At 39.5% G+C, this 144,179-nt stretch overlaps 2 protein-coding genes across 9 annotated transcripts in view; both read right to left on the bottom strand.

The window, feature by feature from the left end:
• plekha1b (pleckstrin homology domain containing, family A (phosphoinositide binding specific) member 1b) overlaps window positions 1–16,433 on the bottom strand; it is a 268,696-nt gene extending 252,263 nt beyond the window's left edge. For all 8 annotated transcript variants that reach the window (XM_051922852.1, XM_051922853.1, XM_051922854.1 and 5 more), the window contains exon 1: window positions 16,277–16,433. The gene's annotated coding sequence lies outside the window, so the exon portion shown is untranslated. The remainder of the gene's footprint in view (window positions 1–16,276) is intronic.
• A 17,788-nt stretch (window positions 16,434–34,221) lies between these two features.
• On the bottom strand, window positions 34,222–135,331 carry btbd16 (BTB (POZ) domain containing 16). Its single transcript, XM_028792567.2, has 10 exons — window positions 135,187–135,331; window positions 124,005–124,119; window positions 111,832–111,901; window positions 90,152–90,282; window positions 82,864–82,983; window positions 66,753–66,844; window positions 58,461–58,543; window positions 48,432–48,509; window positions 47,606–47,707; window positions 34,222–34,407 (listed from the first exon to the last, which is right to left on the bottom strand). The coding sequence occupies exons 1-10, from the start codon at window positions 135,305–135,307 to the stop codon at window positions 34,318–34,320; spliced, it is 1,002 nt and encodes a 333-aa protein (XP_028648400.2). The 5' UTR covers window positions 135,308–135,331; the 3' UTR covers window positions 34,222–34,317.
• Between the last annotated feature and the right edge of the window lie 8,848 nt (window positions 135,332–144,179).

The raw sequence follows: 144,179 nt of genomic DNA, 5'->3' as shown, positions 1-144,179 counted from the left end.
AGTGTTGCTCCCTTGCAGTAAAAGGTCCCCAGGTATATGTTCAGTGTAAAGAACTTTATGGCTTGTGTGACGAGGCTCCTAAAAACTGGATGTATGAATGGGTATAGCACAGGTTTAACTTAAATATTGTGTAAATATGATCTAGTGGTCGAAGACACAAACACAGAATTCAATGGATGTTCTTCTGAGCGGGCTTTCTTTATTGCATGCGTGTTGTCTCTGTCTGACGTACCAAACCCCCAGTGCCTATCCTTCCTTTTTCTTTCTCCACATAACCAATCGCCACACAATAAACGTCTTTGTGAAATTAAAACTAGTTATAAATTTTGACCACGGAGTGTTCAGAACTTTAAAAAAAAATCTTTGTTATACATGTTTAATTATGCCATCCATTCAGGGTTGCGCCCATCCCAGCAAGCATTGTGTGCAAGGCAGGAGGAAATCCTGAACGTGGTACCAGCACATCACAGGGTGAATACGAGCAATACATACGCTAGCAGGGTTAATATAGCATAACAAAACCCGCCATCCTACATGACTTTAAAAGGAAACTGAAGCACGCCGAGTAAACCCACCTAGTAAAACATGCAAATTCAAAGCAGGGAACACCCGGGACCCCACTGCTGCAAGGCAGCAGTGCAACCTCCACACAACCGTGCCCCCACATGATTAATACATGCTTTAATGCATTTCATCATGAAAATTATATCAAGTATTTATCTTAGCATTCTAAATGTTCAGGGAGCAGGAATATCATGAAATTAACGTATTCTGTGTGCTGTCTGCACCTCCTCTTAGTGCAAGAGGAAGTCAGTTTAAGAAGCATGTAACGATTAACATGGCTCTGGGAACACAACACAAAACATTTAATGTGCTACATAACTTATGACGGGGTTTGAGAAAATCTAGTAAATCAAATATTCATTTTAAGATGAAGTTTAGTTTTACGATGTTCTACTTTAACAACAAATCTATATTAATAAAAGGCAAAGCCCTCACTGACTGACTGACTGACTGACTGACTCATCACTAATTCTCCAACTTTCCGTGTAGGTAGAAGTCTGAAATTTGGCAGGCTCATTCCTTACAGCTTACTTACAAAAGTTAGGCAGGTTTTATTTCGAAATTCTACGCGTAATGGTCATAACTGGAACCTGTTTGACTGACTCACTCATCACTAATTGTCCAAATTCCCGTGTAGGTGGAAGGCTAAAATTTGGCAGGCTGATTCCTTATAGCTTACTTACAAAAGTTAGGCAGGTTTCATTTCGAAATTCAACACGTAATGGTCATAACTGGAACCTCTTTTTTGACAATATGCTGTAATGGAAGGCAGCTTGATGGCCGTGGGAGGCGGAGTTGAGTGTCACGTCATCACGCCTCCCACGTAATCACGTGAAAAGACTGTGAATGCAGTAGGGAGAAATGAAGTAAGAGCCGCAAACAGCGAAGAACAAAAAAATTCATTAAACAATTGAGAAGGGAGCGAGTAAAGCATACAAGTATCTTCATAAGGGAAACAAAGCACCGTGTAAAACGTAAGTTTAAATTAAGTTTATTAAAACGCTCCCGTTAAGGATTGCAATAACATATTCACGAGATAAAAGAACGCAGTAGGGAGAAATGAAGGAAGAGCCGCAAACAGCGAAGAGCAAAAAATTCATTAAACAATTGAGAAGGGAGCGAGTGAAGCATACAAGCATGTTCATAAGGGAAACAAAGCACGGTGTAAGATGTAAGTTTAAATTAAGTTTATAGAAACGCTCCCGCTGCGGATTGCAATAACATATTTGCGAGATAAAAGTTTAATGAGAAGACACGAGGTATAAACGAACCACACGCCGTGGCGCAACGTTAGGGGCAACTGTTTCAACCATTCTATGATCTGCTTCTCGCAACTGAAAGACGGCACATGGCGGATGTTAGCCGACTTGCTGACCGCAACGTTAGGGGCTTCAACTCTGGCGCTGACGATAGAGATTCGATTCACGAGAGGTGATGCAGTGAGTGTGTATGCCTGATGAGCCCAGAATTAGGGAGAAACACGTGTCGCATACTCTTTGCATTATTTGAAAGTAAACTATTAAAACCATTCTATGATCAGCTTCTGGGAACAGAAAGAGGGCACGTGGCGGATGTAAGGCGACTTCCTGACCAACCACAAGCGTAACCTGGCAGGTAACCACCCATACAGTCAGATTGTGATTCAGAAAACGAATGCCATGAATGTAATTACCATGATCTACATACTGTCAAACAAACGAAACACACGCCGTAGCGCGACAGCTGTGAAAAGCGAGGTTCACAAAAAAACAGATCCTTAACAAATTGTTATTGGTATATTTTCGATCCGTTTAAAAAGGTTTTCTTTTCTTCTTAAAAAATTAAAAGCAGTACTTCGCCGCAACGAAGCGCGAGAATTTGGCTATATATATCTGCTTCTCGCAATTAAAAGAGGGCACGTGGCGGATTTTAGACGACTTCATGACCAAACATAAGTGTTACCTGCCAGGTAGGGTTACCACTTTTAATACAAAAAAATAAGGGACGCATACTGCAGCGGGTGCCATGTCCCAGTGCCAACAGTTTGCAGACTCTACTTAAAAGACCCGCCCTCCTCACTGGACAGTTAAAAAGACCAATCAAACTAACGATGACATCAAGTATTACCCAATCAAAAGTAGGAAAGGAGGCATCTTCATAAAATGCGTGTGGGATGATTTGCTTGAGACGCTGCTTTAAAAAAAATGATAAAAAAAATACGGAACAAATCCCGTCCCGTATTGATTCAAAACGGGACGCGCAATTTCATTCTCAAATGCGGCACGATTCCGTATTTTAAAGGACGGGTGGCAACCCTACAGTGCCAGGTAACCACCCATACAATCAGATTGTGATTCAGACTAGGAATGCAATGAATGTAATTACCCCGATCTACATACAAGGCGAAAGTCTTGCAACATTCAAAGATGATGGTTTGGGATAAGTACACCATACAACATAAAAGAGCTTATGAAGCCTTGAACCGAAAAAAGCAAGATCTCAGAGATCGTAAAAAAAAAAATAGGAGGTAATGTCGTTTTACTCGCTGTAGATTTTAGTCAAACATTACCAGTTATTCCACGAGGGAGACCAGCAGATGAACTCAACGCGTGTTTAAAATCCATGCTTCTCCCACGCTCGGTTATATGTCGCGTGTTCTCGGGTAGGTACACCAAAAAATGTATACATTTAAGCATGTAATGGGCAAACAAAAAATGAGGTATACCCGAAGGCACTGCAGTAGTATACATATATACACACATATATATATATATATATATATATATATAATAATATATGTGTGTGTGTTTATGTATGTGTGTATATATATGTTGATATGTGTGTATATATATATATATATATATATATATATATATATATATATGTATATATATGTGTAGATATGTATATATATATGTATACAGTAATCCCTCGCTACTTCGCGGTTAACTTTTCGCGGATTCACGACTTCGCGGGTTTTTAAATACAAGTGATTGCCCGCCTATCGCGGAAGTTATGTTCCAGACCCATCAGCAACAGGAGAAAATCCGCGATATAGAAAGACCATATAAATAAACATTTTTATAGTTTAAGCCTTAAAATACCCATCCCACATGCTTTAAACACATGTAAACTTATAAAACACACTTTGTTAACACATATGATATGTGGATGTCGGGCTAAGGATATTAGTATCATCTCACTATTATAAAACATTTTAACTTCACGCAAGACAAGACAGTGAGACAGGAAAATTGGTGATGTACAGGATTTTAAATTATTGACAGGCAGAGCGACAAGCAGCACAAAGCCAGCACAAAGTCCACTTCTCCTTAGCTTTCATTCAGCTCCCCACCCCCTTGACAATGCGAACTGCGCCTCCGGGGAGGGGGGATTTGAGCGAACGTGCGTTCAGCCCTCACAAAACCACACACACACTCCTCCTCCTTCCGAACGGCGCAGAGCGGCAAGCAGGCATTTTGGCAGAAGCAGCACAAAGTCCATTGCAAGCAGGCATTTTGGCAGAAGCAGCACAAAGTCCATTTCTGCTCAGCGTGAGTTCAGCTGCCCCCCTTCACAAAGCGAGTGCAGACACATTGACGTCTGATCGCTGCGTGCAGTGTGCAGTGTTGGTCCTGCGGTGTTTAAGAATGTAGAAAGTGTTTAAGAGCATAGGAAGTGTTTATAAGAGTGTGGGAAAGGTTAACAAGAGAGTGAGAAAGGTTTATAACAGTGTGGGAAGGGTTTATAAAGCCTTAAAATATGTATAAATAACAAAATAAATATAGGTCGCTACTTCGCGGATTTTCACCTATCGCGGGGGGCTCTGGAACGTAACCCCCGCGATAGGTGAGGGATTACTGTATGTATATACATGTTTATGTGTGTGTGTGTGTATATATATATATATATATATATATATAAAAGACAGCAACACTTATAACAATGACAACACAATTATATTGACAATCATGTTACGTTATTTTTAAAATGTTTCCTTTTTTTTTTCATAACCTCTTTAACACACTACTTCTCCGCTGCGAAGCGCAGGTATTTTGCTAGTATTATATATATATGTGTATATATATATATGTGTGTATATATATATATATATATATATATATATATATATATATATTATATATGTATATATATATATATATATATATATATATATATATATATATATATATATATATATATATATATATATATATATATATATATATATATATATATGTGTATATGTGTATATCTATAATAATAAAAGGCAAAGCCCTCACTGACTGACTCACTCACTGACTGACTGACTGACTGACTCATCACTAATTCTCCAACTTCCCGTGTAGGTGGAAGGCTGAAATTTGGCAGGCTCATTCCTTACAGCTTACTTACAAAAGTTAGGCAGGTTTCATTTCGAAATTCAAAGCGTAATGGTCATAACTGGAACATATTTTTTGTCCATACACTGTAATGGAGGAGGCGGAGTCACGTATCGCGTCATCACACCTCCTACGTAATCACGTGAACTAAAAACAAGGAAGAGATTTACAGCACGAGTCACACGCGGGAACGAAGGTAAATGACGTTAATTTTTGACTGTCTTTTAATACTGTGTAAGCATACATATTAACACATGTGCAATTACACGTGTGCATTTACGGGGTGATTTCTCAGGCTTAAAAGCTCACCTTTTATCAAACGCAGGAACAAAGGTAACTGACGTTGTTCACTGTCTTTTAATACTGTGTAACCATACATATTAACACATGTGCAATTAAACGTGTGCATTTACGGGGTGATTTCTCAGACTTAAAAGCTCGCCTTTTACTAAAAAGGTAAATGCAAAACTATTTTCAATCAGTTTATTGAAACGCTCCCGTTAAGGATTGCAATAACATATTCGCGAGATAAAAGAACGAAGTAGGGGGAAATGGAGGAAGAGCCGGAAACAGCGAAGAGCAAAAAATTAATTAAACAATTGAGAACGGAGCGAGTGAAGCATACAAGCATGTTCATAAGGGAAACAAAGCACGGTGTAAAACGTAACTTTAAATTAAGTTTATAGAAACGCTCCCGCTGCGGATTGCAATAACATATTCGCGAGATAAAAGTTTAATGAGAAGACACGAGGTATAAACGAACCACACGCCGTGGCGCAACGTTAGGGGCAACAGTTTCAACCATTCTATGATCTGCTTCTCGCAACTGAAAGACGGCACATGACGGATGTTAGCCGACTTGCTGACCTCAACGTTAGGGGCTTCAATTATGGCGCTGACGCCACATCTCAGTGCCAACACTTTGCAGACTGTACTTGTAGTACTAGGGTGTTGTACCGTGTTACCCATTATGAATGTAGAGAAAAGCCAAGCAAAATGACACCTTTTTTTTTATTAGCCAATAAAAGGTGTCATTTTGCTTGGCTTTTCTCTACAGACTCTACTTAAAAGACACGCCCTCCTCACTGGACAGTTAAAAAGACCAATCAAACTAACGATGACATCAAGTATTACCCAATCAAAAGTAGGAAAGGAGGCATCTTCATAAAATGCGTGTGGGATGATTTGCATGACACGCTGCTTTAAAAAAAAAATGATAAAAAAAATACGGGATAAATCCCGTCCAGTATTGATTCAAAACGGGACGCGCAATTTCATTCTCAAACGCGGCACGATTCCGTATTTTAAAGGACGGGTGGCAACCCTACAGTGCCAGGTAACCACCCATACAATCAGATTGTGATTCAGACTAGGAATGCAATGAATGTAATTACCCCGATCTACATACAAGGCGAAAGTCTTGCAACATTCAAAGATGATGGTTTGGGATAATTAGTACTTATTAAGTACACCATGGCACATAAAAGAGCTTATGAAGCCTTGAACCGAAAAAAGCAAGATCTCAGAGATCGTAAAAAAAAAAAAAAGGAGGTAATGTCGTTTTACTCGCTGTACATTTTAGTCAAACATTACCAGTTATTCCACGAGGGAGACCAGCAGATGAACTCAACGCGTGTTTAAAATCCATGCTTCTCCCACGCTCGGTTATATGTCGCGTGTTCTCGGGTAGGTACACCAAAAAATGTATACATTTAAGCATGTAATGGGCAAACAAAAAATGAGGTATACCCGAAGGCACTGCAGTAGTACTCAATGTAACTTTACTTCTTAAATGTTAATGTTTTACTGTTTAATAATTTATACGCTTCTTATATATTGTTCAAATTCTTTTATCAAAATACCAGTGACAGCGCAATGCACGATAACATGGAGTGAATACACCATACGCATCTGCCCACGGCCGCCCTGGTGTGCGCAGATAGGAGTTGATTCTAAAATAAAATAAACATAAAAAGAGTAATACAACCATCACCCATAAAGCAGATAGCAGACGTGACGTATTATATGTGTACCAGATTTCAAGTCAATAGGTGAAACGGTTTGCAAGCTACAGGTGATTTAAAATCCTGGACAGACCAACGAAAAGCCACGGTAGCAAATTATAGAAGAAGATTTTACTGTTTAATAATTTATATTTATATGAAATGTGCTTCTTATATATTCATATTCTCATATGATAATGATGTTAATGTTGTTTATATTGATTTCTATGTTATTGTAAGTGCATCTATGTGTGTATATGTATGTATGTATGTATGTGTATATATATATATATATATATATATATATATATATATATATATATATATAAAATATATGTGTATATGTATATATAATATATCTGTATATGTGTGTATATGTGTGTGTATATGTGTATATGTATATATATATGACAGCAACACTCATAACAATGACAACACAATTACATTGACAATCATGTTACGTTATTTTTAAAATGTTTCCTTTACTTTTTCATAACCTCTTTAACACACTACTTCTCCGCTGCGAAGCGCGGGTATTTTGCTAGTATATAATATATGTGTATATGTATGTATATATATATATGACAGCAACACTCATAACAATGACAACACAATTACATTGACAATCATGTTACGTTATTTTTAAAATGTTTCCTTTACTTTTTTATAACCTCTTTAACACACTACTTCTCCGCTGCGAAGCACGGGTATTTTGCTATTACATGAATAAAGTCAACATGTCGACTTTAATCTCGACAAATGGCGAGAATAAAGTAGAAATGTCGACTTTATTCTCGTCATAAGCGTCGAGATTATAGTGGAAATGTCGAGAATAAAGTCAACATGTCGTCACACTATTACACAGTACCCAGGTATATTACACAGTATTGAAAAAAATAAAACAAGTACAACTTGGCTTGCAGTATTATCCAGTAGTATAGAAACAGTATTCACACATTTGAACATAATGGTCCACATCCAACCTTTTAAATCCAAAGTATCTCCAGACAACAGACGTGACTCCTTTTTCCAGCAAAAGTTCTTCTGTGTCATCATGTTCAACTTTATCGTCTGCTACAGCTTTAGTTTCGGAATGTTCTCTGTCCATTTTCACCACGCAATACCTCCACTAACGCATGTACTCCGTTGTATGCTTGTTTAGCGGTGTAGCAGTGAAAAAGAGCTCCCGCGCAACACCTCCACTAACGCATGTACTCCATTGCATGTGTTTAGTGGTGTAACAGTGAAAAAGGTCCCCCTTAAACAGTTTCCCGCTGTGCCACGTTCCAAACGTTGTTTAAGCAATTTTAACCGGTGTTGCAGTATAAGAAAAATCCATATCATAACAAAATTAAAAAATGGTTTTCGGTATGAACCGGTATACTGCCCAGCACTACCTGCTACTAGAAGAGAGGCCCCTTTGGTCTCTGCTTTTAAATCCCAGCTGAAGACTCACTACTTCAGTTTAGCATATCCTGACTGGAGCTGCTGAAGAACTGTACAGACTGCATCTCAGTTGTTAGTCATTAGCACTAAAACATAGGTAACATGATAGTTATAATTTCTCACTAACCCACACCTATTCTGTTTCTCTTCTCGGTACTCAAATGTGGCACTTGGTGCCACAGCCCACCTTCCAAGTTGTTTTGCCTGCCTACGGTAAAGTCATCCCTGATGGAGGATCGCAGGAATCGTGGGGTAGAGGGGTCCTTTCATCGGAATGGCTGGCCCAGTGCTGTTTCAGCTGTGGAATGGCCAAATGGGGGAGATAGCTTGATGGCTGAGGTCGCCAGGACTCTAAACAAATCCAAATCATATTATGTGATATCAACTACTGTTAAATTCTGCTCCGTACTTGTAAATTTTTTATCTTTATACTATACGGAGGATTTGTTCTGCTCTGTGTATTGTATTGTCTCCCTTCTTTTTGACACCCACTGCACACCCAAACTACCTGGAAAAGGGTCTCTTTTTGAGCTGCCTTTCCTAAGGTTTCTTCCATTTTTTTCCCCTACAATAAAATAAATTGTATTGTATACTTTGATCAATTCAGCTGACAGATGTCAGATAACAGGCCTTCCCAGAAAGACTTGTCAAGCTGAACAGGAGTGCAATGTGTTCTGGAAAGATGAAAGGCAAAACAGAATTTGGGGTATTTTGCTCAGTTAGAAAATGCAGTTTTTGATTATAAAAGGAAAATAACCTTGACTTTGTGATAATGATTTTAATAACATTTTCTGTGTGTTTTGAGAAAACTGTAAATTCTACTACTGAAATGAAAACAAGCTGGGCCAGGAGCTCATTTTGAGTGAGAAAGAGGGAGAGTGGCTGCATTTTATTAGACTTTTTTAAAATGGGTTTTCTTAGTTTAGCTGCTGTTTTGCTAACATCTTGTATGCTCCTAACCACTCCGCTAACTGAAACAGACATTTACAGCTCTTTCTTTGCTGCTAGACAATTGGAATAGAGCTCTGTCACTGGCAAGAAATCTTTTTCTTTTCATTTTCGATTAAGAATATATAACTTTTAATAAAGGAACTTGGCTATATGGGAACTGTCACCTGGAACTGAATGACGACTGTATGAATCCACCCAGATTGTATAATTCTCTGTATCGCTTATGTGGTAACTGGTTTTGATGTGAAGAATTATTTAGGTGAAACCTTAAATCAATGTCTCTGTCTAATTGCTAGTAGCGAGCTGAGAAATTAATATTTGTCATTCCTTTTCTAACTGTGGTCCCTTAAGAACTCAGGGGCACATCTTTGAGAAGCACTCCGTTAGTGCAAAACTAGAATGAACTAAAGTAATGGAAGTAAAAAAAATCCCAAGTCAGTAAAGCACCCTGCTGATAGATATTCCTAAATATGAATACAATATGGACAGTCAAACAGGTAAGATATTACAGGTAATTACTGTATAGCTAGTTTTGATTTTTTTCTGCTACCACACATTAAGAAAAGAGACTAAGGCCGGGTTTATACTTAATGCGACGCATGCTGCAGGGGATGCTCTTGCTATGCAAGCGTTGTAGTGTTTATACTTGCGCACATACTTTGCGTACATCTGGAGGAATCCACCAGGTGGTAGTGAGAGATATTATCACGGTGAGAACATGTTCGGCTTCTCTGTGGTGAATTGCCTAGAACACCCATTAAATTCCGATGACGCCTTACCGCAATAACTCTGAAAAGGATGTTTATTGATTAAATCCAGGAATGTGTCCATTCCACCAAGAAATGGGTACGAGTGAGAAACAATCCCTGGACGAGGCCTCGGCTCATCGCAAGGTGAATACAAGCACACACATACACAAATCTGCATATCTTTGGAAGGAAACTGGAGCACACTGAGGAAACCCAGCAGGAAAACATGTAAACTCCAGGCAGGGAATATCAACGACGTGACTCCCTGTAAGACATCAGCGCTAACGCTCCGCCACTGTGTCACCCCATGTGTGTAATTATTAACAGTATTCATTATTTAAACGAAATTACCGATTTATCTGTAAAATGTAATATACATACTTTAATGCTTTTCATCATGAAAGTGGTATCAAGTATAAATCTAAGGATTCTAAATGTGCAGAGAGTTGGAATATCATGCATTTAATGTGCTCAGTGTGATGATCTATTGCTGGCGATTTGCTGCTGTCAGGAGCAGTGGAAGCCTTAGAAAAAAAGATGGAACAGAAGACGGTATGTGAGAATTTTAAAACGTATCGTGTCATTACGATCGGGAATATGCGACGCTTGAATATAAAAGCACCATGAATACATCTGTATGTCGGCATTTTGCTTCACCACATCGAACCATTTATCAAATATCAAAGCGCGCACACCGATCTCGTAGGATCCGCAAAGCGGCTTTCTGTCACATGTAGATAGTAAACAGAGACTCTGACGCCACATTCCAACTTTTAGTACACTGCGCCCCCCCCCCCCCGACTTTTTGCTGGTACTGCAACTCGCACACGCATCACATTAATTTCTGAGGACCTGCTCAGAGGATGCATCAAATGAACGCTCAGAACGCGTGGCAGCCATGATGCGGGCGCATACGCGTTCTGAGCATGAAGTATAAACGGGCCCTAAGAGGTTAGTTGGGTGCATGTCGTAGGTGATCTGAAAACACATTAAAACAAACAGCAAGAGATCTAGATTTTGATTTGGCTGATGAAGAAGTCATTAAGGAAATATGTCAATGAATCCATGCAATTCCATTTCATGTTATTTGATACCCTGAAAGACAACAGAATTCAGTAATTGTAGTCATTAATTTTTTAAAAGGTTTCTGAATAAAAGTCATCCTGAGGACTGCAGTGTGACACTGGCTATAGATAAAGTCCCAAGCAGATGCAGCTAAAGCAGGGTTTGAATGGGGCTTTGAAAAAAAGCAACCTATTTTTCTCTGGAAAATGCAGTCCCCAACACTAAAAAAATCTATTTTTTTTTCGTGTAGCACTATGGACTGTATACCTGGCTGCACTTCTAGAGTTATAACAGCACAACTCTTAATACAATTCCATTGATCTTTAAAGCAATAACCAAGGTAGTAACACAAGTGTTGGAAAAACAGCCTTTACGTTCCATTTCCTCATCAGTCAGCCCATCGATCTCCCTTCTCATGAATTAAATGTGTCATGTTCCAATTCCCTTTGTTTTCCCGATTAACAAAAATGTCAGCCATTCTGTCCTACATGAGCAGACAAGCCTATGCATGCATGAATTCAGCATTGTGGATTTAGAAAGCAGTATCTGCTATCATGCAGTGGAACTGCCAACTAACTATGGTACAATAATATGAAGCTGTCAAAAGGAAAAAAATATTAGAAATAGGTGTAAAATGGAAAAACAAAAAGTCAGGCTTCTGAAGTCTACAAGTTAGTTTAATTACCTGCTAAGTTTTAAAGCACAATGTTCAGATGTCTTCAGAACTATAGTCTAAAGATTGAAGTTGAGCAATAAATAATATATATATATATATATATATATATATATATATATATATAAAAACAGCTGTTATCTAGCCTCCAAATTACTATTTCTACACAGAGAACAAAGAAAAACCTAAATATAAATGAGTTTGCATAAATACCTAAATGACATAGCCTCAGCCATGCCATGTTGCCCCTAGAAGACTCACTACGAGAGCAGTAAACTTGTGGATAGGATCTACTGCTTTCTAGCAGCTTGTGTACAAAAAGTGGTGTGCAGAAGTTAGGATCTCCTTAATGTGGAGAGGTTTCAAAGTGTCAGTCCCCTGACCGTAAGTCCCCTAGTAATGTCCTTTACTCCAACAATACCTTTGACAACTATTAAGCCAAAAATTAGTTTTGTCTGTACTTAAAATGTGGCGGTAAAATTAATTAATTATGGAATGTGCGCATTTCTGTTTTTTCATTTAGTACAATTACATTTATAATACTAAGCACTGATATTTGAAAAAGTAATTGACTGACTGACTGAATTTTGAAATAAACAGTTAACATATAATGAACAAATGCAGTTATGAGTAACAAATGACATTGATTGTGTGTAAAACACTGAATTTATAACTTAACTGCCTCTGCAAAATTATTCCACCATTTTATAAATTATTTTCATGGAGCTTGTAACTCAAATAACTAAATTTAGCTTACTTCCACCAAATTGCTGTCGAGAAACAAAGCAGATAATTCAGAGGCATTTTAAACACACCAAGGAAGTGAAGAAACTTAAGTAAAAAGTCAACTAAATGGATTTCAATAAAAAAAATTCACACCTACTCTAAGGTCAACACTTCAAACATGAATGCCAACGGCTACTCATTATATCAAATAGTGAGTTTAAATGACTGAATAAAACAACTACTCAGTTGATATTACTGAAATCTTTCCTGTAAATTATTTAAATGTGTTGCTTAAGGTGGCATATAAAAAACGTAATGCAAAAGAAACAAAAGGAACCAATCAGATCACTAACTGTATCGAGTAACTTATGTAAATTAACTTGTGAAACAGTGTCTTTGCGGGACCTTACAGGAGAGAGAATAATAATGCAGGAACTACCCCTTTACTCACATTTGAAGAAAAACCACAAATGCTAGTTTGCTGCTTGTCATGAGGTTTCAAAATATTATTGACAAGTAAAAAAAAAAAAAAAAAAGACATGCCTTAAAGTAGAAATGAAAAGATTTTTGTTACAAATAAAAACATCCCACATCAAAACTATAACTAAACAGCATCACCAACATCAACTAACAAACATTTATATTACTAACAAAATTTCTGCTGGATAATTTCAGAACACACTACATCAAAATTGACAACAGTGACATCCCAAAGACATGCATGTTAAGGTAACTGGCATCCTTAAACTGGCCTCACACTGTATTAAGGAGATATGCACGTGCCTTGTAAATCATTGGCATCCCATCTAGGCAAGGTTTCTGCCTTGTACCAGAGGCTATTAGTTCCAGCTATTAAAAAAGCAGCCCTTTTCTGCAACATACAAATTCATAAATTAAATGACTTAATGAACTGTAGTTATGCCAGTCCTAAACACATACAACATATTTAATGTTTAAGTAGGTAAGTTCTATAAACTCTCATATGGCAGATATGAGATTTACTGTAACTAGGAAGTGTGAGTACATAAGTTTAATTCTAGAATCTCTTTCTTAAAAAAAAAAAAAGTAATCTTTTTACATAAAAAAACATGCCAACATGAAACTGCCCACATCATATCTTTTAAAACTTTTCACAATTTTGACTAAAGTTGCCACAAGATGGGGAACTTCATAAAGACCCTAGGACAAATAAAACTGCTGCAAAAAGCACAGCCTTTTCAAGATGTCCAAACAAACTCTGCATTAACACCAAGGCTGAGGACTTATTATTTTAGCATAATGAATTCCTCTTAGAGCTGCTGGTGAAGCTGTACAAATTTCCTTTAAATAACCGTGACAGTTGTTGTGATTGTTTCTTGCTAAGACTTTGCCATTCTCCTTCTATTTTCAGTTTCCTGTCATGGCACTTAGTGTCACTGCCACTAAATTACTCCTCCTGGCCTTGAAATGGGATCTCAAGGTGGAAGAGGAACACTTGCATAATCAATGCCAGACTTAGCAACAGGACCTCTTTGTACTCCATCAAAATTAACACTACTTGTTAATTTACCCTGTTACTATCAAGAACCTCAGTACAATAAATGTAATTAGTGAATAGTAATTGGCGACACTTACTAAAATGTCAGGCTTTCCCAACATAAAGCCTGAAATGACAAGATATTAGATCATTTTCACATTTAAAAAGATCTTATACACAACAGTATTCAATTAAAAAAAGCAAATTTATCATTTTAGGGAAAAACAATTTACATATATATTTGTGGATCAGTTCTTCTGCACAACATCCTTAAGTGAATTTTATTTTAATATATTTAAATTATGGTTTAAATGTAAGAAATCTCAATTTATAAATGTGAAGGTGCTATATAAAACAGAAATCGCAGCTTATCTGTAGCAGTCTTCAGTCAGGTTTAATGATGTTTCCTTAAAAATTTTAAAAGGTGGCATTTTAGAAGAAAATATAATAGTTTGGAGTTTCCTATCGATTCTGTGTTTTCTTGATTTTTTTAACTGCATAGCAAGTGAGCACTTTCATGTGGGTGGGGTCCAGTTTTAGAGGTCTTGTTATGATGGTCAGAATCCTTCAGCCAATAGAATAGCTTTTCTATAAGAAATATTACATCCAACACTGAGGACATTTATCCAATGAATGTTTCAGCAGACATTTGTTAAAAATCATTACTGGGACTCCTTTATACCAACAGTAATACATCTTTATAATGCCTCACTGTGACTATGACTGCTCTTTATCTTTTGAACCAAGTTAGAAGTTTTCTTTCTTTTCAGTTATTCTGATGCATATTTAAAAGGAAGGGTTGTTTATCATAATATAGTTTTTATTGTAAAAGGCCAAATTTCCCATACAAATAAAGTGCAATCAAATCTGCAGTATCTTTTCTTTTACGTAGTCCTGATATACATTTTTAAAAATGAACTGACCACAAAAATGAAACATTGTCTGAATCTTGAAAGTTGTGTTTACAGTGCCAGATTTTTAGGAACACTTTTTTTTTATTGACCTCCCTTAAATAAGCACACAGAAGGGCAGGGAAATCAAGAAAAAACTAAACAAAAGTTGAAAATGCTTAGGGAAAACCTGATTAATGTTTAATTAAATACAACATGTCAAAATAAACGCAAGCATTTGACTTGAATAACCGACTAAAATCATTACTGTCCCCTGGCCATATGTTTTTTGCTTAGGAGCTTCCATGTGTTCACAACACAGAAAGTACAGCCCTTGGCAGTAGACTTTCTGGGGGGTTGTTTGCAGTCAATAAAGTATAAATATAATAACATGAAGAAGTGCTCAGCAAGTACGAATGTCAGCTACAAAGAACACAATAATGGGAAGTGGAGCATCGTGACTAAAAATGTAATTTTAATTCATCTGACTGGTACTTCATGAAAACTTACAAAACGCTGGTAGGTGTGTGTGTGTGCGTGAGACTGGGGGCCAAAAAAACATGCATCGGTATATAAAATGTGTTAAACTGCATGCATGATTTTGTGCTTTTATGATTTCATTACATACAACAATAGAAGTTAATAAATAATTTAAAATGGTTCCCACGCGACCTTGTTAACCAAATGGACAAATGTTTTTTTGTTACTGTTGGAGTTTCCCCGAGATTCATTTTTAATTTGCTTAATAGTTAAGTGAAACTGTCAAGAGGTCCTAACTTCAAACAAACAGGTTAAAAATACGTAGGAACACATTATATCATGCAGCGGTAAATTAATTAAATTACAGAGAGGCGTACCTGCGCCCACCATTAAGTAAAAATAAAAACTTGGCTTTTCTGTTCCAAAATAAGGCATATCCACCCTGGTGACAAGTCTTCCCCCGCAAACCACGCCAAACGCGTTTCAAAACTTTGGCACCCAGCAATATTCTTCATACTAAAAGTTCTTTCCCGGGCCGGCCACACCCCCCGCCTTCTCAACTTCCTAGGAAAAAAGGGGTCGCTTACCTGCGGCCCCACCTCCAGCAGCAGAGAGTAGATTTCTCCAGAACGAAAAGGGTGCAGCTAACCTGCCACCGCACCCCTACCACCTAATAATGTTACGGTATAGCCGTTACTGAATATACTTCATACACATACATATATAATGTATTTACTATCCTTTTGTAATCGTGTCCCCCACTCCCAAATCTCCTCTTTTAAATATACGCATAGTGTAACAACAGACATTAAGTGAGCAACGAAGCAATATATCTAACACCTCTGAACTTACTCAGTTGTCTTCAAATTGGAAAATCTGGATGATGCTCCACGCAGTCACACAAAAAGACGAATAGCTAACCACGAACTAATAAGCACGACTACAAACCCGCACCTACTGCACACACAGTCCTTCTGACTTCCTACTGATCCCGGGAGCGCGACCAGCGAGTGGCGGGGCCGTTCCGAGACAGAGCGGAAATGTAATGCTAGGACCTCTGGGAAATGAAGTCCTTGCTACTTGTCTTATTTAAAAGTTGATACTCATTTTAACGCTATAGGTCAGGATTCGAAACTCATTTCCAGACGCTGGTCAAAAGTCATTTAAAAATGCTCAGGTACGACATAAGGTTGATGATTTTTTTCAGTTTAAACTGAATTAAAAGCAAAGGTATTGCTTGTAGTAGTGTCAGAGTTTGGGTAAGGATGTTTAGTTCTTAGTTCTCCGATGATCGTTCCAGGATGTTAATGTTGTAGTATTGTGATTCCAAATTGGCCCTGTTGGAGTATGAATATTAGTATGTGTGTTTGATTCTTTCTGTAAGAATCTGGCACCCTGACTAGGTATGGCTCTAGATCTTGAATTGGTTTAAGATGGTTTGAGAATGTTATTGTTAGTTTTATTTTAATTTTTACTTTTATTAACTAATCTGCAAGGTTAGGAAGGTGATCAGTCGTTAGCACTGCTGTCATATGGATCAGCTTCTTGGACTTGAGAACAAGCCAGGTTGTGATCTGTGGAGTACACACATTCTTTCCAAAAACATACAGTATATGTTAGGTTAACTGTCAATTTCAAAAGGACCCTACCTTGAGCATGGGAAAGGCGCTATATAAATAAAATGTATTATTATTATTCCCTAAGTGTAACTGTGGGAGTATGAGTGAGAGAGGAGTGGGCCTTGTGATGGACTTGCTCCTCATCCAGGGTTGGTGGAGTGGTGGCTCTGAGGCTAGGGATCTGCACTGGCAATCGGAAGGTTGCCGGTTCGAATCCCGTAAAAATGCCAAAAGGGACTCTGCTCTGTTGGGCCTTTGAGCAAGGCCCTTAACTTGCAATTGCTAAGTGCTTTGAGTAGTGAGAAAAGTGCTATATAAATGCAAAGAATTATTATTATTATTATTGGTTCCTGCCTTGTACTTTGTGCTCCTGAGATAAGCACCAGCTCACCTTGACCCTGAATTAAATTAGCAAATTCAATGTGCTTTAATGTAATTTAAAATAGTTCTCATGTTCCAAAGGTCTAGCAAATTTACAATATTTCAAAATAAGTACAGCTAACTTACTGATTATTAATCAGACTTGTATTTTTTCATTTGCACAGCATTTGGTTCTTCCAAAAGATGTTGTGTGAGGGGAATGTCCCATGTCATATCAGATGTAAGCACTTTTTTGGATAATTAGAGTAACAGAAGAGGGGGCGCTTTTATTCGCCTCCCTCAACCAGCATTGCCAAGAGGGTCAAAATAAGCAAACCGGTGTTTTAAATAGCTAAAGCATACGGAAAGGGATAAACAAAGGGAGAAGACAAACATACAAAATAGGCAAAGCGGAAACAACCCACTTCTGCCTGTCTAGGTCCTGCCAATATTGAGGTAGGCCTTGTTTAATGCTTAGATGGCTTGCCAGCTCAATGTACCACATAATAAGTAGTCTCTCTCTGTCTTTCTCTTCACCTGTCCTCTTTATGTTTGGATGGGGTGGTGGCTCTGAGACTTGGGATCTACACTAGCAATCACAAGTTTGCAGGTTCGAATCCTGTAAATGCCAGAAATGACTCTAGTCCTTTGAGCCTTTGAACAAGGCCCGTAACCTGCGATTGCTTTGTCCTGGGTATAACGTTAATCTGCAGGTCCTCCAATTTACAGGGATAACTTGGAGGTCGGTGGCAGGATTGGTGCTCTAGCCACAGTAAAAACCGTCACACTGTTCCAGTGTGGTGCTGAGGTGTCACCCTCTGCACTTGGCTTCCAACCCAGGTGGTTCATTGTGTGGTGAGTGTGGCAGTGTGCTATCAATGCATGCTCCCAACCCCCGACCCTTTTTATGTTAGTAAGACCTTGCCAGGTTCAATTCCTTATCTAGATTCGCTGGACCTCTTCCCAGGGTTACTTCTGACTTGAACCAGGATCAGCAGTGGGTCAATAAAATCTCTTAGCCACCCAGCCATAGTTTATTGTGATGGTGCCCTAGATCAATACACCTCTAAATCATCTTTAGTCCTTAAAAGGTCAGGATGTTTAAACAGGACTAGGACATTGCTCTTGGAACATGTGCTGCTTGTGGAAAATTACTGGCTTCCTGTCAGTATTTATTTTAAAAGTGGCCATATGGTGCACTTTATTATCCCATTGTCTAAGACCTCTTTCTCACCTTCAGAATGACAGGCATTCCTGGAAGTTACTGGTTTGCCTTCCTTTATTGTGTACACCAGTAACATAGCCTAGGTGCTCAAACGTTGAACGTTTTTCCTCCTTTCACAAGTGCTCTGTCAAATGCTCTTGCAGGGATGTCAGTTCACATTTGGCATTACTGCCTCCTTGTGGAATATGTGTTACCCAATATGTGCTAGTGCATTTTTACTCTATGTCTCTGGGTTTTTCCGAACCATACTATATACTAGTAGTAATTAAAACATTTTATTAAAACATTTTGCTTTTCTCTTGGAATGGATAACCCATTATCACGATAGTACATACAGTATAGAAAGAGAGACATTTATACAGTATAATACTAGAACGATAGACTCTTGGAATAAGCTACCAAGTAGTGTGGTAGACAGTAAGACGTTGGGGGACTTTCAAAACTCGACTTGATGTTTCTTTGGAAGAAATAAGTGGACGGGACTGGCGAGCTTTGTTGGGCTGAATGGCCTGTTCTCGTCCAGAGTGTTCTAATGTTCTAATGTTCTAGTGATGAATTTGTAAAGTGCAGTGATAGTTTTAAGCTCCCTGCTAAATAAGTGTGCATGGGCACATCAAACATGTGAATTAGTAAACTACAATGCAGAATAAACAGAGGTGGCAACAGTTCTGACATTGGTAATATCAGTCAGTCATTTTTTAACCTGTTTAGTTCTGAAAAAGGTCACAGGGGTCTGTTGGGGCCTATCCCAGCTAGCATAGGGTGCAAGGCAGGAACAAACCACATATGGCATATATATACATACATATATATACACACACACAGACATGTATATGGCACAGTGACACACAAGTGCAAAACCAACACGCTCTTTTATTTCTTTTCCCTTGGGGGAAATGTCTTCTCCATTCCTCACAAGTACAACACAGTCCCACAATACTGCTCAAACACGTTTCTCTCTTTTTTCTTTCTTTGGTTCTCTTTCTCTCTCTCTCTCTTTTTCTCTGCCGCCTTTTCTCTCTTTTTACTTTCTTTGGTTCTCTTTCTCTCTCTCTCATTTTCTCTGCCACTTTCACTCCTCTCCACTCAAGCTTTCTCCACCACCTCCCGACTCTGGCTCTTCGAATGGAGTAAGGCGGCCTCCTTTATAGTGCACCCCGGAAGTGCTCCAGGTGCACTCTCATCCTCTTCTGGCAGCACTCCCGGGTGTGGTGGAAGTGCTGTAAGGGCCCCCAGAAGTACTCCATGTGTTCCCGGATCATTTTCTGGCAGCACTTCTGGGTGTGGCAGAAGTGCTGCAGACCAGAACTCTGGAACTGTGCAAGCGTCCCCCGTTGGTGAGGTTGAGCTTCCAAGATCCATGGCCGTGGCCCTGATGCAATCCAGGGGGTTTCCCTCTCGTGTTTTGGTTGAGATATTGCCATGAACCTGTCCTCTTCCCCAGTCCTTCCTTCACAGGGGCATCCTGGCCGGGCAAGGGCCCCAGCCGTCCACCACAATATATATACTGTATATATACCCCTGTACACATACAAATATACATATTGTGGCGAACGGCCAGGTCCCATGCCCGGCCGGGATGCCCCTGCTGCTTATGTTCTGGGGAAGCAGCCATGGGCAGCTCAGTACCTCTCCCGGGACGCTTGGTGGCAGCCTCCCTGGCCAACGGTGATTCCCCAACCTCCCTCAGGACTCCATGGGAGATGGAGTCCTCCACAACCTGGTTGGGGCCCGGGGTGGCCGCTTGGGGGGCTGTCTGGTTTCAACAGCCTGGCTGGACGAATCTTCAGCCCCACCCAGACATGCAATTAGGACCAGGTGGTCAAGCACCTGGAATGCTTCTGGGTGGGCTATAAAAAGGGCCAGCCACCACCACTCAGGGAGCCAGGGTCGGGAGGAGGAGGACTACGCTTGCGGAGGAGTGGTGGTAAAAGAGAGAAACTGTTAGTGTGTGTAGCAAGTGCTTTTGGACTGTGTATTGCCTGTGGGTCACGGGGAAGACGTGCGCCCATGGGTGAAGAAAATAAAAAGTCTATTGTTTCATACGTGCCTCTGTGTCGGGTCAAGCGCCTATATAGCACCTTATTACAATATATATATCCATCCATCCATCCATTTTCCAACCCGCTGAATCCGAACACAGGGTCACGGGGGTCTGCTGGAGCCAATCCCAGCCAACACAGGGCACAAGGCAGGAAACAATCCTGGGCAGGGTGCCAACCCACCGCAGGACATACAATATATATACATATATATATATAAATATATACTATATATAAACAGTATATATAGTATACATACAGTACAGTCATACATACATCATATTTATATGTTTATATCTGAGGGACACCTTCAGAGGTCCCCAAAGTATGGAATACACCACCAGAGCAAGAAGGGGAGCATCTGCTAACAGTATCGTCTTTTTTCTCTTCTTCAGTAGCAAGACACCACCCCTTGAGGGCAAATAAACCCAACCGTCCACCTGGACAGCTATAAAAGCCCAACGCTCCTGCATGACTGTGTCTCATTAGGACCTAGACGATTATATAGGATGGCACTCCAAAATCCCTGCTTGCTCACAAGAGATGTTTACTTTGAGAGCCTGAGAGGCATCTATGTTTAGTTTTTGTGCCCACAGGCATCTATTTTGTTACTTGTTGCCACAGATTAAAAGGGGAAACCCGGCTGGTACCCCTACACTGGGTTCCTGTGCTCCTTCCACCCATCCACAATATATACATATTTATATTCATGGGTGTGTATAATAACAAAGTACATTGCCTACCATACAAGTACTGGGTCAGTAAAGTCAAAATTGTGTCGTATGGCTCAAACTATTCAGATTGCAATGTTGCCAGAGTACTGGATGTCACTTATTATATCTAGGTATTTCTGTAAGTAAACATTTGAAATATTTGGAATACTATGACTTTAATCTTCCATATTAGGTGAGCTTGGCATTTGGAGAAATTAACTTGATGTAAATGAAAGCAGAAAACATCAAGCTTTTGAGCCACTGACGTCGCCAGACTCCCACTTTGTTCTTTTAAGATGCCGATACAAACCGTTGATGCAGCCATTTTGGGGTTGTGATTCTGACTTTAGTCTCAAGCAAATGAAATGCAAGTTTGATTGAATGGAAATCGGGAGACTGTCTTTTTAATTGCAGATTTATTAATTGTTGAACTTCTTTGTTGTTTTTGTTTTATTGCTTAATGCAGCACCTATTAAGGGGCCTGGAGAAAAGCAGTGGTACACAGGAGACAAGTTTTAGGTCATTAATAAACTCAGTTTCTGACACAGTTATGCATGCCTAAGTCATAATAATAACTCCTTAATGTTGCATTGACAGTCTGCAGTGCTTTGTATGATGCGAGGTTCACAGCATATTTTACTTTCACTTTGACACCACTTTAATACAGATTTATTTTTGTCCCATTTGTCCACATTTTATTCCTGAACTCTTTACTTTTTAGTATATTCAAGTATGACTTTATCAAATTGTGTCCAGGTAGGAAGACATATTTAAAACCCTGCCTGTCTTTTTTTTTTCCTAGGGTCACATATGCCACTACAAAGCCCAGAGTCTGCTAGATGGTATCACTGTCTTGCACATCCTAGAACTATTGTATACTCTTTAGCTATTCTTTATCTAAAGTAATCTTGGAGTTCCAGCTCATTGCTATCACCAGCAATGTTCTACCTGATCCCATATGGAGCTCCACTGTTGTCAGCTACCTCTGGGTTCAGAGACAGGTTTTACCTCAGATGATAAAGTTATTTAACAACCATTAACACTGACAACTGCATGAGTGTCTGCGATGTGTTTTCTTACATACTGTGTATTGTCTGATGTCATTATTGCTGACATTTTACCATTGTGACTTTTCGCTACCATTGTTCCATGATTGGGGGTAGGCATTGTCCTACCAAATTTAAGACTGGGAGGAAATTATCCCTCCCCACCCCATAGCTGGCATCTATCTATGTATCTATGTTGTTTTCAGTATATAGTGCTGTATTCTTTGTCTTTTGTATTGTTTTTAGGTGTCAATTAATAAAGTAAATGTTCTGCAAGGTGCTGCCAATTATACCACACACATATCCCACGTGTAAGACCTGTTGCCTTGAAACTGTATCTCCAGGGAATTTAGGCAATACTAAAATATGAAAAAAGAAGCACACCCAGTCTCTCATTTCTCCTCTCAGGTTTTTCATTCAGTTCATATCACTGTCCCCTACATTACAGGATAATATTTCCAATTCTGGACCAGATTCAACTCTTACGACAAAGACTAAAGGTGTCCTGGTTTCAAACAGGTCTTAAACGATTATCTTCCCAGATTATTCTGTAATGTGAGGTATGCAGTGTTTAATCTTAACCTAACCAATATAATCACAAGTCAGTTGGAGCCACCTCAATTGCAATTTGTAAACACTAAACATGTTCAATAAAAACTCCATCTCCATCGTAATGTCACATGTAAAAGGCCACTTGCCATTGCAAGATGGGCAGAAAAGATTAAATAATCCTGTAGCAAGGAAGTCACATTTTATTTCATGAGAAATTCTATATCATGTATGTAAATGTGTGAGTGGGCAATGTTCTTTGTGGATATTATCTTTTAGTGTGTATGCTCCAATAAGTGAAGGAAGTCCAGAGGACACCACAATTGGTGATACAGTATCTGTCATTTTGTGCAGGGTCACTTACATTTTCAATGTTTGTACAATATAGATGATTTTCCAATCTGTGCCTGTGAAACAAGAATAATCTTCTGATGCCAGCTTTCCTATTGCTGCATTACCTTGCTGCACAGCTTATGGTGAATGTAAATTCAGATCTGTATTCTGAAACTTACTATCTTAAGTCTACTGTGCCCAATGCGTGATTAATCATATAAGTCAAGGTGCAAGACTCACCTCATCATGGAAGCTTTTAAATGTCTCTTTTCTGCTATTACCATACATACATTTACTGTAACAATATTTACTATACCACAGCCTGTCTAACGTTATTTTTTGAAGTTTTGCAGTTCCTGTATTTTTCTATTCCTCCAATAAATCCTTTTTTTTATACATTTTCTTTATTGTTTTGCACTGTGCATTCCAGGGGTTGATAGTGATCCTGCACCTTTGTGGGGCATTTTGAATGTCAGAATATTCCATAATATGTTTTTTGAACTTTGATTTTATCCTGGAGTGCCAACCACTCTAATGGAAGCTAGGCTGCCTTCTGTGTGCACCTCGCTCTGGGAAAGCCGGTAGGATTCAGGCCTGTTTCCCTGGCTGCTTTTTGAAGGCCTCACAGCACTTTGGCCACTTTTTGAGATAAATTACAACAACTGGCAATTCTAAAGTGACATTGTGTGAGGGTGAGTATAAGAGGGTAAACATGAATGAGCCCTGAGATGGACTCATTAGGGGGTTGGTTCCACCTTGTGCCCAATGCTGCCAGCCCAGGCACTGACACCACATGGATAATAATTTAGAAAAGACTTACATGTTCCCAGTTTGATAATGTATTTTATTTTTGTTTGTGTTGTTATGAATGTTGTGTTGGAGTGTGATTTCAATCTCACTTTTATAAATTAAACATTCATTCAGCAATCTAAAGATATACATTTTAAGCTAAATTGTGACTCTGAAGTAGCCCATTGTTAATGTGTGTGAGGCTGAGGTCTATTTTTCTTCCCTGTGTGCCTGGGGTAAGGCTCCAGTCATCCATGTTTCTGCAATAGAAAAGTGCAATCAGAAAATGGACAGAAGGACAGACTGAATGACAAAAGGCTAGACAGTTGCATTCTGTAGCATACATATAATATTCTCAAACTCGTATAAGCTATTTCAGGGTCCCTGGGTGGGAGACTATCCCAGCTGCACTGGACATGAGGCAGTGAGCAGGCCTGGCGGAGATTTTTTTTTCTTTAATCAGTATCATTTCTCCTTGACTCAAGTTTGTAAAGCTGAGGTTAATCTCCTTTTTAAAGATTAAGATTTCCCTTAGGTAGGGAGTGAAATTTATTTAGTTCTTATCTTTTTTCAATGAACTATGAACTAAACTGCTTTTCTTATACTATAACATTTATGCCGTCTCAAAATCCACCGCAGTCTGGAAAAGTTAATTGTGTGTGAAGTTTTTTAAACAGGACATAACACTCAGCACATTAAGCTTACTTGAATGAGCATTGTTATTAGGAAGGACATGCAGAGACATGCACGACTCATTTTTTTTTTGCAGCTTGTTTGTTTAACAATTTCCCATTCATCTGTCTTTAGGTCACGTAGACACTTCTTACCAACAATAAAACAGAAGATTCTTCAATTTTATCGGTTCCACCAGTCAAGTTTTTACAAATCTTTTGTTGTTAGTGTTTCATTCCTCAAGAGTGAAGAACTATGTAATAATACCTCATGGCCAATAAAACAAAAATCTTTCTGTCTCTTAGTTTTGTAAATTTAATAGACCTAACTTTGATAATGCTATGATTTTTCTCAAGTATTATGTCTAAAAAACGAATGCCAACACATCACTTAATTAGTAGTATAATAAAGAATGAAAAATTCAATATGTTAAAAACAACATATTCTATAATAGAAAAATAATCCTTCAATAAAATATTAAATAAGAAAAACTTAAAAACTAAGCAAAAAGGAAAGAACACATTTCCAATCACTTCCTCTGCTTAAATGTTCTCAATCACTATCTCCCAGACTATCCGATACTGCAAAGCAACTTACAAGCCCCCTGTAATCCAGTGAGGTAATGAAATTTTCATCCCAAAATGATTGAGGTGTGGCAAGAAGGAAAAGTTAATCAGAGGAATGGAGAAACAGAAAACTGGAAACGGCACAGCCAGAAGACAAACATAGGTGGGCATTCTCAGAGCAGATGGATTAAGTGAAGGGTTTGTGTCAGCATGCATCTGGACAGGAAAAAGAGGTAAAGGTTATTTCTCAACCGAAACGAAAAAAGTAAGAGGCTTTCAGAGCATATGTAAAAAGTGTCAAGTACCTTAATCGGGCAGAAGTGACAGTTAGGATACTCAGCTTGATCCACAGCATGATATTTGCTGGAGTAACATTTTTGTTTATTTCGTCGATTCCTTTAACGAAGGTCAGTCAGTCAGTCATTGTCCAACCCGCTAATCCTAACACAGGGTCACGGGGATCTGCTAGGGCCAATCTCAGACAACACAGGGTGCATAGATTTCAGATGTAATGATTAAATTTCTTTAGTTTTTTTCAATTGGACACAGGCAGGTGAAGTGACTTGCTCATGGTCACATGGTGTCAACAGCAGAATTTAAGCCCAGAACTCAGTGTTTGTCATCCAAAGCCTAAACCACTATGTCACATTGACCTGCCATAATGTAAAAATGTTCAAACTTGAATGGAACTTGTTGATAATGTGGCTATCTGGAGGTTAGCGATTCCATGCTAAGGATGATGCTGGGGTTAAGCCATGCTGCCAGACCCTGTCTGTCTTTTCTCTAATCGTCTACTGTGTTTTAGTCATGATGCTTTTACATAAGACACTTTTTCCCCATATATTTAATTAGGATCATTTTCAGGGAAATTTTATAGGTCCAAAAGGATGTTATTTAGTGTTGCCAAATCTTTAGGTAGCAATGTTTCTTTCTTTAACATCCCCCCCCAAAAAAATCTTTAAAAATTTCCAAATGAAAGTAACACTTTTTAGTGAGTTTTGCAATTGCAAAATCACATACAATACAATACAATACAGTTTATTTTTGTATAGCCAAAAAATCACACAGGAAAGTGCCACAATGGGCTTTAACAGGCCTGCCTCTTGACAGCCCCCCCAGCCTTGACTCTCTAATGAAGACAAGGAAAAACTCCTAAAAAAACCTTGTAGGGAAAAATAGAAGAAACCTTGGAAAGGCAGTTCAAAGAGAGACCCCTTTCCAGGTAGGCATGGGCGTGCAGTGGGTGTCAATAGAAAGGGGGTCAATACAATACAATACAATACAGTACACAGAACAGAACAATTTCTCAATATAGTAAGAAATAAAAAATATACATTTTAGAAGTACAGAGCAGAATTTAACAGTAGATGATATATCCATGATAAGATTTGGATTTGTGTAGATTCCTGGAGACCTCATCCTTCAAGCTGCCTCCCCCATTTGGCCATTCCATGGCTTTGAAACAGTGCTGGGCCAGCCAATCCGATGAAAGGACCCCTCTTTCCCATGATTCCTGCGATCCTCCAACAGAGATGACTTTTCCTTAGGCAGGCAAAACAACTTGGGCAGGTGGGTCCATGGCACCAAGTGCCACATTTGAAGTACCGAGAAGAAAAACAGAATAAGTGAGGGTTAGTATACAATTATAACTGTCATGTTACTTATGTTTAAGTGCTAATGACTAACAACAGAGATGCAGTCTGTACAGTTAATCAGCAGCTCTAGTCAGGATATGCTAAACTGAAGTAGTGAGTCTTCAGCCGGGATTTAAAAGCTGAGACCGAAGGGGCATCTCTTATAGTAGCAGGCAGACCATTCCACAGTTTAGGGGCCCTGTAACTAAAAGCTCGACCTCCCACTGTTATTTTATTAATCCTTGGAATCATAAGCAGACCGGCATCTTGAGATCTTAATGTGCGCTCTGGTTTGTAAGTCATGATAAGTTCAGACAAGTAAGCCGGACCTCGACCATTTAATGCTTTATATGTTAAAAGAAGGATTTTGAAATCTGCCCTAAACATGCAAAACATAGTTTATTTGAAAGGAAACAAATCTGTTTTGCTTACCACAGCCTATTCTACCATTATATTTCACATAATCTACGAAGTGAGAGAGGTAAGCCACAATGGAACAGAACGAACTGTGATTTTTTATAGCTGATGAAAATGAAGTTTTTTAGAATGTAATAGAACGAACAATGAAGGACAGCACTTATGAGTGAATGAAAGTACCTAATTAATTACTTTCATTGTTTTATTCAAACTCACCGCATGATGAGGCAGCAGTAATTTTAGGCATTGATTCCAATGCAAAGTTAAGATTTTTAGCACTTTTTAGCTTTGAATAAATCAGCTTTAAATCACCTTTGTAATATTATCTAATACCACTATTGGTGATGTCCTGTAATACAGAGTTCTGCTGCAATCTCTTCCACACCATACAAACTGCACCGCCACTCCCATCCCCACCTACATTCTGTCTGCAGACCATGCTTATAATAATAAAAGTAAAATTTATTTAAAATTTGTTTAAAAAAATCTAAAAATCAACCAATGAAAAAACGAAAGTTGCCTGCTACAGTCTACCCCTAAAATGAACAAATCCAAAGTCCGAAATAATACAAGTGTTATGGTACAGGGTACAGGGTTTCATCCCTGGCTCGAGTGTGTTTTCTTTTTATTTAATCATTTTATTATTATAAATGTTGTTACTGGTTTTGTTTTGTGTTGCTTTTTTCATTTAGATTTCTTAATTAATATTTTATTTCAATTACTGTTTTTGGTTATGCACCTTTGTGTTGTAGTTGGGGTTGTCACCACAAATGCTATTTAAAAGTCCAGAAGACCTAACATGAGGTATTAATTAACACTTTATTTCATCAATTCTACCTTTCTTGGATTTTGGATTTTAATTTGTGGATATTGGATATTGTAAGTTCCCTTTTTGATTCTTAGGTTTGTGGACTTCTGTTCTTGCTTTTGGATTTGATTACAGTTTTTTTGGATTTTACTTTTTATAAAAAAAAACTTTTGAGTTGTCTCTTTTGTATTTTCCCTAATCCATTTTTGCAAGCTTTTCTGGTTTATTTGTTTTTTAATAAAGACTTATTACCAAGAAACTCTGTTTTGTTCTTAAGTCAGATGTTTTAATGTTTCTCCTCTCCCTTTTTCACATTATTTTGAATAGTATAAATCTTAATCCTTCTTTTCACCTGTGCAGTCCATAAGACTGGGTTTAAGGTAAGGTTTAATTTAACGCTAGGCCTCACTCGAGGTTTGAGTCATATTTTTTGCATGAAGCACTTCATGAATTTTGGGAGCCAGCAACTCACAGCATGAGGCATCTCAGGCTTTTATATAGGTAAGGGCTGTTCCCACAGCTGCAGTGTCAGGGGTTCTGCACCCTTTGGCTTAGTCCACATTAACAAGGATAAATTAGAAAACACCTTTTTCATTTCAAACTTTTCCATTCAGGTCATTTTCTAAAAGTTTATGAAATGCCTAAAACACGTAAATTCATACATGGTTTTTCAGCTTTGAGTGCTGTTTGTTTACGGAGCAAACCTAAAGTGTATTAAAATACCAAAAGCATGAGGAATAAACAAAACAGACGTCTTTGTGTAGACAGACGGTGAAGTATAATTGCTTTGAATGAACACAAACAAGTATAAAGTTGACAAAGCCTTGAAAAATACATACTGGGAGTGCTGCCTAAATAAATACAAAGCAATATTTGAATATTTCAAGGAGCACTGAAGTTAGGAAGGCCTATCCCCAGAATAAAGATGAGATCATAGGGAAAAAACTGAAGTCACTGCCTGATCTAATGACAAACTTAGTTTAGCGCTTTCAAAAAGCTCAATTTTCCACCTCCATACTACTACGCAAGACCTGGTGTTTTCAACTATTATACCCTTTGGAGAGCACAGTTTTCAAAATTATAATTTTCAGCGATCGTGAATATTGTTTCAGTGTGACTGCAAATTCAAATACATAAGAAAAGATCAGTTTTTAAATGTATTCATGTTAGGGTGGACTAGGTCTTAATTTCAACTTAGAAAAGACAAGGAAGATAATTAGTAGAATTAACACATACATTAAATGACAAAAGCACAATAATTTGAAACACATAGACTTAACAAATATCCTTAACACGGAGAAGTAACCAAAAATAATCAAAAACTACAAAAAAAAAAAATAAACAGGTAAAGAAAACTGAGACCAGGGACAAAGGCCTGGTTATATCATGATACACATCTGTAGACAACTAGGCCTAACTATAAATATGTTTGCAAAGGACATGATCAATAACCCTCAAAGTGAGAATGACAGGGGTAACTCCAAATTGTTGGACTCACAGACCCAATGTTTGCTTCCCAAGATATGGACAAGTGCTTGCAGACAATCTTCCAAGGTATATTTGTGTACAAGTGGTTCCTTCACTAGCCTGGAAAGTAGCCCATAGGGTGGCAGCTGTGACCAGCTTGGAGGAGAGTAGAAAGCTTAGGGGCAGGTCTCTTTGCTATTTTGGATAGGGATTTGGGGTTCAACAAACACAGAATCTACTTTTCGTTAGAATATTTAAGTGGTTTAAATGTGTTTAAATGACCTCTTCTTGTTGATTTATGGCCATCCTTATGGCAGCAATTCAAGAATTTTGAGTTAAGATACAGAGGACAGCAACTGTGTAGAAGGGTATAGGAGTGGGCAGACAAAGCAAGAAAGAAAGCACAGAGTGGAGGAATGAGCTGACAGGGCCTGAGAGTAAGTAGAGCAGCTACCCACGCAAGCATTAAAGGATTCTAACACTTTAACAGGTAGGAATCCTCAGCAAAATCACTGCTGTTTTTTCATACTGCTGTACCATTTTTAAATTTCTTGCCTTGCCATCATTCTTTTTTTTCATAATTTTCAAAAATAAATATTCTTGCAACACCAGAAGTAGAATTTTGTCACATTTATTTTCACTGTGTTAAATAACAAGGCACCACGTGCACAAAATGACAAACAAGCAACATAAGCACCATACCCTGAAAGGAGAATTCATCAGGATTTTTACAGTGAGATGAACAGTAATTTATTGTTCTAGATAGTAATGTCCTTTTATTTCCTTAAGTGCAAGGCCTTTTTTTTTTACATGTTTTTATACTGACTTGTGTGGGCGGCATCTCTCTTTATCTTCCCACTCTCTAGGGTCAGATAAAGCACAAAACCCAAAATAAGACCATCTATACACGCAAATCTAAGAGATACCAATCACCAATTTGAAGGTCACCATTCTTCTGTACCTTGAATTAAAATATAAAGCTGCTAGTCTAGTTGGAAAAGACATACTGTTACTGGGTGCTGCAGCCACTGATAGTGTGTGAGACCACGCATTGTTTTAATGTTTGGTCCATATTCACTGTTCATGACTTTTACCATTAATCACTAACTCCCTTTAGCCCATGTCACACTAGACACCTTTTCCAGTGATTTTCAGTTGCCAACCTTCATTTTAATAATCCTAGCAAGTAGGAGGCATTGAAAAGCCAGTTGCATAACGTGACATGCCCAGTGACTTTACTCCAACTAGTCCACAAAATCTCTCCAGTAAAATCAAACAGATTTGATTTTGTTTTTATTTGACTATACATGGATGGGCAGATTGACATTAAGTGAGACCAGCTTTATCATTTTTCAGGACACCTTATTCATAAACTATCACGGCAGCATTTGACTCCAGGTGGGAACCCAGTCCTAGATGGGGTTGGTGACCAGTTTCAGGGCACACTCCGTGCATACCCTACATACTCACCACAGGGTAAGTTTAGAGTCACCAATTAAACTAAACAGGAGAAAAGCCCCTTAGAAAGTTGGCCAAGGGCTGAAGCCATGGCCTCTGAGATGTTGAGGCAGCAGTGCTAACCACTGTGGCATCCACACCTTATAGGTATAGGTACAGAGAATATAAAAAAGTATTATGAACACCACACACTTGGCATGACTGATTGTCTTTATTTATATACGTTTCAATTCTTCAGCTACACTGTTTTTGGCCCTTTTTGCTTTAAATTTGATTATTAAAGTGCAACTGTCACAGTAGAACTTCACATTTTTCACATAGATGTTACCTGAGGTAGAAGGTTACAAAGCTTTACAAGGTTTGGGTAATCCTTTTGAAGACAGATGCATTGTCAACAACTCCACCAGCATTGGGTATTTTGTTATGAATTTGTACAATACCACAGTACATTCATCAATAGTCGTTTCTTAGGTATTAAAACTCCTGGACTGTTCCATTCAAAGGTAACGTTTGTCATTCTTGTGACCATCTTCTGTCTTTTCTGTTTCTTCAAAATGATGCAAAAGCAAGAGAAAAAGTGGCAAAGATGGGGGGACTAAGTCCATTACTTTGAGGACCTATAAGTGAAAATAGTGACATAAGTCTCTAATATTGGTACAGAAACACCAATTCATTTGCATGCATTGACTTATTTTAATTTTATTATACAAACATTTTATAACCTACAGAAAAACATTTAGTACACCATGCTGATTTAATTAAATAATAGCTGGGCTTATATCAATGTCAATAATCTCATTCAGTGGTGGCACAGTGGGTAGCGGCTGCTGCCTCGCAGTTAGGAGACCTGGGTTCGCTTCCCGGGTCCCTCCCTGCATGGAGTTTGCATGTTCTCCCTGTGTCTGCATGGGTTTACTCCCGGGTGCTCTGGTTTCCTCCCACAGTCCAAAGACATGGCAGGTTAGATGACTGGCATTTCTAAATTGTCCCTGGTGTGCACCCTGTGTTGTAAGAAGCGGGAAACCATTTTGGAAGAATGATGCCCAAGTCGAGAAAACGATCTAGGACTGGGTGTCGAACTCCCAGTCCTGGAGGTCCGCAGTGGTTGCAGGTTTTCATTCTAACCTTCTTCTTCATTAGTGACCTGTTTTTTTCTGCTAATTAACTTCTTTTGCCTTAGTTTTAATTAACTTGACTCAGACCTCTTAGTTTGTCTCTTTTTCCTTAATGAGCAGCCAAACAATAATGAGACACAAAACGAGCCGCCACATGAACAGCTCTCCTGTTGCCCATCACACAGTATCTGAAAATAAAAAAAGGTGATGGTCTCAGTAAGGTTGTTCTCTCAAGTCACCAAAACATTGTGATGGTGTTCTTAGAAAAAAACAGAAAAAATCAACAGTTTTGGAAAATGTCTGCTGTGGCAGAATGAGGAGCAGTAATAAGCCATGGAATTAAATAACGGGTTTAATTAACAGCAAGAATCAGCTTTCATTAAGAGATTGGTTGGAGTTTGAAATCACAGCTTAGCTAGTCATCAGTCAGCTCGTTTCACATCTCATTTCTGTTTGTCTGTCATTTAATGAAGAAAGGAATACATTCAGAGGACTGAATCCTTAAAAAGAGGGATCTTAAAATGAAGGGGAAAGGAGTTAATTAGCAGTGAAAACTGGTTACTGATTAGGAGAGGGTCAGAAATGAAAACCTGCAGCCACTGTGGCCCTCCAGGCCTGGAGTTTGACAACCCTGATGTAGGAGTAGAAGCTAGTCCATCGCAGGCCTCACTCAGTCTTATAGGGTCAATATGGAGATGCCAATGAACTAAACATGTATGTCTTTGGGAGGATCTAGAGCACCTTTTTTCTTGTGTGTTATTATGTTAGTGTGGTGCGATGAGGTCACCTCATGGAAAAAAAATCAAATACATGCAATAAAGGTATTAATCAATAACAAAAGAGAGATACGTTTAGAGGGAGAATATAATTTATCACCTAAAACCAATGCCCCACTGAGTTTTACCATGCTGGATATGTTTTGGCTGCCTGGTTGTGTGTTTTACTCACAAGTCCTCCTCCCAAATACTTTCAAAACACATTTCTCTTCACCTCCCCACACACTCTCCACAGACTTCCTGTCAATCATTATGGCCATTTAACCTCTTTGCAGTGGTTACTTCTATTCATTCTTGACACCATCTCAGAAGAGTGTGTTCTAGTAAGTCCTGGTGTTTGCACCTCACCTGAAATGAAACTCAATCCGGCCAATATTTCTAGTGATCCTGAACATCCCTTCGCCCCTGCTTTACCTTTTCTTTTATGAATGGCCAACCTAGCATGCCATCTTTAGGGTTGTCTATCCTGTGCATAGGAAGCAGTAGACCGCCACATACTGTCCAACGTTTGTAGTCTCTCCCTGCTGTTCTCTGTCATTGTATTGTCCTACAGCTCCATCCTGTCACTCATTCTGGTACACTTGGAATTAGCCCCTCCAGTCAAATCAGGGGTACTCACACTGACACACAGAAGGGGTCTTGCCGGTATGTGTTGTTCATGAAGTCCCTACCAATTTGCTTATGCAAAAGTCATGCCCTTTATGCAACAGAGTCATTCTGCCAACACGGTAAACTATTACAATAATTAAGTTCACACATTTATATTTCCTTGACAGTATTCTTTCCTTGTGGTGGGTTGGCACCCTGTCCAGGATTGTTTCCTGCCTTGTGCCCTGTGTTGGCTGGGATTGGCTCCAGCAGACCCCCGTGACCCTGTGTTCGGATTCAGCGGGTTGGTAAATGGATGGATATTCTTTCCTTCATTTTTTCAAACATTCCTAAGGTGGCCCTAAATCTTTGCCCTTATTTTCCAATACTGGCCTGTAGAAATGCTCTTATAATGTTAATGTGTGGTTATTCCTGTTTTCCTCAGTTTTTGAGGAATTTGATCATTTTATTACAGTTTTTTCTTTTTCCCTATTTTGTTTGATTGCGCTTGTGGCATGTCATACAGGTGGAATAGTACAAAGCTATGAAGTATACCTTTTTCTAGATGGTGGAAATGATCATGACAACTGTGTTCTTTTTTGATAAAGAAACTTACCTGACTTTCAGAAGACTTTTTGGTGACACCAAATTCCTGGTTAACTCGGTCAGTACAAAATATTTGCCACTTTCCCTTCACCCTGGATTGAACCTTAATTTCATAGATGACTCCTCGTTCTTGCATAAGACAGAATGGATGACGTTTGCAGGCCCGGAATGAAAGGGTGGGGGTCGCTGTGCTGTAGCCTCTGTTATTAGTGATTCAAACAAAACATTTAATCTGTCAGTCGAGGATTTGTGAATAGTGAAACTACTATAACCAAAGGCTTTCATGAAGTAAGTCACAGAACAATAACCTAAAGGTAGCACTAGAAAAGTGCAAGCAAATATAACCACAGAGCCATACATATTATGAAAACATAATCCGTACATTTTATTACCTTCCTGTTCTCAAGATTCATATAAACAGAAATGTAAAACATACTTAATAAAATTATCTTTTTCTTTGATTTGTGTAGTTTTATAGTTGTTTTTTTTTTTTGGATTTTGACTACTAGATTGTAGCTTGTTAACCTTGGGTTGCCTTTTTAAGCAAACCCTTTCTTTCACTTGATTGAATAAATAAATTCTTTATTTATAAAGATTTTTTTTGTTTGCCTTGTCTTCTTAAGCCAGAAGTTAACCCTTTTTTTCTCCCTTCAAAGACATTTTTGTGCATTTAAAGTATTTTGAAACTTCTAAAAGCCTAAACTCAGTTTTGGGCCTGTGTAAGCCTTAACCCTGCTTTATGAGTTTTGGGGGCCAAGTTCTCTGGTTTGAGGCCTAGTTTGTGGTCAGACTCGATAAAGCCCACTTGTGTTACAGACTCACGATAAAGTTTTTGATATTGATTCCTGCTTATGATTTTGTATTTGCTGACTTCAACCCCTGGCACTTGACTATAGACATAGACCATGGAGGGCCACTTAGGCCCAGGTTATTTTTAGCCTATAGTAATGTGTCAGCAGTTCCAGTGAAATTGTGCCTGTAGGAAAAGAAAACTTAGAATTTTGCTTTGCAAAAAGAATCACTAAATTTCTTGAACAGTCACATTGGCAAAACTGATCCAAGAAGAAAGATTGTCTGCCCCCCCCCACCCCATATATTAATCTGCAATAATTGTGGCAGTTGCAACACAGGGACTACAATTTAGCAATTTAATTCAATTTAAAACAAATTATTTACTTCCCTAGAGTACAGTTATTTAACCTTATAGTACATCTTTTTGTCTCAGCATGGATTATTTTTTTCCTTTTCCACATTTATTTTAATTTGGAGTGTTTTCCCAAAAGGGTTTATACAATGTTAAAAATCTTCAGGTGCAATGTTGTTTTCTTTCTACCCCCCTTCAAAAAAATCTTTAAAAACTCTCAAATCCAACCTACAAGGCAGGATTTGGGCCAAGCATGTGATTCATTTTGCTGTTTATTATTACAGAGCACAGAGTAACAGGGATGGTGGAAGAGAGGTGAAAAAGAGAGTGCAGGCAGAGTAAAATGGGTGGAGAAGAGTATCAGGAGTAATTTGTGACAGACGGATATCAGCAAGAGTGAAAGGGAAGGTCTACAGGACGGTGGTGAGACCAGCTATGTTATATGGGTTGGAGACGGTGGCACTGACCAGAAAGCAGGAGACAGAGCTGGAGGTAGCAGAGTTAAAGATGCAAAGATTTGCATTGGGTGTGACGAGGATGGATAGGATTAGAAATGAGTACATTAGAGGGTCAGCTCAAGTTGGACGGTTTGAAGACAAAGTCAGAGAGGCAAGATTGCGTTGGTTTGGACATGTGCAGAGGAGAGATGCTGGGTATGTTGGGAAAAGGATGTTAAAGATAGAGCTGCCAGGGAAGAGAAAAAGAGGAATGGCATAAGAGAAGGTTTATGGATGTGGTGAGAGAGGACATGCAGGTGATGGGTGTAACAGAACAAGATGCAGAGGACAGAAAGATATGGAAGAAGATGATCCGCTGTGGCAACCCCTTACGGAAGCAGCCGAAAGAAGAAGAAGAAATATGTATAGTATAGTTCTTTGCCTGTTTTGCATTTGTACAGTTTTTATGCGTATATTGTGGTAGTGGGGAACGTTATTTCATGCCACTGCATGCTGCAATTCTGTGTATGGATGTTATTTTAATAAAGTGATTTGACACATGACTTTGAAATAAACTGATTACATTAATTTGTTTATCAATGCATAGCCTTGTGTTTTTGAACAAAACAACACTGTTGGCTATCTGCATATTGTCATTGAGTTTGCAATACCAATTAACAACCAGCATTATACACTTTTTAAACTAAGAAAAACAGAGAGGAGTTAAAAAAAAAAAAAAAATTAAGTGATGGAGGTAAGCCATGACAGAACATGCTGTTTTTTAGACTGTGATAGAAACAGAACAATGAAGAACAGTGCCTTTGAGTGAATACAAATAACTAGTAATATTCACTGTTTTTTGTTGATAGACATTTATTCAGACCCACTATATAATAAGTCAGTATTAATTTTAGGCTTTGATGCCAAGGTCAGAGTGGAGAATTTTTGTACTTTTTGGCTTTGAATGAATCAACTTTAAATCACATTTATAAAACAAGCTATTGGCGATGTCATGTAATATAGAGTTCTACTGCAGTCCCTTCCACACCATACACCAAACCAATCCACCCCCCCACTATGTGCCTTCTTGTTCCCCTTTCTGTAGATGCTTTCCATACTACAGGTACTGTTCTCTGTCTTGCGATTTAGTCCGTTTTTTTTTTTTTTTGCTTACTTTTTGATCATTTCGACCAGTTCATGAAATGCCACATTGGCCTTTTTTACAGTTGCCAATCAAAATTACATGCAACTTTTTGCGGTATTGGGGGAAAACCAGAGAAATACTCATGTGCCCCCAGAATTGGTTCTTAATTTCCTTTGTTAGGTTAATTGAAGTATTACAAATTCCTGCATTTGTTCTTTGTCAGTAAAAGTAGTTTCTGTTCTACAGTAATTAGACTTAAACATACTGTAAGTAACAGATTATAAAAGGTATCCACCTACTGCGTATAAAAGTTATGTTAGAAATACATGATTATAAAGACTAGACTAAATATATATATGCTGGAAAATATCTAAAGAAGAGATTGCAGTTAATATACACAATGCTGAAAAAATAATAAAAATGGATCATAACTGAATAGTCCTGGTTGAAAGCAGCATGCATACATTTATTTATATACTGTACATATGCTTCAGCATGTATTAAAGGAATTCTAATTAAATGCTATCTAAACACTTAGACTATGCTGTCACATGACCCTTAATTATTGTAGCTCTAGTTTTGAAAATTACATGCTTTCAGATGCTAAGAATTTCCAGCTAAGATTGTATCCTGTAATTATGATTTATTTAAACTCTTAGCAGACGTTTCTCTGCCACCTAGTGCTCAACAAACCAGGATAAGTCATATAGTGTCAGGCATTGTAAGTACTGTATAAAGTATAAATATGTTAAAGAATAAAAACACTGAAAATGATAAATGTTTTGGCATGTTAAGCTTCTTGTTTGCCTTGTGTTTGTATTTATTTATAGTATATTAAAATCTCATATTCCCAAAGACATGTGGGGTAAGTTATTTGAAAATTCTAAATTTGCCCCTGTGTGGGTGTGTGCGTGAGTGGGCTTTGTGATGAAATGAAGTCCTGTCCAGGAATGCTTCCTGCCATGTGTCTAGCACTGCCAGAATAGGCACAGGCCCCCAAAAACCTGAAGTGGATTAAGCAGGAATGAGAAAGTAAATGTATATTAAAATGGTTAATTAGAGGCTCTTTTAAATACCATGCATTAATTGGAAAAGATGGCTTTTTGAAACAATGGCTTACACATAGCAAGACAACTCAATATGTTTTAGTTAAGCACTAAGGGCTATAAAACATTTGTACAGGGAAATACATTTTCCATTAACATGTGCATATTAGAAAACAAGCCACGTTACTCTTGGGGTATGTTGCACTTGACAGCACAGTAAAGCAGCATAATTTACCTCTTTATGATTCAGATAAAGGCATGATAAATTGATCTGCACTGGCAGAATCCCTCTTTGGCATGGGGTAGAAAGAATGATTTGGCGCAAAAGCATCTCCTTACTTAAATTAAGTTCCCAGCAGAGGCAGATTCTTTCTGGATTTAATCTTTTCTGAGAACCTATAAAGCACTGGCAGTACAGTATATAAGTTTTTGTGTCATGAACTACTGATGACTAAATGCTGCATATTTTAATCAGAGCACAAGCAATTTTCCATTGTAATAAATGACCACAACTGCAAATTTTCCTTCATACCAGTTTATTAATCTGTGTCCAGTCCAAACTCTTTATTGGATTTATCATTTAATTACTCATTTTGTCTCGGTTCATAATTTGCACTCTCAGAAATGACTAGTAATTGTAGGTTTTATTTATCTTTAAAATTTAGGCTCATGAATTAAATACCCAGTAGGACATGTTGCTTAGCTACCTACATGATGTATGTGCAAGTTTTAACATTTGAGAAAAGAGAGAGCAGGGAATTTGGAAAAATAATGAATTCATCTGCAAATTTCAACACACAGCCTGATGGCATCTTTGCAAGTGCTAGACTTTCCAAGCAGGGATTCTCAGACAAGGAAGTCTTACTGTGTTGACAGGGAGCAGAGCAATGCTTCATTGGGCTTGGCAGGCAACATGAGCCAAGGTGGGAGTGCAGACATGGATAAGCAGAAAATAACATGGCAAAATTAGGTAAGAAGTGAAGCAGTATTTATAACATTTAAGTCCATGATTAAAAAAGCACAAGTAAACATTAACACAAGTAGAGGAATCTAAAATACAAGCTTCAAAATCCCAACATTAAAAAGGGGGGAAAAAACCAAAAACATGTATGAACAGAGGGGAACCCACTAAAGGCTTTCACATAGTTAGAAGCACCTTGCTGGAGCAAAAAATAACAATTTAGATCCCGCTTTATTGTTCTTGTTCCTCATATCACATGACTACTGAGCAACCAATGCTGTTAGGCAAGTAAAAGACATGGGCATGACTAGAGGAAAAACGCCATGTGGAAGAAGGGCCTTGGGGGACCAACCCAAATCAAGCACATTATACAAAACCAAATAAACTTTAATAGGTATTCCTGGTTGGAAATACTAGATCAGAAAACAAAAAAATAATTTAATCACACTAGCCAACCAAGGTCATAATTCAAGGAATTCTTCTGAATGAAAAACAGAAGCCATAGATATACTAAACGGCCACAGTCTTTTTTTTATTTTGCCCCATTCTCTTACTCTTAGTGTTCTGAACTTGCAAGAATAAGAGCATGTCCTTGTCATAATCACTTGGGGACATTATACATTAGGTTTGCTTTCTTTACTATATAATTCTGTCTTATTCATTTTTCACATTATGTTTTGGTAATATCATTGTGCATTTTGTGAATTTTTCTTCTTTTTCATCTCCACTATTTTGGGTCAGTCCTTGCATGGCCATGGTGTTTGCCAGTCTCCTGATGAGTCATGTGATCTTGTCACACACTGCCTAGTTAAGATGGCAGCTGTTTTGCTAATAATAGCTGTAATAGTTTGAAGAGAGGACTAGAAGATGAAACATAATTCAGAAAGCACTCTAAGAATTAAAGAATTAAAATCGATCTTTCATCAAACCAAAACAAAACCCTAAATCTCACTCAAAATAATGTTGCCAAAGATTTGAATACCAGGAAAATTAAGTAGAAAAAACAGAGCACAAGTGTCACAAGGATTATCCATTAAATTTGGATAAAACATGGCTGCTTTAGCTGACCTTTATACCTTAAACTAACAAGATCAGGGTCATAACCTCACTGCACACTCCCCCAGGACACACAATAGCAATGGGATCCACAAAATGGTGGCGCCCGAGAGAAAAGATAAAATGGTGTCAGAAAATAATGCAATATAATTCTAACAAGGTCAAAACAAAACTAAAACTAAAACCAGATTTGATTTCAGCATCTGAAAAAAATCATAATACATAAATAATCATTCAAAAATATGGCTCCAAAAAGCAGTGAAAAATTATAAGCATGGCATAGTCACAACAACGGCATGCAGCACACATGTCCAAACTTTTGTATGTTCTAAAATACTACACAATGACTTTACAGCTATTACAGTTAGGAAAGGACTTCTCGTAATGGTTAGGACCCCTGGTTTGCTCATTTGACCCACAAACTTGCTTGTTTTGGCTTCTTCATTCTGACCCAAATGACTGTTTATTGAAAAATTTTTTTTTGGCTCTCAAATCTTCTGGTCCTTATATTTAATTGTCCGTTTTGCACTGGCCATGTTTTTTACTCATTTGGTCACAATAGTCCTGGACAAGGACTGTCAGGTGCTGTGGTTGTTACTATTTAAAACACTTGCCTGCCACAGTCCCTTCGATAATTTTGTTTCAGTGCTTTTGGCCCCCTTAACTGAATTTAATTTTCTTTTGTAAAATTCAGAATTATGCATTTAGGACTTGTATCTTGTGATACTTATTGCAATTATAAATTGCGTTCCCTTTAGGAAACCTTCTGTACAGTTCTTTTGTAGTTTAGACCTTGATTTTGGCTTTTAGGATTACATGTCAGGAATCGTTCTTTGGCTCAGGCAAATTAACTCTTTTTTGGAATTATATTTTTGCCTTTTATGTCTTCCCATGATTAATTGGACCTTCTTATTTGGCTTATTTATTTTACATTTTTGCTTATTTCCTCCTAGTTTTGTATTGATTGTTTTGTCTTGTTTAATTATTGAAATGTATGTACTTATCATATATTCTGCTTTAATTCCATTGATATTCCTACTGCCTCTGTCTGCTACCCTGTTCCTAATGACAGCTGCCCAATCCCCCAAATAGATAAATAATGAAAGTATTTTAAAATCTGATACCAGTGGATTGTTGTATTAATAAATTGGACTGGAACATGCTGGCAGCTGAGACTTTACGAAGGACTGTCTTCTCTACGCTGTTTGAAAAAAACAAAAACAGAAGGGCTATTGGGTGGGTTACACTGCTTGTTGGAAACCAAGCAAGTATGGCATTGTGGCACATGAGGACACATGGGGGTTTATAGATATTATTTGGGATTAGCCATTACAAACTTAAGCTTTGCAAAGTCGGCATGTAATTTTGACATGAACACACATTCTCATTTATTGCGAGTGCTCATGAGACTTGAGAGATGTCAAATATCATATTTGTTTATTTAAGATTAATACAAAAACTGTGTTCAGAATGAATACACAATTGTCAAAAATTCATCACAGTGTCCCTTACATGTCACAAATACTTCTTAGCTGCTTGAAGTTAAATGAGAAAAAACAAAATATGACTAGTTGGGCTTTGATTTACATTGCAGTTACAAGCATTTTTTGCATTAGGGTTAGGGTGGATGTCAAATCTCCATATTTCACAGCCTTGTGAATGCAGCATTGAGCAAGCCACACAAAGTTGCTACCAGGTACAGAATCATAAGGACAAATCTATTCACAGACAACTGCAACATAATTTACTGTTTATTCCATGCTTAATGCTAGCAAAGAGCATGTTTTTCTTCTCTATGAAGTATAATTTGTTTTGGCCAGCGATTATTAAAATGGCTCAGATGGTTCAGATACTTTCATCTGAGACTAAAACCAATTAAGACTTGTTGCAAATGTCTGACTTCCCTCTCTTTTTTAATATATGACTGCTCCATTTTCTCCATTTTCTCAATATGCTTTGAATATCTGAAATATCCGCATAAAAATAAATATGACTGGATTTTTAAAACGTAAACAAGAATTTTTATAATTTTTTGTTCATGTTCAAAGTAGTAATATTTTATTGAGTTTTATCTGGCCTCTCATGATCCCGAGGAGCAGCTACTTTATTCTGAGGCTCTCACCCTATTATATAATGTCAGCACAGCCACCCTGCAAAGAAGCTTCATTTTTGATATTTATACTCACAGTCTCATTTTGTTCAGTCTTTACCCACAGCTCATGACCATAGGTGAGGGCAGGTATGTGGATTGACCAGTAAAGCAATGGTTTTGTCTATAGACTCAGCTCCTGCTTCACCATCATGGACCAGTACATCGTCCACAGAACAGCTACTACTGCTCCAATCCACTTGTCAATCTCTTGTTTCCTTTTCCATCACTCATTAACATGATCAATATATATAATTATTCTTTAATAAATCAAAAGTATCAGCTATATTTTTAAATTTTTAACTGCTTTAGCCATTCCATCTAGGAAAAAATATAACAAAGCAGCTAATTGCATCTGACTCCATCCCCAAGTAGAATAATGCCAAGGGGACTAAAGTATACAACAATAAAGTTTTAATTAAAAAAATAAAACACAAAAAGAGGGGCGTTTAAAGGGAGAACTAAACAGTTCAAACTAATCATTAAAAACAGTAACTGCATGCAGCAAGGGTCCAAGGTGGAATGGCTGCCCTTTACTTGTTCAATTCAGCACCAAGCACTCAGTCCATTTGCAGTTTCTTCCTCTCTCTCATTCTCTTACCTCACTGATCATATGACCTCCTAGTGTTGCCCATCTTCCCTCATTGGCAAGGATGGATGTACCATTAAGGCATTCTGAGTGCATGCTCAGGGACCCGTGAAGGCAAACCCCCACCTCCCTATCCTTGCTAGATGAAATGATCTAGTGTTCACTCACCACAATCATCAAGGGGAAACTGCCAAGTCAAGTCTCCATGCACCATTAATAGTGGGCATTGAGTATGATCAACTCTCTGTTAAGGAGCTCTATTCATTAAATCATTAAGGCATGTCGGAGTCTTAATCTGGCCTTCCTCACTGGCATGTTTGTTTACATACACTCTAGCAGTGTTAGTTTTCCTCTCACTCTTGCAAACTTGTCATGTCATAATCCTGTCTGCCAACTTTCCCAGCAGTCAATGTACCACAGCAGTTAAGTAAAAAATTAAAACCAGAGCTATAAACCATTGGGTTTAAAGTGCAAACGTTCTAAACATTATAAAAATATATGCATACATGCATATTGCATCAGAAACTTCAGTCATGGTTGACAGGTTACTGATATTTAAAATAATATTGATACTTTAGTATAGCATAATAAAAAAGAAAGAAGTTGATTTTCCAACAAAATGTAATAAAATTATCTGCCAAGATAAAAAAGCAAGATTTTTAAAGTATATTCAATACTGTATTGCACTTCTATACAAATAAACACTTTTATTGGCAGATGTAATGGGAGGAGAATTCAATTAGCTGAGGCTTTCCATGACAGCTGTTACATCTTGTAATACTGTATATATATATATATATATATAGCACCTTTCTCATGCTCAAGGCACATAGATAGATAGATAGATAGATAGATAGATAGATAGATAGATAGATAGATAGATAGATAGATAGATAGATAGATAGATAGATAGATAGCTGGATGGATAGATAGATAGATAGATAGATAGATAGATAGATAGATAGATAGATAGATAGATAGATAGATAGATAGATAGATAGATAGATAGATAGATAGATAGATAGATTACTTAGCCATAGAATGCTTTAAAGGTTTAAAAGTTATCCAATAACAGCAATTAGACATTATATTTAGTATTGACAAAAGTACATAATGAATGGCCTTTGGCTTGCTTATTATGAATAAGTTAGCAAAACTGGACAGCAAGAAGTGGACTTTCAACAGAAAAGGAAAGCCTGTTTGAGTAGATGATAGTGAGCTTTGAACCCTGGAAATAATAATTTCAGGGAAATATTTGAAAGTGCACGGTGGCGCAGTGGGTAGCGCTGCTGCCTCGCAGTTGGGAGACCTGGGGACCCGGGTTCGCTTCCCGGGTCCTCCCTGCGTGAAGTTTGCATGTTCTCACCGTGTCTGCGTGGGTTTCCTCCGGGCGCTCCGGTTTCCTCCCACAGTCCAAAGACATGCTGGTTAGGTGGATTGGCGATTCTAAATTGGCCCTAGTGTGTGGGTGTGTTTGTGTGTGTCCTGCGGTGGGTTGGCACCCTGCCCAGGATTGGTTCCTGCCTTGTGCCCTGTGTTGGCTGGGATTGGCTCCAGCAGACCCCCGTGACCCTGTGTTCGGATTCAGCGGGTTGGAAAATGGATGGATGGATGGATGGAAAATGGATGGATGGATATTTGAAAGTAGTGAGATTTGTTGTCCTACACATGGGCTCTTGCCGTAACAACTTTCTCTAGTGTTTTGTAGGAATCTTACTTTTCGGACCATTGCTATACTTTATTATTGTTTATTTTGTGGTTTGAAATTAATCCTGTAGTTCACTATCATTACCATGATCACTTCCATTTTGAAGCACTTGTTCATTACTGGAAGCCATTATTTCCTCCTGTTGGACTGATACCTTGTAGTGGTAGGGGACTTTTGTGTCTCAATGATCTGGAGAGCTATAATGGTGGGAGGTTGTGGTCCTGGCAGAGTCACAAATGCCAGACAGATTGAGGGGTAGGGGGTGGACGAACAGCGATCCACCTGAGTATACTGAGCACATCAATCATTGAAGGTATTTCAGTCTAGGAAATGGAAAGGGATTGGCTCCAGCAGACCCCTGTGACCCTGTAGTTAGGATATAGCGGGCTGGATAATGGATGGATGGAAATGGAAACTCCAATATAAAACCAAACTCTCCTCAAGGAATCGAGGTTGTCTTGGGGCTAACAACTCTATATGATAAATTGCTGTTATAGAAACACCAACAGGAAAGTTCATTACCAACCATGTTCTGGGAGGAGCATGTTCTCCACCAGAATTGGGCATGAAGCAGGGTTGCAAAAGCCAAAAGGAAGCTGGCTCTCAGATACCTCTATTCTCACCCAAGACAACTACACTTCTTGGAACCTGGAATGTTCAAATAATGTTTGAAGCCACAACTGTTTTTAAACTTCTTCAACCACTATGGAGATCATACGTAGTCTCACTGAAGACAAAATTATGAATATTTAACACCAATGTGAAATCCGTTTTATTGTATGCCTGTGAGATCTGGTGCACCACCAAAACCTTCACTTCACAGAGAAAAAGGCAAAAACAACATGAAAATGGTCCACAGAGCCAGAAGCCAAACATGCAGTGCACACATGAAGCCAGCTAGAAGTGCTGTCCCAGGACAAAGAAAAGTGGCAATCTCTTGTTGACAACATATGATTCATATAGGATACAAAGGAATAAGAAGATTTTGCGGTTGGCAACATGTTTCTGTTGCCATCATGTGATGGCAGTCACATATTATAATGTCTTGACCCTGGTGTTATTTAAAGTGCTGATTTGCTCCTCCTGGTAGCTGGGATTCTGGATATTAAAAAAAAGATAACCTCATGTTGTTAGAGTTTGCATTTCTGAAAACTTTTCTGGGTTAAAAAGCTTTCTTTGTTTTAATTTTGAATTGATTCTGGATGGTGTTTCTTGCTTGTCGTTTTGGGGTCATTTTCATTGTCCTAGCTATTCATAACCCTTGCTTTGTCTTTTGATGACATTATTCATTGCTCTCACGTTGACATATTATATCTCTCTGCTTTTTTCTATCTAAATAATGGCAGAACAACTGTTTAATATTATCACACCTCTGTGGGCTTGCTTGGCCCTTTTAATGTACCTTGGAGTCAAGGATAGAAAAGCCACCTGGGGCTGCTGGTAAAACTATGTGAGAAAAACTATGACATGTCCAACCATAGAAAAGGTTCAGGGCTTTGATCCGTATATGACCCTAGAAAGAATTTTAAGAGCCAGTTCTGGAGTTGGCATTGAAATGTTGGCAAGGGTTAGCCTGGTGGGGATGGAGAGGCCAACGTGGTTACAGAGGAAGGTGCATGAGGTAGGAAGGAGTGTTTATTTTTGGGTTCTTGGTGCAAGCAAATGTACAAGCTACCCCATGGCTTAGTCAGGAACATTAGATAGATAGATAGATAGATAGATAGATAGATAGATAGATAGATAGATAGATAGATAGATAGATAGATAGATAGATAGATAGATAGATAGATAGATAGATAGATAGATAGATAGATAGATAGATAGATAGATAGATAGATAGATAGATAGATAGATAGATAGATAGATAGATACTTTATTAATCCCAAGGGGATAAAGAAGGGCCAGAAAGGCTATCATTTCTTTGTTTTTCTCATTGTGTATTTGATTACTTCTGCTGCATTACATAGCCCTGTGTGTTTATTTCTCTCTATTATATAAAAAAATCCTAGGATGAGACGAGACTTTTTAGCCTGAGACGAGACGTGACTTTTTCAGAGAGATACTTTCAAGTCCCGCGAGACAAGACTTTGTGAAAAGAGATTTAACCATGCTCAGGGCCGGAAATAAAAGACAAAGAGTTGATGACAAAGTAGAATGTTGTAAACAGGTTTAAAAATGTTGGTGCAATACACATGCAGAGCAGGTTAGAGACAATGAAAGTACTAAATTAAAAAATCTCAAAAAAATAATAGTAAAGATCGCATTAGCGCAAAAACAAATGGAAATTATTACTCGGTGAAATAACAGAACAGTGAAAAGAAATTGAATATATTGTTTGGATTTAAACTTTAAGTCAGAGACTTGTAGATCGTTTAATTCATGTTGCCATCAGGGAAAAGTAGTGTTCTTCACAATGAAGAGGCGTATTCGTGACAATTAAAAGATTTGTTGTTTGGTGAAAGTGAAATCCACATACGCGAGCAGCAGAGATGTGAAGTGGCTGGCGCGTAGCGCAGGCCAGGGGGTTGGTGAACGAAGCGAACAGGGGGCAAAGCCCCCTAGTCTTATTAATAAACCACCGTTTTTACTTTCCTTGGCCTTTTTGTTGTTTTATGTGTTCGGGGTGATGCTCAAGAGCCTACAGGTCACATGGTCAACCGATTCCTTAATTAAGAAAAACAACCTGAGTCTAGCACTTTTGTTATTTTACTTATTAGATTTTAAAGGATTTTTGATTGATTTCTTAATGATAAACTGTTTAACTACATTAATGGAGATAAATTCACACATGGACTGTTAAGAGTTCTTGTTGAGTTACAGCATTGTGTCACTTGTGTGTGGAGGGGTGGTTGGGGATGCATTATTAAGGTGGGGAAACATTCATCAGAATGTCTTAGAAAGGATAAAATTGTTTAACTTGAAAAATAACTTGTATCATAAAAATGCCGTGAGTTTGCATGATCTTTCCATATATAATGCATGCACACAAGCACGTATGTAAGTGAGGTCAAACATGTACTTCTTAAATAAAGTAACAATCTATGTTTTTTATTTAACTGGATTACAACATAAAGTTCAAAGTTTGTTTTGTCATACATTGGGATGCTACTTCTACATTTTTGATAAAACTAACATTAGTATTTGTACAGTAACTCTTAACCTACCTGCATAGAAAAGTTGTAACAAGAACTTTCACCCTTTCTAACAGCCTTCAGCTCAAAGTAGAATCCATACATGGAGATTGTTTTAGTGTGATATTGTGCTTCCTGAAAAGAATTTAATGGGAAATCATTAATTTTTGCATCAATGGAAGAAAAAGAAGAAGAACTCTTTTGGATCCACCTTATGTGCAGCAGTTGACCTCTCCCAGAAACACCTCTACAATTCTATGTTAGAATTTCCTGTCTGAGAAAAGAAAACAGTAAAGATGTATAGTTCTGTTTGCTCATAGACGATCTGGAGTGCCATAAGCTTTCAGTGAAAGCCACGGTATGAAGGGAAGCTTTAGAGTAGCAGTGAGGGAGATGTCAAAAGGTCTCGATCATCTGATAGGTTTAAATGAAGACATACAGATAAGAAATATAGTACATGAAAGTTTTCATTTCATTTTCAGAGACCTCCATTACTAGGGCTAGATCATGGGGAACACTCCTAAAGATCATTCTGAAACAAACAATAATCCAGAGTACTCAGAGTAGCTGGTGTGTAATATAATTTATGAGTCTAGTCGAAGCCAAGCTTCTAGCTGCAGCATGTTTGACAAAGTGAGAAAAAAACAAATTGTAAAGAATGCAAAGCAGTGTTTCAAATATTAAATATAGAATATTAAGTACATTTCCACAGAAATGTGAAATGTCAATGATATTGAGAGCGATCATAGCCTGAGTCTCAATAAATTACAAAACAATTATTTTAAATACAGTAAATGTGAAATTGTAGAAAGAAAATAAAACTGACAGCCAAATACAAACACTGACTGGATTTACTTACCCCTTCAATTATCAAGCCAAACCGCAGGGCTTGGGTATCAAAGTCCTCCAAGAAGGGCATGTCTCCTCCTCTGTGCAACTAAAATATTTAAAAGTGAAATGTTAGTCATACATTTTGTAAAGCTGAATGCTACTACAAATTTTCAAAAGCATTCCTTCTTACATTACATACAGTAAATTCGTTTTCAGTGTCTTGAGTTGATTTGGGAGATACAGTGTGTCATTGATCTCCTGCTGCATAAACGCTGCATTTGGAATAAAATTGCTGACACCTCCTGTTTGTCTCCTGCGTTTCTAGCTGGGAATATGTGCTACAAATCATATGACAGCATTTAATTCTTTGAATCAAGTGATGGATTTTAAACGTTTTTTATTGATTCAGAAATGGAAGTTTCAAGATCTCCAACCCTCCCCTTAAGGGGTATCCTGCAGTGCCAGACAAGAAACTGCAGTTCTCATTTCCTCAGCTTCATCTGTCAATTGCAGAATGTCCTCTGCTAAAACTACAAAGCACACATTCCTGAACTAGTTTCCACCTATTACAGAAAGAAAAGTTCTACTTTTATCCACTAGGAGCTTTGGTATGTCATCTAGTGAAGAGGGATGGCGTTTACCAAGATTCCAATGGGTTCCTGATGAGTCACCTACCTCTGGATTTGTTCTAACTGGTTTTTGGAAATGTTAGGCCTCTGCTGAGAACCTTTTGTTTGTGCTGGGATGTGTGGACTAGTGGCTATGGGGTTGGACTCTCAACCACAAGCCTGTAAGCTCCATTTACTGTGTTACCCTAAACTTATCACTCAGCCTTGTGTCTGAAGCTGCTGGGAGGCCATGGCACTTGAACTTCTAATTTAGATAAAATGGCTTGAAACACAAGCAGCAATAAACCCTTTACTGATCTGAGAAAATATTTGGCAGCACTTTCATCTCCTAATATTTTAAGCAAGGTTTTAGGCACTGGAGTAAGAACTTCTTGTGTTAATAATAATACAGGTTAAGTATCCCTAATCCGAAATGCTCCAAAATCTGATATTTTTTAAGCACTAACATGACTCCACCTTTGTTGTCTTTAATTTTTTTTTTTTTTTTTACTGTGTAAATGTATAAGTGGATGTGAAAAACATGTGTGCAGATTGTAAATGGATTTATTCATTCAGAGCCTGGAAGGGTAGGTTGACTTCTGTGAAGCACCATGCAGCCAGGATGCACGATCCACATCTGTAGTTGGGGTCCCCCATGAAGCAGCGAATGTCACAAAGCACCATCACTCGATTAACTATCGGGGAGATGGGGAGTCCTTCATGAAGTGCTGTGATATTTGATAGATACTGTGTGGCAGTTTCAATATACTGTGCAGGGGTTTTGGGAGTCAAAAAATAACACCTGCACTACGTGTTAATAGAATATCATTGGTTATGGATAACAAAAGCAGTGTCTTCATGCAAGGTACCCTTATTGCAATATGAGAACAGTAAATTGCTCCGATTGCACTAGGAGAACTGGACACTGGTGCAAATTGCATTTTAATATGACAAATATGTTATGTTTTATGTACGTACATCCCAACCATAAGAAAACTGAATGTTGTGTCTCATCAGATGATTAATGGCTTCCAGCACAGGCAACATGATGGCGCAAAGCTTGACTGACATATTACTGACCTGTTGGCCAGTTCCCTGAGAAGTGACAACAGGTAGTAGATATAAACCGATGAAAAACAAAAAAAATTCTTCAGTGTGAATACACAGCATTGACCCTCTTAACCACCTTAGCGTTAGACCTGAGTGTCACTAGGGCTGTGAAAACAGTGCTAAAAGCATTAGTGCTGAGCATTACTCGGGCAACCATATAGATGCGTCTCGCTTAAGCGTTAGACCCGAGGATTACTCAGGCTGTAAAAGAGCTAACAACGTTATTCTCGAGCATTACTTGGGCAACTATATAGGCGTGTCTTACATAAGTGCCATCCCCAAGCATTACCCAGGCAACAGTATAGACACATCTTCTCCAAGTCTCATAATGGCATCTCGTAAGAAACATTTGTCAATAGCCCAGGTGTTGCACACTCTTGATGGTGATACAGCAGTGAGGTTGAGGAGGCCATCATTACAACTGATGATAAAGTGAATCTGTCTTCAAGCAGTGAAATTGAAATAGACAGTGAAACCGAAAGTGATTCTGATGAATCTGAAAGTGACTCTCACGTTTTGGTTTCTGTTGACCCAGCTTCAAATAAACCAGCACCACCACTTTTGAGGTTTAATATTTCTCATTGCAATGCATATTATAACAACGGTTCGGTGATATGTATTATTATATGCGTGATCACCTAGCTGGTTTGGATGCATTTCCCTGCTTGATAAAGGGACTCCCTAAGGTATCTCATTATGTATATGCAAATATTACAAAATCTGAAAATATCTAAAATACTTCTGGCTTCATGTATGTCAGAAATGGGCAGAAAACATCACTGCAGATCCACCACACCCTGGTCACAACCTTTTTCAACTACTTCCCCTCTGGTAGGTGCTACAGAGCACTGTACGCCAAAACTACCAGACACATGAACAGTTTCTTCCCTCAGGCCATCACTCTCATGAACGTTTAAGTCAACCTCACAGCATCATAGACAATACTAGGTAAAACCGGAGTCCAATTCCTTGTATGTGTACATATACTTGGCCAATAAAGCTGATTCTGATTCTGATTAGGAATACTCAACTTGTATATACATTTTATTTACAAGTGCCTTTCATGATAGTTAAAACAAAAAACAAAGAAAAATAAAACAGATAAAGAAGACAAAATAACCCTGATACGGCTATACACCTTATCCATCGACCCATACATGCATCCATCCATTCTCTAAACGATAAGAGCATATGCTCTATAAGAATCTGTGGCATTCTTTCATTACTACATAAATACAGTAAATGCTAATCATCTTCTGTTTTACTGTACAATAACCATGTCAAAGAGAGAAATTTGACATGAACCACAAGTTATGAATGCCTTTACTCTAAAATGCAGTGCACCTGGCTCATGTAGTCTCTCTCTCTATGAGAATTGCCTCCTGGGCCACTGAGATCGGAAGAAGGGGAGAGTCTTCTAAATGGTGATCAGTGAATACAGGCATGTGAGGCATATCTTCATAGTTTACTGAAGAATTTTGGAGATGATTCCATTGCATTCAAATCAAAAATGCAGAATGTATCACACACTGTCCTATACACTGTCACTTGTGGCAGAATAACTGAAGCCTTATACGGACACTAAAGAGATGGATATAGGGGTTGTATCGCAGCTTGCTGGTTTTTCTGTGTTATATAGTATGTCAGCCTGGAGTTTTGGCCCCTCCTCATTCACTGGTCAAGACTCCTGTCTTCAAAGGTCATTCCCATAAGGCTTTAGGTTTCCTATACTGTATATGTTGTGTACTGATAATTCTGGGTGAAATGCAATAAAACATGCGTTTTGCACATTTTGAGCATATGACTGGTTAACTGACTTGTAGATGATATGATTTTCTTTTTCTTTTTTTCTGTGGACATTTTTCACATTGCCATTGTACAGTATCGGTCACTATTAGCTTCTATTATATCGAAAACCTTTTTCTATTCATTCTGCATGAAAAGATTAACATTTTTCTCACCCATCGCTACAAACTACATGGGGTAAGTATATAAAAATATGAGTTTGGGTGGAGTAGTTCTTTAAGGGTGAGTCAGTAGACCTCGGTCTTCAATATTATTGTCCTTGCATCTTTAGAAATACTTAATAAAAACATTCCTTCACAACAAATACTGCCTGGTGCAAACTGCGCTAAGAGAGATTGTTGACTGTTGGCTTTCTCTATTGATTTATTCCTCACAGTTATTGAACATTTTGAGCGAGTAGGTTGGTTCCAGGACCACAAGGCATGAGTTATGAGGAAAGATTAAAATGGTTGAGCCTTTCAGTTTAAGCAAAAGGGGATTAAGAGATGACATAATTAAAGTGTTAAGAATTATGAAAGCAATTAATACAGTGGATCGAGACTGTTAGTTAAAATGAGTTCAAGAAGAACAGCTGGAAACTTGTCAAGGGTCAGTTTTGCACAAACAGGAAGATTTTCTTCATACTGAGAACCATAGACACTTAGACTGGCAATCTTTGTTAGGTTCAATGGCCTATTCTCATCTAGATTGTTCTAATGTTCTAATTTAAGAATTAAAAACTCTTTAACTGAAAATAAAGGACAAAAATCTGAACACAGACAGTGTCTTCCTGAATATCATTGAAAAATAAAGTCCATATTTCCTCATAACCCTGAACTTAATCAGACAATTTTCATAAAAAGATGTACTACCACACTAGTTATAATTTCTCATTTCACAATCAAACACTTGAAATCCATTCAGGCTACATGTTTACTTAGCAGCAGGAGTGGGCTTGAAATAAAGAAAGTGAGTGAATGTGGGAGTGTGCACAAGTGTGCTTTGTAATGAATCGGCACCCCGACCAGGGCTGGTTTCTGCCTTGTGCCCGCCATTGTTGCTGAGATAGATCCTGACTCCCTACAATCCATAACTGAATAATCATATTAGAAAATTGATGGATGAATGGATAGAGGGCAAGAAAGAAAGCCTGAAGTATTTGCTATAAAAATCAAAATGATCTCATTGTGTCAGACATAAACAGGCTGAGTTGCACTCACGAAATATTTCCAGATGACTGAAATCAACATTTGCCTTTCAAAATTCATGGTATTGCCAAATGTGCCTGAAGGCTGCAGACGGTAACTTAGTAGGATTGAAGTTTCCACTTTAAGCAGTGTAATTGTTTCAAAAGGTTGGCATGGCAGTTAGAGCCAATTCCTCACAAATTATGGAGCCTGGGCTTGATTCCAGGCTTTTCCAGCTCTGTGTGGTGCTTGCATTTTTGCCTTGTGTTTAAATGTGCTAGGAAAAGCAAGCTTTTATCCCTGGCTCATTTGTCTTTTTTATATATTCATTTGGAGTTTCAATTTTGTATGAGAATTTTTCTTTCTGTTGTTACTTTAGTTATTTAGTTGGCTAGAGCTACCAACATGTCATCTCTCCTCATCCAGCTAGATCTTTCATCTGCCTTTGATGTAGTTAACCATCAGATCCTTCTTCTCACTCTCTTTGACCCTGACATCACTGGGACTGCCGTTAGGTGGTGTAAGTCCTACCTCTTGGGCAGATCCTACTGTGTATCCTGGTTTGGAGAGATGTCAAGGCTGCACCAGTCAAGCCAATGATCGGTGCTATGCCCTGTCCTCTTCTCTCTCTATACACCACCTCACTGGGCCCTGTCATCCTGTCTTATGGTTTCTCTTATCAGTGCCATGATGATTATATGCAGCTGTACCGTTATTCCCTCCAGAATATCAGCTATAGTTTCTACATGTCTTACTGATATAGCAATCTGGTTAAAGGAGCACCAACTCCAGCTCAACCTGGCAAAGATGTACCTTCCTGTTATCCCAGGTTCATCTGTCTATTCAGTACCCCATCTCTTATGAGCTTGGCTCATTACCACTAACACCTGCAAAGTCATTATGCAACCTTGGGGTGCTGATGGATGACCAGCATCCTTCACTGACCATGCTGCAACAGTCTCTTGATCTTGAAGGTTCACTCTATACCATATCCACAAGATAAGACCATATCTGACAGAGTATGCAACACAACTTGTGGTCCTGGCTTTGGTCTTGGTAAGTCAGGACTATTGCAAGTCTCTGGTGGCAGGAATACCTCCATGTCTTACCAAGGGACTGCAAATGATTCAAAATACAGCGGCATGTCTGGTGTTCAACCAGCTGAGGCAGGCACATGTGACTCCTGTTTTTGGATCATTACATTGGCTCCCTGTAGTGTTTGTAGTTGTAACTTGCTTGTATTTTGTTCTGAGCACTCCACTTGTGATGATCCATTTTGTAACCTTGTTCTGTAACACTTATTTCCCAAGCAGTCCCTCAGACTGATGCTTACTCGATTGTGTTGACCACTTTTGTAGGTTGTTTTCGATAAAAGTGTCTGCTAACCAAATAAATGTAATTATTATTGAATATTTTTGTTTAGTTATGATTCTGTAATTCTGTGTTATGTTGACAACATATTTATTTGTTTGTTGTTTGTGCCTTATGCGCTAAAAGTAGAAGCAAAGAAGAAGGGGTCCCCTGATGTGGCAGTTGTGCAACTGCTCGAAGCCTTGTTTAATAGACTTATAGGTTATTATTCTGCCAATTGCATGGCAGTTTTAAAAGGGATATGGACAAGGCAAGGGAACTCAGCTAAAAACATTTTAAAGGTCATTGTTGTTATATTTCCACCAGAGTATCTCCCCTGGCTGGGATTCAAATGCTGTTTATTTGTCTGTATTGTTCATTATTGATTTCTTTGTTTATGTTAATATTGTGGGTCATTTAGTTTCCATGTATCTTCTTTTATGTTTTTGTGGGTGGTCCCTCAAGAGGAGGGGCCACCTGCCCACCACCACAAGGGACTGCTGTCAACCCTATTAAGGCTGAGGAAAACTCACAGTCCCTTGCGGTTCATTGAATGCGCTCATGGTGGTGGTTAGTTCTCCTATGTCTGTTGCTCTTTGATTATTCTGATTTTATGGCTTTTTACAACCCTTTTGCTCTGTTTTTTGATTTTGCCTCTGAGTTTTTGTATTGGGATTGTGTTTGCTTTGCTGTTTTGAAGGCATTGCCTTCTGTGTTTTCTGTGCTCTTCAGAATTTCTTGTTAAACTGAGCCTTTTTTGAATAATTCAGCGGGTTGGAAAATGGATGGATGGATGAATCTTATTATTTATTAAGATTTTTTGTTGTACTTTGTGTGACTAGGCGGGTTTTGATGGTTTTACAACCTCTAGTGAGCATTTTTGAGTATTTCTTGGGCCTTCTTGTGCTTTGGGACTCTCTAGTTTAAAAGAATTATTAAGAAATCTGTCCATCCATTATCCAACCTGTTATATCCTAACTGCAGGGTCACGGGGGTCTGCTGGAGCCAAACCCAGCCAACACAGGGCGCAAGGCAGGAAACAAACCCCAGGCAGACACACACACACCAAGCACACACTAGGGACAATATAGGATCGCCAATCCACCTAACCTGCATGTCTGTGGACTGTGGGAGGAAGCCGGAGCACCCAGAGGAAACCCACGCAGACACTGGGAGAACATGCAAACTCCACACAGGGAGGACCCGGGAAGTGAACTGTGAGGCAGCAGCGCTACCCACTGAGCCACCATGCTGCCCTATTAAGAAATCTATAATAGTTAATTGAAATGACTAAGCCAAAACACAAACATAAATTGTAGATGTCATTCAGAAGATAAAAGTCAAAAAAGAACACTTAAATAATTAAAGTGGTAAACATGCTAGAAGGGTTGAAGGTATCCGTAATTTTAGACAGAGGGGAAATGTGCAATGCCGACTCTTATACCATTGCAATAGTGTGTTCTTCCACAATCCTGTCATCCTTGCATAGTAGCAACCACCAACAAAATAAATCATAAAAATGGCAGTACCCATATGGCATCATGGGAAAATGAAAAATAAGTCCAACTATTTCAAAATGACATTGAAATTAAAAATAAGTGAGAGAAATAGATTTTCTGACATAAGAACCACAAAAAACATACAAAGTGCCAAGAAAAACTGAAAAAAATGTAAACAAGATCATAGCAACCATTATTATGATCTGGTCATATTTTTAATATTTCTAGGGCTTTAGAGCATACATCTCCATTCTATTTTCCTTCTATGGGTGTTTTGATATTAGTCAAATTAATTTCTTTGGTTTTTTTGTTTTAAGCACTTACTTACATATTTCATATCTTGGCATGTCTGCATGTTGTTTTTCGAAGGAAGACACTATTTTGTGTGCACTTGCTACCCGATCGCTGTGCATAGACCGCCACACTTGTGTGGTGTGTGGTATTATCCATGCAACAGTGTAATGATTAGTGCTACACAAGTTGTCCAAGATTGTAGATTCAAGCCAAACCTTGTCTGTGCATTAGCTTTGTGCATTTAGTCTTCCAGGCTTTTGATTCCTTTGCAACAGATTTTGACATCTGTTATGTTTAGTGTTTCTGGCTTTGATTACTCAATAGTTTGAATTCCCGGTATACTCCCTTTGGCCCAGTCCTTTGAATTGAAGACAGGAACTCCATCCATCCATCCATTATTCAACCCGCTATATCTTAACACAGGGTCACGAGGGTCTGCTGGAGCCAATCTCAGCCAACACAGGGCGCAAGGCAGGAACAAATCCTGGGCAGGGCACCAGCCCACCGCAGAGCACACACACACACACCAAGCACACACTAGGGTCAATTTAGAATCGCTAATGCACCTAACCTGCATGTCTTTGGCTGTGGGAGGAAACCGGAGCACCCGGAGGAAACCCACGCAGATACGGGGAGAACATGCAAACTCCATGCAGGGAGGACAAGCAAACCCGGGTCTCTTTACTGCGAGGCAGCGGTGCTACCACTGTGCCACCCAGACAGGAACTCTTGACCAATAAATGAGAATGAGAGGTGGGTCTTCAATTCAAAAAGCCAATCCCATGTGGCTTTAGTTTCCTGTTTATGATGTGTTCCATAAGTATTTATTTAACCATATTTTATGAAAAAAGCATGTGTTTTGCATGTTTTGTGCATATGACTGGATAACTGACATTAAGATTATACATCATGAACAATATAAGATTATTTTTGTGTATTTGTCATGGACGTTTTTCACATCATTTGTCATTGTACAGCTTTTGTCACTATTGGCTTCTATTACTGTATATCATGAACATTTTCCCCTCCATTCTGTAAGAAAATATGAGATTAAAAATGTTTTCAGCCATTACTAAAAATTACATGGGGCAAGAAAGATATACAAAATATAATTCGTGGATGGATCTGCCTATTTAAGATTGTGTCACACATCTGTTGTTGTGCCAGCTTTGGATCAATTCTTAAAAAGCAAACTGCATTTTAGTGTGAGGTAAACTTGTTTTAGCATCTTTATTTTTATTCTGCTTAGTTTTTGACTTTGACTATGGTTTGTGCTCCTGTTTTGGTCCCTCTAATTTAGTTTGTCTCCTCTGGCAGGTTTTTCTCTGTAGCTAAGTCATCCTCCAACACAATGTTTTCAGTTGTATTAAAATTATGTAGACTTTCAAACATCTATAAAGTCGAGCCCATGGAAATTGTTGAAAAGAACCAAAAGGAGAATTTATGTTAACAAACCATGCAAGAAGTGGGACTTAATTCATCATGAAATTAAGTACCATAATCCTAGTTTTGATTTACCCTTTTAGTTGTTGAAATTATTTCACATCTTTGAAAGTTTCATTTATCATTACTGCCATGTTACTAAGCACCCACTGTAATGGTATCAAGGTCGGTGCCATGCATTTCCTGGATGTTCCAGATTGCATATACAACAACAATTTAGTTTTGTGCTTGGACATTGAAGTTTCAGTTAATTGATTTCCTGGCAATGGACTTTGGCCTGCTTTTTTAACCTTATCCCATTTTAACTACTTCTTTGTAAGAAAAAAAGAAAGTCACAATCAGGAATAAGACTTCACACCACTGAAGTATTGTGTCATTATCCCTACTATTGAGCCACCAAAGTCAAACTGACCAATCAGATTGTTCAGAAGGACTGGACACACACTCACACCCATACCAACACACACACACACACACACACACACACGCACACACCCATACACACACACACACACAGTACCATGATTTTTAATTTTTTTTTGACTCCACATGCATCTGCTAAACAGCTCCTCACTGAGCTTATGAAAAACTCACCAATAATAATATCATATGGAGCAAAAAACTCCTCGATCAAAGGAGTCATTGTAGCTTTAGCAAGGTAAGCAGAATGGCCAGCATTTACTAACATTACAAAGTAGTAATAAACATACTTGATGACCATCAGTGGGTAGGGAACAGGATCATCAGGCTGCTACCGTTCATTGCAGAATTGCTAACTTACTGCATAATAATGCTTTGTGAAGATACGCAACAGCCACATCTGAGGCAGAAGCTGAATTTGCTGAATTTCTTCAAGCTGCAGACCTGTAAAAAAATGATAATAAAGCTGTCATTTATAATGTGTTTAATCCATTTGCATCTGTTTCACTGTGTCTGTGCCTGAGGGTAGTTGAATTCTCCATTAATTCCCTTTGTTTCCCAATTGGTATGGGGCACCTTATTTTTTCCCTAATTTGTGTTTCTAAAACTCTTTGGGTACGACGGATGTCTGAGATCTAGGCAGGCTGCTATGGCTCATTCAAAGTAAATTAATTTCAAACAATAAAAAATGTGCTCACAAATCTATATATTCTGATTGCCTCACTCACTCGCTCACTCACTCGCTCACTCGCTCACTCACTCACTCGCTCGCTCACTCACTCACTCACTCACTCACTCACTCACTCACTCACTCACTCATTCATTCATTCACACATCAACAAAATCACTATTTCCTGTTTAGTTAAAATGCTGAAATTTGGCAGCATCTAGGCCAGTAGGTCTCCACTGATAAAGGACATTTTGATATATCATACACCAAAATCTCAAAAATGCCTTGCTGGAATTGATTACAATTTGGCGATGTTGCAGACAAAAAAAAATGAATTGACATGCTTTTTTATTTGTTGGTAAATTTTTTATTTGTTAATATTTATTAATATTATGCTAAACTGCATACTCTGTGCTGCGCTTATGAAAATCAAGGACATAGCAGACACAATTGATGGGTGACGCAAATAACACTGCTAACCATTAGAGTGGATAGATAACTGAGCTATGGTGGTGTCCTGGACAGAAAAAAAGAGAAGTGATCACATTCTGAAATGGAAAGAAAAAGTTCTGAGATGATACATAGCTTAATAGTTGGCAAGTGCTGTTTTTTTTTTTTTTGCTGTTGACTACCAGCACTCTTAGATGTGGACTGAGTCTCATTTTGGTTATCTGTTCCACTCCATTGATCTCTGTCAAACGATGAGTGGGGAGTTGGTAGTGTATTCCTGTGAAGTGTCAAGCACAGTGAAATACTCTAACATGAACCACGAGATTGTCCCCTGTGGAGTTTCAGCAACAGTGAGTGTATTTTCAAAAGGTGAAAGAAGTGATAACACCTGCACAGAAGTTCAAAAGGGAGCATAGTGCAGTTTAGAGGGAACATAGCTGATTTCCGTTTTAAATCATAAGAATACATTTTCCTTTAGAATTGTATTTTATAATGACACAAAACCCAAGTCAGTAGGAAAAGCAGGAATTGATCTATGACAGGAATGTTTTATACATGGTGTAGCAGTTAAGGCTTTTGTCCACCTCTTGAACCCTCAGGTACCACTCCAAACACCAGGTGAAAGTACAATCCTTCTTTATTGTACAGTAATCACGTGCACAAAGCACCCTCTACTCCACACTACTCATATAAATCAACACCAATTACAATGCTCTTTCCTCCTCACCCAGACACTTCGCCACCCTACCTCCCAGCTCAGCTCAGTGTACTGGGCTTTCCCAGAGTCCTTTATACACCCTGACCCGGAGGTGTTCCTGCCCAACAGTCCACAGTTCCTTATCCCTTCCGGGTCAGGGTAAACAGTCCTTATCTTCAACCTGGAAGCACGTCATCTCTCCTGCTCACGTGACCAGGACGTACTTCCAGGTTATAGGGCACACATAAGTCCACGGGCTTCCCGACAGCGACTCCCAGTGGTCCCCAAGGTATCCAGCAGGGCTGTGTATACAAACTACATAGTCCATGAGGCCCTGCTGGAACTTGGGGCACGTCCATGCTGTTGGGAGAGCTCCTCCTGGCAGCCTGGGGGTGGGGGCCGGAATATGTAGCCGGCCATCCATCACAATGGTCAATTGTAAATGAGTAAGCGGCTCCAGTGAAATATAATTATTACTTGTTTGAGATACTCTATGCCCTTATCCATGTCCACTTAATTCAGATAAAATTGTTTATATTTCTTTTGTTCTTCCAATTGGAGCACAGGCAGCAGCAGGATTTGAACCCACAACCTCAGGGTTTAAAGTCTTAGGTTCAAAGCCTTAACCACTAAACTACCTTCCAATAATATTAGACCTTGGTAAAAAAAAAAATAAAAGACAAACAAATATTGTTTAAGGCAAGCACTTTGTTAGTTACATAGTACTTCTGATATAGTATAACAGATTAAGTGACGACACTATAATGGAGGCCCACTGTTTTACAAAATTTCCTGGGCAAATAACACACCTAGTAAGTATTTACCAAACATTTTAAAAGAGTTGTGCCTCATAGATTTGGCATCTTAGATTCAAATCCCATGCCTGATTGTTGCAATAGTGGAATCTGTATGTTGTACCCATATCTGCTTAGATTTTCCTCTCACATTCCCAAAGGCGTGCAGGTTAAGATAACTTATGGCTCTACCCTTGGCTGTGTGTGGCTGTGTACATTAGTGGACCCTGTGTTGGACTGGTGCCCTATCCTGGTTTGGTTTCTCTCCTGGACCTGGTGCAGTTAGGATAGGCTACAGCTGCCACAAACCTGAACTGGATTGAACAGGTACTATAATGTTATTTTTGTTACGTTATAAGGAGACATGTACCTCTGCTATCCATTCATTTTAAGGAACCTGTTTTTTTCCATTGAAAGACCACAGGTAGCCAACTGTACACTGGAATGGGATGCCAGTTCATCTTGGTACACACTCACTCACACATCTGCACTCACTCATTTACAGTCATTAATTAAACTAACCTTTGGGATAACAGCAGCAACAACATTTCTTTATAATGCACATTTCTATACAAACAATGTAGCTCAAAGTGCTTTACAAGATGTCAAAGAGAAAGTTAGAAGAAATAAAAAAAGCAAATAAGATTAGGCAATAATATTAAAGAATAAGTTACAAAGAAAAAAACAAACAAATCTATATGATCTTAAAAACATATATATATATATATATATAGGTGTTATCAAGTATATATATGTATACAGTAATCCCTCCTCCATCGCGGGGGTTGCGTTCCAGAGCCACCCGCGAAATAAGAAAATCCGCGAAGTAGAAACCATATGTTTATATGGTTATTTCTATATTGTCATGGTTAGGTCACAGATTTGCGCAGAAACACATGATGTTGTAGAGAGACAGGAACGTTATTCAAACACTGCAAACAAACATTTGTCTCTTTTTCAAAAGTTTAAACTGTGCTCAATGACAAGACAGAGATGACAGTTCAGTCTCACAATTAAAAAAATGCAAACATATCTTCCTCTTCAAAGGAGCAAAAAAATCAATAGGGCTGTTTGGCTTGTAAGTATGCGAAGCACCGCGGCACAAAGCTGTTGAAGGCGGCAGCTCACACCCCCTCCGTCAGGAGCAGAGAGAGAGTGAGAGTGAGAGAGAGAGAGCCAGATAAAAAAATCAATACGTGCCCTTTGAGCTTTTAAGTATGCGAAGCACCGTGCAGCATAGTTAAAAGCTGCACACAGAAGGTAGCAACGTGAAGATAATCTTTCAGCATTTTCAGACGAGCGTCTGTATCGTCTAGGTGTGCGAACAGCCCCCCTGCTCACACCCCCTACGTCAGGATCACAGATAGCGCAAGAGAGAGAGAAAGAAAAGTAAGCTGGGTAGCTTCTCAGCCATCTGCCAATAGCGTCCCTTGTATGAAATCAACTGGGCAAACCAACTGAGGAAGCATGTACCAGAAATTAAAAGACCCATTGTCCTCAGAAACCCGCGAAGCAGCGAAAAATCCGCGATATATATTTAAATATGCTTACATATAAAATCCGCGATGGAGTGAAGCCGCGAAAGGCGAAGCGCGATATAGCGAGGGATTACTGTACATATGCTCAAAAAAAGTAAAGGAACACTTTGAAAAGACATCAGATCTCAATGGGGAAAAAAAATCCTGCTGGATATCTATACTGATATGGACTGGGTAATGTGTTAGGAACAAAAGGATGCCACATCATTTGATAGAAATGAAAATTATCAACCTACAGAGGGCTGAATTCAAAGACACCCCAAAAATCAAAGTGAAAAAAATGATGCGGCAGGCTAGTCCATTTAGCCTAAATATCATTGCAGCAACTAAAAATCGTACTCAGTAGTTTGTATGGCCCCTGCATGCTTGTATGCATACCTGACAATGTTGTGGCATGCTCCTAATGAGACGACAGATGGTGTCCTGGGGGATCTCCTCTCATATCTGGACCAGGGCATCTTGGCGGCGTCGGATTGACCGAAACATAATGTCCCAGAGGTGTTCTATTGGATTTAGGTCAGGTGAGCGTGGGGGCCAGTCAATGGTATCAATTCGTTCATCCAGGAACTTCCTGCATACTCTTATAACATGAGGCCGGGCATTGTTGTGCAGCAGGAGGAACCCAGGACCCACTGCACCAGCACAGGTTCTAACTTATGGATCCAAGGATTTCATCCCGATACCTAATGGTAGTCAAGGTGCCATTGTCTAGCCTGTAGAGGTCTGTGTGTCCCTCCATGGATACATCTCCCCAGACCATCACTGATCCACCACCAAACAGGTCATGCTGAATGATGTTACAGGCAGCATAACGTTCTCCACGACTTCTCCAGACCCTTTCACGTCTGACACATGTGCTCAGGGTGAACCTGCTCTCATCTGTGAAAAGCACAGAGTGCCATTGGTGGACCTGCCAATTCTGGTATTCTATGGCAAATGCCAATCAAGCTCCATGGTGCCGGGCAGTGAGCACAGGGCCCACTAGAGGATGTCAGGCCTTCAGGCCACCCTCATGAAGTTTGTTTCTAATTGTTTGGTCAGAGACATTCACACCAGTGGCTTGCTGGAGGTCTTGAAGGGCTCTGGTAGTGCTCATCATGTTCCTCCTTGCCCAAAGGAGCAGATACTGGTCCTGCTGATGGGTTAAGGACCTTCTACGGCCCTGTCCAGCTCTCCTAGAGTAACTGCCTGTCTCCTGGAATCTCCTCCATGCCCTTGAGACTGTACTGGGAATAGCCAAATGCAAAACTAGTGAAAAAACAGTCAGAAAAGATGAGGAAGGAAAAATGTCAATGGCCTCCACCTGTTAAACCATTCCTGTTTTGGGGGTCGTCTCATTGTTGCCCCTCTAGTGCACCTGTTGGTAATTTCATTAACACCAAAGCAGCTCAAACTGATTAACAACCCCCTCTACTACTTAACTGACCAGATCAATATCCCAAACGTTTCATTGATTTGATGCTATACTCTGATTAAAAAGTGTTTCTTTAATTTTTTGAGCAGTTTATATATATTGAGCACTAAGCGAGCAGGGGGCAAAGCCCCCTAGTATATGTATATATATATCAAGTAGAAGAGTAGCATCCTTATATACAATGACATGTTGTAAGTCTCTAAGGATGAATCTAGTGATAAGGTCAGATGGCCAAGAGAACAGAAAAAACAAAACAAAAAAAAACAGGCTAGAATTAAAAAACAAAACAAAATTTGCAGGGTTTCCAAGGCCACCCATCCACCACTGGACAAGAGTAAGAGGAGTGGTATGTAGGAGGAAGTCAGAGTACCTGAAAGAAAACCCACAGAGACATGTGGAGAACATACAACTGCACTTCCTACAAGAAGCCTTTTTATTTAATGTTTAAAATATGCTAAGTCTCTGATACCATGTAGTCCTGGAGTATATTAAACTGATTCAGTGATGGATGTATGGGTGAATTTGACAAATCAAACATACTTGAAACAAGCATTCTGGATAAATTATTACTGAAAAGATTATGCACGTATTCACAGGGCTGAATGGGCATCAATATGGCAGAACACAGTAGACAGGTACAGCCAAAAAGAATCTATTCTGGTGAAAAGCCAACATTTACACCATGTCATTTTACATGCAGGTTTTTGGAAAACAGGTGAAAACCCACATGAGTACAAGATAAACATATAAATTGCACACAGAGAGACACTGGGCTGTGAACAGAACCCTGGCCTACGAAGCTGTGCTGCTGTTCCTTCAAGTCTTTTAAGAAATCCATCAATCCTTCTCTAACCTGCTGATTCCAGTTCAGGAACACTGAGTGCCACCAAAGCAAGATCTGGTGCAAGGCAGGAGATAATTGTGGATGAAGTGCCAGTTTCATTTCATATATTTCTCAATGTGAGTTCTAATCTACTTATTCCAATTCAGGGTTTGCTCAAGCTAGAGACTGTTCAGCTGCATTGGCTTTACGTGAGGAACCAATCCTGGTCATAGTGCCAGTCGAACTTCAAAAATATTATATCTGTCTCAGGTTGATGTTGTTTTATGACATACAAACTAAAGTTGTAATGATATTTACATTGGCTTCCTATTTCAGCTTCATATTTGAATAAAAATGATAAGCTACAGCTCAGTTTCCTTGCTGTGTGGTTTTGAGTGTTTGGGCGATCCCATAGTAGTTCTTTTGTTTATTGCTAAATTCTAAGAAAAAAAAAAGTCCTCTGAGGCAACATGAGGAAATTTTGTAAAGATAACTCTTACAGTTGAAAGCTGTCTCTTAGCGTACTGCAGGTTCCATTTTTCAGTTCCGATTTCTCTGGTATTCTCTTCTGCACATACTAATGTTGCTGGTCCAGCCAACTGCATGTCAGTACCAGTTGGTGCACAACAGGAGTTTGCTCCTGCTGAGATTAAGTGCAAAATTGTGGTTTGATAGCAATGACAAGAAGAAAACAAACATCTCACTGCTGCCACAGTTATCTGCAGTGCTATTCTAATGTGATAGAAAAATACAATTTTGTTTTGCATGGAATTCGGTAGGTTGTTAGGATTCACACCTTTTGTTACATGACAGTGGATGACTTTCTCCAAAATCAGCAAATCTACAGCTTGGGGTAACTTGGAGGAACTAAAAGAATGGGCATCAAATGGGCACCAGCAACTAAATATTGTAAGTGCCATTCAGGACAGATGGACATCCTGGCTGGATGACAACATGAGCTTTAAAAAGATGGAAGATGCTAAGGGATGGACAAGCTGAAGCCAGAATGCCAGGAGCAGTTTCATCCCTCATCCGTTAGGTGGCAGTGGTCCACTGGAGGAGTCCCAGTAAGGACACCCACAGGAGTTCCTGGGAACTGCTCCCTAGGTGCCACAAGAGGGCACTGTTGGGGGAGAACTGTCCTGGTTATCAAACAGAAGTGCTTCTGACAAGTCATGCTGGGTCACCAGAAGCCATTCTCGATCCATTATAAAAGGAGTCTGCTGCCTTACTTTGCAGAGAGTGAAGAAGCAGCAGACGACACTCAACTGGAGGCAGAAGGAAAGGAGAACAACACATAGAGTTCATCATCCTAGTGTGTGCATACAACCTAATACTTAGCTTTTTTGTTTGAGCATTGGTTTTTAACTCCTTTGTACCCCTCAGCTAAGAGTTACACATAATATTTTGGCTTTTACGCTATTCACTGTTTACTTAGGATTTTTGATTGTTTACTTAGGATTTTGTCTCATGTCCAAGTCTCTGTTACTAAACCTTATCATACCACTTTTGACCATCTTCTGATTCCAACTTAATTCAAAATTAAATACCTTTTGTAGCTACTTCAAAAGATCATAGAGCACTCTTAGATTTGCAGATCGCCCTTAGACTAAAAACATAATCATTTAATCAAAGAGCATTCCTAACTTTGTTTAGGAATAAGAAATCAGTAGTCAGAAGAACTGGTACTTATTGCACAAACCATTCTGGTTTGAAGTCACAGTTACCACCATTTTGCATGTTGTCCTGTTTCCTTGTAGCAACAATGCAATGTTGTCACCACATGATTGTCACAAACGATGAGGCGTGATGTGATTTACCAGAGGCTATTCTAGATGGTGGTGAGTTTCAGTTTTGATTTAATTTTCTAGATAAGTACTATTCATAGTGGTGTTGTTAGCAATTTTCTTTTTGCAGTTTCACGTTCTGTATTAACGGTTTTGATTAGCATTTTGGCCAGTCAATGATATCAATTCCTTCATCCTCCAGGAACTGCCTGCATACTCTCGCCACATGAGGCTTAGGTATTTTAACTCTCTGGATTTTGACTATTGCACATTTTTAGACTAAGATTGTAGACTTTATTTCCTAGTGCCACTTCTTTTAGTTAGAATATTTGCTAATCTCAAAGGTGACATGACCCTCTTGATTATTTCCATGTACTGCATTTCAATGGCTACAGAATTTAGACTTTGCCGTTTTCATGGGCTAAAGAAACATGACATTGCACATAATGTAGCATGGTGATTCATGCACTTCATACTTACTATCCATGATTCCATAAAGACGCAAACATTGGAAAAGAGGAATGTACTTCTTGCCAACATCTCTCTCAAGGAAAGCTGCACCCTTAGACAAGCTACAAAAAATAAAATAAGAGTTAGGATCTGTATATTATGTACACATTCAATATGTGTAATAAGTAAATATGTACACATATTAACTTTGTGTTTATATTGAACAGTGAGAAACACCACTTTAGACAATTCCTTGAAGCTTACATTCATCTTAAAAAAATACAAGAGTGCTCTTAATAATTTAGTAATATGCACATATTACTTAAGTTTGCTGAGTGTAATGTATTTTAAAAGGCTACCTAATAAGTACCCATGCAAAGGTCACAGAAAAAGATCAAATCAATTATACAGTAGAACACCCTAGTTGAGAAACAGAGAAAGCCTCCCTCCCCATGATCCTGAAGCAAATGAATCACATTTGATAATGAGGTCCAGTTGGATTGTCTGGGAAACATCCATTTTTATGGCAAATTGGGAAGCCTTACTCTTATCGGACACATATCCACAGCGGATCCATGTTAAGTAAAACAATCAAATGTATTTTCCTTTGAAAGTAATTGAAGGGACGGGCATCTTTGTTCTGTTTCAGCTGTTTTCCATTTTCTTCATGGCAGACAATGGTTCTTGTATAACAAAGGTTTGACTGTTAGCAGGAGATTCAGTTCCTTAAGCCACAGACATTTATTGGTTGGCTGAAATGTCTGGTCATAAAAATCAAACTGAAATTGTGGTCCATGTTAAAACCAGGGCATATGCCCTCAAAATTCACTTTCTCTCACTGAAGTATTATGCTGCCTTTCCATTAGCAATGAGAACAAGGTAAGCCTGAGAACTGTGTGTCAAAAATATAAAGAACCACCTATGCCCGATAGCCAATCATCACCATAAATTCTGTGCATTACAATTATCACATTTATGTTTTCTGCATATAGAGGAGTAGACACACAAACTGAGATACTGATTTAGAATTTGTAAACCTGAACGGGGCTACTTATCAAAGGTGCTTCTATTCTAACAACACAGCCATATTTGGTGTATCAGTTGTGGACAGGAGAGTGACATTAGTGAAAAGCTTTGTTGAATGATACAAATACAACCATCTGCAGCTCAACAAGACAAAAGAGATGATTGTAGAGTTCAGGAGGGTCAAGTCCATCCTGCCCTCGGTTCCCATCAATGTGGTGAGGACTCCCTTGGACTGTACCTGAATGAAAGGCTTGAGTGGAGTGCCAACACGAATGCTGAATACAAGAAGTGTCAGAGTCGACATTATTTCCTGAGCAAGTTGACGTAATTTGGTGTATGAAGGCCACTCTTACATGTTCTCTACCAGTCTGTAATGCCCAGTGCCATCTTCTATGTGGTACTGTGCTGGGACAATGGAATAAAAGCAGGTGATGCCAACAGAATAAACTCTGATTTTAAAAGGCTGTCTCAGTCAGGAATGGAGAAAGTGGTGGAAGAGAAATCACTAAGGAAGCTGCTTATTACTCTTGTCAATGGCTCTCGCCCTCTATATGTGATCTTGGCTAAACAAAGGAGCACCGTGTAAAGTCATTCCTATCCTTAGCCATCAGCTTGTAAAATAAGCCACTCCATGCCTCAGGGATTATTGTTTTCCATGTGATAAGGGTACAGAGATTTTCTAGTACCCTTTTTAACAGTCAGTTGCCAATGATTGACATACATTAATACTGTGAAATTGTAACTGATGAGGCTATATGCAGGTACTGTATATTCACTTTACACTATATACTTACACTTTGTAATATCCTTATTGTACAGTGGTGTGAAAAACTATTTGCCCCCTTCCTGATTTCTTATTCTTTTGCATGTTTGTCACACAAAATGTTTCTGATCATCAAACACATTTAACCATTAGTCAAATATAACACAAGTAAACACAAAATGCAGTTTTTAAATGATGGTTTTTATTATTTAGGGAGAAAAAAAATCCAAACCTACATGGCCCTGTGTGAAAAAGTAATTGCCCCCTTGTTAAAAAATAACCTAACTGTGGTGTATCACACCTGAGTTCAATTTCCGTAGCCACCCCCAGGCCTGATTACTGCCACACCTGTTTCAATCAAGAAATCACTTAAATAGGAGCTGCCTGACACAGAGAAGTAGACCAAAAGCACCTCAAAAGCTAGACATCATGCCAAGATCCAAAGAAATTCAGGAACAAATGAGAACAGAAGTAATTGAGATCTATCAGTCTGGTAAAGGTTATAAAGCCATTTCTAAAGCTTTGGGACTCCAGCGAACCACAGTGAGGGCCATTATCCACAAATGGCAAAAACATGGAACAGTGGTGAACCTTCCCAGGAGTGGCCAGCCGACCAAAATTACCCCAAGAGCGCAGAGACGACTCATCTGAGAGGTCACAAAAGACCCCAGGACAACGTCTAAAGAACTGCAGGCCTCACTTGCCTCAATTAAGGTCAGTGTTCACGACTCCACCATAAGAAAGAGACTGGGCAAAAACGGCCTGCATGGCAGATTTCCAAGACGCAAACCACTGTTAAGCAAAAAGAACATTAGGGCTCGTCTCAATTTTGCTAAGAAACATCTCAATGATTGCCAAGACTTTTGGGAAAATACCTTGTGGACTGATGAGTCAAAAGTTGAACTTTTTGGAAGGCAAATGTCCCGTTACATCTGGCGTAAAAGGAACACAGCATTTCAGAAAAAGAACATCATACCAACAGTAAAATATGGTGGTGGTAGTGTGATGGTCTGGGGTTGTTTTGCTGCTTCAGGACCTGGAAGGCTTGCTGTGATAGATGGAACCATGAATTCTACTGTCTACCAAAAAATCCTGCAGGAGAATGTCCGGCCATCTGTTCGTCAACTCAAGCTGAAGCGATCTTGGGTGCTGCAACAGGACAATGACCCAAAACACACCAGCAAATCCACCTCTGAATGGCTGAAGAAAAACAAAATGAAGACTTTGGAGTGGCCTAGTCAAAGTCCTGACCTGAATCCAATTGAGATGCTATGGCATGACCTTAAAAAGGCGGTTCATGCTAGAAAACCCTCAAATAAAGCTGAATTACAACAATTTTGCAAAGATGAGTGGGCCAAAATTCCTCCAGAGCGCTGTGAAAGACTCATTGCAAGTTATCGCAAACGCTTGATTGCAGTTATTACTGCTAAGGGTGGCCCAACCAGTTATTAGGTTCAGGGGGCAATTACTTTTTCACACAGGGCCATGTAGGTTTGGATTTTTTTTTCTCCCTAAATAATAAAAACCACCATTTACAAACTGCATTTTGTGTTTACTTGTGTTATATTTGACTAATGGTTAAATGTGTTTGATGATCAGAAACATTTTGTGTGACAAACATGCAAAAGAATAAGAAATCAGGAAGGGGGCAAATAGATTTTCACACCACTGTATATACTGTAGATAATTCTTTTTATAGTGCATATCTTTATGCCCTTTTGTCTGCTACTGTAACTCTACACTTTCTCTGAGGATTAATGAAGTTAATAAAGTACCCATGCTATTGCCACTGTTATACCTTTATTGGAAGCCCTAAGACAGACAACAAAAACCTAGCATAAATGGAATACTGTCAAACTCGCACTACTACTTTCCATAATGCAAACTAATTCTCATATTATCACTCTATGAGTGACCGTGCTGGCTCAGAGTACAAGATCGGAGTGGAAAGATATAGTTTAGAAATAAAAGATGTAATCATCTGCCAGAAAGTCAGAAGGGTGCATAGTGGTCAGTGTCCCTATCAATAAGAAAATCCTTCTAAGAAAGATGACTAGGTCAACCCATGGATCACTTGGCACAGTCACATGGACCATACTTTGAGAACCACTGCTCTATGGCAGTTAAAGTGATGGAGTCTAAAAAGAGCAGTTTAAAAGAAAAAAAGAAACAAAACCAAATAAAGAACTGGTACTTAACAAAAGCCAGAGGTGTGATCCTTGTGAAATTTGTTCACACTGTGTTTGAAAGACGACAGCCTACTCTCACTCCCACTAAAGTGCACCAAAGACCCTTATTTTGATAATAAAAGTTGTAATTGTTTTGCATTTGAATGTCCGAAGAATCATTTGTGTACATTTTCTCACTTTTTGGGTTCTTTATCCTGGTGTTTCTGTATTTTTCTTGTTATCACGATGACCTCATTATGTACCATATAGATGCATATTTTAATTTGCAAGTATTAACATTCTGTGAGTGTTTCTACAAGGAAACCGTTATTGCTGGTCAGGTCAAGTGGGGGGTTATGTGACATGCTGAGTCATTGCTCCCCACCTATAAAAGATAGCGGCACACTACTTTCACCATCCTCCCTTTTGATAATTCTAAAAAGACTTGCGGTTTGATTTTTTTTTGGTGGTTACGTCATTGATCTTCTAGTCTGGATTTGACATTTTGCTACAAATATGACTTCTGACATTCTGGGTTTTCATTTTGACATTCATGTTTGCAGTCTTTTCTGGTATTTTTCACCCTTGCCTATATCCCTCTGATGACTACTAATCTTGCTCTTTTTTATCATTTTTCTTCTTCTGGTTTAGTTCCTCACTGGAACTGCCCAGCTCTTTAAGCTGTGATCACAACATACTGTATGTGCCTACTACAGTTGTTAAGTTTTGAGAATTTAAGTCAGAAGTAATAATCCAGTTAAGTGTCAAGTTGCTTTCTGTTAATCGAGTCTCCTTTCCTCACTGATTAAGGGGTGAGTGAGTGTGCTCTTTAGTTATGCTTACAAGGAACGAACCTTCTCCTCTTGAATAGTGTACCACTGCAGAATTTCTATGAATTATTTCAATATACAGTGATCCCTCGCTATATCGCGCTTCGCCTTTCGCGGCTTCACTCTATCGCGGATTTTATATGTAAGCATATTTAAATATATATCGCAGATTTTTTGCTGGTTCGCGGATTTCTGCGGACAATGGGTCTTTTAATTTCTGGTACATGCTTCCTCAGTTGGTTTGCCCAGTTGATTTCATACAAGGGAAGCTATTGGCAGATGGCTGAGAAGCTACCCAACTTACTTTTGTTTCTCTCTCTCTCTCTCTCTTGCGCTGACTTTCTCTGATCCTGACGTAGGGGGTGTGAGCAGGGGGGCTGTTCGCACACCTAGACGCTACGGACGCTCGTCTAAAAATGCTGAAAGATTATCTTCACGTTGCTACCTTCTGTGTGCAGCTGCTTCCTGAAGCGACATGCTGCATGGTGCTTCGCATACTTAAAAGCTCAAAGGGCATGTATTGATTTTTCACTGTTTGTTTTCCTCTGTCTCGCTCTCTCTCTCTCTCTCTCTCTCTGGCTCTCTCTCTCTTCCTGCTCCTGACGGAGGGGGTGTGAGCTGCCGCCTTCAACAGCTTTGTACCGGCGGTGCTTCGCATACTTAAAAGCCAAACAGCCCTATTGATTTGTTTGGTTTTCTCTCACTTTCTGACATTCAGTGCTCCTGACGCGCACTCCTTTGAAGAGGAAGATATGTTTGCATTCTTTTAATTGTGAGACAAAACTGTCAACTCTGTCTTGTCATGGAACACAGTTTAAACTTTTGAAAAAGAGACAAATGTTTGTTTGCAGTGTTTGAATAACGTTCCTGTCTCTCTACAACCTCCTGTGTTTCTGCGCAAATCTGTGACCCAAGCATGACAATATAAAAATAACCATATAAACATATGGTTTCTACTTCGCGGATTTTCTTATTTCGCGGGTGGCTCTGGAACGCAACCCCCGCGATGGAGGAGGGATTACTGTATACATAAAGAATATAAACTAATACTGTGCACAACATTACCAAATATCCAAAGCCCATTCTAGTAACGTCAGACACAAAGCAGGAACCCGCTATAGATGAACCATTAGTCCTCCACAGGAAACTTTCACACAAACTCTCACATTAAATCAAATTAATTAATTAATTAACCAAACCTCTCATGTCTTTGGGATGTGAGAGAAAAACTAAATTTCTGGAGAAAAATCCCAAAATCCCACACACTGGGAGAATGTGCAGCCTCCAAAACAACTCTTACCAGAACCCTGCAATGACTAGCATTACATTATTTTGTTAATTTTAATTATACCTGGCATGAATGAGCCCTTTAATGGACTGGTGCTCGATTAAGGTTGTTTCTCACCTATGACCAGTGCTAAAAAGACCTTCAACAGGATTAAGAGGAGGAGAGGTGAGGAGCACACGCTGATACAGCACATTGACGCACCCACCACATGACAAATCAGCTCAGGATCCCAGAATAGGACCCGAGTGCAGCCATGCAACAGATGAAATGGAACAGTGTGAGGTTTTTAATGGTTTCTGGAGTGCCAATTCTGTCACCAACCCCCAGGTTTTTCCCTGCAGGTTGGAGGGCCTATGTGCAGGGCTGCATGCAGATTAACGTCATACCCAAGACAGAGCAATTCCAAGTTAAGAGCCTTGGTCAAGTGTCCAATGGAGTAGAGTCACTTCTGGCATTTACGGGATTTGAACCCGCAACCTTCTGATTACAAGTGCAGATCTCTACCTCAGAGCCACCACTCCACCCGTTGGATTAAGTAGGATTATAAATGTACGTACAAGTGGTATAGTGTGTTAGAGGTCCGTTGCGGTTTTGTTGGTGTTCAGTGGGGAGGCGAGCTGCTCAGTTGTGGCTCACTGATGCTCCATGAGTTGTAATCAAGGCACCTGCACCCATGAGAATACAAAAGGAGCCTGCACAAGAGAGTAGGGAGTGAAACAGAAGGAGAGAAAGACAGGAGGTAAAATCGAGAGGTTGCCAGGATTGTGGTGAAGCCAGTGCGACCGAGAAGAGGCATGGTGGTCAGTGAAGCCCTGGATGGAGCAGTGGCACTTCATGAGCAAAGTCACTACCAATGAGCAATGGATTGGAGTGGGAGTGGCTGATCACCAAGGGATGGTGGTGGGATAAGGGATCAGAGCTTGCAGGGTTCCCACAGACACCAAGGCATGGTGGTGGGGGCATGAGATGAAGAGGGTCAACCTTGCTTGCCAGTGTGCATCCCCATCGGCTGAGCAGAGGTTGAGGATTGGAGATGAGGTCGAAGGATACACTGAGGCTTGTGATTTTTAATGTGCTGATCCTGACAGGATTTTTATTCTTGATTTTTACCTGTTTATGGAATTATTCACTGATGGATTTTAACCTCGACACAGACACTTTTTCTAATATGAGGATTATTTATTTATTTATTGAACTGTGCTGCACTTTACACTGCACTTTGCACACTGCACAGTTGGACGCTGGTTTGAAATAAGGCACTTACCAATGTTTGCACCAACCTTTGCTTGTTTGAGTCCTCATTGCACTAGTCCAGTGGTTCTCAAACTGTGGGGTGGGCCCCCCTAGGGGGGCACGAAGTAACAAAAAGGGGGGCGCGAAGATGTGAAAAAAAGAAAACAAGAATCGAAAATATGAAAAATACATCTATTGAAACCAAAACAAATTAACTTAAACTACATTCTGATACTGTGAATTTCCCATTGGGATTAATAAAGTATCTATCTATCTATCTATCTATCTAGAAAAATAAATATAGAGTTAGATAAATGTCGATAAAAGTTAAGTAGGTATAATAAAATATGCATCTATGATATATCATTAATTAAAAAAGAACAAATTGGTATTAGTAGGCTCCTTTCAAAAAAACGTTAGGGGGGCGCAATTAAAACTGTTATAAAAACTCGGGTCGCAAATACTTAAAGGTTGAGAAACGCTGCACTAGTCCATTTTGGTACATGACTATCGATGTCCAGGTGTAAGAAGGGATCTGCACGCAACATGGGCATCATGGTATGTATTTACTTTTTTGTCTTTTTTAATAAACCAAGCAGACACAAAGAAACGGAATTGCAAGTCGATAAAATACGATTGCGTGAGAGAAATGTGTTTCTTTATGCTTCACAGTAGTGCCATTAATGCTGGTTAGTCAACCCTTCCACTTCTCTTCATTTTAACAGCGCGGCTTAAACTTAGAAAATTTTCACATCATTTGTGGCTGCAGTGGTTCTTTTAACAGGACCCTCTAAAAATGTCATAACCACAATTACATATTTAGACCTCTGGCATGATCTTGGCAGCAAAAGGCAGTGCCCTATATAGAAAAAAAAAATATTTTTAAAAACTATTGCATGAATAGTGATCAGGCTTAGCTCAAGTGCACCAGACTCTCAAACAAAATAATGCACATACATTTTAGAGAGCTACAGAAGTAAACATGCGAGAGGAAAACTGGACGTCAGTAATTTACTTAATGCATGAAATGCCCAATTCAGAAAGTATTTGATGTGCAATACAATCTGTCTGATCTACAGAGCATAAACACGCAGCACTAAGATAATACGAGTGCTACTAATGGATTCATCACAAATATAATGAGTGGTAAGCATGAAGATTTGATGCACTTCAGGCATAATAAATAAATAATAAAGGCCTAAATGCTTTCTCTAGATGAGAGTTTTAAAATGAGTTTTATGGTGACTAATAAGAGGCGCATTTGCCTTCTCATTCTCCTCAGAATGATGTTGAATCTAAAAAAAAATTAATCACACATCCGCCCCCTTTTTCTCATAACACATTTCCTGTCTTTACACCCCGGCACTCACAAGTTTAATCCTATAGAAGCTGAATGCCAAAATTTTAATGCAGCTGACTGACTCACACAGAACTGAATTTCTCGGGAACATAAAAACAAACTTGCCTGACCCATCTGTTCCAAATGCAGCACGCAATCTGCCTGGAAAAATGAGCTAAAGGCCTGTGCACAGACGAGAGCTATGAAATGAGCAGACATTATCAATTGTAAATTGAAAGAAAAACAGCAGTCTGCAGGAAAGGCGTAATTTTTTGCACAGCAATTAAAACAAAGGACGAGTATTATAGCAAACGGACAGTTTTAGCAAAAGTGTCAGTTGCACGTCTACAAAAACAAGAAGATCACTGCTGATAATCCGTGGCATTCAGCTGCATGTTCTGAGGCACTCAGGGCTCTTTTTACTTTCTGCTGTTGAATCCTGTGATGGCTGTTCGTTGTGTTTTCAATCATTTCCTTTTTAAAAATGTGTAACCTCATTCAGTAATGGATTTTAATATTAGCTGAAACCCATGTCTCTTCCAAGGCCAAATAAAATTTATATGAAATGGGCATGCAACATCTAACTTGATCACATTACTGATTGTGTGATAATAGATCATTACAGCTATGAGCAAGTGCAAATTTCAGCTTAATTAGCAAAACATCAGACCTGACGACAATATACTGCGTAATAACAGGAGACACCTTCTCTCGTGTTATTAGTTTCACAAGTGCAATAATGGAAGGCAAATAAACATCAGGTCACACATTGCTATGTCAGTGAGGCAAATCATATGCGTCACCGTCAGAGATGAGGCTTCTGGGCTCATTTTTAGTGTTAGCTTTCAAGGCAAGGGACACTTCTGTTTTATCCATCCAACCATATTCAAAGTGGGTTAATCCAGCTTAGCATCCTGGGAGTACATGCAAAATGGATGGGGCACAAGGCTGCAGAAGGGCACACTCAGATATCATCAAATAAAACAGCTTACAAAATCATCAATCGGCCTAAACTGCACGCCTTTGCTATGCTGAATAAAAATTTGAGGACTAGGAAAGAAAAAAATCACACAGACACAAGGAGAACATGCAACCACCCATAGACAGACAGATATTTAAAACCTAGCTTGGGGAAGCTATGAAGCTGCAGTGATAATCACTACACCAACATGGTGCCCTCATGTTCACTTTATATTCTGTAACTACTTTTTTCTATTCAGAGTTATAGGGAAGTATCTCAGCCAGCAGCCACACAACCTGCACATCAGAGCAGGTAGTCCATCTGAAGGTATACAAGTTTGGGCCAAGCCAGTACTTGGATTGGAGATCATAAAGAAACAGCTGGAAAAGGTGTTGGTTAGGCCATCAGAGGGTGCTTACCCTGTGGTCTGTGCGTGGATCCCAATGTGGTGACAGGGACACTTGTGCTGAAAACATTGGCTCCATCCTTCAGATGACACATAATACTGAGTTCCTGACTCTTTGTGATCATAAAAGATCCCTGGTAATGTTTTGAAAAGAGTAGGATGTACCCCAATGTCCTGGCTAAATTGTCCACCATAGCTTGGTCATTCTGGCATCCTAATTATCCCCTGTCCTTTATTGGCTAACTATCTGTCTCACCCCTTCACCACCTAATAGCTAATGTGTGGTGAGCATACTGGCACAAGAATGGCTGTCATCCCGTCATCTGCTTCATACTACTGTAGTTCTAGTTGAAGTGGTTCTCCACTGTCTATTTAAAAGTGCTTTGAGTAGGTTAGAAAAGTGATACATAAATGTAATTAATTATTATCAATGGATACAAGGCAGGAATTGGCACAGTAGTCCACGGAAGGCCATACTCTTGTACCCACACTTATTCTAAACAGTTCGAGTTAGGATCATCAGTCAAGCTAAAAGTGGGTTTATGGACTGAGGGCAGAATCTTAAACACAAAAAGAACATGTGAATGCCAGACTTCACCTTAAAATTAAATGGAGGGCAAGCACAGCTTTACCTGCTGTGCCACCATGCTGTCCAGTTGTTACTTATTAAATACTGAAACCTGACTCAAGCTGTCCAGATTTTACTTTATTTTTTTTTTTAATAATATGTGAGCTAGAGAAAATGGCAAAGGCTGGAAGTGCATGGCATGATGGTCAGAGAGCTAGTACTGGCATAATCAAACTGTGGATTTGTATGCTGACAAATTCTTTAATACAAGCTAAGTATACAATTATTTATTTTCAATTGTTTATTTCCATGTAGCATTTCTCAGTATGGGCCGCACGGTGGCGTGGTGGTAGCGCTGCTGCCTCGCAGTTAGGAGACCTGGGTTCACTTCCCAGGTCCTCCCTGCGTGGAGTTTGCATGTTCTCCCCGTGTCTGCGTGGGTTTCCTCCGGGCGCACTGGTTTCCTCCCACATTCCAAAGACATGTAGGTTAGGTGCATTGACGATCCTAAATTGTCCCTAGTGTGTGCTTGGTGTCTGGGTGTGTGTGTGTGTGTCCTGTGGTGGGTTGGCACCCTGCCCAGGATTGGTTCCCTGCCTTACGCCCTGTGTTGGCTGGGACTGGCTCCAGCAGACCCCCGTGACCCTGTGTTTGGATTCAGCGGGTTGGAAAATGGATGGATGGATGGATTTCTCAGCAGAGTCTGGTCAGTCCATTATGCTCCTTGCTGGACACACCAGGTCAGTTGCAGTGTACCTGAGATAGTACCGCACTATCAGAGGAGCAAGACTAGACCTTGTAGTACGGTATTAAGAAGAGGGGTTCTTCAGGTCTAAGTGCTGTCTCAGCAAACAGCAGAACAAGATCAGCTCCATGTTTAATTAATCCACAGCTAGTCTTATTTTTGTTTCACATTTCTCCTCGCTTTGCTCAGCCTGCTGTCTGATTGCCAGCAAATGGAGGTGCGTTGGCAATGAATGTCTTGCTCTCTCTCAATTAATGACATGCCACTATACATTCCTCTTGATTTAAAGGAACAGAGTCCACAGAAAAAAAGACACCCTCTTGTAAATTTAATAAAAATAAATGCAGTCGTTTATCTACATTAGATCGGCTGTTGTTATTGTAAATGTTATTCGGTAGGAGCATTTGAAAAGGCCCAGAAATCCTTATATGGAAAGTAATGATGGCGAGGGATACACATTCATCTGAAGCATAAATGTCTCTCTCTGTAACTCATGGGAAGATCTGCCATCAGGGTGATCTGGGAGTCCTGGTCACCAAGGGGCTTTGGTGTATGTGAGAACAAAGTAATGCCAGCATTTTTCTGTTTCTGTTTTTACTTTGCACTCTCCCACACACTGTCATTTCTCAGCCAGTGTTCCTCCCCTGGCTGAGGTTCAAATCATTTTTATGTCCTTTGTGTTTATTTTTGAGTTATTTACTTCTATTAATTTTACTTTTTGTGATCTGTCATGGATGGCCGGGACGCCTCTGCCTTGGAAGGACCGGGGGCGCAAGTGTGGACAGAGCATCACCTCCCCTGGAATGCTAGATGGCAGCCCCCCTGGATGGCAGCAGTACCTCAAACTCCCACAGAGTTTCATGGGAATTGGATTTCGTTACAGTCCTGTTGGGATCTGGGGGTGACGCTAGGGTGAGCTGCAACTATTTCTGAGCCCGTGTGGGCGGTTCTTCTGCCACACCCAGAAGTGCTGCCGGAAGTAAGTCAACAAGCACTCAGAGCACTTCCGGGTGACCTATATAAGGGACCAGCAGACACTATTCTGGGAGCCAGATTCGGGAGGAGGGAGACGAAGCTTGCCGATGAAGAGTGGAGGAGAAAAGAGAAGGAGAAGGAAAAAGGATTTGTGTATTGTGTCTTAGTGCTTTGGACTGTGTTGTGCCTGTGGGAAACGAGGAAGGCATTTCCCACAAGGTGAAGAAAAATAAAAAATATTTATGTCTTTATCAGTGTGCTGTCTGTGTCAGGTTGGGAGGCTGGCACGTCCCCTAGTGGTTCTGTCACACCACATGCTCATTTTTGATTTCATCTCTACGCTTTTGTTATATGCCTTGCGTCTTGTGGGTGGCTCCCAAAGAGGCGAGACTACCATCCCATCATTAACGGGGACTGCCTTGAGCTTTATAAAGATGAGGGTTTCTCATAGTTTTTGGTGGTGGGTCATTGGAATGCGTTACAGAGTGGTGAGTGTTTCTTGTGATTTTGCTGTGCCTTACTTTATTGGGAATTTGTGGAAATTTGATTATTTTGCTGTTATCTGACTTTGCCTTGGATTTTGTATTGGGACTTGGTTCACATTGAATTGCCTCTGTTGTTACAAGCAATTCCTTTGCATTTTGTGTTCCACAGAGCTTTCTTTTTGTGTGTCAGAACATTTTAGTGAAAATAAAAATTTTATTTATAAAGATCCTCTGTTTGCCCTACTACTAGCCAGGCTTTGAAGGTTTTACCCCTCTAGTGGATATTTTTGAGGTTGTTTGGAACTTGTTTTGCTCTCTTAGAAGGTCCACAACATTTTGGTGCTGCTGAAGCATAACACACATAGGTACTCAGACATTATATTGTCCCCCCATGATGTAATGTATGAGTGACTGCACGCTTAAATCTCCTCGGGGGACCAATCCCACTCGTTTTATTTTTATATGTGATGTTTATAGAATGTAAATATATGCGTGTGGCACACTGGGAATTGTGGGGGTCCTAATCTGGTCTTGCTGTAACTCAATTTTCAATCACCAAGGTAATACAGAAGAGTGGACACTTGTCACTCATCATGTAACCAAAATAATCCAACATTCACCAAAGCATATAAAATACTGAGTCAGAGGTGGGCCAATATTCATAAAGAATGTCTCATCACAGCACAAACTTCACAGAAGAGAAGAAGCACTATATCATAAATATTGTGAGAGATTTCAAATCAGATCTGGAGAACACAGTCAAAGATATCGCCATGCACTCTGAAGAAATACAGCATGGAAGAAACTGGCAGCAACTTTCAATGTGCACCTTCCAAACTGGCAACTGAGCAATTTCTTAATTAGGGGCATGGACACGGCCGTATTTTGCTGTTTCTTATATTACTCAATATATATATTTCTAGGCATCATTTGTCATTTTATGTGGCATTGAGCCCAATATATTTGATTCATTATCAAGCTATGCTTCAGTCCAAATATCCATCCATCCATCCATTTTCCAACCCGCTGAATCCGAACACAGGGTCACGGGGGTCTGCTGGAGCCAATCCCAGCCAACAAAGGGCACAAGGCAGGAACCAATCCCAGGCAGGGTGCCAACCCACCGCAGCAGTCCAAATATAAATATAAAATATAGTTTTGATTTTTTTAGTGGCATATTTGGGCTTGTTCATGTCTATAACAGTCGGTCTGATGCATGCGTAATTCATTTTGTAACATTACCCACCACACTAAGTCTGTTAGACGTGCTCACGAGGTGGTCTAAATTAGTACACAGCTTTGTTCCCCATCTCCAACTCCAAGAAGCTCACTGCAAGTACACTTAGACTTGTCTTGGTCCCCTGCTAGTACACAGCTCTGGGGCTCACTGCAGGGTTATGTCTTGTTATTATCAATAAGTACTAAGACCAGATCAGCACAGGATCCTCACAAGCTCATAGAACACAGTCACTGACCCACCATGTCTGTGTGCGTTTCTCTGACGGTGTTCTGGTTTTCCTTCCATGATAACTGACCTGCTAGCAAGGGCTAAAGGAATTGTTCTCATTTCTACTTTTCTTCTGTTCTTATGTTCTCTCAGTATTTTCCTTCAGAGTGCCCTCTGATGGACTTGTTGGTTCCTGTTTGGTACCTGGTGCTGATAAGATAGGCTATGACCCTAGTAAACCTGAACTGGAATGGTTGGTTTTTGGTATTTTGCAAGATTGCTCAAAATGAAAGACAGCATAACATACCATTCTCAAACCCACTTTTTTCAATTCACGATGGTGGAGGTGTTGGAACCTATGCCAAAAACCCAGGGAGAAGACAGAAAGTAACCTGGAGGTGGGTACCAGCTCACTGCTCTGCCCACTCACTCGCATACCCACACCAGAACAATTTTGGAATTACCAATGAACCTAATCTGCATTTTCTTAGAGGTGTGGGAGGAAACTGGAGCATCCACAATCCAGATAGCCATGAGAACAATGTGCAGACTCTACACAAACAACGACTAAGCATGGGATTGAGATTTGAGACAATGGATTAGTGAGGCGGCATCACTAAACACTGCACCACCAACAATGAACTATTCTCTATGAAATAAACATTTACTTATTCATTGATTGATACTGGTATGGCAGTGCTGCACCTAATGTTATTGCCTCATAGCACCCTGGCAAGTTTACTTGAAAGTTTACTGCATAAACTTGCTATTGATAATTGAGGACAGTTTAAGGGCCAGTGTGTGAGTAAACATTTTCATGTCCCTGCATTCCATCTAGGCCTTACTCACACAACAGATTGATAATTCCTTCAATTGTTCAATTTCTGCTTTATATAACAGCTTTCACAGCAGGTGGCACAGTGCTGATCCACTGTCTAAGTCACAGATTCTACACCAGGTTTCTATCTGTATAGTGTTAATCCACATCTATATGTTTTTTCTGCTGAATCCCAAAAATGTGAAGGTTATTGTGGGACCAGTCATGGTTGGTTCCTGCTATGCGTCTTGATGCTTTCAGGGTTGTGGACTGACTTGAATCAATCAGGTCTGAGAATGTTATGTTATGTTATGTTACTGTTCACAGCGAGCACAATGACAAGATACTTTACGCAAAAAAGAGATTACACTGACGGAGACTGCAAAGATGGGATGGCCATATTGCTCTTGACATTTTAAGGGCCTCTTGAAGAAATGAGCTATATGATTAATATTAACTGTAAGATTAATTGAACTGTGACTTAAATCTTGCACATTTGCTGGCTATTTTAAACAGAAATATTAAAAATCAAATGAACAATGAGGATGTTCTGTCATTAAAGAAGCCAGACAAAAACATATGGGACTGACATTGTGAAAGTACCTGCAGCAACAGAAGAGCCTGCAGGGTGCATTTCTTTTTGGATCATGTCTGAGCGTCAGACTGTACTGACTCATTTACTGGAAATGAGGAGACACGCTGCGCCATGGCTAATCTGATTAGACAAGACAATATCGGCTTACAGTAGGCTGGTAGACATGAGGCAAGATGTTACCCCGTTGGATGAAAGCCCTCTTCCCTAATTCTCAATTATTCCCAGAGCCTCACTGTGTCAGTAAGGTCACTATTGTGATTTTTCACAATTCCCAAAGCGTTTGGTTAAATCCAGTATAGATGGATTGTTATTTGACAGCTGAGTTAATGGCAGATTAAGAATGAACAAAAGACCCAAATAAGAATTCAACTAATTGAGTAATGATTGTAGGTTTCATTTCAGATCAGATGGTTTTCATTGTTGAATTTTAGCTTCAGTAGAGGGTGTCTCTTAATTTTTTTTATTATACCAAACTCATTCTGAACAATACAGTACCTGACAAAATATGTTAAAATGGAACTGTGTGACGGCATAATCTGTACAGTTGGGTTCAGTCTTAAAAAAAGCCAGTAGAGGAGGGTTCTGAAAACATGATATTCACTGTATGTGAACAATCTGTGGAGAAGAAGCAGAAAAAGTACAAGTTAGTAAATGAAGAACAGACAGTGATAGGACCTAAACATAAATGGACATTCTTTGTAGCTATCATTCATTCATTGATGTTGCTCTCCAAACCCTCTTGGATGGGAAGGGTCTTTCCTGGCAGTAGTGGGCACACTCTGGGAATCAAAGCCTGAAGAGGGCACAAATCCATCACAAGGCATACAAGCACACACAAACGCTCATTCATGCCAAGCCAGTTTATTGTCCTAATGTGCAGGTCTGTGGCATGTAGAAGACAATCAATTAACCGTCATCAGTCCATTTTTATTTTAGATACTGAGCAACCCCAAGTGCACAAAAAGAAGCAATCCAGATATTCATTATCTGGGCCCAGTCTGTTTTAGGGCATGGCCATTTTTCACTTCTCTTGTCTCTAAGGATCAGTATTAACCTATGTCGTGTATCATCTGTCACTCGCCACAAGCCACTCATCACTTTTTACTTATGACACACCATTTGTAGTGCATCACTACTCTCTTGCCATTCATAATGAATCACTTATTACTCATCACTTTTAACTTTTCACTCATCACACATTACTTGTCATTCCTCATGTCTCACTCATTATTTTTCATTTTTACCCTTTTTTTTAATAATACCAGATGAGAAATGGAGGTTGGATTTAAACAAGCTGCAAACAAGCCAACAATGAATTGTCAGTTATCAAACAAATACTTATTTTTAAATGAATGAGAAAGCTTATTCCTGTGACTCAAAAAATTGGAATTGTATTCTTTCACAAAAGAATTGCATTATTTCTTGATTATGATTGCAACATTTTGCAAGAAATATTGCCTGCTTTCTGCTAGTAACATTGTGCACTCAGCTGCTTTTGTCTGTTAGTCTGCACCCAATGGACATTTAACAGCCAATATTACACTTTGTAACAAGGAGCATGGATGGGCTTGCATCTCGACCTTTCCTGGTCAGTAGCTCAAAATACTAGAAGTGTTGTAGAACCACTAAATCAGGGATGTGCAAAGTCATTCCTGGAGGGCCGCAGTGGCTGCAGGCTTTTGTTCCAACCCAATTGCTTAATAAGAAGCACTAATTGCTCTAGAAACACTTCTGCTTCATTTTAGTTATCTCCCTCGTTAAGATTTTGAACCCTTATTGCTTATTTAAGTCTTAAACAGCTGCATTCTTGGTTTTTAATTGCTCCTTATTAGCAATAAGATGCAAATGACAAAAGAAACCAGCAGTTATCCATTTTGCTTGTTACCCTTTACACCTGTGTGTATTTATCATGCACTATTTGGTTTAATTAAATACTTGGAAGGAAAGAGAAGACAAAAAAGTCAAGGATTGAGAATTACCCATCCGTTTTACACTTCAAAATATTTGGATATCTTTAGAATGGAAAAAAAAATCTAGGATTTGAGAATGACTTGACATAGCAGAGTTAAAGCACTAACAAGCCATGAAATGTAATTATTGGCAAGGATTGTTTTCTAATTAAACAACTGGGTTGGAATAAAAACCCGCGGCCACTGCGGCCCTCCAGGAATGACTTTGCACACCCCTGCACTAAATGGAGCTACTGGAGGGAGGCGGTCTTGTCATTTTGAGGTTCCACCTAACCCGGAAGTATTTCCCAGTTGTAATTGTGATGTACTGGAAGTGCATCCAGGTCCAGCTGGAAAAGAAGCTTCTCATCCTCAGCGTGGTTAGTCAAAGTTGAGATAGGCATAGTGGCAAAATCATCTGGAGGGGAGTAGAAGAGGAAAAGGGACAATACTGTGCTGTGGAAAAGATGTGGATGAAAGCCTGTTAAGGTTGTGTGTACAAAATTAACAAGTTTTTTGGACAGAAACTTGTGTATTTAGCAGTTGTGTTCTGGGTTTTTGGAGTAGGAAGATCCCTACAGTCCACATACTTATACATTCATTATTTAATATGTCTGTTCTTAATTTGTGTGGTGTAGTGATGTGGAGCCTGCGCCAGTGTCTCAGTTTTGACTCCTAACCTGACTACTGTCTGCTTGGATTTTGCAAGTTTTGCCCATATGTCTATGGATTGATTTGTATGAGTAAGTGTGTCTTGTGATGGACTATATGGACACACCATGTTGTTAGACTGGGCTCTACCTCAGTAAGCAATATCCCTTTGGAAGTGATAAAGTGAGCCAGAGCGACGTTTAGGGTTTATGGGGGCTGGAGCCTATCCTCACACTACAGACTACAAGATAGGAATCGACTCTGGATGAGATGCTAGTCTATCAAAGGGCACATTTCACAAATGTAGCGTTATCAGTGGGAATGTTATGGAAGGGAACTGAAGTATATTGATAAAAATCCACATGAAACACAAAGAGAATATGCTGTTTTGAGATTAAAGGTGTTAAACCTTTTTAGTTTAAGCCAACAAAGATTAAGAGAGGACATCATCGAAGAGTTTCAGATTATGAAAGGAATTAGTACAGTAGACCCAAGTTTTTACTTTCCTACAGTAAGAACATGGGAACATGATTGGAAACTTGCTAAGGGCAGATCTTGTACAAATATTAGAAAGTTTTCTTCATGCAAGGAACCACATACACAAGGAATAAATCTCAACTTGATATTATTTTAAACAATCAGGGCAAATGGGATGGATGAGCTGATTGAGATGAATGGCCAGTTCTCATCACAGTCGTTATGAATGTACTGATGTAAACAGAAAGCGAATGGGTGCAGGACTCAAATCAAGTCTGCAATGAGACAACAACAGCAACTACCACCTACCTACCATCTTAGAGAGAAATGGTCAGAACCTACAATTGAATACATAACTTAGACATCTGGCATCAATGTAATAACCCTCCTATCAAGCTACAAGAGATAAATTATTTAGAGTTCCAAAAGCAATTCAATGATCTCATAAACAAACCATTAGAAACTCTAGCTAGGGAAGTAAAGATTTCAAATAATCTCAGAAGAATTTATTAAACCTTAAGGCCATAATGCCATATATTGTGTCAAAAAACATACATCTGACAAAGATGTGAGTGGAGAGGAGTGCTTCAGAGAAGAAAACATACTGAGCATACTGTCTAAGATGCTGAAGAGAAGAAAATGTGAACAGTGGCGTTCAAGCATTTTCAGCAAAAATTAATTATGGTGGTGATACGAGCAATAGCAATGCTTAGGTTTGTTTAGACTACTTTTAACTAACTAGAAATGATAATAATCAAAGTTTACTTTCCATACAGGGCACTATGCAAAGCAGAGAAGAAAAGAAACGAAAATTAAATCAAGTAATTGTTATATATTACAAACAATAGGAATAGTGCACAAATGTAAAAATGAACTGATAGGAGTAAAATGACAATGAATTTGATACATAGCACAGTAAAGGTCACATTAGCACAGTAGATCAATAATGGATAGATTAAGTATAAAATTAATAGGAATAGCTAATCAAAATATACAGAAATGAACATTTAGCAAAGTCAATTTCAATGTCTAAACTGATGATGCTTCATGGATGAACCAAATGTTGAGTGCTTTGAGAAGGAGTCAAAGAGCTCAACCTTTATAACTAAACATTTCAAATGGTAAGATGCCAGATGTCAGATTCTGAAGTGTCTCGTGCAAATGGGGCAGTTGGTGAGAATAAATACTTTTTGTTTCTTGCTCTTCATCTGATGATCAGCAGTTGTCTGGATTTTTATTATTAACTAGACAAAGAGCCCGTTTCGACAACATAAGATGAAACGGGCACGAGTGGAATAGTATAATATATAATAAATATAAGCACCACAAACCTGATATAGGTGTATTGAATGAATGCGTAATTAGGCCTCAAGCTGTAGTTGAAATCGCCTTTCAGGCCTCTAGAGCTTTAATCGAATTCACCTTTCTCTTTGAATTTTCGCGGCCGTAGTCACCTTTCTCTTTGAATTTTCGCAGCCGTAAATCCGCCGCCTGCCGTGATGTCGGTCTCGTAAGGTTTTTCGGGCAGCTGCGCAGAAGGCGACTGCGCATTCGGCTTCGGACATGCGCAGAAGGCGACTGCGCATTCCGCACCACAAACCTGATATAGGTGTATTGAATGAATGCGTAATTAAGCCTCGAGCTATAGTCGAAATCGCCTTTCATGCCTCTAGAGCTTTAATCGAAGTCGCCTTTCTCTTTGAATTTTCGCGGCCGTAAATCCGCCGCCTGCCGTGATGTCGGTCTCGTAAGGTTTTTCGGGCAGCTGCGCAGAAGGCGACTGCGCATTTGGCTTCGGACGGACGTGAGTGAGTGAGTGAGTGAGTGAGTGAGTGAGTGAGTGAGTGAGTGAGTGAGTGAGTGAGTGAGTGAGTGAGTGAGTGAGTAAGGAGACTGGCGAATTATGAATTAAGATGCAAATTAACGCTGAGTGTAACATAACATAAGTTGAAACAATAAGCCCGTACTCTTTCATTCCATATGCAAGCTGACCATTTAATTGGTGTAAGATATATGAGGAGGGATATCCCATTAAATGTTTGTCTACCATTACTGTCCTTCACCAAATGATATTCATTTGTGTTTGGGCAGTGGAATGACTTCACTTCCAGAATGTGCCAATGAGTTTTAAAGTTCCTGTTACAAATGTGGCTTTAAGAACTGACCAAGTTCACGACAAAATTCTCACTTGAATGTCTAAACATGGCCACTCTCATGCGATATGATCAACAAGTGATACCAATCAAACATTAACTTCCACTGGACATTCTGAATTCTTCCTATCCCAAAAGTGATTTGCTAAAATACCTCAGTTGGTGTTCTAACATTGTTGACTACATGGACATTTTAAGCCCACTGTAAATATTGGAGCTCTAACCCTCATCCAAACAGAAGGCCCAAGAGGGTACAAAACTGAGAAGCTTGGCCTTATAACAGGAAAATCAGACTTCTTTCTGCTTTTAAGGCCATGTCACATTTTTTTTTGTTCTTTATTTCTCCTTATACAATTTCTTGTATTAGGAATTTGTTAGTTTTCACATATCCCTTGGGGTCAGAGCGCAGGGTCAGCCATTGTACAGCGCCCCTGGAGCAATTGAAGGTTAAGGGCCTTGCTCAAGGGCCCAGAAGAGTAGGATCTCTTTTGGCAGTGACAAGGATTCGAACTGGCAACTTTCGGGATACCAGCGCAGATCCTTAGCCTCAGAGCCACCACTCCGCCCAACTTCTAGTGATTTTCATTTACATAATCTCAGAGGAAGTCAGAGGCGCACTCCTGTGTAATGCGACATGCCCAGTGATTCACTCTAAATTGTCTAAGACACTCTCTGACATTTTGTCTTTAGTCGCAGTGATGGGCTTGTGTTCATGAAGTACAATACATTAAATGCAGTGACGAGTAATAAGGAATGCGGGTGTTTTGGACATCATAAACAGAATAGAAGCTTGACATATTTCTCGTTTTTAGGTACCATGACATAATGGAAAAAGGAATAAAAAGGGCATAGGACTCATTATACCTGTTAATCATTCATACAGCGGAGGCTCCATCAGGCAGAACACTATGGGCTGTTGCAAAAAGGGATGAACACAACTGTGCTTGAAGGGCAGGTCAGCATGCAGCCACTAAATGTGACATCCCCAGCGATTTTCAGTCATTTAATGGTGACATGTTCTGGCAACAAGATCAACAACTAAAGTCAGCACATCTGATATACCTAGAAGTCACATAAAGTGACATTGGCTTTAGGATTCCCAATACGGCAACCAGACATCCCATTCCTCCATATATCAGCCCCAATTTACAAGTCTTATTTTAGACAATTTGTAATTTCAAATTGCAGTCAATAGGTACCATTGTGCAACTAGCAAGGTGCAATACTGAAAAATACGCACATTCTAAGCAGACAAGATCTGTCCAAATGAGTGTTGTGGGATTGTGTCTGTGTCGACATGCCTGCTAACAAGCTCACACCACAGAATACGTTGCTGCAAAAATAAGAAGTCCATCACCTCTACCAAAAGAAGGAACTTTTCCAATTCTGCATTTGTAATTATAGTCATGAACACTTTCAAGTTAGTTTTGAAATAAAAAGTATGATTCTGTAGTTAGTGAGTTGAATCCTTTTATATTAATGTTGTGGGTTTTACATTATGCATTGTTTACACTAAAATAAGAATGCAGTCATTATGATTTGATTATCTGGTGAGCCCTTCTTCTGGTTCTGTGGAGTCATCTTATGAGTACACGGTGTTAATGTTAAGAGCACATATGATAACATATTGTAATACCTACATTATGGCAAAGAAGAAGTTTGAAAAAAGTTAATGACACATGTGACTCAGCATTGTTTTTTCACTCACTGAGTGGAGTGGGAGGGAGATAGCCATATTGATCTTGCTTCTGGCTTCAAGCATCCACCCAGGCACAGTCTACTTTGGGGACAGTGGCAGACTGCAGTTTGACTTCACAACACATATCACAGGCGACCTATGACAGATTCAGGTATGTGGTGCAAAAAAGAAAAAGCTTGCTTGGTTTTAATTTTCAATATCAGAAAGCAGGACAAGCACACTCCTTCTGGTTTTTAGGGTTTGAGTTACCACAAGAAGAGCTGAAATGTGTCAGTGACGTAGTTTTTCATCAGTTCCTTCTATCATTGTGAAGCAGAATTCAACAAATGCTAGATTATTTATTCCCTAATGTAGAAAACGTGAGTTGAGATTAGATAATCATAATACAGGTTAGAGATCCTGCTTTGTGAAAAAAGAGCTGAAGACCACAGGTTCAGATATTGTAGTTAGAGCTTAGGATATTCTCATTAAAAATGTGACCTTTTTAGCAATGGTTATTTTCAACTTTGATTTTTGCTTCACCTAATTTCTACAATGATCTTCTCTCCCATCTCTACCTGAGCTACTGCTATTCTTTAGTATCTCCTCGCAACCAGGTCTTTTCTCTTTCTAGTCATTTATTCTTCTTTAAGTCTTTACATTTCCCACTTACAATCCTAGCCTTAATGCTCAGAACCCTAAATATCCACCCAAAAATAGGTAAATGAATAGGTGGACAATCAAACACAATTGACCTATTGTAATATTTCTGATCATATTTAGAAAACTGATCATAGCCAGAAGTCCAATGTCAACTGCTTTTAACCAAAAAGGCCATCTACACAATGACAAAGATGGTATAAGTGACATCTAACCTTGGAGACTTGAGAGTTGTGAGTAAAAGGTCCTGTGAAAGCTCACGTAGCTGTATCTTTGATTGAAGATGAGGAACCAAGTAGAGCTCAAGCCATTGTTCACAGGTCATCATTAGGTTGTCCTCTTTAAACTGTGAAATGGCCAAAAAAATGTCTTACTGGCATTTATTTTTAAGCAATTTTAAAAACAAGATTTCAAATCAATTGGAATGACCTAGTTTTAAAAAATAACATAATAAAAAATATCAGATTTACAAAGAGTCAAAAGTTAAGTTGAAATAGCATCAATTTAAGAACATTTTATCAAATTATAAGGTCATGGTGGGCTGAATCTTGTCACTAGGCTGGAACCAACACTCAGTCAGATGCCATCCCATCACATTGTAGGACAGACTGACTTTACTTATTTTGTTATGCTTTGGCAACTAAGAACTTTGCTAAAAAAGCAAACTGCCAGACACAATTAATTCCAGCAAGAGTGTCAGTTTTCTCTCCACAGGGCCTCTTTGGAATGCAGCTTCTGGGTCTCATCTAATAAAATGATCAATCACGAACTGAAATCCTGAGATGTCTCCTCCTGCACCATCTAAATACTTGATCAGGGACAAATGATCATAACAAATGGCAGCCTTGATGGACAAACCTTTACACCAATAGTCAACCAAAAAGATGGGTGCTGTTTTTACTTATGCTGTTTGTTATTGTCCTTTGTCTATATATCTATGTACATAAATATCTGTCTGTCTATATTTAATAGCAATGACGCGCTCATCCGTATTACGTTCATAGCCTGGCCCTGGTGTAATGTGAACCGACATCCACAAGAGGGTAGGAGTGTCCAGTGAACAAAGGTAAGAGGCATAAGAAGTAAGCTGTGCGGCCTACATTTGTGCATACGGAGTCAGCAACAGGGCTGAAATGTTCAGCGAAGAAAAGCATCAAGAAGCACAAAGAAAGAGAACAGTAAAGGCTAGAATGCCCAAGGCAAGAAAATGAACAAAGAAATAGGGATATAAGGCATATCCGGTGAAAAGAGGTTAGTAAATGTACAATGCATTTACCATTGTTCCCTTATCCCCATTTTAATAAATGGCTATTTCACTATGATAGTACATACTAGAATATATATATATATATATAAATATATATATATATATATATATATATATATATATATATATATATGGTTGAAATAGTTTACTGTCAAATAAATGCAAAGAGTACACGACACGTGTTTCGCCCTCATTCTGGGCTCATCAGGTGTACACACTCCACTGCACTCCCTCTCGGGAATCGAATCTCGGACGTCAGCGCCAGAGGCGATGCCCCTAACGTTGCGCCACGGCGTGTGGTTTGTTTATGATCTGCTCTTCACAAACTGGGGGCACCGTGGCAGATGTTAGCAGGTTGCTGGCCAACCACAAAGCGTTACCTGGTAGGTAACCACCCATACAATCAGATTGTGACACAGACTTCGAATGCCGTGAATGTAATTACCCCGATCTACATGCTGTCAAATAAACAAACCACACGCTGTGGCGCAACGTTAGGGGCATCGCCTCTGGCGCTGACGTCCGAGGTTCGATTCCCGAGAGGGAGTGCAGTGGAGTGTGTACACCTGATGAGCCCAGAATGAGGGCGAAACACGTGTCGTGTACTCTTTGCATTTATTTGACAGTAAACTATTTCAACCATTCTATGATCTGCTCTTCACAAACTGAGGGCACCGTGGCAGATGTTAGCAGGTTGCTGGCCAACCACAAAGCGTTACCTGGTAGGTAACCACCCATACAATCAGATTGTGACACAGACTTCGAATGCCGTGAATATATATATATATATATATATATATATATATATATATATATTGTGGTACCCGGATGGGGGTGGTACCCAGCTGGGATGCCCGAGAAGACCCTGTAGGGGCCCGTGGTCACCGCCGGGGGAACCCCAAAACCAGTAGCACCATAGACCTCAGCCACACCCGGAAGAGCTGGGGGGAAGAAAAGAAGGGACACCCGGAGTGCTTCCGGGGATACAGCCGGCACTTCCGCCACACTGGGGTGTGTCGGTGGGAGATTGCCGGGAACACACCTTGAGCACATCCGGGTGCTTATTTAAAGGGGCCGCCTCCCTTCAGAGGATGACTTGAATCGGGTGGAAGATGGATGAGGTCTCTGGAGGAGAGAAGGAGGCGGCCGGAAGAAGAGAAAGAAAAAGGCATTGTGTTGGCCAGAACTGTGGGGTATTGGGGCTGTTGAGTACTGAGTATTGTGATGGAAAACCTCAATAAATGTGTGTGGGATAAATCTAACGTGTCAAGTTCCACAATATATCAAGTTCCACAATATAATGCAATTTACAGCATTCCTTGCAGAGCATGCCCTGTGGCATACGTGGGACAAACATCTAAAAGACTCACAACACATATACAGGAACATTGTAGTGCTGTCAGAATGAAAGACCCACAGTCTCTGATTTATACACATACAAGTTTAACTGGACACACGTTTAACTGAGACACTGTGAAAGTAAAATTAAGGGCCGATACTAAGAATATGTCCTGTATGTCTAAACATTTTCCTCTGATGATGACACCTGGCAGGTTGCCTTAATCTTATGAATAAAAAAATTATTTTAGGATGCGTGAATCATTTTCTCCCTTCAAATATGCAACCTGTATCACAGACCTTCACTTCCATATATATAAATCCATATATATATATATATACTAGCCATGTGCGCACAACTACGTTGCGCGTGTTAAAGTTGTCTGTGAAGGGCTCCCTGTTTAAACGTGGCTGCCAGTCCTGAACTGGGCCCTTTGTTGCACAGCATTATGATTTTTTATAAGGGAAACAAAATTACAAAACAAAACCCGTAGACATTGATTCGATAGGAACGGCCTACTCAGAATCACTGCCTAAATAGTAATTATGTGGTGGTGGAGGAGCATTTTTGCTTCTCTCCATTCACAGTCCGTCTCGTTTTCATGACGCTGTCATTTCCTCCCACGATCTCTTCTCAACCTTTCTCCAATCTCGCAGGTTGCTTTGTGGCAATCCAAAGAGTAAGGAAGAACCAATGCTTCTTTCTTGAACTCCAAACGCCAACTGATGGAAAATCACAGAAGTGTGTCCGACTTATATACTCTGACTGCCGACTCCAAGAACCGGGTGAACATTCGATTTGGACGAAGTGCTGCCAACGACGGTTGATAGAAACAGAAAAAAACACAGTCTCGACAACGAAGCAGGTGTTGACGCCAGATCTAAACACAAAGCACGGTGTCGACGCCAGATCTAAACACAAAGAGTGGTATCGACAGTGTTTGTAAAGAAAAGTAACAACCAAGGCAGTGTCAGGGGAACATGAATTCGCGGACAAACAAAGATCAAGATCCAAATGAAGATTATATATAAAGATTAGTTAATTTAAAGCACAACAATTTGTTTAGTTTGAATGTCTGTGTTTTGAGGTGTGACTGGAGTACTACAATCTTCAGTAGTATAAGCCTGGAGGAGATTCTTAATGCAATGCCTATGTTTTAGCTGTCTCTCTACTGCCATCTAGTGCTTCTTCTTCTAATTCATTCGCGGACAAACAAAGATCAAGATCCAAATGAAGATTATATATATATATATATATATATATATATATATATATATATATATATATATATATATATATATATATATATATGTCCATTTTCTTTTATCATTCTTGTTTGAATAAATTGTATTATTCTATTTATTGCAAATTTATTGTTGAAAAATAGTCTATCACCACATCTGGACCACAAAGTGAAAATTTATTAATGTAGACTTTCGCTGAATGAAGAACCTCATTCATAAACTGTATAGATGTCTTCATACTTCTGGCATCCGGGCTGGAAGGTTAACAGAGACCTTCACACACACTACATTAATTTGCCAGCCCTGGGTGGTCATCTTACTAACTTTTTTTTTTTAATGAATTATTGGCATTGCCAAAAGCAACAGTGATCATTAATTCATTGATTGATTAGCATGAATCAATCAGTTCTTCTTCTCATACTCATTTCCTACAGCATGGCAGTCTTACTCACACCCACCCAATTTAGAGCACACACATCTTTTAATGTCTTTTCAAAGACATTAACATACCTCTGGGTCACTCGGTTCCTCGAGAAGGACTTTGTGATTAGTGGGCACAGTGATGGCCCTCACTAGCAGGGGATTAAGGTTCAGCAGAGCCCTGATACTTTCTGATATTGTTGAAGCTTGGATGCGTACAAACCTATTTACAGCTGAGTACTAGAAAAGGCTTTACTGCATATTATGGAATACCAGTAACGGTGCACTGCACAATAACACGCACGGAATACACTTGACTTGAGCATTCCTACTTTTCACACTCTTTCTCGATATGTTTAGCATTCGTTTGCTCAGAGGTTGATGCGCTTGTTGCTTCATGTTCAGCTCTTCTTTTCTGCACCCTAGTGGCCCGCTTCTTCTCATCTTTCGTTGGCATCTTTTCGCATTAAAACTGATTAAGTCAGTGTTTGTGTTGCAATTACTTAGTGCATTTTCTTTAATTTTTCACTTAAGCTGGCACTGAAGTCTTCAATCTGCCTCAAGAATGATTTCAGATATGAAGAGGTAGGGGTAGTGACAGCGAAGGTGGTAGGGATGAGAATGGCGCCTGTACGCATGCACTGCACTGCCGCCCTGCTGGCCACTGCTGAGAGTTGATTCTACAATAAAATAAAATAAAATTAAAAAGAGGAATAACCTTCAATCATTACCCCCGAAAGCGAATAGTAGACGTCACATAGTGTATGTGGACCAAATTTCAGGTCAATAGTTCAAACGGTTTGCGAGCTACAGGTGATTTAAAATCCTGGACAGACAAATGGACAGCCACGGTAGCGTATTATATAAGAAGATATTGGCTGAAGCAATCATAATATCACTTATTAGGAATTAATAAACTCAAGCACTCAAGAAAGAGCATGCCCATGGATAACAAATAAGTAAAAAACTTATTTCTGGGACAAACAGATCAAAGTAATTACCAGATGTTGGGAGTTACTTTGGTAGCAGAGCACCATAGGAGCAACATGAGAAAGATGCTTTGTTTAAAAAAATGAGTGTATTTGTGAAGACCATGGCAGAAGATCACATGCTGGTGTAGTTTATCATCTTGTCATTGGCTGTTATTCAATTAATCTAAAAAAAACTTGAAGCCCCAACTGCTTTGAAATCTGTCATCTTTATATAGCTGTGCGCACTCTGGCTCCAAAATCTCCAAACTGGTACCTGATGCAAAGCCAAAACCCACGGCTAATATTTTTTTTAAGGACCCTACTGTCCACTGTAGTGCATTGTCAATTAAAATTGTGCTTTAATCCTCGCTCTTCTAGTCTATTTGTGGATGTTCGGGTCTTCAAAACCAATTTACAGGCACGCTGCTACACTGCAGGTTACTTCCATGGCCTAACTGAGAATATACAGCAGATTCAGAAAGTAATTCAGACCCCTTCACTTTCTGACACTGTATTGCGCTGTAGACTTAATTTTAAAAGCTAAAAATGTGCCACTTTGTAGCTTATGAATATACACTCAATACCCTTAATAATAAAGTGAAGCTGTGCTTTCAGGAAGGTTTGCATATTTCCTAAAAATCAAAAACTGAACTCTCTCGTTTATATGAGTATTCTGGTCCTTTGCTGTGGCACTCCAAATTGGGGCCAGGGGAATCCTGTTTGCTTTATGTATCCTTGAGCTGTGAAAAGCCAAGTCTCTGTAGAAACCCTGGTTAAGGCGTCAAGCCTTCAACTTCAAACCTTGAGGCTGTGGGTTCAAATCCTACTATTGACTCTGTGACCATGAACAAGTCACTTCACCTGCCTGTGTTCCAATTGGTAAAATAAATGTAATCAATTGTTGCCAAATGTGTTAAGTCACCAATTAAAAGGCATCAATCAAATAATATTAAAACTATGGTGAGGCGTAGATGAGGAGAAGGTCATAAAACCATTACTAAAGTGTTAAGTGTTCCCAGGAGCACAGTGGTCACAATGATTGTGAAATGGAAGAAGTTTGGAAGCACCAGGAATTCTTCCTAGAGTTGTCCGTCCAGTCAAACAAGAAGCGCACTGGTCAAGGAGGTGACCAAGAACTCAGTGGTCACTTTTACAGAGCTTCAGAAGTCCTCAGCTGAGATTGGAGAACCTGTCAGAAGGATAAACATCGTAGCAGCACTCCATCAATTAGATGCATATGACAGCCTGCTTGGAGTTTGCCAAGTGGACATTAAAAAAATTCAAAAATAAGAGGGAAAAATTCTCTGGTCTAAAGAGACAACAACTAAACTCTCTTGAGAGGACTCCAAGCACTATGTCTGGCGAAGACCATCTCCTGCCTACTTCCATCCACTCAGTGAAGCATGGTGGTGGTACCATCATGCTATGAGGGTGCTTCTCAACGATAGTGACAGGAAGATTGGTCAGAATTGAGGGAAGGATGAATGCAACCAAATGCAGAGACTGCTCCACAGCGCATGACATGACAGTGACCTGTATCATACTGCCAAGTCAACGCTGAAGTGGTTTCAGGGCAAGTCTCAACTTTGCTCAGACTTAAACCACATAGAATATTTGTGGAGAGATAAGAAGGTGGCAGTTTGTAAATCCTACCCATCCAATCAAACTGAGCTTGAGCGGATCTGCCAGGAAGAATGGAATAAACTGCCCAAACCCAGGTGTACAAAGCTTGTCGATACTTACCCAAGAAGATATGAAGCTGCAATTGCTGCCAGAGGGGCTTCTATGAACCACTGAATGAAGAATCTGCATACTTATATGAATTAGAGATTTCAGTTTATGATTTTAAATAAATTTGCAAACTCTTCTGAGAACACTTTTTTCTTTCACGTTATGGGTGCAAAAATGGCAAATGTATCCATTTAAAATTAAATCTACAGCACAATAAATTATGCAGAACGTGAAGGGGTCAGAATACTTTCTGAATCCATAGTAAGTGACAGTTCTTTGCGTAATGAACTTCACATTTTCAGATCACTTGTATATTAATATATATTTTTTACATCATTCTATTCCACTAGCTAAAATGATGCCATAATGAAGAGAATAGGCCTACCCTCCAGCCACTTTGTGTTAGTATATGCGACCAATGAAAAGAAATCCTGAATGATGACATTCTAAAATAAATCCAACAGCAAGCCCAGTTTGCTTCTTTTCTATAATGTTGTTAAATTTATATTCACAACTCATTTCAGTCTCACTCTTTAAGTCACATTTGTTGGAAGACTGCCTCAATGGTGGGCGGAGGGCTGGCTTTTTATATGGAGGAAATATAGATGACATAATTAGCGTAGGCAAAAGCGCTGGACTGACAGCATTTTTCAAGATGTGGTCATGCAGTGAGCTAATTCAAACCTGCATAGATTTCACTGTAAAATAAATCTCTACACGAAACATTGATTCATTGTTTTTAGAGTACCTTTCATAGCAAGTCATCTCCTCAAAAGTATGTCATGAACAAAGATACGATAAGAATAAAATAATAACCATGCAGCGGCCTGTTCTCCTTGTTCATGTGTGGTGATTATCGCCCTGTTGAATGAGAAGCAGTTTAATGGCACACAGGACTCAGCCAAGCATGAGAAATTGAATGTGGCTCTCAACTTTCCTTAAAAATGGCTTCAGATGTGTAGGATTGACTGGAGGATGGCCAGGCATATTCATTACATGCTGAGGTCAGTACCAAGACAAGTACGAACAATAGCATAAGGCGTTCATGATGGTTAAAAAAAAGAATTGGGAAAGAGTAGGACCCAAATTAAACTAAAAAAAGCAAAGCAAAGGATTATGGAAAAAGGCGAGGCTCATGCTGAATAATAAATGAACAAGTTGAAGAACATGAGAAGCTCATCGCGACATATGATTAAACTTGATGCTTCAACAACTGAATCCTGTGAGAGCCAGAAGTCTCCTTTTATAATAAAGTGGATTGACTCACATTGGCTTACGGTAGTAAATGAGAGGCTGTGGCCACCAGACAGTGGAAAGTGACAGTCGGGCTACAGGGATGATCAGCAGTGTAATTCAATGAATTAATTGATTAAGAGCACGCAATGAAGAAGGTTATGAGAAACATAAAAAATAAAAGTCAAGTGAAATAAGCAGAAGATTGAAGGTTTGAATGAAAATATAGAAACTGACAATGCAATAGAGGAAAAGGCACTTTGTGAGCGTCTCTGCAAATTAAATTATTCTGAATTACCCATTGACATTAGGGGGAAATTGCACACATTAAGCATTTTCATTTTCAGTAACTGTATATTCTATCATATAAGCTGCATATTATTTATGTACTTGACCATACACTCCATTGGCACTAGAAGCAAGCAAGCAAGTCTGAGTGGGTGTAAGGCAGTTTAAAATTACATGTCTGTTAGTAAGTGCAACATCTAAAAAATACTAACATGAAACAGTTTAAAAACGTCATTTTGTGTACATACACTTCTACTCCAAACACACATGAAAAATTACCTTTCCAAAAAAAATTATATTGTGAACATTCCAGCCCAGACAGACGCTAAGGACGCCAAGTACCAAAGCACACGTAATTTTATTTACACAGTTCCAACAAGCACCAACACGCTTTACTTTTCTCCCTTTCGTTTCTTCTTCTTTCTCTCTCTCTTTCTTTCTCCTCCACTCTTCCTCCGGCAAGCTTTGTCCTCCTTCTCCTCCACCTGACTGTGGCCCCTTATATAGGGCACATGAAAGTGCTCCAGGTGTCTGATGATGTGTGGCCAACAGCACTTTCGGGGGTGGCGGAAGAGCTGCTCTCCGGGGCTCAGCAGTAATTGTAGCACCCCCTGGCGGCACCTGCGGATCCCAACAGGGCTGTACCAAACTCCAACTCCCATGAAGCCCTGCGGGAGTCCAAGGCACTGCTGCTACCCAGGGGGACTGGCATCTAACATTCCGGGAGAGGTAATGCTCTGACAACACTTGCTTCCTTCGTGCTCCCAACGTGGCAGCATCTGGGCCAGTAACAGAATGTATTTGTCATGAAAAACTTGAATTAATAAAAGTAAAAATCATTTACTCATAGCACCATATGTACAAATAGTGCAGAGGACAGCCATCAAGACATGACAGGGCTCTGTTCCTGGTCTCAGTATTTTTATACTTGTTTATTTCATTGTTTTCTGTGTATTTTGAATTTTTTGTTTCTAAATACATTTTTGTTTTCCTTTATATATTTTATTATTCTTTCATTTAAATTTTTTGTTTATGAATTTCAATTTAATGTGCCCCTTGCCTTATGTTCCTTGATTTCAATATGTTGACCACCCTCACCCTATAAAAAACCTTAGTTTTCTCAGTACCATCACTGAGAAATTGGTATTAATACTTAAGTGGTATGCTAGGCACACTAGCAAGTAGCGTTATATGGTAGTGATCAGGCAAAAAAACATATTCAAAAGCCAAAAAAAGAGTTGAAACCAGTAAGTCAATAAACACGTCAACCAAATATAAAATAAGAGATACAAATTATACTCAAAACTAAGGTATCTTCGAAATACTTGATAAAGAACTTTGAAATTTAGTCAAAAAGAACATTTGGAAAAGGGTTTTGTCATCTGCAAATTCAGATAGGAAATACAGTGGACCCTTGACTTATGAACTCAATTCGTTCGCGAGGGCTGATTGTAACTCAAGTTGGTTGTAAGTCAAGACTATTTTTCCCATAAGAAATAATGGAAATGCCCTTAATGTGTTCCGAGCCTCCCACAGCAACACTTAACTTTTTTTTAATAAAAAAGCGTTGTATAATGTGCATAATTTACCAAAAACACCAATAATTTTTCTAATGTACTAACCAAAAAGTTATAACAAGTGCCTAGCCTACCAGAAACAACAATTTCATACGGTACTCACCATTTAAGTTGACATCTTTGGCTTGCAGGAAGGAAGGAGGAGGAGAATGAAATGGAAGGTGGTTATTGTTTGGAAGGAGCCTCCTTATACAAATCTTTTCTTTGTAAAATTGTCGAGCTGGTGGATTTCGACATGCTGTACATATTAACGAGATCGGTCACACGAACACCACTCTCATATTTCCACACAGTTGCCTTCTTCGTTTCGATTGTGATCGCTTTCTTTACCTTCGTTACCTTCTCTTCCTTCCTTAGCATTATCGAAATAAATTATATAAATCACTGCACTGACCGAAATTACGTCCACAAACACATGCATCTGGGCTCTGACTGATGCTTACAAATGCTCTCGGCTGTTTGTTTACAATCGCACAAGCGGATACACGTGACCGCATTCGAGTCGTAACGCAACATGTTGGTCGTAATTCAAAACAAAAATTTTGGTCGTAAAGCAAGTTGTTCGCATGTCAGGCCGGTCGTATATCAAGGGTCGACTGTACACCTTTTTATATCTGTTGCGGCATCAATCAAGTGATGATCTCTTAGGATATGGCCATAACAACAAGGGTGGCTCTTCTAAGAACAGTAGAGACAAAATGGTGGTGGAAACATCCTAAATTAAATTACAAAATGTGAAGTAAATCCATTTTAAAAAAAAAAAAACTGATTTCATAATTAAATTCCTGGCCTAGGAAAACCCTCAAAACAAGTGTAAAACAAACACCGAGTAAATTTCTAAAATACAGGTTCCTAGCATTATGTTGTTCTTCTCTGTTGTGAATGAATTACTATCAAAAGGGCAAAAAGAGGCTACAGGCCACAAAATTAACAAGAGCCAGACCACTACTCCAGTAGAGCTAGCATCTAAAACAGACCTCATCCTAGATGTCCTGACCCCAACTCAAAAGGTAGGCACAAATGGGGCTCAGGCTTTAAAAGTTTCAAATATACAGTGAAGAGACAAGATGCAAAATGTAAAATCCCTCTGGCAAAGAACAAACAAGTTCTTCAAAGATTTTTTTAAAGAAAAAGACGAATAACACAAAGTCAAAGCAAAACCTTTAGCAAAGAAATCCATGAATCAGCAAACCAGTAAGAGTCCTTGATCGCCACATAACAAAAAACACTACTATATGTAGCACTATGTAACATACACACAGTAGCTAAATTAATAATGCCATATCAAAGAAAATCATAATATTTCATAAAACATACTGTACATACATTAAGTTCTGCACTGATAAGTTTACAATGGATAAACACAACCAAAAACCATGGCTAACCAGTGAGTTTCAGTCCATGCTGAGAACCTGATACATCGCCTTCAGGTCAGAGGATAAAGCTCAGTACAGTGCAGGAAGAACAAATCTGAGGAGAGGTTTCAAAACTGCCAAGATGGCCTACAAGAGCAAGTTAAAGGCCCATCTGACAGACAATAACCCACTGCAAGTGTGGCAGGGATTACAACTAGTCACCAATCTCAAAAGCAGTACACATGTGCCAGTCTGTGCTGATGCCTCATTGGCTGAAGAGCTAAATCTTTTCATTGTCCGCTTTGAGGAAAAGTGGTCTCAAATTGACACTCTTCCCTTGCCAACTCCCAGCTGTGACATACTCACTTTTCAGGAACTTCAAGTGAGACGGGTGCTCAAGGCAGTGAAACTGAGGAAAACTGCTGGAAAAAAAAGGCATACTTGAAATGATACATAAAGCTTGTGCTGACTAGTTTGCAAGAGTCTTTACTAAGATATTTAATCTGTCACTAACGCAGGCCACTGTTCTGTCCTAGTCGGCTATTATCATCCCTGTCCCTAAAAAGTCAGTCATCAATATCCTTAAGGACAACAGATAAATTGCATTGACATCATGAAATATTTTGAAAGACTTATTGCTCATCACATTAAAGCCAGCCTCCTTCCCACCATAAGTTATGTTCAGGTAAACAAACTCCAAAATGACTAAATAAACAAAAAGTAAACCTTACCCAGGGAGCCAACTCTGTCTGTATCATAATTGTCATGTCAAGCACAAGGTAAGGAAAGTTTGAATAAATGGAGTTGACCAGTGTCACACACGTGCGAGTAGGAGGCAGCTAAAGGACTCAAGTAATTGTAATACCACATCAGACCAGGGGGCAGTGGGGTGCACTGATTGTCTTTCTCAGTTCCTTGCAGGCCCTTCCTGGGAAATCCTGCCGAGTTCCTGCGCCTTCGATGACATCACTTCCGGTTTCAGGTGCACGGGATGACATCACTTCCGGTGCCCACAACAGCACTTCCGGTTCCAGGGCCTATGGGGATGTCACTTCCGGTTCCAGCCCCCAGAATGATGTCACTTCCTATACTGGCCTTTAAAGCCGCCATCTTGCCTTTGTTTAATCAGTTCTGTTTTGGACTCGGTCTTGTAAAGAACAGTTTGAGAATTCAACTTTTTTGCAGCCAGGACATATTATACGGGTGGCTGCCCCAAACCTTTATTATGTCTGATGTCTTATTGTGTCATAGTGGCATAGTTGGCAGGATAACGGCAGGACCTAAAATTGATACAGGTAGGAAAGTACTGGGGCTGAGTTTCTGGGTGGGGAGTTCATCCGGTGGTCAGGAAAGACTGGGTACAGGCTATGCTCCCTAAATAGAAAACACATAACTTACCAAGTGGAGAGTGTGGAGAAGACCTATAGACATGGGCTGGTTTCTGGGGATGAAACGAAAAGGGCTTATTATGTTCTCTTGGAGGAGAAAGCTGAGTCACCCATTGGGACTGACGACCCAGCTAAAAGTGGGTTATCCCCAGACCAGCAGGCAAGGAAAATAAAAACTTGGGAGTTCGACCTGGAAGGATCAGTCTGGGGGCAAACTATGGCCCTCTGGGAGCAGGTGGCATTATGGCTAAGGCCGTTTGAGCTAACCACCTGCCAAATAGTGCAGCAAGTAGCCTGCTTTATTTTTTTACAACATCTTCCCCAACACTTTGCCCAGCCAGTCTGGGGATACTGCCATTCCATGGAGGAGCTTATACAGCTCATAAAAAGGCCTAAGTCAGCCTCGAAATCTGAGAGAGCAGAATGGTCCTCTAGTGGATTCCCTAGAGATTACAACATGTCTTTTCTGCATAAACCGGAGCCTGTTCTGAAGTCCCCAGGCTGCTTGGCGTGCAACCTGTCTGGGAACGAGACGGGATGCAGGGGGAGGGGTGGTTTGTGTGCCCTTGCCAACCCCCGACGGTTTCAAATACAGCAAATGTAGTCGTTAATGGTTACAAACTTAAAACATTGTTTGACTATGGCAGCAACATTTCCATTGTTGATGGCCAATATGTCTTTCCGCGACAATGGATTAAAGTAAAGACCAGTATTAAATGTATTCACAGAGAAGTCTGTAAATATAGAACCGCCCTAGTTTTCATTTCTCAGGGAGGATCGCTAAAAAACATCCCTGCTGCTGTCCTCCCCAATCCACCTTTTCCAGTGATTTTGGGGCGGGGCTGGTCTAATAATAAATGCATTAGACTACTGACTACTCCCAATCAATGCTTCGGCCTAGTTATAGATGGGGATGACTCGTCTCAAACTGTCTCCACGCCATGTAATCAGCTGGTGGAGAGAGGTATGGAAGCCCAACAGGAGGACGGGGAGACTCCTGGACCATCATAGTCGGATACATCATCCACCCACGCCTCAATGAGTCAGGACGAATCTCTGCCCCTTGAGGTCAGACCGGAATCTCTTTTCGAAATTCATTTTCAATTTAGAGAAACACCTGCTTCTTTTAAAAGGGAGCAATGGAATAATGACTCCCTAAAATTTGTGAAGAATAGTTCTCATCAATGGCCAACGCACACATCAGTCCATCCCACAGGGACCTCACTTCGTAATAGAAAAGAATCTATTATATCAGGTAGCCAAGCATGACGGGGAGGCCCGGAAATTGTTGTTAATTCCATGAACCTACCGGTGGCAGGTTTGTGAGTTGGCACATTCTCACCTCCTTGGAGGCCATTTAGGCTCCGAAAAAACTTTGGAGTAGTTCAAGCTCCAATTTTATTACCCGGGAATTAATGAGGAGGTTCGCCGTTTTTGTACTTCTTGTCCAGAGTGTCAACTGCGGCATACTCCTAGGAGGGATAGTGCTCCTCTCGTTCCCATTCCCTTATTTGATATTCCCTTTGAAAGAATCGGGATCGATATAGTAGGACCCTTAGAGCCCTTAGGCCAAGGACACAAATATATATTAGTCCTCATGGATTATGCGACCCAATATCCAGAAGCTGTTCCTTTACGCTCAGCGACATAGTGACAAAGCTGAGGGTTATCATCCGATAGTGTCCCTATAGACTCCCGGAGGCAAAGAAAGTAGAAGTGGAGCTGGAAATCAAGCGAATGCTGGAACTAGGAGTGATAGAGGAAAGTTTTAGTCCCTGGTTCAGTCCAGTCATCTTGGTATGTAAGCCTGACGGCAGTTGGAGGTTTTGCAATGACTTCTGTCGGCTTAACCAAGTCTCCCAATTTGATGCTTATCCCATGCCTCGCGTGGACGATCTCCTCGAAAGGCTGGGTCAAGCAAAATTCTTGACCACACTTGACATGACAAAGGTGTACTGGCAGATTTCTTTTACAGATTCTGCAAAGGTTAAGACTGTGTTTAGCACCCCTAGTGGACATTGGCAGTATTGTGCCCTTTCATTCAGGTTACACGAGGCTCCTGCGACTTTCCAGCATCTGGTGGAGAAAGTGCTCCGTCCCCATAATGCATGTAATGATGCCTATCTGGATGACATGGTCACCTATTCCAGCATATGGTAGGAACACGTACAGCAGGTCAAAGCAGTTCTGCGGACACTAGAAGAAGCCGGGCTTTGAATCAATCCAAAGAAATGTTTCTTTGAACTGAAAGAGGCTAAATATTTGGGCTACCTGGTGGGTCGGGGTACTGTGAAGCCACAGCGTTCAAAAATAGATGCCATTTTGAAATGAACCCATCCGCGAACCAAGGGGCAAGTCCAAGCCTTTCTCAGTTTGGTCCTGGTACTACTGTTGGTTTATACCTCAGTTTTCTGAGACAGCAGCGCCCTTGACTGATTTGATGAAGAAAAGAGCTCCTAACAATGTGGTATGGACTGATAAGGCAGACGCTGCATTCTGTGACTTGAAACAGGCTCTTACTTCAGCACCAATATTAAAAGCTCCTAATTTTTCTCTCCCTTTTATGCTCCAGATGGACGCTTCAGACACAGGCCTGGGAGCCATGTTGAGCCAAAGTGTTGATGGTGCTGAACATCCCATCATGTACCTAAGCCGGAAACTGCTGGATTGGGAGAGCAGGTATGCGGCAGTGGAAAGGGAAGCCCTGGCGATTAAATGGGCAATTACGCAATTAAGGTACTACCTCTTGGACCGGAATTTTACTCTTGTGACGGATCATGCTCCCTTGCAGTGGATGGCCCTTCACAAGAAGTCGAATCCACGGGTCACTAGGTGGTTTCTTGAACTACAACCTTACAAGATTTCGCTCATTCATCGTAAGGGCTCTCTCCATGCCTACGCCGATGCCCTCTCTTGTGCCCACGACCTTCTAATGGGTCAGGGCTAAGGGCGGAGCCTCGTCACACATGTGCGAGTAGGAGGCAGTTAAAGGGCTGAACTAATTGTAATACCACATCAGACCAGGGGGCTGTGGGGTGCACTGACTGTCTTTCTCAGTTCCTTGCAGGCCCTTCCCAGGAAATCCCACCATGTTTGGGTGCCTTTGATGACATCATTTCGAGGTCTGGCACCCTCGATGATGTCACTTCCAGTCCAGATGATATCACTTTCGGTTCCGGCCACTATGACAACGTTACTTCCAGTTCCGGCCCCCAGGATGATGTCACTTCCTATACGGGCCTTTAAACCTGCCATCTTACCTTTGTTTAATCAGTTCTGTTTTGGACTCACTCTTGTAAAAACTCTCTTTGAGAATTCAACATTTTTTGCAGCCAGGACATGTTATACAGATGGCTGCCCCAAACCTTTATTATGTCTGGTGTCTTATTGTGTCACACCAGGAAAAGAAACATTGAGAAACTAGGTAGAAAATGCGTAACCTAAAAGCTTGTCTCATCTTTTTACCTACACCAGAAACAGTACACAAAAGTCAAAGTTGCTAATCCAGAAACCTAAAGTCTAAATACCAAGGAAAGCTAATTAAAGTTTTTTTTTTTTATCCACAAACTCAGAAAATTGGAATAGCAGCAACCTCCAAAACACTTGTCTAGTTAGTCACAGGTCACGACCCTGAAACCATGCCCCCTAACAATGGGTCACCACATTACAGCAATGAAACACTGATATGGCACCGTCAGAGGAAAAAGCAAAATGGCATCAGGAAAGACACCAAAAATTTGTAACTTGTTTAAAACAGCATCCTAGCTAAAAAAAAGGTATAAGGAAATGTACAGACAGATATAGGAATACACAAAGCACTCAGAAAAAAAAGTGTAAAAAATACATAAGCAATTCAGATTATAGCAATCATTCTGAATTTCTTCTGTAGAGTGTATTAAATCAGACAAAACAAGAGAAAGGCTTGGGGTTCCACTCCGTATATTATAAACACTGCTGTGAAGCAAACTGTGATGATGCTGAGTAGTCTCAAAAGACTGAGTCCAAAATGGGACTGCTGAGTCTGGAATGTTGGAGGTTTCTATATTTGAGAGGAAGGAAGAGGTGGGTCTAGAAGGAAGTGATGTCAGGATCTGGGTTGTGACCAGAAGTACTATCTATGGTGGAACTGGAGGACAGATTAGGCATTCATTAGTACATTTTGCCAATCCCTTATCCGGTCCAGTATGTTTGATTAAGCCCCTTGATTACTTTGACTGCCTCCTGCAGGGTGATGTAAGTTTCATGTATTTAGCTCTTGTTTAAGGTTTTGTTCTTTGAATAACAGACTTGGATTTAGTCCTTTTTGCGGTTGCACCTCTGTGAGAGAATCATTTCAAGTTTGCCTTTTTCTTTTTCAGTGTTCCTGTAGATATTCATTAATATTTTTAATAAACTTATTAAAACGAGGATGATTTTGTTATTTGAGCCAGGGGTTTTTCGGGTTCCACTGTAAGCTTTGACATATTCAACCAACCTTCAGGGACAGGCTTAAATTTACGTTTGTAGGCCTTAAGAGTGGTAAGATCTAATTTTTCTAAATAAAGCCCTTTTTTGAGCCCTGCTATTGAAACAAAAGGATCCCATTTCCTGGTAAACATTACTGTCAGAAGGCAACTGAGCTGTTAATGTCTTTCAATGGTTCACTCCACATCATCATGTAGATTGTGCTAAGTGCATGGGGGAGGCTGTCGTAATTTTCAGGAACGTAATGAAAACAAGAATTGGAGAAGAGCCTACCTAATACACAAGAAACTGAGAGAAGGCAAGAGAATGAAACTTTCCTATCATGTTCCCTAGAAGAATATAAAAGGAGATGAGCGGCAGAGGAATGGCAGTTACTGTCATTCACCTAAGGAGACTGAACTCTACCTCAGAGGCCATTCTGGGTACCCAGGGATAAGCAAATCTGTTCAGTGAAAAGGTTATTACCAAGAGCTACCCTGTTCATTGAGTCCTGCAGGAAAAGGGACCTAGTTTATCGCTAGTTAGACTAATGTCCTTAAGCTTTGGTTTGCTTAGTACCCAACAACCAACCCTACCTCCTCTACTGCCTTCTACTTTGACCACTTTCTTTAGGGTCTGTAATTTTAAATTTTGGGTGACATTTTAATGTCTATACCTAAAGTACTAAATAGCCCCCCAGTGTCATGAAGGGTTCTGGAGCCTATCCCAAGAATGAACAAACTCTGTACTGGGTGCCAGTCCATCATAGGCCAGACACACACACACACACCAATCACACAATAGGGCCAATTTAATGATGCCAATCCAGTAAATCTGCATCTCTTTGGACAGTGGGAGGAAACCGAAACAGCTGAAAGGAAACACAGACATGGGGAGAACACACAAACTCACTGCAGGAAGGACTTGGGTGCTACCACTGCACCACCATGCCATCCATGTATATAGTTAGGTCCATAAATATTTGGACAGAGACAGCTTTTTTCTAATTTTGGTTCTGTACATTATCACAATGAATTTTAAATGAAACAACTCAGATGCAGTTGAAGTGCAGACTTTCAGCTTTAATTCAATGGGGTGAACAAAACGATTGCATAAAAATGTGAGGCAACTTAAGCATTTTTTTAACACAATCCCTTCATTTCAGGAGCTCAAAAGTAATTGGACAATTGACTCAAAGGCTATTTCATGGGCAGGTGTGGGCAAGTCCGTTGTTATGTCATTATCAATTAAGCAGATAAAAGGCCTGGAGTTGATTTGAGGTGTGCTGCTTGCATGTGGAAGATTTTGCTGTGAACAGACAACATGCGGTCAAAGGAGCTCTCCATGCAGGTGAAAGAAGCCATCCTTAAGCTGCGAAAACAGAAAAAACCCATCTGAGAAATTGCTACAATATTACGAGTGGCAAAATCTACAGTTTGGTACATCCTGAGAAAGAAAGCAAGCACTGGTGAACTCAGCAACGCAAAAAGACCTGGATGTCTACGGAAGACAACAGTGGTGGATGATCGCAGAAGCATTTCCATGGTGAAGAGAAACCCCTTCACAACAGCCAACCAAGTGAACAACACTCTCCAGGGGGTATCGATATCCAAGTCTACTATAAAGAGAAGACTGCATGAAAGTAAATACAGAGGGTGCACTGCAAGGTGCAAGCCACTCATAAGCCTCAAGAATAGAAAGGCTAAATTGGACTTTGCTAAAGAACATCTAAAAAAGCCAGCACAGTTCTAGAAAAACATTCTTTGGACAGATGAAACCAAGATCAACCTCTACCAGAATGATGGCAAGAAAAAAGTATGGAGAAGGCGTGGAACAACTCATTATCCAAAGCATACCACATCATCTGTAAAACACGGTGGAGGCAGTGTGATGGCTTGGGCGTGCATGGCTGCCAGTGGCACTGGGACACTAGTGTTTATTGATGATGTGACACAGGACAGAAGCAGCCGAATGAATTCTGAGGTGTTCAGAGACATACTGTCTGCTCAAATCCAGCTAAATGCCGCCCAAATTGATTGAGCGGCATTTCATGATACAGATGGACAATGACCCAAAACATACAGCCAAAGCAACCCAGGAGTTTATTAAAGCAAAGGAGTGGAAAATTCATGAATGGCCAAGTCAGTCACTTGATCTTAACCCAATTGAGCATGCATTTCACTTGTTGAAGACTAAACTTCGGACAGAAAGGCCCACAAACAAACAACAACTGAAAGCTGCTGCAGTAAAGGCCTGGCAGAGCATTAAAAAGGAGGAAACCCAGCATCTGGTGATGTCCATTGAGTTCAAGACTTCAGGCTGTCATTGCCAGCAAAGGGTTTTCAACCAAGTATTAGAAATGAACATTTTATTTCCAGTTATTTAATTTGTCCAATTACTTTTGAGCCTCTGAAATGAAGGGATTGTGTTAAAAAAATGCTTTAGTTGCCTCACATTTTTATGCAATCGTTTTTTTCACCCCACTGAATTAAAGCTGAAAGTCTGCACTTCAACTGCATCTGAGTTGTTTCATTTAAAATTCATTGTGATAATGTACAGAACCAAAATTAGAAAAAAGTTGTCTCTGTCCAAATATTTATGGACCTAACTGTATAATACCTACAGTGTATGTCATGTTGACACATGTTGAAGATTTCCAGCTGATAAGTAAACAACGTCAAGCAAGCCAAGAAGAAATGTTAGCATTTGAACAGTTGTAAAAGACAGCGATCTGTCCATGAAAACCACGTACTTCGTCTCCACTCTGCCAAGCCTCTAACAGACAGTGACAGGCTGTAACCAGCATGCTTTGCCAAGTTTTGCCTTATAGCTGTCCTAGACTAGTGCACTGAACTCTACAATAAATAGGAAGAAGAATGACACAAGAAATTGCAATTAATAAACTGAATACAATTGAATACAAGTGGCATAAAGTTGATCTTTTGAATTCACAATCAGAATGCACCTTATACACGATTGTGCTAGACATCTTTCTCAAAAATACATAGCATAGTGTTTCCTTGAATAAACAGGGAGTCAGCATGAAAATAAAGGGACGTGTTATTAGTGAAAAATGTAAAATAAATAAACTGACATTTACTGAGAAGCACTGGAATTTCAAAATCCTCAGGGAGGAAAAGCAATAAAATTTCAGGGAAGAAAAAAAAAAGATGAATTAAAAACAAAAACCAATATAAAGTGTAGCTGCGTCTTTTCCAGTTTCCCAAAATTGAGCCGCTACTGAGTTGGTGAGACAGGATCAGCATGAGTCTAACGCGTTGTCACACATGTGCGCATGGGAAACAGCTAAAGGGCCTACAAAATGGTAATTATACGCCAGACCAAAGGGCAGCGGAGTGTGCTAACTGTCTCTCTCAGTCTCTTGCAGACCATTCTGGGGAAATCCAATCCAATGACATCACTTCCAGACAAGAAAATGGCACGATGACGTTACTTCCCGTTTTATCAGTTAAAACCGCCATCTTGTCTCCATGCAGTCAGTTCTGCTCTGGACTCTGTTCTATGCACATTGTACTACTTTAAATCAACCTTTGCAGCCGGGAAAAACAATATACGGGTGGCTGCCCCAAATCTTTATGATGTCTTTGACTCTGTCTTATCACAGCGTACAAAAGACATTTCTCAGTCCAATAAAGTTCATTTAAAAAAGGTTTAGTGAAAATTCAAAGCAAAAAAGAATAGAGAAAAAAGTTGTTACATACAGAAAAAAAAAAATAAAGAAAAATGTTTTTTCCATAAACTTAGCTTTTTTTTGTTAAACTTTTTGCTTTATATACTTAAAGGTTGTGTTATTTCCTTATGGCTAGCTTTACTTATACCTTCAGTACATTCTATAAGTACGGCACAGAACGTTCAATAGGGCACGGTTTGAAACTGCCCTCCATGCCTTACCACCTGCAAGGCAGATCACAAACTGAGACTAATCTGTAGTCAGAGGACAAGAAATAATTAGAATATTCCACTTCAGCTTGTGCGGGTTAAAATAGAACCTCCCACAGACTATGCAGTAAAATATAGGCAAACATTTTACCATAACTGAAAAAATACTTCTATCAACTTAATAAAACCTAAATAACTAGCAAATAGCTCCTACATATAGCATAATGCAGTACATTTCACTTTTATGTAAAAGTTTACATATTATTAGACCTACCATTTGATAAAATATCCTATGCAAGCTATATCTGGTTTTTAGTTAGTAAGAAAGTTCAGATTTGGTACTTTAGAGATTAAGTGCACTTAAAAAGGGCTGTCATTAAAGAGAATAGCAGGCCATGTTGTTTATCACAGTGCTAGCAGGGAACTGATCAGTCTGTGTGAGAATTAAACTGCAGTGTGCTAATCCGATTTGTCTGCAGTAGGGAGGCTTAACTCGGCAACAAGCTTCATAGAACTTCAGCCCTCTTGATTGTTTAAGATAAGAATACTCCCTCAGCTGTTTTTATGGGGAAACTTTTTTCTAGGAAACAATTCTAAGCAAGACAAAAAAATGAAAATATACATATCGTGTATATACAAAATTAGCAAAGAGTGCTCAGTACAGAAATCCTTTTAAAGAAAATAATATTACTTAAGTTAATTTGAATACCTCTGGTAAAAAGAACCAAACAACTCTTACCTCACATGCCACACGGTGAAACCTGCAGACAGTATTGCTGTTAATATTATCCAGCATTACAGAGAGGCATCTGTGGAAAGAAAATGAATATTCATTTTTAAAGAGAAGCATAGATCAGTCATTCGGAGTTTATTTTGTAATGCTTTGTGTTCTTATAATGCTGTGCCTTGGAGGATGTGATTATATTATCTTATAATGAGTGTGGCCAGGTGAACTGACCAAGGATGCCAGAAGAAATGTTGGGGTGCAACCCTGTTTAATTGTAGATAAGACAATAAAAAAGGCTAGTGCCCTTGACACTCCAATTACAGAGGCTTTCAGCGACCAAAGGTGTGCCACTTCGGCGGGAGCTCTGTCACTGTTGAGGTCCAGGTCCAAAATAAATGCCACTTTCCGGGAACTGCCCATTTTTATGTCATCCAGGGCGGAGGCTAGATGCAGTGCCTGGATGTGGTCTCAGAGAGAGACGAGATGGTTAGCACCAGTGCCCCCTCTTGTCCCATGGTGGTATTGCTTGCATTCTCATAGCTGGGAAGGTGGTCCCCCAGTGTGCACGTGTAACACAAGCTTGAATTGGCAAATTTGATGATGCAAATATTACATTTCACACCATGCACCACATTGTGTAAAGGTCACGTCTATTAAACATGTATATGTTTATATGTTATGGAATATAAAAATATAAATGGCAAATAAGACTAACATGTCAGAATCAAAATAGAGTGGAATGGACTATTACATTGCAATAAAAGGGAGATATGCTTACATGTCAAGTTGTCATGTCAGTTAGCTCAATGTACTGTATGTAAGGAGAAAAAGTTTCCCTTAACTTGAAATTAGAACAATACAGCAGACAACAAAGAGTGTCATATACTGCAGTAAATTCAGAATGTCTTCATGTATTGTAAATTTAATTTTAAAAGGATACATTTGTGATTTGTGCAAATCAATGTAAACTGAATAGCTCATAACTGAAAAGTGAAAGCATGCTTTCAGAACAGTTTATGAAGTTATTTAAAAAATCAAAAACAGAAATTTCACATTTATGTACAGTAAGTATTTAAATCCTTATTTTCATACTTTGTACAATAGAAACATCTTTGGAAGAAATTACAGCTTTAAGTCTACTTGAGAGAGTCTCTACAAGCATTGCATACCAGAAATTTGGCACTTTAGCCCATTCCTTCTAGCAGATCCTCTCAAGCTCCATTAGATTGGATGTGAACTGTACATAAGCTGCATTTCTTCAGGTCACTCTGCATATGTTCTGTGGGGTTTAAGTCTGGGCTTTGATTAGGCCGCTCAAGGACAGTCAGAGACTTGTCCCGAAACCCCTCCAGTGTTGTCTTAGCTGTATGCTTCAGGTCATCATCATGCTGAAAGTTGAACCATCAGCTCAGTCTAAGGTTACGTGCCCTTTGAAGCAGGTTTTCTTCAAGGACACCTCTGTGTTTGGCTGAAACCATCATTTCTTCAGTTCTGACTAGTCTCCCTGTTCCTGCACTGAGAAGAATACCATAGAATGATGCTGCCACCACCATACCACCATACAGGTGATGAACAGTGTCTGGTCTTCACTAGACATAGTGCTCGGAAACTTGTCTCATAAGACCAGAACAAACTCCATGAAGGTTGCCATATGCCTTTAACTCAAGAAAATCTTCTGTCTAGACATTTTACCATAAATGCCTGATTGATTTAGTGCTGCTGAGATTCTTGTCCTTCTAACAGATTCTCCAATCTCAGCAGAGGACTTCTGAAACTTTGTTAGACACACAATTGGGTTTTTCATCACCTCCCCAACCAAGGCTCTTCTGCACATTTACTCAGTTTGGCCAGACAGCCAACTCAACTACCAGGCCTGGTGGTTCCAAATTTCTTCTATTTCAAAATTATTGAGTCCACTGTGCTCCTGAGAACATTCAAAGTTATAAAAATGTTTTTCTACCCTTGTCTTGATCTTTGTGTCACCATACCTTCATTTCAGAGGTCTACACAAAGGTCCCTGGACTTCATGGCTCTGTTTTGTCCTGACATTGAGTGTGCACTGTGACACCTTATATTCACAGGTGTGAGCCTTTCTATACTATGTGTAATATATTCAGTTTCCCACAGGTGGACTCCAGTCAGATCCTGGACACATCTCAAGGATAATTAAAGCAAACAGATTGCATCTGAGAAGAGTTTGGAGAGCCAGAGCAAAAGGTCTGAGTACTTATGTGTATGACAGATTTCAGCCTTTGATTTTTGTAAATTTTCAAACACGGCAAATGTTTCCAATTCAAATTAAATCAACAACACAGTAAAGTGTGCAGAAAATGAAGGGGTCTAAGACTTTCTGAATCTACTGTATATATAATATAACTATATGTAGTGGGTGATTAAAATGTTTTTAGCTTGATCTGTTATTAGAAAAGTCAGTAAACCAAATAAGTTTAAATTTTCATATTAACGCCATTGTGGCACGCGGCTGGGGGTGGTACCCAGCCGGGATGCCCAGGAAGACAGGAGGAGGGCTCATGCCTCCTCCAGACCACGAGGAGGCGACCACCCTGGTTCCTTTGGGGGCCACGGGTACAGAGCTGGGAAGCTCAACCCTGTAGGGACCCATGGTCACCGCCAGGAGGCGCCCCAGTGCCTGGAAAGCCCTGGACCTCAGCACTTCCGCCACACCTGGAAGTGCTGGGGGGAAGAAGAATGGGGACACCTGGAGGGCTTCCGGGAGCACAGCTGGCACTTCCGCCACACAGGGGATTGTCCACGAAGGAGTGTCGGGAAGCACCTGGAGCCCATCTGGGCATGTATAAAAGGGGCCGCCTCCCTGCAAACGATGACTGGAGTCGGGCGGAGGTGGACGTAAGTCTTGGAGGTGAGGAGTGGAGGAGTGGAGGCGGCCTGAAGTAAGCAGGCACTGGAAGGAGAGGCCTGGACTTTGGGGGATTGGTGCTGGAGGCACTGGGTTTGTGCACTGAACTGTAAATATTGTAAATAATAAACATGTGTTGGGTGACGTAATGATGTCCGTCTGTATGTGTCCGGGCTGCTTTTCACACCATGATCACTAATACACTTGTTATAAGCATGACAATGCTTTTCTGCGTCTCCCAAATTAAACAATTTGTCAGGCTTGTGCCATCACATGTACAAGAATAAGCTGGGTGCTGATCAGCTTTTGCAGCCTCTGCAGTGTTATCGAGGGTATATGGTTGCCAGTGTTCTTCACTGATTTTCCCTGATTGACTGCTGTATATTCCAAAACAAATCGTAAAAATATCGAGCAGTTTTGTGGAACTTTTAAGTCATATAATCAGCATGGAGTACATACACACAACTTTATTAAAAAACTGCACATGTATTCTTGACAGCACTGGTTTGGACGTTGAATTTTTTTAGTGTTGGAGAATCACCAGGCTTCCGTGGTTTGGATTGTTATTTGAATTCTGGGTCATAATGACATATCTAAGTTTAATCCCCAGGTATATGAACTGCTTCTTAAATTTCCTTCAGTCAGAATTCATTAATTCTAGATTTTCCATAAAACATTGGCTATGGCTATAAATTGCAAATGCTAGACATGGTGTAATTTGTATATCTCGGTAAACAGAAGCTAATTTTGACCTCTTACAAGATCAGCAAAATGGAATAACTGTTTTAAGTTCAGGTTCCAGACTTTTTGATAACTTCTCCTCTAGCAGTATTAAAGGAATGCTCTGCCTAAAAAGGAAATATTTTTATATGTTACTTCCATGTAGTTTGTAGTGATGGCCGAGAAACGGTTTCCCATAATTCCCATAATTCTGTGCTTTTGAAAAGAAGACAGGGCTCTTGACCAATGAATGAGGGGGAGAGGTGGGTTTTTAATTCAAAAGCACAGCATTATGGAAATGCATTTTCCTGTTTACAACATACGTTGCTTTTTCCAGTAATTGTTAATATTATTTTAGTAAAAAAAATGCATTTTGCACAATTTGGCATACAACAGGATAATGGACATGTGGATTATGTGACATGAGTAATGTGAAAAATATTTTTCTTGTTTCCATGGATGTTTTTCACATTGTTTGGTGTTGTACAGCATGGGTTGTCATTGGGTTCTATTATATCATAAACTTTTTTCTCTCATTCTGCACGAAAACATGAGATTAAAAAAATTACATGGGGGTACGTAACTTGTAAAAAAAAAAACAACATAATTTTGGATGGAGTATTAACTTTCCAATAATAAAATTGAATATTCAGATCAGTAGCAGTGCCAGGATTTCATAAATGGTTGAGTCTAAATTTGTCACGAGTGGGCCCAATACTATTTTAATTACTATTAAATATACCAAATATTCATTTCAAAGAAACATTTTGGAAGTCCAGTCATATCAAGGTAGATGATGTTATTGTGTTGTTTTATATTTGCACGTCTGGCCTGAATCATTTTTGTTAATATTATTTTAAATCCACTTACAAAAGGTGAAGACAAACTGAGTGCCTACCTTTTGTAGATATGTAAGACATACCAGTACATCGCAAGCCATACACACCCAAATAATACTTGTAATAATTTTGATCGATGTCCAGTAGCATTATATAACAGCAAACAGACAGATTACCATCCCTTGTAAATTTGCCTATGAATGCTTTATGCATGCGATTCCAGTCTCTGAATAGACAAGTAAATCTGCCCTCAATTAGATTATTGCAAAAATGTCAACGTGGCATCTATCGATATCCTGTTAACTGTTGTACCAAAGAGCTCCAAAGCTGCACACCTTACTGACTGAAACAGAAGTTGGAAACTTAACACCAATTGAGTTAGTGGCTCGTGAATATCTGACAGATCAGTGACCTGGCTTATCCCTAGACGTTTGTCGGCTGAGTGGTTGTAGATTTTCCAGCACACACAGTAGCAATGCTGGCAGCAAACCCACCACTGAAGAGGTCTTGACTTGCCATTGGTGCATCACCAAAATTCAGTGCCGACATCACTCTGTGTTACATTTTGCACTTCTGTTGGTTTTCTTTCTCTAATAAAAACTAAAAGAGTTGTTTTACATCGTTCACCTTTTTCTCCACCAAGACCTACCCCAAGCAGTAACGTCAGTTTAGCCTCCTGTTAACATCACAAGTTTTGAGCGCCTGCACTTGATAACAGTTCTAAGCCATGTTATGCAGATGTATGCTGTATAACTGCTATCCAGATCTGCACTTTCTAAATTTCGTTAAGTTAAATTTTATAGTGATAATATTAACACTGGAGACTTTGCTGTGTAAGTTTATATTTTATTTTAATCAAGGGAGATGTGTATTAAAATGCACGTATCCAGAATAGGCTAATTTACATTTGAGAAAAAAAAAAGGCAAAGCTAAAAAACAGGCTGGGCCAAGGAGGCTCATCCAGGCCCAGTACTGGCACTGTGCATAGTTCAGATCCCCTGAACGCAATAAAATCAGTGGCTTACCGTTTTTATTAAATTACAGAACTGATGGTCAGTATTCACATTTTTTCACATTTACCAGACTGAAGTGTTCTGCAGCAGAGTTCCTCAACAAACCTTACAAAAGGAAGCTTTATGTCAATACTTTTTATTTATAACTGTATGCTTCCAAATGAACGTTTGCTGGCAAAAGATAAAAAATAAATGAGCCTTATTATACAGTATGCTTTTGGAAATGTTCAAGTAATAATTTGGTGGTTGATGTCATAGAAGAGCAGGGTAATTCCTTTTCTGTAATGACTCCTTAAAAAGTAAAACTGAAATAGAGATCTATTTTATGACAACTAAAGAGCTGCAAAGCCATTTTCAGTGCACAATAATCCTCTTGAGGTTGTGTGCTATTACAGAATAAAGAGCATTTGACAGGTTAGTTTATAACACAGTGAGGGATGAATTCAGTTTTCTGTATTGCGACTTTCTTGTAAACTGGTTGTTCAGATTGCAGGAGTTCACTGCTGGCCGTGCCCTCTGTGAAGAGAACACATTCTTCTTTGGTCTACTCTTTGCCAGGCAAACTAAAAAGAGTGGAAAAAGTGTGTTGGAAAGGCAGAAGGAAGGGGAAATTCCTGAGTGGGATTTTTCACTGGTCATAGAAAAAAAACTTCTGAAATTGTGTATGTCCCAAAGTGGTATTCACAGTAACAATTAATAAACATCCAGCTAACATCTGCCTGCCTGACAGATATTATCATCTGAGTACTCATCTCAGGAGATTTCTTCACTTCCTCCTATACCAAAGAATGCCAGAGGCATAAAGTCAAGGAGAAAACCATAAAAAAAATGTTATTTTCAACACTACAGCATATTTTCTAATATTTATGCAAAATGTAACCAGTTATCATCTGTCCCCCATGCCCTTGATAAGTAACAGAAAAACCCTTTATAATTCCCTTTATAACTACATCCATCATGTCTCTGGTGGACTGAGACTCTGCTTGCTTAGCCTGAAATGGTTCAACTCCTTCAGTCTATCTTCACAGATGACCACCAGTAATGGTATCAGACTGTAATGATCACGCTTTGAAAAATGGAATTTTACTTGGAAAATAATTTGCCATCAACACAAAAAGAAGGTAGCTGTTGTAAATGGCTTGTCCCAGGGAAATAAAATGAGGCTGTATCCTCCAAAATCTAGGCCCAGGCTATCTGAGGCCTAGTGTTCAGAATGGAAAACCAAATCTACACTCAGAGTTCTGGACTGTCCTCATCAAGCGGTGTTCCACTCTCAGTTATAATTTCTCAGCATTTTAATTGCTGCTCTATTTGTGAAAGTACGTTCCCTTGAATTTTCAAGCTATTTTTTGTAAAAAGCTCTTTCTAGTTCCTAACTTCCTTGTATGTAATAATTCAGTATATAGATAGATAGATAGATAGATAGATAGATAGATAGATAGATAGATAGATAGATAGATAGATAGATAGATAGATAGATAGATAGATAGATAGATAGATACTTTATTAATCCCAATAATTACCACCATGTATATCTTTACTTTTTCCATTATCATTCACTTGCTAATATTAGAAAAAAAGCAACCAAAATTTTTGATTTTCAGGAAACAATTTTCTTGTTCTTTGTTATAAGTATTCAAATCAGACCATCTATCTATCTATCTATCTATCTATCTATCTATCTATCTATCTATCTATCTATCTATCTATCTATCTATCTATCTATCTATCTATCTATCTATCTATCTATCTATCTATCTATCTAATGTAGATAGATATTGTAACACACATGTGCTTGGGAGAAGGTTAGTTGGCTCAAATAATGTTGTTTCTCAGCCAGGCCAGGGGTTGACACTGTCATCTGACCCTTTCTCCTTTTGTCTCTTTGCAGACCAGCAGAAGTACCAGACAAACAGTGAAGTCACCACAAACTCTCTCTATGATGACGTCACTTCTGTCCTTACCTGATTACATCTTCCTTCTCAGAACCCACCTACCAAGGACATTGCTTCCTCTTCCAGCCACCCTGAACCATCCCCTTCATGTCTGTTTTCCTTTCTCCTAATTGACATTCCCTTCAAGCTAATAGGGATCGACATCGTGGGAACCCAGAATTTATTGATAAAGACATTCTTGTCCTCGTTGATTATGCCATCCATTATCCTAAGGCTATCCCATTGAGAGTGGCAAATTCTAAAACAATTGCATGGGAACTTGTAGGGGTCTTTGCACGTGTCTGTATCCCTAAAGAAGTCCTAACAGACCAAGGGACACCGTTTACCTCTGAGATGTTCAGGAACGTTGCCAAGTTATTTAAAATTAAACATTTACAGATGGCAATATATCATCCTCAAACTGACAGTCTTGTAGAGAGGTTTATCCAAACACTCAAACTAATGTTACTTAAGATGGTCAGTGAGCATGGTGGGAAGCCCCTCATCATTTTGCCTATCAAGAGGTACCACAATCCTCTACAGGTTTCTCCTCTTTTGAATTACTGTATGGGCATAAACCCTGAGCTATTGGATACTCTAAAAGAAGGGTAAAAGGAGGAGGCTCTCCCTTCCACCAATATCTTGGAGTATATTTCACAATTACACGATAGATTTACTAAAATCAGGCCCCTACTTAAAAAGAATATGGAGAAAGCACAAGCAATACAGGCCTGGTGTTATAACTGTAGGACAGTGCTTTGGGAATTCTGCCCAGGTGATCGTGTCATGGTTCTCGTCCCTACCTCTTACTCCAAATTAATGGCCCATTGGCAGGGTCCGTATTAAGTTAAGGAACGGAAAGGATTCGTTAATTATTTGGTTAAAGCCATGGAAGGATAAGGAAGCCAACCCTTACTCCGGCCAGCCCTGTTCCCTTTTCGCAAAAAAAATGTATCTCTTAATTTCGGCTCTAATTTGACTTCCCAACAGGAACAGGAGCTTGAGGCAGTGAGCCTGTCCATCCCCGAGGTAGTGAGTATATCTAACACTATATTATTCTTAGTATTTTAAAAATATATTAAGAAATATATTTTTATATTTTAATATTTTGCAATATACAAAAATGGCTATAATTTACATATTTTACAGTTTATTTTGGTATAGTGCAATATATTGTGATACATTTATCCTTTAAGTAATTTAAATTAGTTTAAATATATTAATTTCCACCTTAATAAAAGGACTAGAGTCTGTGTGTGTGTCAGTGTGTCTCTTATGTTCATTCTGTTGCTATATCTCTGTTTTATGCCATTTGGTATGTGATTCATAAAAGCAGTGCTAATGTTGGAGTGAAAAATACAATTAATTTTATTACTATAAGCATTACAAAATACAATCAAATACATGAGGCACTGCAAATGTTATCACTGATTACAACAGGGAATAACTGCCAGACGGACAGTAATCAGCTTATCCACCTTAATAGAAAGACAAGTGCTTGTTTCTGTCTTTCTATCTGTGGGTCTGTCTGGTTGCCAGGGTTAGGAATTTAAATTTTAAAATTGGAAAAACATATAAAAGAAGGGTCAAAACAATAAAAATGATAATAAAAATACCAAATAAGGATCTTATCTGCCTCTTCTGTTGTCCGAGGTTATACGCTATCAACAGCAGTGTGATAGCAATTTTCTTGCACCTGCTTGGGCCATGTAAATGAAATTTATAGCTGTAATGCTAAAGACTGATACATTGTGTGGTGCGCAATGGAAGGGTGAAAATAACAATATTTTGATGCACATGTTGGGAAACCAAAGCCCTTATATGACTAGAGTTGCCAGGAGTAAACTAGGTCAATGTGATTGCAACCACTGCCACATTTTACAGGCAGCAAAATACTTCGACTATAAGATTGGTATATTGAATGAGCAGCACCAAGAGGAAACAGTGAAAACGGGCAGCTCTGTCTGAAGATGAAAAGGTCATCATGAGGGAAAAGGGTTGAGTGCGTATTATTCAGTCAGTCAGTCATTGTCCAACCCGCTATATCCTAACACAGGGTCACGGTGGTCTGCTGGAGCCAATTCCAGCCAACACAGGGCGCAAGGCAGGAACAAACCCCTGGTAGGGTGCCAGCCCACCGCAGGGCACACACATACACACATACACCCCCACACCAAGCACACACTAGGGACAATTTAGGTCGCCATTGCACCTAACCTGCATGTCTTTGGACTGTGGGAGGAAACTGGAGCACCTATTGTACCTGACCTAACATGAAGTCTAGGTTGATTATTCATTTTTATTTATTTTAGTAAGTGTTATTTACATGGACCAGTAATTGAATATGACTTAAAGACTAGAAAAAGTAAGCACCAAAAACCACAAAACATTACCCAAAGATCTAAGTCAAAAATGAATGAGTCCATTGTCTGCTATACTTTCCCTGACTCCTAAATACAAAAACTCTTGAGGAATAAAAATTTTGTGTCTTTGATCCTGAGCGAGGATTACAAAACATACGTACTATCATCTTGCATCTGTGAGACTTAATGACATAACACATCTCATTACAGGTGTCATACAGCAGGCACTGGGCCTTCTAACAGTAAACTTCATGGGTGTGGCCATAAAAAAAATAGCACAAAATGGCAGTTTACGAAACAAAATGGAGTCACTATGACAACACCAAACATAACAATAAAAAATATCAGAATTCAAAATAATAATTGAAAATTTACAAACACCCTAGTGTTAAGCAAATACGTGTCTAGAAAGTCAGATCATGACAGTCATGGATCTGCCCAAATCTGAGGTCAGTGTGTCTATGAATATTTTATTGTCAGTATGGAGTTGTTGGCTCACATCATTGATCTCATTTGTTTACAGCAAACCCTGTTATGCTTCTAATAAATATTTAGAGGGACACCCAGGAGCCTTACCTGGCCTGGAAGGACAAGGTGAGAGAACTTGCACAGGGTTTTGTCTCCCCTGAAACATTAGATAGCAGTGTCCCTGGTTTACGGCACTGACACAGATTCCTACATGGCACTTTGGGAATTTGAGTTTGTTGACTCCGCCCTGTAGGGTTCCGTGGGTGCTGCCAGAAAGTGCTGTGAGGACTGACAAGCCCTACTTTGTCGGGCTCCCACCTCACCTGGAAGTACTTCCAAACCACATCTTCGGGACACCGGAAGTGCTTCCGGGTGTTACATAAAAGGAGCTGCCTGCGACAACTCTGTGAGCCAGTCAGGAGGAGGAGGAGGATTATAATGAAGCTTGCTGGAGGAGTGGAGTAGAGGTTGAGAGAGAAAGAGAGATGACAGAATTTCAGAGAGTCTGTATAGTGGTTTCTGTAACTGTGATTTCATTGTGGGAAACTCTTCTTTTAAGAGTTTCACACAAAATACAAGCTGTGGTGTTTGTGAACTTGTGTCCGAGCCTCAGAGTTTGGGGAGCTGCAGCACCCCCTGGCGACCACAAAGGATTGCCTCATCAGTAGTCATTATTAGAGCTTATAAAAATATTAATGTACTAAATTTATTAGTCTGTCTTTTTTGTAACATACAGAACTCAAGAACACAATGAGCTACAACTATTCATTTTCAGTAAATAATTATTACAGAATGTCATGTCAAGAAAGGCTTCACCTTTCTCTTATACACTGACATATCAAGTTAGATTACAACCATTTCCTTTATCTTGTTTCTTTTAGTTGAAAAGGGAGAATTGAATGGAACTGACTTACTTAGTAGTTATACAGTAATGCGCAGCCTCGAGCATAATTTAACACATTAAATTATATGTGTTTTCTTGACTTTTTTAATTTAATAAAAAAATATAAAAATATATTATAAATTCTTGATTTGTGTTCAGCTGTATAATAGATTTTCCCTGTTTCTTTTGGGTAAGTATTTTTTATGTATATAAATTTGTGGAAAACGTCATAACAGTGGCTTTCTGTTTAAGTCCAGAAAACCTCATTAAATATGCTGCTCATCTCCCTGTTGCAGGAAATGTGTTTTTTTAATGCTCTCTCATGATTATAGCTACTCTCAGACCAAAAATAGAACCCCTTCCCACCTCCATGTTATAATGTCCATCCATCCATCCATCCATCCATTTTCCAACCCGCTGAATCCGAACACAGGGTCACGGGGGTCTGCTGGAGCCAATCCCAGCCAACACAGGGCACAAGGCAGGAACCAATCCCGGGCAGGGTGCCAACCCACCACAGGACACACACAAACACACCCACACACCAAGCACACACTAGGGCCAATTTAGAATCGCCAATCCACCTAACCTGCATGTCTTTGGACTGTGGGAGGAAACCGGAGTGCCCGGAGGAAACCCACGCAGACACGGGGAGAACATGCAAACTCCACGCAGGGAGGACCTGGGAAGCGAACCCAGGTCCCCAGATCTCCCAACTGCGAGGCAGCAGCGCTACCCACTGCGCCACCGTGCCGCCCATGTTATAATGTCGACTATGCTTAACATGTTCAAAATTTCTGTCACTAATGATAAATACACAGCTTCTTTTATTTACCAACATAGCCAATAATGCGCTCTCTATTTCAAGTACCTTTAGAGTTTTCCTAAAATACTAAGATTTCAGCAGTGAATATAGTCATGCTTTCCCAATCCAAAAGTATATTACTAGTTCTCTTTAAATGCCCAAGGACATTTTATGCTCCTCCGCTTAAGCATAACCACTGCTATAGTTTTTATGTTTAGAAATCAAATAAATAAGTGGTTTTGTTCTACCCACTCCATACAGTATGTCCCAATTTGCACTTACTTCTGATAGAGCAGAGGAAAAACCAACACTTTCGCTGCTGCCAGGAGCCCCTCAGCCTCCTCTACTCCCACTACTGGATCTGATCTGTACAAATTCAGTAGAGCCGCTGCCAGAGCTGAAGAAATAAAAGTAAGTGCAACGTAAACAAAAAGATAAAACTTCATCCATGCTTCCATGCACTTATCCACCCATCAATCCCTGAACACCTTTTCCCAATTCAGGATTGGATGAGCTGTGATTTTAATCTGGGGTCAAGTTAAATACCTTTCAATTTCATGATTCTAGGAAACAAAGTCAGTAGGAGCAGCAGTTTGGTTGGATCTTTAATCATGTTGGGTCATAGTTGGTTGTTATTCCTTTTTCATTGAAGGATATTTTATGGGCAAATATGCACATGTACAATATTACTAGGCTATTAACAAATAACATGTGTATGAAATGCTTAAAATAACCAGCGATATGAAGGTGATGACACTGATTGGTACCCAGCTTTATGTTTATATTGCTTCTTCTTTTTCATCGCTTTATTTTCTCACCTCAGTGACACTACATGGTACAGCACAGGAAGCTGATGATAATAGTGTACATTTTTAATTCATTTTTTCAGATCTGCTTAATTATTTGAGGCTGCACTGGGTGTATTGGTTTCAAGGTAGAATGTGGCACCAGTTAATCAAAGAGGACATTCATAGACACACATCTACAACTGTTCATGTGGGAGAATTCACTGTTGCCAATTAAAAACAGCTAAAAAAAGGAAACGAAGAAAGCAGACACCTTTCTCGCCTGCTTATGTAATGTTGGACTACTGGAGTGGTTAAAGTGTACAGTATTCTTAAGAGTAGAGAAGCAAGTGTCATATGAGGAGGCTGAACGGTAGTCTAAAAATGAGTAGGCACATGTTACATATAAAGTCAGAAGATCACTCATTAAAAACAAATCACTTCCCAGAATTTGAACAAAAACTTTAAAAAAAACAAACAACAAAATTAACCAGTCTTAACCAGAATATTTTTCTATATGCATTAATTTTGCATATAAATGAGTGGTTACAATAAGTGTTCAGAAAGTACATGCACCTGCAAGTGGATATCTTATATATCCTGGGCTCTGCAATGTTACGAGTCCTGCCTAGAAAACATGCAGCATCATAGCGCCCATGAAATTTACAAAATGGGGCACCTTATGGCAACATAATGACTTCATCATAACAACCTTAAAAATACACATGAAAAAATGAAATAGAGCATAGAAACAAATGGAAATTGAATAAACAAATTAATGATGTGTTTCTTAGAGCTATGACCCTGCTAAACTGAAGGTTTTGTCAATTTCTCAACCAAGGGGGAATACTTAAGGATCCTTCACACATGCCACACTATCACTCTGTGTCACCTCATTGAATCTCTGAGTGACACTTTCTCTCAGGGCATTCTTAACGTATGTTCACAATGGGCATTGGCCAGGGTCCCAGGAGCATAGGAGTCTACAATGTTTCTGATGCCTATGTATGTTTCTGTTTTGCTATCAAGATAGGGACTCCAGCACACTATTTTGCCTGGGGGCTGTCAAAACAAGACAAATGAACCACAAAAAGGTTTGAGGCAGCCACTCATATATTTTTCCTGGCTGCAAATGGATAAAAATAATCTACAGATATGTACAGGTTGGAGTCTAAAACAGAACTGATTTGAATGAGGAAAAGATGGCGGTTTTAATAGGGAGTAGAGGAAGTGGCGTCATTAGGGTCCAAACCGGAAAAATCATTAGGCCTGGAACCAGAAGTGACATCACCAGGGCCAGGCAGAATTTCCTGTAACTGGTCTGCAGTGGAAACAGAGAAAGGATCAGCACACTTCGCCACCCCCTGGTTTGGTGTGGAATTGCCCCCATTCAGGCCCTTTAACTGCCGCCCATGCGCACGTGTGTGACAGGGTCTATAATGCTGTTGAGATGGCCCTGCACTCTAATCAGGGAACAGTTCTCATTACTTGTCAGTTTTTATATTCAGAAAGCAGCAGTGTTTAATGTTGAAAGTGGTTTGCAAGTCCGAGGCCCCTCTCAAACCTTTGTGGCTATTTTGTTGACCCTTGAGGACACTGTAGCCACAGTCACCAAATGTTATTAAAGTGTCAAGGCCCAGATATACAGAATGAGGATCTTGCAAGTCTAGAAGCTTCTCACCTGATAACCTTATATCATGGACCTCCTAGACACCTTTTACAACCGATGGGGACATACCATTTGGGATGAGTGGAGTGCCCGTTTTCATTCAGTAAACTCTATTCTTACATTCAGAGGAATACATTAGCAAGTGAGACTTTTAATGTCATAATTTTAAAACTGAACTGTCAATGTGTATATTCATTTGTTTTCTGCAAGTAAATTTCAATTTCATACCATACCACTAGAGATCTGTACAGTTGTACAATAGCAATTACATACTGGAGACTCAGCTGCTGTAAAACTTGTACTGTATGTTTTAAAAGGCTAATACAAATATAGTATAAAAAGTATTCACCCCGTACAGTTTTCACATTTTATTATTGTACAGCATTGAATCACAGTGGATTTAGTTTGGCTTTTCTGACATTGATCAACAGGTAAAGACTCTTTAATTTCAAAGTGAAAATATATCTCTGCAAAGTAGTCTAAAAAAATTACAAATATAAAACACCAAATATTTGATTGCAAATCAGTATTTAGTAGATATACCTTTGGCAACCATGACAGCCTTAACTCTGTGTGGACAGGTCACTATCAGCCGCGCACATCCAGCCACAAATTCTCAATTTCCAACTGAGATCGGAATTCTGACTTAGCCACTCCGTGACATTAACACTGTTGTTTTTAAGCCATTCCCGTTTGGCTTTGGCCTTATGCTTGGGGTCATTGTCTTAATGGAAATCAATTTTTCTCCCAAGGTGCAGGTTGCTTGTGGACTGCATTAGGTTTTCCTCCAGGATTTCCTCAAATTTTGCTAAATTCAGTTTAACTCCCTACTCCTCAAGCCTTCCAGGGCCTTCTATGCTTCACAGTTGGAATTGTGTGCTTTTGATAATGCGCTGTGTTTGACTTATACAACATTTGGTATTTAGTCTGATAGCCAATACACTCTATTTTGGTCTTATCAGACTGTAAACCTTTCTTCTAGCCAGCTTCATGTTCTGCATGTGCCTTCTGCCAAACTTTCACCAAGATGTTATGCACATTTTTTTCTCTTTGCAGCTTGAGCTGTGACTGGTGAAGCACTTGGGCAGTAGTAGCTGTCTGCATAGTCTCTCCAATCTCAAGCACTGTAGCCTGTAATTCCTTCACTGTTATCAAAGGTCTCGTTTGTCATATTTCTTATATTCTTATGTCCCTTGGTGGTCTTCATCACTAGTCCTCTTGTCAGTTGCTCAGTTCCACAAGGCAGATTAATATCTGTACCGTACTCTTCCCATTTCTTACTGATTGATTTAATTGGACTCCAAGAAATATTCCATTGTGATATAGTGGGTCCGTGGCTCTAAAGGAATGGTCAGTTTTTTAAAAAAATAATCGCCACACTCGTGGCTAAGCGAGGGGGCATGGTGTGTGTGGCGGATCGGTTCCCGGGGAATTCGTGATGCGGGCGAACCTTGCTTAAGTGCACAGGTGAGGAGTCGTCCGCATCTGTAATTGTTCCCGGGAGCTGCTGATTGCCACAGGTGATCCACGTCGCCGTGATATATACTGTAGAAGCACGAAGTGGCTAGTAAGGGAAAAAAAGAAAAGAAGAAGACGGAGATTGCAGGGAAGAAGACTGAAGGAAGCAGGGAGAGGATAGCCGGTGCGAGAGCGAGTGAGAGCAGGCTCATTGGAGCAAAGGCAGGGAGCTGGGAGGTGAGCCCCTGCAGAAGAGTGTTTGGCCGACACTTGGTGGGGCTGAAGAAAGTGATTGCTCCAGCTGAGCGATCACAGAGCTGGAGTGACTGGAATTGAAGACGACTGACCGTCAGAAGGCAGCGGCAGTAGTGGAGGCTTTGGGCTGGTTTAGTCCATGGTTTAGTGAGCGCCCTGGCCACTGGGGAAAGAACCCAAGTCTCAGTCTCCCGACATAGCCAGGGATCAGTGGGCTACTGGACCAGTGTGGAAGGCAGCTGCACCTGCAGGTAGGGTGACTCCCCTGTTGCGAAGCCCGATGGGAGGAGCAGGGGAGCCGCCAGGTAGAAAGAAGAAGGCGCCGTGCTTTGGATTTTAAGAGACTGCTTCTAGCTATTGTTTTAACCTCGTTGTTTTTAAAAGATTTTTTTCAATTGGATTTTAACCTCCACCTTTCACCCTTTTTAATGGATTATTTATTTGAAGACTTTTGAATACACTGCACTATTTATTTGGACACTGTTTTGATTGTTGTCTTGTTTTAAATAAAACACTTTGCACTTTTTGCACCATCCCCTTGCTTTGTTGTGCCTCACTGCCAAGCTCATCGGTGACATTACCGACGATGTCGGGTTCAGGGCTCCTAGAAGGACGATGGGAGCGTGGAGTGAACCCGCATCATCACAACATGATACAGAAATATTTATACACTAGTGGGGATTCAACTAAATGCCATTGCTGTCAATCATTTTGTTAACCAGGTGAAAATAGTTAATGTATACTGTACTTATATTTTTACATCAAAATAAAATGAGCCGTTGAATGAATAGATTTTAGTGTTTATTGATTGAACTAAAAGCTAATGAATGTAGTGTTTTCAGCGCTCTTATTTGGTGCTAATCGGTCTCCAGTGTGTTTGCTCATTTTTTTTTCTCTGAGTGATAAATTATTCAAACATATCACCATTTCCTTGCAGTGCTACTTCAGCGAGTGTTTTATTGCCGAGCTGTGTGCATTTGTATTTTCAAACAAAGAATGTCTTCAGGCTTGAAAGAATAGATGTTTTAGTTAAATAATAACTCTATATTCAGGTCTACAAACAAAGTTTCTGCAGCCTGCATGTCTGTTCATGAGCAAAATTACAACCCATAATTGTAAAGTAAACAAGTAGCAATTCTGATAATATTCCATCACAGAAGGTAATGTCTGGATGCTATAAACCTCCTTACGTGCTGCAGAATTTCCAGTTTACCTCCTTTCAGGACACTTTCTTCATTAATGAATTTTCCTGCCTCCTGTCTATCCACAATGGCACTTGGAGGGGCTTTCCTGTCACAGCATTAGCCAGCAATATTTTGCATTATTGTTGTTTTATTCATTCTGTGTGTACTGTTTCACAACTGAAGAAAAATAGCCTATACACACCATATGATCTCTATGACACTTTTGAGTAAAATGCACACATGAAAAAAATCTCATTTATTAAATCTGGCAGACGCAGACTTGTATGCAATTTACCTTTATAAATCACAATTGCCTTGTAAATTTGAGTACATGAATGCACCTCGAATCCCCACCAGTTGCCACTGTGGCCTGCGGTGGGTGCATGAGCTCCCCAAACCCTACACAGACAGACACAAGGCACAAATCCAGCACAACACAGGTGTTTATATGGGAAACGCTTCCTGAAACATTTCCCACAACACCAATGCACACAACAGAGTACAATAAAAGCACTCAGTACTTCTTCTCTTCCTCTCTCCACCTCTGTCTCTCCTTCTTCCTCCACTCCTCCTCCTCCAGCAAGCTTTGTCTTCCACCTCCTGACTCTGGCTCATCTGAAAGCACTTCGGGTTGAGGAAGAAGCCCGACAAATTAGGCCTCCATAGCCCCTGCAGCACCCCTTGATGGCACCCAAGGAACCCAACAGGGATGCGGCAAACTCCAACTCCAATGAAGCCCAGTGAGAATCCAAGGCAATGCTGCAACCCAGGGGAGGCTGCCATGTAGCAATTCAGGAAGATAATGCTCTATGTCTGTTCTCTTCCCTGGTCTTTCCAGTCCATAGGTGTCCCAGCCAGGTAAGTGCCCTGGCCGTCCGCTACACCACACTGAAACAATCACATGTGAACTATGCTAATATATGGAATCACCATGCTGCAGACCTTTTCTGGCTGGCAGAGCAGACCCCCACCTGACGCATCTAGACACTGCAGCGTGCATTTGTGTAGTCCTGTGGTCCTGTGGTGTGTTCAACAATTGAACACACAACAAAAAGGGAAAAAAAAGAAAAAATTTTACTGTTCCAAAAACAAACAATCCAAGCGGACTCTCCTTCAACAAATTAAAAATAGCCAGACAAAAAAAAACTATTATCTCACCACCACAACTACTTGAACTGAAGATTCGGAAGACTAACATAAAAACATTTTACCCATCATCACTTCCATAAATAAACAATCATTTCATATTTGGAGGCCTAATCAAAGTGCTCATATTCTCTTCTTTATTTTCCAGAACTGTTACCATGTTCTAATCATCCACAAATGATATGCCAACCACCATTTATTCCACTCTTCACTGTAATTTGGAAGTCGGTTTGCAACACACACCAGTTTTCTTTAGTATGCTCAACAAGTCTCATGACGATCTGTGAGGAACAAGAACAGAAACAAAATACGCCCTGCCATACAATCTGTGCCAATGAGTTCACTGGCACACAACACAAAAAACCTTTTAACTAATGGTTTAGCAAAAAGGTTTGAGTACAGTCAAGGCAGGCAGAGGACAAGAACACAGGACAAGAAGTGCTGACAAGCAGGTGATTCAGCTCAATGACGTCATACAGTCAGGGACAGCTTGGGGAAGGGGGCACCAGATACAGGTGAATAAAGAGGGGATAGTGAAAAGGTAAAAGCTGCAGGAGACAGTGTGGGCCATTTATGAGATAAATTTAGAAAAGGAATCCACTAAACTCCTTACTCTTTTGAACCATCAGCTAAACAAATTGAAGGGAATTAAAATGTACTTTAGCACAGCATTGAATTTTGGGATGCAAATAGACCTATTAATACGGAGAACTTTTGAAGAAATATGTAAATATATGGCAAATGTTATGTTTAAGCTCAGAGAAGCTAAACAGTCTGCATATGTCTGTAAGAAAAGGTGAATCTGAGACTTTTTGGGGACTTATTTCTTATTTAACTTGTGCCTCATAATTAGCTTAAAGTAAACTCAAATTGGCAGAATAGCAAGACCAAGTGTACATGTCAATCATCCGATTTTTTGGCTAATGTTAATTACTAAAAATAGCCATTAAGGCATAAAAGAAAGCGCCTACTGGTTTGACGCTGACATATATTCATCCTTAGGGAGAGAAGGCAGACAACATGCCTGCTTCTGAAGTGGAGGAATGACAGAGGTTTAATATGAGAACACCATGCCTGCTATGAAAAGGAGAGTTACAAAGATGCACTGAAAATGGCATGTTGTCTAAGGACAAAAGTTCAGCACCAGCTACAAAATAAAAATGCAAGCCAGTTTAGAATCACCAATTAACCTAACATTATATCTTTAAGGATGTGGGAGGAAAACTTAAATATCCAGAAAAATATCCACATAAACCCTGGAGGAACATGGTGTAAACATCACAGATACAATCAGCCGCCATAACATTTGAACTTACAGTTGAATGCTTAATAGAGGAGGAAACACAACCAACCACTGTGTCAACAACAATTCAAGCTGGCTTTACTAAATTAAAATTGCTTTGGGTTTTTCAAGTTTGTTTTGCTTTTTTTCCAAAATGATTTGTGGATTGTCCTTTTTTAAAACACATTGCACGAGCTGCTAAACTTTGATTCTCAGAATAAATAATAAGTAAAAACCATGGTGTCAGATTTCTGTCATTTTATTTACAAATCTATCACTTCGCAACACTAGGAGTGGGAGCTTGTTTCACAACAAAACTTTGCCTCAGGCTTTCTCAGTTTTGTTTTTGTCTTTTTGTGGTAGCAACTTTTATCTCTTAAAAATTTTTGGTTTTCTCATACTTCATTCTGGATGACTGCTATTACAATGGTTTATTTCTCAAAATCACACAAAGAAAGTCCTCAATGGGCTTCAACAGGCCCTGGTTTTTGACAAGGCCTTGACTCTCTAAGAAAACAAACAAAAAAATCCCAAAAAATTGGGCATGCAGTAGGTGTCAAAAAATGGGTTAAATACAACACAGAAAACAGAATAAAACTAATTCTCTTCACAGAACTAGATGGCCAGTCTATCATTGCCACCTCAGAAATACAATACAACAGCACAAAATACTGTCACATATATGGATACAGATTTGTTAAGATACAGTACATCAAAAATAAAGTAGAAACTAACATAAATAAAAAACAACAATATCTTTCCATCAGTCAATCATAGGATCACATTGTAGAAAAGAAATCAGACAAGTCAGAGTCCTGGAGACCTCATTCAACAAGCCTCCTCACCCCTACTGGCCATTCTACAGCTGAGTCTACGCTGGGCCAGCCATTCTGATAACAGGACCCTTTTATTTGATGACTGTTATCACTTGTGTGTGACTACTGAATTTATCCAGGGCATCTAACAAGATCTGGAGATGTTCAGCAATGATTTTTACTGTTGGATCACAGCCTGATTTAAGTGACCTGCTCTGGCTGTCATAGTGGTGGCAACTGAGGCAGCAACCTTGAGGTTTAAAGGGCCTGAATCACTAGACTGTCTCTAATAAACACACTGCAATTGGCAATCATTTTCCACCAAATTCACCATAGACCTGGAAGCATAGTGAATCATAGATGATTATTCCTCCAGAGGTGGACAGAATTTAGTTAGGCAGCTGAACAATACAGACCTTTGAGTCAACTGCATAGCATACCAAAGAATTCCTGTAGGTGCAGATCCATCATATATTGATTCAGGCATAATGAGGTCTATTTCACATCTAGGTTGCAGTGGATCACTAACATCAACTAAAAGGTCACTAGAGACCCTGCTCTATATAAGTGGGTTAGGAAAATGGATGGCTGAATGAAGAATAGGCATGGAGGTAACTATTTCACAGAGTGAGGGCGCTCTTCTAGACTTCAAGGTTCCATTGTTGAGATTTGCAAGGATGGGATGTCAGTGTACCAATGTCTAGTTCATTCTGGTTTATTTCCAACATTCTAGAAGATCAGTTACACCGATCTTCACAGTTGTGCCTCTTTCAGCCATCTATCCATCTTATAACATGCATACTCATTTAAAAGTCATGGGCACTGGGGCCTATACTACTAGCAAATTCTTCCTTCCATTATATACATTTGTTTCAATATGTTAGTTAAGACATGTGGAAGGAACAGTACAACTGAAATCTTCTTAGCCCTAAAAAAGGAAAGTTTAGAGAGACCAGGAGAAAGAAGGGCTCAGAGTAGAATAGTCAAAAAACACAACATGAGGTCAAATGTGTCAGGGCATCACAACAAAGATGCTTGGTCAAAAATTGTAGTTGAGGAAGCATTAGCAAAAGATCTGTACATCAAAATCAAAAAACAAAAACAGCAAAGTTCAAAGTGACATGGAGTAAGTAAGAATATCTGGATGCCGCCTCCCTAAATTTTTATACTGACGCCAGCAATGTCGTTGCATTTAAGAACTATGCAAAATCAAGCCCTAAGTCACAACAGGGATCATGCATTAAAACCAGAAAGTTAAACACAACTCAAGGACAAAAATATCAACGCTAAAGTCAAAATCTTAAGTTCAAAAAGCAAAGCAAAAGAACACTAGCGATCACATTTTATCTGCAGTCCTGAGTGCCCACTAACACAGGCTGCTGCCTTAACAAGTTGACCGACACAGTAACAATAAATAAACTTTGCTCCTGACGTCAATGTAAAATCAGGCTGTTTTTTTACTATGCTGATGAAATGCATTTTGTAATTGGAAAAAAACTCGCAATCAAAATGTATTTTTTCTTAAAAAAATCTAACTGATTCACCTCATAGTTGGCCTAAGGAAGAGAAAACTGTGTGATAACTTGGCTGGATCTAATGGGGATGCAATCAGATGTCACAATTTCCACTTGAACTTTGTAGAGGTAAGACGCTAATCGTTGAGAGATATTCTGATGGTTGTGGTTCTACATAAATATTATCCAAAATATGGCTATTAAGAAAAAACAAACTGAAAGTGAAATTTTCTGTTCTGTGGTGTCACACTGATTTTTCATTCCTATTTCAGATGCCCACTATCCTCAATTTGTGTTACCCACAAATATGCTTACATTCAGCAATGAAGACTGATTACAAGATAACTCATTAGAACATTAGAACACTCTGGACGAGAACAGGCCATTCAGCCCAACAAAGCTCGCCAGTCCTGTCCACTTATTTCTTCCAAAGAAACATCAAGTCGAGTTTTGAAAGTCCCCAACGTCTTACTGTCTACCACACTACTTGGTAGCTTATTCCAAGTGTCTATCGTTCTTTGTGTAAAGAAAAACTTCCTAATGTTTGTGTGAAATTTACTCTTAAGTTTCCAACTGTGTCCCCGTGTTCTTGATGAACTCATTTTAAAACAACAGTCTCTACCCACTGTATGAATTCCTTTCATAATTTTAAACACTTCAACGATGTCACCACTTAATCTTCTTTTGCTTAAACTGTATAGGCTCAGCTCTTTTAATCTTTCTTCATAATTCATCCCTTGTAGCCCTGGAATCAGCCTAGTCGCTCTTCTCTGGACTTTTTCTAGTTAACTCATAGGTGGCATCTATCTATACTCTACTACGAATGAACTTGTATTTAACAGTCAACATGTTAAATAACATTGTTCCGATGATGTCATGTGCCACTATTTCTGGGGAGCTTGTCTCTGACAACGGGACAACCACGTCCTAGCAGCTGGAAACAGAATGGAGTTCTGTTAAATTAAATTATTAAATAATTTAATTAAATTATAAGCCTCAGAAGAAAATTGAACTATCATACCAAAATGAAAGTAAGATTAGGAAGCAAGAAAAAATTGTAAAAGATTAAGAAATTTTGCAGACAAAATAAAAAACAACAAAAATGCTGAAACTACATAAGAGCAATGCATCACAGATCATGTAACAAAAGTTAACAATACAAAAATGAAAATGGTGTCACAGTAAGCACAAATTAAATTATTTTAAAATGTAAATGTTAAAGAAGTGGCAAAAATGTCCCTTATCATCACAGCAATATTTATTTGCATGATTTGCCTTTTAATGTTTCTTCTCCCACCATTTATCACATCAATTCAACCTTACGGGACAGTGCCTTAAAACAAATGAAGAATTTACCATTTTTGGAGACGCCTGGATCATTCACTTGGAACTTTATCATAATGGGCTTCCTTGGTGTCCGTTGCTCATGTTGATTCCCAGCACCACTGGGCAGCATACAGGTTGTGAGCTGAAGCATTTGGTCACTGCTAGTTTGGCCATACATTTCTGGGGGAAACAAATAAAAATCAGATTTTGAGGGTACTGAAAATAATTATCATTTATTTTTTCCCACAATGTAATTTTGCGTCAGCATGGTCACCACCATTTTTTTTCAAGATGCCACAGGGCTGCTGAAAGCCATGCCACATGACATCAACAGTACAAAAGTCTTTAAACTTGAGCAATATGAAAGGTAACTGTCCAAGAATCTGGACGTTTGAGCCTCTCTGTGATGGTTCAGGTCGGCTCCACGCTACTGGTTCCCTCTGGGAGCCTCTTGAATCCACTACCACCAATAACATTTCGGAGGAATGAGCTGAGCAAATGACAACACTTAACGTATTGCAAGGGGTAGGTGCAAAAGTGCAGAAGTGCTTATATCAAATCAGCGCAGTGCAGTGTTCAATAAATAAATAATCTATATATATTAAAATCAACGAACGGCTGGAGCGATTTTCATGAAACTTGGTACACATGTTTCTCTTTGGTCAACTAAAAATACTGTAGTGTGAAATCCACCCCAACCCATCCCCTTCTAGGTAGGGTGGCAGGTGATCTTGGGGTCTTGTATGCATGTTATCATTCAGTTGAAACTCGGAATGACCACCAGAGGGCGAACTGGAGGTGACTGCCAGCATTCTTTATGATTGAGCACCACAGCGCCCCTGTTGCTTTTGAAATTAAATAGAGTCGGTCAGTTCCGAATGTCAACTGGATGATAACATACATACAAGACCGCAAGACAAGCGCAATAGTGAGTCTTCATTGTTTGTTAATTTATTTTTATTTTTAAAGTTGTGGTTTTTTTAATTATATTTTTCTCAAACAATTAAAAAAAACACTTTATTTTCTTCCTGGGCAACGGAATGGGGCAATGGTGGAGGTTAAAACCAATCCAATAAATAATAAGTTAAAACAAACAGTGCAGGAAGTTATCCTTAAAAACATGAGCCTTGGTGCCATCCCTTAGAAACCCCATCTTCTCAGCTTATACTGATAGGACCTTGCAGTCGATGAGACAACTATCCTTCTTCAGAGCCAGATCCCAGTCACTCTGTGGCAATAACAAGGCGCCCCAATCCAGACCCAAGGCTCTAGTCCCCAAAGGCCACAGTGCTTACAATTGGGCTCCCAGTCCAAACCTCGCCAAGCCCTGCTGCCTTCCTGTACTTCTGTGGTGAGCTGCCTTCTTCACCTGAGTCACACATTTGGAACGTTCATCCACGACAGCCCCTGAGCGGTGGCCAGTCACTCCGTTGAGGGGCTCTCCTCACAGCTGCCTGTCTCTTCTTTATTCGCGCTCTCTCTTGTCTTCCTGACAGCTTCTCTGTACTTCTTTTAAACTCTGCTCTGATGTCTTTTTTTCTTTCTGATCTTGCACTCTCCTTTTATATTCTGGGAAGCTATTACAAGTGCGATCACCTGATTGGTGCTGATATTGAGACAATCAGACCAGCCGCATGTGCCAGAAAGGCAACAAATAGATGGCTAACCACCTCACACCAACCCAAAGATGAGCCATTTTCTCAGCAGATCGCTTGCACCTGCTCCATACCCCAACACGAGCATGTCCATCACTTATTTATTCAAAAATGGGCCCTTGCTTCTTAAGCCGTGGACCTGCCCTTCCGCACTCTCAAACTTCAAAACCTACACAAACTCTGACAGCTGACAACTACTTTTTATTTTCATTTCTTGGATTTAGTTTTTGACAGCGTTAATTTGGTTCAGTATTTTCTCAATTTTTTTGAACATCTTTGAATGTGTTATGCGTCAGCCTGCCCCAGGTGTCTAAAAGAAGACGCTTCAGATTCTCCTCAAGCTTCATCATTGCATCTTTGTTTTGATTCCTGTTTTAGATTCTTGTCCCTGTTGATTTTTGGATTTCTTGAATTTCGATCGCTGTTCTTGTTGGAAGGCACTGTTTTGATTAGTAATCATTAGATTTGCTTGCTTATAGGTTTTGCCAGCAAAAAACTATTTTTGCTATTTTTCTTCTTCTGCTTTTGCTTTACACTCCTTTTTAATAATCTGTAATAAGTCTCTAAATACAAAGGAACTTTATTTATTTTGTCTTGAACCAGAGGTTTAATGTTATTTCTCTTTACCATTTTGTGACATTTTGAAACATTTGCTGTTTAAAAGCCTTGGACCCAGTTTTGGATCTGTGCAGGCCCGAAGTCTGCCAGTTGAGTTAGGGACTAGGCTGCCTTGAGTGGTGAAGCCTGGGGCATCATGTATAAAACCTTGCTTAGATTACTTACTAAAATTTCACTTACGATAGAAAGGCAAAAGTTGATTTATAAAAGCGTATGTACAGCACATGCCACCTCAAGTTCCTTTATAAATTTCAAATCAATTTAAAACTGCAGTATGCATGCGAACACATGCTTTTAATTATTCCCTTCCACCAGTTAACAAACCCCTTTTCTGAATAATCATGATCTACTAACCATATAAATTTGACCCTGAGTGACTTTCAACCATGGGAAAATACAGAAGTTAAAGCTTCAGTGAGTGTGAACTTGAGGTTTGACTGACATTTTGTGGAGTTTAAGGAGTGGTTAGTGGGGCCTGGTCCCCCTGCAGAATCCCAAAACAGTAAAAGTCATAAAATGGTGGAGAGGAAAATCATTAAACCTCTAGTTCAAGACAAACTAAACAAGTTTCTTTGTATTTAAAGAATGATCACAGATGAATGAAAAAGATTGTAAAACAAAGGCTGGAGAAAAAAATGGAGCAAAAATAGTTTTTGCTAACAAAATCTAAAAGCAGACTAATCTAAATAAAGGGTATTTCTATCTTAAATTTTTAAGGCCACAGATAATATAGATATATTAATCAATGAATTAAGCACATAGTGGCACAGTTGTAACGCTGCTGTCTCATAGTAAGGAGTCTGGGGGTCGTGCCTCAAATGCTCCCTGTGTGGAGTTTGCACGTCGGTGCCTGTAGGTTTGCTCTCATTCATAAGCCGACTGCCTAGAACTGTCCTCTTGGATCTGTGCATGAATTGTTTCCTACATCAAAAAGACCATCAGGCTGAAATCATGCAATGCCTCTTGGGTCTGTGTGCTGAATTGGAGCCTATATTACTAGGGTTGCCAACTTTATTGTAAATTAATAAGGGACGATCTCCACCTTCATTCAGGGCATGATGCTATAATACATACTGCTTTATTTAAAGAAAGTACATGGGTGTTGGTCCCCCTTGGGGTTTTCCCATGAGTCAAGCATGATATATGAAAATATAGAACAAATCGCATTCCATATCAGTTCAATTTCCAATTACGAGACGATTATGTATTTTATGGGGTGGTTGTCAACCCTGTACATTACAGACACTATCATGCAGAAATCATGTGATTTATTTTCTGCTGCAGATTTTTTTTTTAATAACTGGGTTTAGTAAATGGATGGATGGATGCTTGCCCTACTTCAGACTGGGACTGACATGTCAATGAATTGTGCATTGAAACAAGATTTTCTGTTCACTTCATTACACCTGACACGCTGGAGGGACACTGTCTCCCGGCTGGCCTGGGAACGCCTCGGGATTCTCCCGGAAGAGCTAGAAGAAGTGGCCGGGGAGAGGGAAGTCTGGGCATCTCTGCTCAAGCTGCTGCCCCCGCGACCCGACCTCGGATAAGCGGAAGAGAATGGATGGATGGATGGATTCATTACACCTGGCATCACTAAAATGTCAACCCCAGAAAAACTCTTTGTGGGACTTGTAGATAGTTCAAACTTTCTGTAACTTTTGTCCAGTTCCATGCCATGTTCATGTTTCATAAATTCCAGCTTTTGAGTAAGATATGGTTTCCACATGTTTCTGAGAGTAAGCCAGTTTTAGACATGAAGCGCTTGGTGTTTTGGTCAAGACCTTTGTGGTTGGCAGATGGCTTTTTGAGGACTGCACCAATTTTTTTTGTCTGGTAGGATTATATGAGAATTTTCTTTGACGTTTCCACCTCCCTGTAAATTTAAAATAATCTTCTATCTGCACGACGTTTGTACCCTTAGAAAACAATCCATTTAATGAGCGCCAAATAAAAGTATTTACAGTATTCAGGTGCTGTGTTATAACTGAATTACAGCATCTGAGAGCAATCAGCTAATCAGGGGTCTCATTACAACACTTAATCAGATTAACAAATAAGAAACAATACACTGGACTAACACAAAGCACTAAATGAAAACGAGTAACCAAAGTTAACTGAAATGAGAACTTACAAAGCAGGCAGGAGAAACAAAATACAAAGAAAACAAAAAGACAAAATTCACAAGCAAATGTAACACTTTTAAAAATAGAGAAAGGTTAAAACTGTTGACTTTATAAATACAGTATGTACTTTGTGAGAGGATTACGCAATTTAACACCACTTTATATGGTAAATAATAATAATAATAATAATGATAATAATAAATAGAAACTTAAAGCTGCACTCTGCAAGTGTTTTATAGGAGCACTAATGCCTTTATTTACCCATGTTTGCTTTAAAATATATTAGGATAAATACAATACATCTTTGCAAAGGGCCATGAATATATAAATTAGGTAAACAGAGAAATACAGCCCACTATTAAATCACACAGTAGTTAATTTATGATGCTGCAGTACCTTACAAAGACTTATCTTCATGCTGTTTCCTGCTTTATATTTTTACTACAATAAATCAGATCAAAGAATAAAGATAACACAGGAATGTCTTCCTTGTAGCCAAGGTTGAAGGCAACTCAGAAGCCACCTTATCTGGACATGTGGGTTCATGTTGTACCAGAAAATTACGCAACACACTTCAGTCTTTAAAACACAAACCTCTACTTGCACTTCATTTTATGCCTTTGTTGTTGTTGCTTGCCTGCATCAAAAGATCAACCTTTGGTGAGACTCATGAGACGGAAAGCACTAAACAGCCTGCTGAATTTCCATTTGCAAATGCTGAGGCCAGGCCAGAACCAAAGTGATCTGGTCAAGCTAATCTGCACCCTCATAGTCCATTAAGGAGGCAGTAGTTAGTGCTACTGCCACAAGGATCGAGTATCCAGGGTTCAGATCTTGCACCTGATCACTGCCTGTGTAGAATTTGCTGGTTCTTTGTATATGTATGGGCTTTTCTCCATCTTGTTGCCCATACATCACATCTTAAGTTAACTGGTATTTCAAGCATGGCTCTGTGTGATTGAGTGTGAGTGTGTGTTCTGTGATAAACTGGCACCCAGGTCCAGGGTGGGCAACTGCCTTGCACATGATGCTACAAGGATAGGCTCTGACCACCACAACTCTAATATAGACTTCAGAGTATAATGATAATTTTTCACTTTGCAGGGCTGAAACGTCACAAATTAAAAATGGTTAACACTATGGACAGATTAGTGACAACCATTTTTTATCCCAAATGAATGTGATGTTCCCCTTTAGGGAGACTCTGAAGACGCCTTGTGGTAAGCAACAAATCCTTATCATGCCACTGTTGTGTATGTTTTAAAGGGTAATATATTCATGTTTTTGCTATATTTACACACATACCTACTATATGAGCTTCACAACAAGGCTCACTTGAATCGTAAAAATACAAAGACAAACTAGAAAACCAGATTTCAGCTGCATTAGCCAAGAAAATGTGTCTGCTTCCAGGGGAAAAGAAAGGGAAGAAGAAGCATATAAAAAATTCTGTTATGATCAATATATAGAATGCGATGATGAAAAATAGGTGTCACCACACCCTCCTGCTGCTGCCATCTGTTTGTCACAAGGGTTAAAGTTTTTTTTTGGAATTCTTTAACCAGCCTGTTGACCTTTTCTGCAGACTTAACCACGTGGATGCAGCTTGACAGAGGAATAGAAGCATTACACACATCCAAATCTAATCCTCGGAGAGTCACAGTCAGGGCAGGTGAGGGCAGGGCAGGGCAGGTCCTTACGGATGACGCTGCATTTGTGACCCATTGAGCTGGCTACTTTGAGCAGCTGTTTAAATCTGATCTTCCGGCTAGGACATTGGACATCTATATGTCCAGGGTTCTTAAGGCTGATCCTCCAATTAGCTGTGAACCACCCGATTTTACTGAGATTGCACAGGTGGTGAACCTGCTGGGTGAAGGCTGCAGGGATCTGTGGTATCCAGGATGAACTTCTCCAGGCTGGTGGTAAGGCTGTCTTCCTACCATTGCAAGCAATCTTTGCTTCCATTTGGGAGATGGGTGTCATTCCAACTGACTGGAAAATGGGACTGACCATTCCTATCTGGAAAGGGAAGGGGGACCACCTGGACTGTGGCAACTACAGACGGATAACACTGCTCTCGGTGCCAGGTAAGGTCCTTGCTAAGGTCCATCCTTAGTAGGATCTGTAATCACTTGCTCATCTGCCAACGACCAGAGTAGTCTGGTTCTATGCCTAAGAAGTCCACCATCAACTACATCCTAAGGTTCTCATCAATTGGAAATGTGAATATCGTCAGAGTTTCTTTGCAGCCTTTGTCAATTTTCATGAAGTGCTCAACTCAGATGATTGAGCTACACTGTGGGAAATCCTGAGACTTTCTGGGGTCCCCCCAAAGTTGCTGCATATCATACACTGGTACTGTGTGTGCTGTGCAGAGTGGAGGCAGAACCTCTGCGTTTTTTCCAGTTGTTTTTGGGGTTAATCAGGGGTGTGTTCTTGCTCCTACTCTGTTCAATGCTTGCATGGACTGAGTGTTGGCTAGGATCGTGGGGTCGAGTGGCTGTGGAGCATCTGTTGGTGAAGAAGGATTCACTGATCTTGACTTTGACATCGAATCCGTGATCATTGCAGAGTCAATGGAGGCTTTGATCAGGGCTCTTGAGAGACTGAGCGAGGAGTCTGAGTATCTGGGCTTGGGAGTGTCCTGGATAAAAACCAAGATCCGGCCTTTAATGACCTCTTGGGCACAGCCATCAGCAGTGTGTCTGTCTGCGGAGAGAATGTTGACCTTGTTGAAAGGTTTACTTACCTCAGCAGTGACATTCATGTCTCTGGTGACTCTTCATCTGAAGTCAGTAGATGGATTGGGAGAGCATGGGGGTCATGAGGTTGCTGGAAATGGGTGTGTGGTGCTCCCAATATCTATGCAAAAGGACGAAGATCTATGCTTTTAGAGTCTTTGTGCTTTCTGTTTTGCTATATGGTTGCGAGACATGGACTCTATCCATTGACCTGAGATGAAGACTGGACTCCTTCGGTATTGTGTCTCTTTGGAGAATCCTTGGGTACTGCTGGTTTGACTTTATTTCAAACGAGCCATTGCTCATTGTGAGGGAGCATCAGTTATGGCACTATGGCCATGTGGCACGATTCCCCGATGGTGATCTGGCTCACAGGGTCCTCATTGTTGAGGACCCAAAGGATTGGACCGGCTAAGGGGACACCCATGAAACACCTGGCTGTGGTAGACAGATGGTCATTTCCAGAGCGTGGGACTGGACCACGCATCTGCCTTGGGGGAATTTTGACCTTTTCTGTTGCAGTTATGACATTCAGCTTGTAATATTTAAATATCATTTTATGTATTGGTTGAGGGGATGCTGGGCATCATATTGAGTTTTAATCATATACTGCACATTAAATTTTGTAATGCAATTATTATGAATGATGCTTTTCTTTTTTGTGAAAAACAGAGCAATAATGAAGAATACTTTTTTCTGGTATAGGAAACTTAATTTATATTTCGTCCAAGGCATCCATCCACATCCAAGGATGGCAGCAGCCCAGAGCGTATAACTGTAGCACTCGGTGCTAGGCAGGAGCAAACTGTGGACATAATGCCAGTCCATCACAAGGACTCGCACTGGCACAACCACATGGAACACAATTTAAAATCACCTGTTCACCTAAGCTGCTGCTCTCTGATTTTCTTTTGACTCTTCTGGAAGGAAGCTGTTCTCTGTACAATTTTCACTTACGTCACTTTTATAGATTAAATATTTATATATGTCATGGCTATCCAAATGATGAGAGCTGACTAGTGATCTATTTAGCTTCTGTAGGCAAAGACTTTATACAAAGAAGGAAGCAGAGGGGAGGAATTCTACAGTATATCCAAGAGAATTTTACTGCACAAGCTCACAGTCTGGATAAGCAGTACATACTGTAATCTTGATAAAGCGGTTTTTCTCTTAAGGACTTAAAAGCAGATGTTACTCCCCCTCCATTCTGATATGAGGATAACATTGAAAGAATAAAAATTAGCTAAAATCTTTGCAAACAAGAGCAGGCCATTATCTGCTTCTATGACAGCGTCAGAGCTGTGGCCTAGAAAGAAGTACAGTATGTAATGCTCCTTCAGAACACAGCAGGTTAGGCAACGTAAAAGCGGGTAAAGATATCTGGGCATCAGTTCAAAAAAAGAGCAAGGCCACCAAGGAAACACCAGAGGGAACAACACCTTCTGGCCATTATGGGGCACATGATCCCTTAAGGATACATATTGGAGTAGTAATTTTAAGATTATGAGTGTCTCATTTACATGTAATTTTACTGTTTTGGACTGTTTTTTTTATTTTTATGATAGTGATGCATTCAGCCTTTTTGTTTTACTCTGTTTTCCGCCAGGTTGCTGGTAGCAATGACACGATCGCCAGTATTGTGACATGTGACGTTGTTATGCTTACCTTTACAAAGCTGGCTGCTTGTTTACCTTTCATACACATATTGGATCAAGATAACGCTTTAGTATTTTTGCATTAGGAGTCAGGGGAAGTGCGTAGAACATGGGAGCTATTATTTTGACTTCGATTTTTGGATTAAAAATAATTGAGAGGAAAAAAATTGTGCCTGCAAAAAATGCTTGAATGTCCGATGTTATGCCTGGCTATAAGCAGAAATG

Source organism: Erpetoichthys calabaricus, chromosome 2, assembly GCF_900747795.2.
Source record: "Erpetoichthys calabaricus chromosome 2, fErpCal1.3, whole genome shotgun sequence".
NCBI classification, from domain to species: Eukaryota; Metazoa; Chordata; class Cladistia; order Polypteriformes; family Polypteridae; genus Erpetoichthys; species Erpetoichthys calabaricus.
Note: the sequence above shows the minus strand (reverse complement) of the source record. Positions and strands in the feature narration are given on the sequence as shown.

What these genes read in the sequence shown, in the direction of transcription:
- btbd16 (XM_028792567.2), bottom strand. Translation starts at nt 135,307, where the DNA reads ATGCTTCAGCTCACAACCTGTATGCTGCCCAGTGGTGCTGGGAATCAA. An exon ending in TTTCCTCTGCTCTATCAGAA is followed by an intron (nt 111,902 to 124,004) that starts GTAAGTGCAAAT and finishes TTCTTTCCACAG; the next exon opens with ATGCCTCTCTGTAATGCTGG. An exon ending in TCTTTATGGAATCATGGATA is followed by an intron (nt 58,544 to 66,752) that starts GTAAGTATGAAG and finishes ATTTTTTTACAG; the next exon opens with GTCTGCAGCTTGAAGAAATT.